At 41.1% G+C, this 144,179-nt stretch overlaps 3 protein-coding genes and 1 long non-coding RNA gene across 5 annotated transcripts; 2 read left to right on the top strand and 2 right to left on the bottom strand.

The window, feature by feature from the left end:
- Positions 1-43,103: 43,103 nt before the first annotated feature.
- On the bottom strand, positions 43,104-80,372 carry rnf144aa (ring finger protein 144aa). Of its 2 annotated transcripts, none has more exons than XM_086274395.1 (8): positions 79,781-80,372; positions 59,268-59,418; positions 55,814-55,918; positions 54,996-55,056; positions 52,748-52,964; positions 51,263-51,410; positions 50,832-50,921; positions 43,104-48,923 (listed from the first exon to the last, which is right to left on the bottom strand). In XM_086274395.1, exons 2-8 carry the CDS (start codon positions 59,400-59,402, stop codon positions 48,792-48,794), a joined length of 888 nt encoding a protein of 295 aa, XP_086130521.1. In that variant the 5' UTR covers positions 59,403-59,418; positions 79,781-80,372; the 3' UTR covers positions 43,104-48,791. The 2 variants fall into 2 exon arrangements, with proteins under 2 accessions (XP_086130521.1, XP_086130522.1); XM_086274396.1 differs by having other exon boundaries at positions 80,255-80,369.
- LOC147307230 (uncharacterized) lies at positions 73,194-76,753 on the top strand. The gene is made up of 4 exons (XR_015126424.1): positions 73,194-73,314; positions 73,858-74,423; positions 74,876-74,968; positions 75,266-76,753. It is a non-coding gene; the product is annotated as an uncharacterized LOC147307230 (long non-coding RNA).
- A 572-nt stretch (positions 80,373-80,944) lies between the features above and the next one.
- rsad2 (radical S-adenosyl methionine domain containing 2) lies at positions 80,945-85,415 on the bottom strand. The gene is made up of 6 exons (XM_086274884.1): positions 84,959-85,415; positions 84,716-84,877; positions 84,372-84,601; positions 84,141-84,290; positions 83,535-83,567; positions 80,945-83,310 (listed from the first exon to the last, which is right to left on the bottom strand). The coding sequence occupies exons 1-6, from the start codon at positions 85,275-85,277 to the stop codon at positions 83,146-83,148; spliced, it is 1,059 nt and encodes a 352-aa protein (XP_086131010.1). The 5' UTR covers positions 85,278-85,415; the 3' UTR covers positions 80,945-83,145.
- On the top strand, positions 85,198-89,462 carry cmpk2 (cytidine monophosphate (UMP-CMP) kinase 2, mitochondrial). Its single transcript, XM_086274883.1, has 5 exons — positions 85,198-86,516; positions 86,770-86,884; positions 87,275-87,476; positions 87,672-87,905; positions 88,782-89,462. The coding sequence occupies exons 1-5, from the start codon at positions 85,923-85,925 to the stop codon at positions 88,900-88,902; spliced, it is 1,266 nt and encodes a 421-aa protein (XP_086131009.1). The 5' UTR covers positions 85,198-85,922; the 3' UTR covers positions 88,903-89,462.
- Positions 89,463-144,179: the final 54,717 nt, after the last annotated feature.

The following is a 144,179-nucleotide window of genomic DNA, read 5'->3' as shown; positions in this document are numbered from 1 at the left end:
ACATTCAAAAGCACTTTTTTAAACATATTCTACCCAAAGGACACAAATAAATGCAGCCATGTAACCTGCACAGCCTTCTGTTTCTTTCATCTGGCATCTTATCAATTGACCAGATCTCCCAGTGGTGTTAATAGCAGGCTTTAGCGGCATAAAGCTCCCTAACAAGGAAACTGATTGTTCTGTTAATGTGTTACTTCCTGTTGGAGTCACTTCTCTGGAATGGAGCTGAGTGACTGGTGCCGGAAGAAAATCCCCACATCAGAGCGATCACAGGCCAGGGTTTCACTTAGCTGGTCAGCCAGCCAGCCAGCTAGCCAGCCAGTCAGCCAATCAGCGCCTTCCAGTGCCGGTGATGGAGGAGATACATTTCACTAAAGCAGTATGTGTCACCTAAAACCCAGTCTATAGGCCTTGGTGGTCCGGTTAAAGCTGGGATATATCACACAGAGGATTTAATACGATTGCACAGACTTTACACGAGTCTGCATCTTTCCCAGTTTGAAAATATGAGCCAAGAAGTGTTTGATTCAGACATTCTTAGCATATGCTAATTGGCACTTTTCAAATCGTAATGTACACTCCATATATGGCACAGGCTCACGGATATGGACTGAAAGTTATTGCAATTTGGCATGTGAGTGTTAGTGGAGGTGATTTGCCACTATGGATTTCTCCAGCTTATTCCCCCCACTCTCGGATTTAAAACTTTGATCATAAGGTATTAAAGTCAATAGTAACCCAGCAGGGTATGTAGTAAAGCTGGGGCTTATAGGCTTTTTACCCTAGTCTATATGCGGGGAACTGTGTGAGACCAAAGTTAGGTGAGGAGACAATGTGGCAGAGAGATGTCAGGAGTAAAAAAGAAAAGAGTGAGAGAGAGAGAAAACATAGATAGAGACAATTTGGCGGGTCATGTTACCAGCAGGTCAAATTCTTGGCAGAAGAAGTGCTGTGTTGCTATGGCAAAATGCCTTTTTAACCACCCAAGAGTCACGGGCCAGGGCAGTATCATTGGTGTGACTGTTGTTCAAGAAGCAGTGGAGATCAGGGCCTTAATCAGTCAGCACTGCTACCAGGGTGAAGAGTGGGAATTGAGCCTGAGGCTATTTGGAACAGGAACATCAGTACGGATGCACACACACACACACACACACACACATGCACCCACACATTCTTATCTGATGCACAAATGAAATCATCTAACAACAATTTGCATTTTATATCTTGCATGAAAAAGGCCATTCTTACCTAATACTGAGATAATTAAAAGAGTAGATAGCAGCAGTGAAGAGGATCAGTAACTTCATATGGTTCAATATGTGCAACTCCGCTTGGCATCTTGCATAGCTGCAAAGAAAGTAAACAGGGAAGAAACTTGTGCCGCGTGCCCAATTTGTGTCTTTTTCCCTTCGATGCTCTAAAAGTCTGAAGAGGAAATCTATCCTGAAGTTATGTTATGAAACTTAATAACTGACCAACCATCTGATTCACACCCTATCTGTCCAAGACATGCCACATATTTATTTCCAGCAAGTGATTGCATCAAATTTGTCCTGTTTTTAACTTTGTTAGAAAAAACATGCTTGGCGGATGCACGGCACACACTGGTGGCTGCAGGGAGCCAAAAGCACTTTATTTATGTTTGGATGGCAGTGGGCGCTCAGTTCTGCTTGGCACAGACAGTGTGCTGTGGTCTTTGGCACCTCTTTGCATCCATCCTGTCCCCCTGACATACACTCTCCCTATCTCCATTGGGCCTCTGTAGCATCTTGTGTGTACGTATGCATTTGCATGTGTTTGGAACTATGCATGAAATGCTGTGTACTCGTGTTTACATGTTCTTTGAACTACAGTTAAGATTTTTTTTCTACCCCAAATATCATGTAAAAGAAACAGCAGGAATGCTTTATATGAATTTTTCATTGACTCTTTTATCTGTACTTTTTCCCCCAGAAATGACTACCAGCTCCTCTAATTAAGCATGAGAAGTTTTTCAGAAAGTGGTTTTGAAATGGAAACTAATCTCCAGTGCACCTAAGGTCATGGGACTGCAATACTCAACGTTCCAAGAAGAAAAATACTACATGAATTAAGATGAATACATATGACATTGGCTAATCTTCTACTTTGAGTTTGCTACTTGAAACTTACTTAAGACGTCACATGCAGGGCATGAGTGACTCATGTGGTTATACCAGCCAAGTGCAAACTCTAATCTTCCCTCAGCTATGCTTATGCAGGAGAGAGCACTCTGCCAGGGCGTCCACTGAGCACAGCCATTGCAGAAATTCAAAGTTACAAGGTCGACGTACATCTGCTGCCAGCAGAAACTAAAGTAAGCAAAGATCTGCAGGTCTATAGCCTAGCAATCTCATTTATTATTTTTCTTCCACCTTCCCAGTGCTTTTCATGTTACCTCAGGGAACCGACGGACCTGTGCTTGGTATATAAATATATAATTTATATCTCACATATTTATAAACCAAAGCAAGGCCAGCCCACCTTAAAAGGAAGCAAGGCCCTTTTCTTTGTGCCGGAGCACTGTGGAGTCTGTTGAGGCTCAAACCCAGGATTTGTAGCCTGGATTTCCTCAGTCTGGATCAGCAAGTGTAGCAGAAGGCTGGAAAAAGAGTGATTCTGGTCAGGCAGGCTGGCCATCCACGGCCAGATAACGGCTGATACTGGGACTAATTTGGTCATGTGTAGGGCTGCCGGATGATGAGGGCTGATAAAGAAAACATGGCAGATAGACAGCTGGGCTGCTGGGGGAGGATGTGAACTCTCCAGATGCTGGCTGTTGGGTTTTAAAGTGGTTCAGAGCCTGTCTGTCTTTCTGTCCATTCATCTGTCCAACTGCACAAGAGCGGCACACACCCCAAAAATCATCAAATCAAGCTCATGTGTAGATAATAGTTCCTAGTGAGGCAGCTGAAACGCACTGTTATCACGAGGAATCTTGTGACTGATGTAGTATAATTAAAGAGCAGCAGCACAGTTTGAGCAGCCCTGCCGGGGTCATATGGTTCTGACAGTCCTGGTCTGCTTAGGCTAACACAGAGCCTGTTGCCCGGCCTAGAGAGGGGAAAGACATAGAGATAGTGTTTGATGGTGTGTGCATGTGTGTGTGTGTGTGTGTGCTGATTGGCTCCCGGAAGATCAGCGGTGGCTCAGGACTGCGAGGAGGCTGCTGGGAAATGTCTGTGTCACCGGTGTCACCCAGGCAAGGCAGATACACAGAGCAGCAGTCACGGACACATTCTTGGCCCAGGCCGATCTCCAAACACACTACCACAATCCTCTCCTTGCACTTTCGAGCTCTCACTCAGTTTCCTCTCTCACTCACAGATGCTCGCTCTCTATTCTCTCCTTCTCTGACATCTAGATCTTGCTTTTTCGATCTCTGTTAACAGAAACATGCACGCATATACTTTAATGTGCCGTGTCACCGGACAGAACAGTCAAGAGCAAAACATTAAGACGGACTAAGCAACAACATCGAAAAAAAGGCAGATTTCAAGAAATATTTATTATGCTGATTGAAGATTAAATTAAGATTATTTTACTTCAAGTGATTGTTTTTAGATTTTTACTCCTGAATAGTTTGCTTTCTCTATTGTGGCACATTATCCTCTTTAATTTAGTCTAACAAGGGCTCTAACTCTTTCAGAGCACAACAGGCAGAGGAGCCAAATGAAGCTAACTAGCACCCCCTTTTGAAAGTTAACACTTGACCAGAAAAAAAAAAATCTCTTTCTCTTTTCATCATGTTTGATGCTCGAGAAGCAGATGAGCTTTCTGTCACCCGCGCGGATCCAGATCGGCCCGTCTCACGGAAGTGAACGGATGGAGTGATGAGCTGAATTAGCGATTAATTGGGATTAAAATGTTTACCACGGGAGGTTTTTATGAATGACCTTTTTATGTAATGTCTGCGTGTCTCTGTGCGCCTGTGTGCGCGCGTGCATCGCGTGTGCTAGAGAAAACAACGGCTCAGCTTTGATTAATATGGATTAGGAGTCTTACAACTCATAATTCACACACGGAACAAAAACATGTTTGGTAAAACCCTAATTCCTCTCAAATATGAAAAAAAATTGCTAAAGAAAAATGGGTGAATGAAAGGGAAATTACAAAGTGCTTTTTTCATTTAGGTAAGAAAATCACTATGATCACTTTAGATGAGCAAAATATTGTTTTTAAAAATAAATAGTCTCAGTAAGGAAGAAGATACCCAGAGAGTGTAATCTGGGTGCCTTTTATGATGCAATTTCCTGATTTCCTTTTTAAATGTAATTGATTATCCAAAGTTTTCTATACTACGGCATTAGTTTGCTAATAAGTTATTAGTTGGCTTTACTTTTTATTTTTTTATTAATTGTTGGTAAACTTTATAGACACTAGGGCAATGGTGGAAATATGCCCTCCATATACTATTTTACTCTTGATAAAGTCTGTTGTGTTTCTATTTTTTACAAAAATGTATTGAACATTGGTGAATGTACTGATATTAATCTAAATCCTCCATCAATATACACACACATATACATTCAGTTCACATTTTCGGGCATCTAATCAAAACCCAGTGAATTCAAGCCCTCACCAGAGAGCAGTGTGCGTGAGATCCGATAAGCAGCTCAGACTTGATCAGTCGTTGCAGTAGAGAAGCATGAGAGCTTCTCATTGCTCTCCTGTCTAAATATCCACCATCCCTGCATCCATTCAACTTCGTTTATTTTTTATGGATCACTCTGTATTCTGTTTCCTGTGTTATTATTTACATTCTTACATACTAAGCATGTCTCAGTCACTTATTTCTCTTCTTATAAGCATCTTTCTTCCCCATCACTTGCATATCATCCCCTTCTCTTAACTATCCTCCTGTCTGCTTTAAACCACCCTTGTATTTGAGCCCCACCTCCCTCCTTTCTCTATGCTTTGAGAGCACAGCTAGTTTCTACTCAGAGTTTGGAGGCATTGGAGGTCAAAGAGGAGATGGAGGGCTGGGGAGTGGAGGGAAAGGAAAGGGAGGGCTGAATGAGTATTGAGCTGGTCGGTTGGTCAGGTGCAGTGCCACCAGTGATCATTAGGGTTACAGCTGCCCGGGCCAGATTGTGTGCTGCCTGCACCAGGCGAGATGTTTTGCCCAGGGAGAAGAGCGAGCATCTGTCTGTCCCTCCCCGTAGACAGCAACCTCCTACCAGCCTGTCCAACTCAACCCAACTGGTAACAAGGTCACCCAACTCTTACTTTCTCTCACTCAAACACACCCGCTCTAAACTACTCCGTACTTCTTTTCCCGATTTGCTCAGTGCCTCCTTTGCAGACAGTTCCTCACTCCCTCTCTCTTCAGGACGTGTTGTGAAAGCAGCGGGCCCTAAGTGCAGCGCAGATTGCAAAATGGAGTGCATGTGATATTTGGAATGAAGTGGAATTTATGTGAATGTAATGCAAATGTGCATAGCGCTGCAGAACAGCTTTTCCTTTTTAAACTCTAGATGCTTTATTCATTATCTGCACCCAGTGTTAATTGCTTAGTATGACCCCGCTTGATAAAGGGATACTTTCATCATAAGAAAATAATTGGCCCTTGCAATTAGAGAAAAGATTATTTTGAAACTATTTCTTTTACCAACATTGTTTCTCCTTATCTTATGAAACTTGTACAAAATCGTAATTATGCACAAACCCCGAAGGGGAACTTGTAGCTGTATTTACTGTATATACTGAAATTATTTAACTTCTCTTTACATACTTAGACCTGATGAAAGTGTCAGTAGAAACTAAGTCAAACCAAAATATATTCTGATAATATGACTTTTTTTTAACATTAGAAGCCATTTTTAAGGCATCATAAAAAAAAAAGTCCAAAAGAGTAGTTAGCGCAGCTTAGCATATTGGTGACTGAAAGTAGTCTGTCTAGTCCATCTGTGCATTTCAAATATAACAAACTGCAGACAATGATATATATTTTAATATCACACTAAAAATATTCCCCTTAATAACATCTGTAGGTAAGGGTGACATTCTTGCATGGCTTATGCTGTTGGACTTGCAGCTGTCTGCTAGGCCGCAGCTCCCCAGATTTTAGTAAGTATGTTACTAAAAACTTTATCTCTACAATGCTAAATTGATGCTTTTTTGGAGTATCTATCAAATAATCTGTCCTGCTATGTGCCAATCCAAGATGTTTGTGTTTGAACCCTTTTTACAGAAAGGTCAGCAATTTGTGCCACTGTCTGGTAGATTCTTTGGGTACTGCCGTGTCCACAGTGTTCTTTAGCTTACAACGGCATTCAGTGTTAGCCATAGAAATAACGCTAAAGTTATGTAAGTTTGGGTTTGAAGTTCAAACCTGTTCCATTAGTAGGATAAGTGTTCCAAAATCATGCTCTGTTTGTGAATTTAAGCTAGTCATTTAGCTACTGCCTTATTATTATGATATGACATTAACAATTACTCAACACTGATTTATCAGTCACATGCAAGCTAAGGCCAGTGTTCTTGATTGAAATTCTAGTATTTTCAGCAAATATGTGTGTCAGTTCGTGAATTGGCAATGCTAACCAGGCTTGCTAACCATGTTTGCTAACATTAGCTAATAGCCTAGCACTTCACTACAGTCACTGATTTTGTGACCACTGGGCCTTCGTAGCAAATCCACATTACTGTTTCCCACCTGGTTTTCAGTCTACAAAATTCAACTCATCAATTTAAAACCTAGTGCTCACCCACAGGGCAACAGGAGTAACCATTTAGTCCCCCCGACCATAATTGTTCATCTCAGGTTTTTCTCATTTGTGGCTTCATAAATATATTTCCAGCCTTCCTACACAAACTTTATCTCTGCAATCCTAAATTTTAGATGTTATCTAGCATGAGCACAAAGCATGTGGAATATGAATCCAATGTAATCTGTGCTTACTATAGCATAGTAAGTATATGCAAAATAAGTGGCAAAACCGCAAGCTCTGTTGTTTGCTCTCAAATCCTACGAGATTATGTGGGGAATTCCTCAGAGGGCTGATTTTGTCTTTGGTTGGATGCCAAACGTCAGTGTTGTTTGATATGGTTTGAGGTGATTTGTTGTATAAATGAATTGGGTGATGGATGCTAATCTCTATGATCTAGCTTTGTTTGTTCACTACCAACAGGACAAAGGAGCGAAAATCTTACCAGGCGACGAATAACATACGGCCTTTGTTGTTAATCTATCAAATGTGACGGTCCCCTGACAACAATAAACAGTTTATGAAAATATAGAATATTTAACAGTGTTGATCAGCTTTGTTGGCCTTTTGTTTTGCAGAAGTATAAACTGAGAATATAAAACAAATGGGAATGTGGTATCCACAGAAACAGTCGTCCACAGAAAAAGACAGCCCGTGATTTTTTCACACCTGTCACAGCAATGCCCAGTATGTACACATAACACTTATTTTGAACAAGCAACAAATTTGCTGTGAGTCAGTGAAGTGGAGGGGTTAGAAAGCAGTGAAACCTTTAATTCATTTTGACAGCATCATCTGTACTCAATTGTCAGCCAGACAGAATGAGCCGGGCCAGGCGCTCACAGAAAGGAGCTGAAACAGGTGTGACACCAACTTTCTGCCTCACAGGAGACGATAAAGCCCTTGGTCAAGGGCACAGCACCTGGGCCATTGTTTTATCACACAAAATGGCTTTTAAGTGCAAATTTCCACTTGGTCCTAAAGGAGACCTGGCCTCTGCACTTGCTTTACTCATCAGAACCAATATGTGATCCGCCCTCATTTACATAATGGGCAGAATGGAAATGAGGGGCCAGCTTTGTCAGCTCAAGACAAAAAGAAGAAAGAAAAAAGGGAGGCAGACTGATGCCATTCTGTTGAACTGCATCTGTACAACACAAAGGTGTGATATCTTGAGTCTCATTTGACCACTTTTAAATATGATCAGAGGTTATATCGAGTACTGCCACTCTTGCAGTTTGACAAAGGCTTTATAAGTGGCTGCTAAATTTGAGATAACTAAACATCATGCATACAGATGATGCAGGAATACCTGCCTATACATATTTGCCTTTTATTAGCTGCTAATAGGATTTTAATTTCAAAAGCTTCCTTTCTACTTTTCAGGCTCCGTGTGGAGGTGGGAGTAAATTGTTGCGGTGCTGACAGCTTTCAGTCTTGTAGAGGGAAGGACTTCTCTGCTTATATTCTGACTGCATTGACTGCATTTCACTCATGTTGCATCATATGTTTCCAAGTTTCTTCTCTCAGTCTGTCTAACAAGATATCAGTGAGTAAGGACTTGGCAGGTTTGGAAGTTGGGCTCGAATTAATCCCCATGATGAGAGCGGATCTTCTGCACCGTTTAAACAATCAAAAGTTTTACAAATTCACTGCAAAGCAGATATTTACCAAACTCCCGCTGAGTCGTTGATATGTATGCGCGTCTTCGGTTTTTCGTATATAAAGTGACAGATTTGCTTTTGGGAGAATGTTATTCTTATTTCAACGACTGCCTTTTAAAGAGAGGCCCACCATGTGTGCCATTGTCTGGTAGATAAGTGGGGTAATGTAGTGTCCCCGAAGTTCTTTATCTTATAAAGGTAGACAGTAGGTGCTATAGAAACAATAAAATTATGTAAAAAGGTAAATATGATGAAATAAGGAATCACACATTTCTATGGCTGGGTAAATTTATCATTCTGAAATTGCCAGATGTAAGATATAATTAAGTATAGTCCATTTTTCTGGCCCTCAGGCTGCCATTGAAACTGACTTTAAAAGCAACTGCAGAGTGGGGTTTCAAGTTTGTTATTTGCATTGCTCTGCAACAGTACAGCCTCCTCTCCTTCTCCAAAGTGGGCTTTGCGGCTGGGGCTTCAAACTGTAAGCAACGGTGCACTGCAATTAGCAAAATGTCACTTCTGCATCAACTAAAATGCACCTTCACTATGACTCATTTCTCTTTTTTTTCTGTTAACCACTGGTAGTTTTTATTGTGTTGTACACTCCTGTGACCTACAAATGTGCTGTGGTGAGATAGTGCACCCTAGACTGTGTACTAGGGAAATGATCAGATCTCAATGTATAAAAAGGCATATGGGCCATAAAATGCCCTTGTTTATGACATCCAATCATAGCCATCACCTATAATCAGTGATTGTAAATTTTAAGCACCCCCAGTAGAAATATACAAAGCTAGTTCAAAAAAAAAGGTGGAATTATGGGTAAAATGTACATGTAATGTGTATCTAAATTCAGTGATTTGCATATCGTTTAAACCCTAATCAAATTTGACTTTTTTTGAGAAAATATACCCAAAATTTTGAATTTGAAGCCAGCAATATGTAAAGTTGGAATGGAGCGACGGCCAACTGACATTCAAATGGGTTTTTCCCTCCCCTCACCCACAACTGGTCACAGCAGCCTGTTTCTGCCAGAGGCTTTTTCCTGTTAAAAGGGAGTTTTTCCTTCCCACTCTCTCCAACTGCTAAATCACACCAGGTTAACTGATTGGTAGGATTTCTTACTAATATTGTACAGTCTTTATCTTCCAATGTAAAGTGCCTTGAGGCGACTGTTGTTGCACGTTAACACTATGCAAATAAACTGAATGGAAATAGTTTACAAATCAACACCACAACTTTTATGGACATGAGCTGAGTTTCATTAACCTACACACATCATAATATAAGTTGTATGATTGCTGTTTGGAAATAAACAGACCGGTGCTGATTTAACATTTAATGTTTTTTTTTTCTGCTAGGAAACTTAATTGTACGATATCTATATCAAAGTGGTATTTTCAGGAAACCACTACTTACTTTTCCATCACTATGCTAGCACTTAGGCACAAAGGTATTTACTTTAGTTTAATCTTCTTGAGCTTTCTACAACCAGGCAACACGTTCACATAAATTCTTACATGGACAAATACACAAAGCGGCAAAACCCTGTCGCCTTGTTCTCTGCGAAGGTAGATTATCTGTGAATGCACAGAGAAATTTCTCGGGGGATGCTTTGGCGCGGAGTAATAAAACTCGGAGAGTGTTGCCTTTGCCAAGCTGAGACATCTGGTCACCTTATCACAGATAAGTGGGGGTTAGTCCTGGCATCTGCTAGAATTAATCCATTTTGCAAACACAGTTATCCTAATCTCCTAAATATGTCATTCCACAACTGTACAAAGCAGTATGTACAATTTCACCTTTCTTTCTCCAGCACGCACAAGATTGATCAAGACACACTTCTCGGCACCGTGCTATAAAACGTGAACGGTGACACACTATAGAAGTGGAAGACAAAAAAGGTTGGAAATCGGTGTCACAACCTGCACCTGGCCAACTATTTGCCAGTGCCCAGCCTGGTCTACAGCTAGCCACCTAACATCCCTGCATGAATATTCATGTGGGTGGATTTCTCTTTTGTTGCCTGCCTAGTCAGCAGTCACAGAACACATGGTGAGTGTTGGCAGCGCCCGGCCTAGGTAGAGGGGCCGCGGACGGAGGCAGTGGCAGGAACCAGGACCTGTGAGGCTGACTGACATTTCCATCTGTGGCGAGGCCTGGTAATTATCGGGGAGAGGAGCGCCCGCAGCAGCGCGCCATCTGCTAGGGGAGATGGCTCAATGAGGTATGAGCACGAGCGGCACTCCGTCGGGCCACTGCCTGCCTCTGACATGAGGGCTCGCATCTGCTACCGAGGAGCCGGGCCGCCCAACACAGCCTGCCTGCCTGGCCGAGAGAGGGGGCTGACAGGAGGGAGGAGAGCAGCCAAGAGCCCCTCTGACCCCCTCCACCCCCACCACCACCCACAGCCATCACTACCACCACTGCCCTGCCAAAGGCACACTTGACAAACAGCAGAGCCCACTCGCAAGTTTTCATACAGATCTCATCAAGTTGTTGGATTTTTGTAAGGGATGCTTCTTGGTTCCAGTTCCTGCAGAGGAATCCATCATTGTTATGTCAGTGTCAGCGAATGTTGGAACAGAAATACAGCTTGAGGTGAAACTCAGCGAGCAAATGTATTATATATTATATTGCTGTGGAAGAGGATGGCTGGGTTAAAGGCAGTTGCTCTATTGCTGTGCTTGTTACCAGGATTTGTTTCTGACTCATTTGTGAAGCACAGCTCTCTGAGACTGGTTGGTTGTGGGAGCCTGGCTCCGTATCACACAGCCTCCTCACACACCTGGCAGGTGTGTGTGTGCACCACTTTTGCATGTGTGCATGTTCTCATCTTCTCTATGTAGCTTTTTGAGCTCAGCATGGTTAGTCCAACTGTGGTTCTTTTATTACGCTCTGCCCACAGACTCAGGCACATGCTTTCAGCCCTGCACACCAACATCCCATTAACGGTGAGCACAGAGCACGGGCCTATTGCTCACTGAGCGGTCTAGATGTCTAACTACAGAAAAAAGAAAAGACAGCTGCGATGCACACACCTCAAAAACAAACTGTGTGAGGTAGCCGGGTGTGAAAAGAAGGCGGTTTCTATTGTGCGTGCTGCCGACCTACTTAAATGTGAGCTTTAAATAATTTTTCAGAAACAGAATGATACTAAGTGTTGAATCTCAGACTGTCGTCCTTTCTATCTTTGGTTTCTTATCTTTGAATAAGACTCACAAACTTAAATTTTGTTTAAATCTTTTGTTTTTCAGTTTTTCAGCATCTGTCAAGTCTCTGACATGTTGTTGTGGAAGCTGTTTTTACCTTTGTGGATCAGTGTTTTCATAGTGCCCTGGTGACTCTTGCATCACTTATTACCGCTTGGGAATTACTCTGAAGGAAAGGAAGAGCAAGAAAGAGCAGTCAAGGTAGACAGACAGAGAGAGAGGAGAAGAGGAGGGGTAGAGCAAGTGAACTAGAAAGAGAGAAGCACATCTCTTCATCGCAGGATTTTATCTGACTGTTTGGACAGATTGGTAGAATTCAAAATGCAGCAGGGGCCTGTGATGTGGCAATAAAGCGTTTGCCTTTGATCCCGCCTCACTATTTTCCCCCCCCTGCACATGTGCATGTCAAAATCAATTAGATCAACTCTGAAGAGGCAAGGCAGCTGCGCATCCGCACAACAAACCTTTTGCATCACCTTAGTTTACCAACAATCTGCTTATTATTCTCATTGTCAGCTCATTGATATAAACTCCACCGCCGCCATCACCTGCACGCACAACAAACTTCAAGGTGTACGAAAGATGAAATGATACACAAATAGAATATCCATCTTAAAAGACAGAAACACATGCTTACATCCTAGCCACAGCTGTCAATTACCTACAAAAAAACCCCTCTTTGATAAGGAAAATTTGAATTTCCCCCTCCCTGCTCTTGGAGTGGCTTTTTCAGATGTCATAGCACTTATGAGAAATTTGTGACAGCATCAACAGCGCCTATTCCCCATTCAGCGGCATTAACTCTGTGCCATGTGTCTAACAAACGGAGGCCATTCTGGAGCCCTTAATGACAAGGCTGCTTCGCTCCTCTCCTCTCCCCCTCGCTCTTTTCAAATTGCTCTCTAAATGAAGTACAGCTGTGTGGACCAGGTGCTGCCATCCCCCTTTCAGAAAGAACAGGAAATTATGAAATCCCCAAATCCTTCACAAATGGCGGGCAGGAGGGAAGGTTGGAGAACGTCAGCTCGGTTTGCCTGGTCTGTAGCTACATGTCTCTTGTCGTTGGATAATCTTTCATTCGAGTTCCTCGTTCCGCTCTCTCCATCCACCTCTCCGATCCACAACCTATCACTTAGGAGTGCCAGGACGCACAACAGATGCACTGATAGTTTCATTCAGTTGCAACCTCGTTTTGACGGCTTGATTGGTATCATTTTTTGAAACATGCATTGATTCTAGTTGTTGCAGCTTCCATGCAGACAATTAGGAGTTTGACTAAGTGGAAATATATTTTTAATTGATGTATTTTTATATATGTAAGTTCAACATTTTAATAATCTAAAAGTTCACAACTAAGCTTAATAATCCAAAGATAAATCATCCTCCTTCTCCCCTTTAAATGAAGGTTTGACTTAAAACCTGCGCTAGCAAGCTTAGAATCCATTTAATATTTAAAGCTCTGCACTTGTTCTCTGTTCTAGACAACAGCAAGAGCACAACTGCTGAAGTAGGCCTCCTGCTCAGGAGACTGTCAATGTGCAGCTGTCAATGTCTCCATAAAGCCCCATATCCATAATAGACAAAGCACTCATCAAGCCTCAGCTTCATCTGGCCTCCCAGATGCCCCATTACCAGGGGCAAATCCCATCCAGGACTGAGCGCCGCACCATGCAGCCAGATGTGAGCTGGCAACATGGCCGTGGGGTCAACACATGGCAAAGGTAGACTCAATAAATGAATTATACTCTGATTATCATAAATGTGGCATCTGAACATGGCGCTTGTATTACTGTTATTTGGAAGGGAAATGGTGGCACGTAGTGTATCAGGTGCACTGCTGTCACCAAAATCCACACAAGCAGAAACATATGAGAATAATATGAAGCTTAAATATACAATTCATAAAAAAAAAATCATTTTAATATAAGAATGCAACATTATGACTCAAGCATGTGTCTGCACACGTTTGGTAATCATTTACTTATGACTCAAACTTTGTGCAAGAACATTACAGGGGGTAACACGATAGAGCCAAAACATATTTCGGATTCTCAGAATGATTCCATGCCATATGCCCTGTATTTGTACATTATTCCACAATGTTCTAGGTCGCTCCCTCAAACATATTCTGTTTCGTCACATGCCAAAAAGACCTTTCCCCCCCATCCCTCCTTTCCTCAGTTTGACACGTTTTCATGCGGTATCTGGCTGCCCTGGCTCCCTGTCTTCCCCTTTAAAATGCCATGCCAACTTCAGAGGACCCAGGTGTATGGGTCCGTTATCAATTCCACTAACAAGCGTGCTTACTGGGATCACAGGACGCGTTGTGGCTTGCTTTTAAGTCCCCGTCTGTAGCCAAGGCTGACCTGAATTGGAGACATGCAGCCCCCTGCTGATAGCAGCCAACCTCTGATGGGCAGTCCCTCTCCCAGACTTGGCCAGCACTCCGCCTGGGAAGGAGGAGGGGAGAGAAGAAGAAGTCTTTGAAATGTTGGAGTTCCATGAAGAATTGAGAAGCAGGACAGAATCAAAGGCTTCTGATATAGGAAAGGAGAAAAAATATTGAATCAAGACTTCAAGATGAGGAAGAAGGCAAAAAAAAAAAAGCCCTCATCACACACGTGTACACGGTAGATCTTACTTACACTGTGAACAAAGAACATATCAGAGGTTGCAATTAAAGCTTCTCTATTTCTTTGCCATAGAGACAGTTGCTTGAAATGTAGTTTAAATTAAAAAAATCTGCAGCTCTGTAAAGTAAAGTTCATCTACACTCATTAGAATTACCTTTACTTTAAAGTTAAATCCTAGGGGTTAGGATAAAAATCATCAACCGTTTCCAAAGCCAAAATAGGTTTTTGAAATTTTATGCTCTTTTTAAATTGTCGTTTTAATATTAATTGTTTTAAGTTGTTTTAACTTAACTTTGTCCTGGTGGAATATGCAAGGTCTTCCCAGAATAAAACAGCAGTTGCTATCTGCCAATACAAACAATCAATTTAATACCAGTAGTAAATTGTATAATAATAACTGTGGACTCCTAGTATTTTACTCATTGTATGAATCCCTTTGAGGAAGATACTGAGGATCATTTTTTTAGGTAATATCAAATAATTCTTTTCCGGGTTTGTAAAATAATAACAAAAATCTTGCATATATTAAAATATACAGTTGTATATTCATAATTGGCATTTGTTTATAAATGACAGCATAAAAAACCTCAAATTATTTCCATTACTCAACAATTTATTTCCACTAGTGTCATTTCGACTCAATCAGAATCAGAACAATTAATAATCCCTGATGAACTTATGTTTGGCAAAGTCATGAAGGTGCTTATTTTCTAGTTTCTCCTTTCCCTGCTCTCTGTGAGAGTGCACTTGCTCACACACAGACACAGACACACAATGCACACGTGTTGCGTGTGGATCGAAGCTGATAAGAAGATGGTAAAGTGAAGCGATATTAATATAGTTGACGAAAACACATTATGTTACCATACTTTCAATAAAATTTTGAACTACAAGTGTTACGCAGAACATAATTAGACTGAGACTGAGCATAAAACAGAAAAGAAACATTAAAGGAAAGACTGCTGGCGTGTTAAGTACCTCCAAACTGCCAACCCATTGCTATTAGCTTCCGGCACGCTTTGTTATCTCTTAGCTGTACTGTTCCTCACGTGTGGCAGAACTGAACTGAACAGTCTGGGTGAAGTGGTTAACACTCACAGCAAGAAATTTCCTGATCTGAAACCACAAGGCCACTTGTTCTCTGGGTGCCTCTAACAATCAGAGATAAGCTTGTTGGATAATTCATTCTAAATAGTTAGTGACATGTTTGTGTGTCTCTATGTTGCCCCTGTGATTGGGTGGTGACATGTATATCGTGCCTTTTGCCCCGTGTCAGCTGCGATAGACTTCAACATAAAATGAAACATTAAAAAATTAGACAGAGGAGGCCCCTAATTGTTCAGCGGCTGAAATCCTAAAGAAAGCAAAATGTGGTATCAGTAGGGATACAGTACGGGTATGTACATATGTGAGAGGGTCTGTGCTTGTCACTTTGTCTGTTTTCTCCTTGCACACAGCTAAATGAACAGTAGCAGAGGTCCATGTGTCATAAAAAGAAAATGGGTGCATGTGTTAGAAATGGGTCTCTCTCAGCTCTTGCTGCTGCTTATACTGGTGGTGATGGTGGCAGCTGAAGGCCATTATGTCCAGGTGGCCTAGAGGATGCAGGGGCTTTACTGAGAGCTATACACAACACGCACACACTCTTTCACACACAGAGATAGAGAGCTTCACAGCTGCTAGGGCCCACTGCATGTCAATTAGGATGGCAGAGGATGTATAGGGACACATGGACATTCACACAGCACATGTATAATGCATGACAGGTTGGATGGACCGCTCTGAGGTCTCGCAGTAGCAGTGTGTAAAAATATATATAAACTTCAGAAGGCATCACACGCACACATCAGGTTCGCGCTGGCAGGTGGATTCCATGCGAGTTGACTTGTGTGGACTCACATGTGTTTGTATGCTTGTAAGTTCTACTTTTGTGCACACATCACAAGGCAAAAGAGGGAAACGGTGCATTGTATTTGAAGACTACCTGAGAAAAAGATGGGAAATTGTGATTTTCATTCACACCTGAACCAAAACAACATGGCTGAGGTTTCAGTCTGCAAAAGACTGGGTGATAAAAGCATTCAGGGGGCGTTACAGTATACTCTTAATATTTATAATCTTGCATGAAAACTTGCAATAAGGTATACAAAATACTTGAAGTTTGAATATACTATCATATAAATTGAGTCAAGTCTCCATTATGCCTTTTGCACCACAGAGATGTCTATAAATGTATCGTAACAACTGATAAATTCCAAGTTTCTGATATGAAATAAGCTCATAAATTGACTTTAAACTGACATCGCTGTTATTAGCAACCACATTTAGAATCACGTTATTAGAAAGTAGTTTTACAGTCTTCATGTAGTTTTGAGAGGAAGATAATTTATAAGCTGCACAACTCAGGACTTGTAATCTTTCAGCCAGTGCCATCCCGTTGTCATGGAGATACACTTGTGCTTTATAAACCTTGTTGTCTTGTGTGATTAAGAACATATATTTGAGAATGATCTAAATCCTCATAAGTGTATTCTAATGTCTAAAGTTTAGAATGCATTACAGACATGACCTTCAAAGAAAGTCTTACCAAATTTATGAAGCACACAAACATTCCTTTTAGGGTCAAAACAAGTCAGAAGTTATGTGCAGAAGCTAGCACATTATGCTGATTACTCTTATGAAAATTGCATGTCGCGGGGTGAAGGGTCACCAGAGCTTAATTCTGTTTTCATGTTTTGTTTCACACTAGCCAAGCTGTGGGTGTCTGTGCGTGAGGCACTGTTTGCTATTGGCTTTGACAGCCTGCAGTGTAATTGGCTCACTAAGGTGATTCAGTAATCGCCTGAGTGACACCTTCCCTGGCAAATTTTGACATTGGAGGTGGATGAGGATGCGGTGGGTTTCAAGTGCCAAGGGAGCTAACCTTGGTAGCAAACCACATTTATAGCAGGAAAATGTTGTGGAGACCTACTTCATTCATTCATTGTATTTGCTTCGTGTAATGAAATGAAACAGGGATTTTTTTCACATCCTCTGACTGATGTGACTTCCACCGCTTAAGTGCCCTTGCCCCTGGCTATTTTAGAAACAGTCGCCTAATTTCATCATCTTTCCTTTTTCGACCTCTTCATCATCACCTACTTCCCCCTCTCTTCTTACTTCTCCTTGCCCACTTGATCTTTACCTAACTCTTGCAACAACCCCTCTTACACTTTCAACTCACCCACCTACTTCATTAACTCCTCGCTTCCCCGTTTTCCAACTCCTTCGCTTCCTTCTCCTCCCTTTTGCTCCTGGCGTCGCCCATGGAGAGGAGGAGCAGCCAGCACTGTTCGTTCCTCAGGACTGTCCTCCTCATGCAGAACACAGATGGTTATTATGGAGCTGCACATAAATTGATTATGTTGGAAATTAACTGTTGCTGTCAAAGGCAGCCGCCAACCTGTCCCAGTGTGTCCCTGTGCCCGCTGATGCATAGGATCCAGCTGATGGACCAGATGTTTGCACAGTGCGCTGCTCCTTTTAAGGTCAGCACAAAAGTGGTATGGGGGCTCTCTGATCTCTGTGTCTTTGTACTTTCAGTCTATGCGCTCTTGCCTCCTAACACTTGTAGGAAGTAAATTAGGATTTTTTTGACCCTGGATTAGACGATTGTGGTGCTGAACTGGATGATGTGTTTTTTAAATTTTGTTTTAAAATTGCTTTCACTTAACTGTTACTTGTTAGAAGTTTCTTGATTTATTACACTTTAAAATTCAAATACTTTTTGAATATCTTCCTCACCTGCTATATTTTGAGATTTTTAGTGTGTTCCTTCACATATGGAGGTTACCACTAAGTAACATTTAATCTATGGGAGTTTGAAGTTGACCCTAGTTTTGTGCCAGAAGACCATGTAGTCTCTTCAACAGAACTATCGTGCCAACAGTCTCCAAACACTACTCCTACATCGGAACGTCTTCCAGCAGCTCATTACAGGTTGGTCTGGATAAGCATGATGGGTGACTCCTGGCTGTGGCCTCGGGGGACAGTGAGCACAATGCCAAACTCAGCAGAAATTCAGGTTTTAGGAGTGTTGCTACATCATTTTCCAGGCCTGACCTTGATTCCAGGCCCACTCCTGCATGTTTCCGTATGCATGGCAGAATACAGAGGGCTGCCAAAATCGGAGCCAAACAGGGAAGAGAAGCCCCCTGTGATTCACGCACACACACACCCCGACCAACAGAGACATGAGTAAACACACTCACAGACCTGGGCCAAATCCCATCATGAAGGTTAACATGCATAGGAATGAAAAGCTGGATACATTATTTAATATACTGTAAAAATGATTTCAAAACATAAACTTTGTGGGGAATTTATAGATATATATATTTTGAATTACAGGCATATACAAACTATATGCATATATGCAAAAAAGATCAGCATAGTTTTTCATGTTTAAACTTCATTACAAAAACATAAGGTTCACCCACTTTCAGTTATTGGACATGTTATTGTGTTGTATATTTAATTTGTAAATATTATGAGATGCAATTTATCCATCAACACTCAATAATTAATAATTGCAAACATGCTTTTTTTCTGCATCTTGCAATTAATAAAAAATCTGAAATGAAAATGAAAATTTTCAGACTCTTCTTTTAGCACTTTGCAGAAGCTCCTTTGGCAGCAACCATAGCATTGAGTAATTGCTGAATTTTTGCCAAGAGTTTTCTCACGGGGAATCACTGGACCATTGGGGCTCTCACTCTTATATTGTAGGTTCTTTACCTTATAGTATAAAGCACCATTACATGACTGCTGTTATAAAATAGTACTTTATATTTTAAAAAGCTTCTACAGCCTAGTCACACACATTTTTCGCAGGAGGTTCATCAGGATGGAAAACATATGAAACCTTCTTCAGGTCTTTTCATAGATGTTTTGTAAGGTTTAAGTCTTGGCAATTGTTGCTTCCATGATACTACTACCATGATCCTGGGGTGGTTGTAGCTCAAGCGGTAGACCAGGTCACCTCCTAATCATAAGGTTGGTGGTAACCAAGATACTGATCTCTGATATGTTCATCAGAGTGTGAATGTTATATAGACAACGTGAATGGGTGAATAAGGTAAGGTAAGTGCTTTAGTAGAGTATAAAAACACTTTATAAGGCCCAGTTTATTTATCACCATTCTTTATATTAGTAGTGTTCACGCCACAGCCCCCCAGTTACACCACTGCTGTATATGGGAGGGTCTTTCAATCAGTCTTTTTCATTTTTCTCTGAGTCCTTTAAATGTTATTTGCCACCTGATTGATGAAGTGCTGCTAAGCTGAAGCTCTACTCAAACAGACACTTCACCAAATTTGGTGATTTGGCCAGATGGTCAACAACAAGAAGAGTGCTTGTGGTTTCAGACTTCTCCTGCTCTACGCCTCACCATAGTTTTATTGTAGTTCTTTGGAGATGATAGTGGGACCTTATATGGTCACATAAAAACAAAATATTTCACAGACCACTAAGCACTCCAATATAAGGACACACTTACTGCTTCCATATGAATTAACATGGTACATAAGTGGCAGCCAGGTGTTGCTAATCAAATGCACTTGATCATCAGTTAGTGTGACCACCCCGACAAAAGTAGTTTTGGCAGTTAGTGATTCTGGAGCAGTCAGGTGTGTGTTAACACAATGCCAGAATCTTCACCCCAATGTTCGACCTTTCAGTGCTCAAAGAAATTGAAAAAAGAAAAACCAAGAGCTACATGTCAGACTCTACATACCTCAGTTGGGATGTTAAATTTTGAAGGTCTTGACAGTACAATTAGAAAAAGACTGAATAAGTATGGCTTATTCCAGGAGAAAGCCTCTTCTTGCTATAAAATAGCGCATGGCGCCTTTGCAAAGCTAAACTGAACAAACCGCAAGATTTCTGGAACAATGTCCTTTGGACAGTCAAGTTCAGTGTGGAGATTTTTGGCCACAATCGTGAGAACCAAACACAGCCTCATACCAACTGTCCCGCACAGTGGTGGAGGTGTGATCATTTCAGTTTGTTTCAATTGAGTTGATAATGAACTCTTCTTTATACCAAAGAACTCTAGAGTCAAATGTGTCCCAAACTGAATCAAATGCCTGCAACCCTCAATGAACTCAACAAACTTTTAAAAGTTCCTGCTGAAGGTGGTTCTTTGATTTAGGGTCCTGTGAAAACCTCACTGTCAATGCTGTAAGTGGGCTATCGGTACGCTTTAAGTATGTCTCAAAGATACTATAATTAAAGCAAACAGAACACATCTAACCAAAAACATTGCCAGCAGGCAGTTTAATGAGTTTGTAAAAAATGAAAAAAAGAAACATTTTTGCTTTTTTGTTAATGGTTTTTGAGTGTAAATTACATAGCAAATATGTAATTATTTTTATCTATGTAAAACATGGAATATGTTCAAACCTCCTCAGTGTGAAAGTGTCTTGACACTTATTAGCATCACTCTGAAGATAAAGATCCCTTTGAAAATCTTTTTGATAAAAGTTTATAGTAGCTCGGAGACAGATTAGAGCCTCGCTGGTCAGTGAACTAACCAAATCCTATCACAGGCCAGAGAGGCATCGTGACATGAATATGAATGTCAGCAGGTGATAAACAGAGTGGATTTCTAGGATGTGTGACTGTTTGCGACACATACCCCTCACACCCCAGATGTAGGCGAGCTGAGGAGGCTGCCACTCAATTTGACGACATCTGAGCAGCTAGCAGCAGTAATTGGCTACAACAGCCTGACTGTATGGCAATGAGTCTCATAGAAAATATAAAAGATACAGAAATGAGAAATACAGTGGAGACCAAAAGTTACTTTATAACAGTTTTATGCAAACGTAGTTCAAGTATTGTTCAACTGAATGCAAAGTTACAGCAGAGACAAAGCAAGTTGTAGTAGTGTTGTTCAAATTGAATCTTTCTCACTCTCTCTCAGTTTAATTTCATGACAGATCATCTAAAGGTTTTTGCACTAACCTTGACTCTTGGAAAAGTCATCGGTGGGAGATGACTTCTTAAATTTAAATGCATTTCCATTAGTTTTTTCTTTAATTTGTCATGTACTGTATCTTTGCAGTCTATAATAGGAGAAAGTACAATCCTGAATGAACCTACTGAAACTGCAAGGTGACTCGTGCTCCAGAAGCCTTGGGGAATACAGTTCAGTGATAAAGTATTCCTGATTTCTTCCTTTTTGGTTGTTTTTTTACACCATGTTTGGCTGTTTGTATTATGTTCTTTTGCAGTAGTTAAATTACACCTGATGCAACAGGACTCGCACCTTTCAAAAAATTAAATTTTTATCTTCTCAGTCTACAGAATATTTAAGTCTTGGGGGGTCATCAAGATGTTTTTGGTAAATGTGAGATAAGCCTTTGTGTTGTGTCTCTTTTTAAATTTTGAATCATGTACAATGACCTTAAAGCAGACTGATGAGGCCTGACGTTCATTAGATGTTGTGCTGGGTTCTTCTGTGACACCCTGAATGAGTCATCCCTACATGTTTGGAGTAATTTTGGCTGTTAGGAAGAGTACAAATGCTTTTTCATTGAACTGTCCTGCAATATTGAAGCAGAAAAATTATCCAAAGTTTCTAAAGAAGAAAATATATGACCTATCACAGTATGTCACATGACTTTAATAACATAAAATACATTCTGGGTATTTTGAAAAGTAAACTTAAGCAACACAATGCCTCTAGCAAAAAGCTAAATTCCCCAAATTTGTGGAACACTAGCAGTATCCTCTATGCCAAGGAGGACTTTAAATAAACATGAACATAAATAAATGCATGTGCATGTTCTTCTACACATCTGTGAAAGTGTATTGGTGTGGCTTCATTTACTGTATGTGTGTGTGGATGAGAGTATGGTACCTGAAGCCCTGGAAAATATTTTCCAATCACTGCTCTGCTGGTTTCTCATTGTTCTGTGAAGCTGTTTGCTACTCTGCACGATTAACAGTATTATCTATACCCAGTGCAGTCAGCCAGCCAGCCAGTCCTTGTGCCATTGTGTTTCTGTCAAGGGTGAGTGCTCTGTGCACTGCATGTCATGCCTGCCCCCCTGACAGTGGGGTCAGGCTTGGCTAGGCCCAGGTGGGACGTGCTGGCATTTGGGCAGTGTCCGCTGCAGGAGGCAAGGGGTAGACAGGAGGGGTATTTGGGAGAGGAAGTGGCCTCAAAAATAGAAGAGAGGCAGAGAACTGGTCCCCTTGCCCAGTCAGAGCCCCAGTTTCGGGGTGAGAAGGGGTGAGGGGATGGATTCGGAGTCCCCCAGGGGGCCGCCTTTATGTGCCCTGAGCATCAGGCTCCATCTGGTCGCTCTGCTGAGAGGGCAGTATCTGTGACAAGACTACCTTCGCAAGACAGATACGCCTTGCAGCTTCTGGTTCACTCTGTCCACCTCTCCATCACATTTGTTTTGATGTTTTGCAAAATGTTAAGGACACCTCATAACTGCTGTGGAGTGTAACTGCACTTAGGTGCAGTTTTGAGATGCTTGTATTCTCATTTAACACTTTGACATGTCAGCAGGAAAGGATCACTTTGAGAGTTAATGTCATCAGTTTGCAGATAAGAATTTGAAACTATGCAGTACATGCAACATGCAAAATATGACACATTAAGGTACAGAAGACACTAACTAATGCTCACTAACTACTACAGTACTAAATGAACCAATAATAAAATTAATAATGAGGGGGATCACATCTACATAGTAGACTCATTTGTTCTTGATACATAAAATACATTTTTGAATACAGTAAGTTAATTCTTTAATTGAATGAACATGGTCTCCAAACCCAACAGAACAGGAAAAATGGCTTACTTATATTCATGCACATAGTACATCACCAAACATAAAGTGCAAAATATGTAAAGAAATACTCACATTGCTAAATTACATTCCCCAATAAATATCTTCCAAGTTAACTAATTAATATACACAGAGCTGTGCTTAATTTTGCTATATTCCAAATTTCAAATATATGTACACAAAATGTTGTTGACCTTCATTTTTCAGCAGAGCGAATGCTAATAAATCAAGATGCAAACACTCATATGGAGCCTTTTATCTAAATTGTGTCTTATTTGATTTGATGATGTAGTCTCCTCTGATGTGAATGTCATATTAGCATACCATTGACAACCTACCGAACTGATGCTCTATCTTTTCTGTTTCTCCCACTCTCTTGCTCACTTCCTCCCTGCCTCGCGGCCTCTCTCACCGCTGACCCCTCCGACCTCTCCTTTGATGAACTCATGAATTCATTGCCCTGCTTCTCGGGCCTTACCCCTCTTCCCTGTGCTGTATAATTGACTCAGCTGCAGCCTTTGTGATATAATAGCTAGTTTACCTGGCAGAATGACATTTCACAGGCTCTGAGCCACCATAAAGCTAATTGTTCTAGCACGAGAGGGAGAGAGCAGTGTGTGCGTGTGCAGCTGATGATAAGAGGAGAGCGGTCGCTCCATTTGTGCTGTATAGGCCAACGGAGGGTTAGAAGTGACATTTATCTCACTGAGGCTCAGACCCAGCCGTGGCCCAATGAAGCCTCGCTCCCTGCTTCACTTTCTAACATTTTATTTCCATTACTTACATGGATTTTTTTATAGTTTTATTCCTTTTAATAAGTGTTGTGCATGTGTGTTTGCAACCAGTCATCCTGCATGCGAATGATAGGGTCTTTAATTAAGCCCATTGGCTGCATTTGCCCTCTTAGTATTCAGTATAATGTGGAAGGAAAGGCATATAATATACATAAATGTATAATATATATATTTATGTATAATTTATTATACATAAATGGAAAGGAATGTCAGGTGGCCTCTCAGCAATGTCATTCTGACGTGTTGCATCTGATTGCTCGGTGCCCATCTGTCTTCTTTAGAATGAATATATAATATGAATCCATGTGTTCTAACAACTGTCAGTGACCAATAAGGACCAGATAAATGCATGATGAACTTTTCAATGTATGGATTCATTGTTGTTTTTTATATTTAGTTTAAATGGGTAAAAGCTACTAAATACGAATAGAAAATGACTTGGGAGAATCTGAATTATTGTAATAACTTTTTGCAAAAGTGGCTCAAAATATCTTTAATATCTGTAAATCTGAGGGTGGCACAGTGGTGGCTCACAGCAAGACGGTCCTGGGTTTGAATCCCATGCGGCACCTTTCTGTGTGGAGTTTGCATGTTTTCTCTGGGGACTCTGGCTTCCTCCCACAGTCCTGTGACATGCATGTGGTTAATTGGCAAATGATAATAGGTGTGAGCGTGAATGGTCGTCTGTCTCTATGTGTTAGCCCTGCAACAGACTGGCAGTCTGTCCAGGGTCTACCCTGCCTGTCATCCTATGATGGGGATAGGATCTAGCCCCCCATTGACCCTAAACTGGAAAAATGATGATGTAAAAACATCTCAGAGACAGCCAAATCTTCACACTACATATTATGTGCTTCACATATAGGGTAGCTGAGGGACAAGAAGTACTGTATTTTAGGAATTACCAGTGACTTCTACCAGTCGGTATAATGATGTTTACTCCAGCACAGTCCTGGTCTACACTATAAATTATATCCAGCTGAACTAGACAGCAGCTGAAAATAATACTTTTTGCAGTTGCTCCATGATCTCCAGCTTTTCAAATGTAGATATGTTTTGTAATGGTGAGGTGATACTGGAAGTTGAAAAATGACTGTACCCCAAAACAGCCCTCAATGATGTCTTTTGTCAGAGGGACCTGTGAAATACTGCTGTTCAAGTCTTTTAAGATATTCTTGAACATTTTTAATGGGTGGGAGGGAGATTTATTACTTTATGAATTATTTTATTTTTAAATTTGTCTTTTGGGTGGGCATTTCTAAAGGTTAAAATCTAGGTTTTTGGTGTCATTATTGTAAATTTATGATTTTAAAGATGTTACCTTCTGTAAAAGTAAATGTCCTGGAACATAAATAATGAATTAGATTCTCATTCTGGTTCAGTACATCTTAAAATATCTTGTAACAAATTGTATTAAAAATCTGCACATTATTACAGTGAACCGCATTCTTTTTGATAGTGTAACAATACACTCAGAAAACAGAGAACTGTCACTGACATGTTTTGCATCGATCCTCCCTGCCTGGTATTCAGATAGTCCTGTTTCAGTAGTGAAACTGAGATGGATGAACAATATATATAGAGAGGAGAAAGCTCCCAGAGGGAGATCTGCTCAGCACTGCAAGGAGATACATTTCATAATCACAATATACTGCTATCGATTCCAAGTTTGAACAAAGCATTGATTTGATTGAACTGTCATTACATTGTGACCCTTCACAACCCTAATGTGATCAGACTAAAAGCATGTCTAATGCTATTTAGCTAGGGATTTTTGTCAGTGTGCACGGTAAACGATACTGTACTTTAAAGCAATAGTTCAGCATTTAGGCACATTTCATTTCAAAACCATGCACATTGGGTATAGCATTAGAAAACTGAAACGTTGTGCTTAGTTGAGCATAGATGGTAGGGGGGGGGAAGCATGTAGCCTGGTTGTGTAGTTCAAAAATACATCGCTATTACTGAATGTCCTGCAGCCCAGAGCAGTGACTTGATGTCACCATGAGATTGCAAGCAATCAGCTGAGACTTAAGCCTGGCTTATATTTCTGTGCTGAATCGACACTATAGGTACACTGCAGGCATGTATCCAAAGGCTGAGCTAATGAGCTAGCTTGACGTGCAGCTCCCCAGAAATGTAAACACATGTTGCCTGCAGCAAATCTGCTCTGTCTGCTGGCCGTGATTTGTAGAAAGGTAATGCTTCAGCAAAAGAAAATGTTATAGGAGTATCTGGCATGCAAACAACAGTAGAAATAGTGCAAACACTGGAGCTAGTATTCTGCTAGTGCAGCAATAAAACGCTTATTCTCTTTCTCAAAAAATGTGTTGTTCTGATTTGTTATTTGATAGAAAAAAGAAAAAAGAGTCTCAACCTTTCCCCCGACGCACCTGTGGCTCGTTCAGGTGTCCAGAGATTTTGAACTAGTTGTTTAACAACGCGCATTTATAAAAACCTGCATTTTCAGGTTAAGTCACGATCCAAGGAACAGCCTTAAAATATTAAATATTTGGTAACACATCCATCCGTGCTGGTAGATTTTGAGGAGGCAAGCACGCCTGCCTCTGTGTTGAACAGACTGTGGGATGTCACTGTAGCGTCACTAGGGTTTCTTCTGCTCTGTTCCTGTCAAAAAAACCCACAGGCCCACCCATCCAAGATGGCCTCTCTGCTTCCCACTTAGAGAAATAGATGGAGTGTTTAAGTGTTTTTGTCGAGTCAAATGGCACCAGGCAGATGACTGCATGCTATTACCATAATTTACCCTGATGCAGGCTGTCAGGGTGTATCATCAGCAGGTCTGTTTCCTGCCCTACGGAGCTTCCAGGAGCTTACAGACAGGTCTAGCTATTCACAGTCATGCTGTGAATCTCGATGCAGGTTCAGATTATCGTCTGCATTTAGTTTTTTGTCTGCCACAGCTTGTCGCCAGTAAAGTAATCTTCACTTTCTCTTTTGCATGACAGCTGAGGGGTGCTGAGTGGCACTCGTCCTTCAGTCTGTCTGTCTGTCCGTCCCCACCTGTCTCTCTCTGCCAAAGCTTTTAGGGGCTGCCCGCACAAATCTGTCAGGCAGATGGGGGGCCGGCTTTTTACGTGTCACTTGAGGGACGCCCATGCAACACAATCTGCGGCCCACAATGCCGTGTGTTTGAACCTCGCGAAGCCCAAATGGAGAATCGATGCAGCGCCATGCACAACCCAGATTCTCTGAAGAACCCCTCCATATCTGCCTGTCTGTGTCTACCTTCTGCTGGGCTCCTTTAGAAGAACTCTGCATCTTTTATTTATCCCTTGAAATAAGGCTGGACCCTGACGAGAGCATAGGCTGCACACACAGACACTCTTTTCACACAAACGTGTACACACACACACGCAAATGGGCCTCCTTCTGTTACTGAAAAGTCGGCAATTATGGAGAGAGAGGGGAGGGACAGTTGGGATTTGCATATGTCGTTGAGAGAAGAAACTACATCTCCCACAAGGCCCGGCGGTGGAAATGAACCAGCTGTCCATGGTTTGTAGATCAGATCCCATCCTCTTGATTACGAAATCACAGAATAATAAGGACCAAAAAGTTGTGGGCCACGCTGTTTGTTCCTCCTTTGTTGTTCCCTAGAACAGAAGTTATTTTGCTTCCGCTGCCTCCGAGCTGTTTGCCATGTGCCAATGTTTGGTGCACTGTGCTCCACTTGTTCTCCTTCTCACACAGAAAATCAGAAGGCTCCAGTCCTGCCCCTCCAAAGCTGTCATGTGAACTCCCGCCTTTTGTTTAATTTACATTTTGAGGCACAGCCCATCAATCCCCCCCTCTTCCTGCTGCCCCCTGCCAACACCACCACCCCACCACACCAACTGGCTTCATCAGAAATGCAGAGTTCAAACTAATTAGTGACATTTGGCCATTTGTGAAACTTTTTTTTCTCTCCAAGCTCAGCTTCTGTCAAAGATGGCCTTATAGCTCATAGAAAACTGTAATACTTTTCATCAGTATGAAAACTGTGAATACTGTATACCAGAGACAAAAGACTCTTTCTGCCTCTTCGCTGATGCAAGTTTGTGTAGAGCTCAGATGCACATTACAATATATGAAGCACTTGTATTTATTGCTACTAACTGTATAATTTATAGAAAAAATAAACTATGATCACTTGTTGTTGTCATGGGAAACATCTGTCTCACTGATTAAATGCAACTCTCCTATGAGGGAAAACATCTGCAGGGCCAAAACGACACAGATAATTTGACAAAATGATACTGGAAAGCCAAATAATGTAGACAGGCATTGATATTTAGTAAATGTAGAATCAAGGGACTGAAGATGCTACACACAGAGGAGTATATTTTATATATGTACAGTGTGCACTGTGATTTGGCCAGTGCAGCGACATATTTAGTGTTTCTGAACTTTCAGCTGTTTTTCAGACATACCAACAGCTGTTGTTTATGCTGATATATTTATATATATATATTTTATTTTGAATAATAATGTTTTGTACATTATAGGTCTACGTAGATAGCAATGAATCACTTTATTACACACTTCACTGGGCAGGCATACTGAATTTTACTCTGTAACATCTTGTATTTATAGGTGCTTTTGGTCACGTGGTAGTTTTAAATCAGAATCAGAATCGTGTTTATTGGCCAAGTATATGTGCAGACACATACAGGGAATTAGGTTCCGGTAGATGGTGGCTCTCAAGCACAGCAATGTAAATCACACACACACACACACACACACACACACACACACACACACACACACACGTGTCTATATATACACATTACACATACATACACAAAGCTGTGTAAACCAACTATAAATAACGAATCTAAACTTATATACATAAAATACAGAAATGAATGAGGTGGAATGAATACTACAAAATGTACATAAGGTGCAGCTGCAGTGTGGCAGTGGGAGCAGTGTGACAGGTCAACTGTTAAGAAGGGAGATGGCGAGGGGAAAGAAACTGTTCCTGTGTCGGGTGGTCCTGGTCTGCAGGCTTCTGTACTGTCTGCCAGAGGGCAGCAGATCAAAAAGTCTGTGTCCAGGGTGTGAGGGGTCTGTGATGATTTTCCCTGCCCGTTTCCTGGTTCTTGAGAGGTACAGATCCTGGATGGAGGGCAGGGGGGTGCCGATGACCCTTTCTGCTGCCCGTGCAGTCCGCTGCAGTCTGTTCCTGTCCTGTTTAGTGGCTGCTCCATACCAGACTGTGATGGAGGACCACAGGACAGACTCAATGACCGCAGTGTAGAACTGGATCAGCAGCTCCTGTGGGAAACTGTACTTCCCCAGTTGTCTCAGGAAGTACATCCTCTGCTGGGTCTTTTTGAGGATGGAGTTGATGTTGGTCTCCCACTTCAGGTCCTGGGAGATGGTGGTACCCAGGAACTTGAAGGTCTTCACAGTTGACACAGGGCTGTCTGATATGGTGAGGGGGAGCAGAGTTGAGGGATGTCTCCTGAAGTCCACTGTCATCTCTACAGTCTTAAGAGTGTTCAGCTCCAGATTGTGCTGACTGCACCAGATTCCAAATGCCACAGTTAGACGAAAGTCTGTCAGTCAATGTTACAGATCAAAAACCATAACAGGCTTGGTGGGTAAAGCACTTATCATATATAACACAGCAGCTGTGTCCATGCACTGTGCCATGATAGAAACGAGAAACTGGTAAGGTGGGACATGAAGCATGGACAGTAACCATTTGAATAAAATGGCAAAATAAAGGCTTTCTCAGAATGAACATTTGGGTAATTCAGAAAGCATTTTTTACTGCGCTGTAACATCTGTACTAGGGCTGCCACGATTTGTCGACTAGTCACGATTACGTCGACTATCAAAATCGTCGACGACTGATTTAATAGTCGACGCGTCGTTTGAAGCTTTGTAAGATCGCAAAAGACGCAGGAATAATAGCAGGATTTAAGAGTGTAATAACGGACTGAAACAGAAGATGGCAGCACAGCATGTACAAGGATGCCAGCTGCCGTTAAACCCCGAAGAAGAAGAAGCAGCTGTGTCCCAGAATTCATAGCGCGGCCCAGCTTAGTTTCCAACAATGGCGGTAGTTAGTTAGTTTTAATATTACTCTTATTATTCTTTCTGGGTCACAAAATAAACGTTTAACATATTTTCAGGCGAGAATGTAGCTGTGTAAACCTCAAATATCTGCTCAGTTTATCAGGACACCACATATTTTCAAAAGCGCTCCGACGTTTTCGGAGACGTCTGTTACCCACTAGCTCGATAGCTAGCCGGGGGCTAGGTCACTAGCGCCGTGAGAACACCGGACTCCCGGCAAATTGTTTTCAAACCCACCGCCGTCTTTCGCGACTCAGGTTAAATATATATGAGTCACTTAGATAAATTAAAAATGTTATTGTTTGGCTTTTTTTTAGTATTTTATTTGTTCCTGAGTAAATCGGTTTGGCTGAGATTAAAGTTATAGTTTTTACACAGCTGAATAAACGTCAAGCAGACAGCTGATTATCAGAAGTGTGAGATGCTGGAGAATATACTCCGGTGTCCTGTTATATTTTAGATAGCAAGGAGTTTATTAAACTTTACCGAAACAATCTGCAAATTTCATTAAAATTGAATAAACTATCATCTTGTCTTTATTTTTAGTTAGCACCTTAAAAGCTTAAAGCTGTAAGCTAATGATAGTTATATAAGAGCAGATGCTGCTGGTGCAATAAGCTGTAGTTTTACGTCCAATGGATGATGATCTGATTAGTCGACTAATCGCAAAAATAATCGGTGACTAGTCGACTATCAAAATAATCGTTTGTGGCAGCCCTAATCTGTACTAAATCCTTTTGTCAGGATTTGGATCATCCCTGCTGTCATATGACTCAGACGCATACAATTAAAATCATGGGAAAGTCAGGACTTGCTCATATATTGTGTCCTTGCAGCTTTGCCACACAGTGACACCACGTCCCCGTTTACTGAGTGACATCTGTCACTCATTTAAAAAAAAATCTTCACTCTTTCAGAAAGAATGACGTTTTTAAATATATGCATTGCTTTGATTTGAGAACGCCTTGTCACACGAAAGGGTTCAGAAAATATTACAACTCTGCAAAGCCGAAAGTTTTTTGCCAAACTTTCTTGCACCTCTGTGGATCGTGTAGCGTCTGGGTGTGAGGGGAGCCCTTAGTAATGAGCAGACAACAGAACATGGTGAGGTATGGAGCAGTGCAGGTGAGGAGAGGGGAGGTAAAAAGCTGACAACGTTAATATGGAACGAAAAGGAGAGTGCAACCTGGCAGTCACTCAAATCCTGCACCTGCACCTTTATAAAACAAGCTCTCCGGTGTGTCTCTCTGGCTCCCTCTCTCTGTTTTTGTTTCCCTCATTTCTCTCTTTCTCCCTCCCTCTCTCTCTCCCTTTCCTTTCCATGTGCTGTGGCTTGGGGCGTTGTCATTTTCGGCATGTTTTCTCTACACTGTGCACTCTGTGTGTGTGTGTTAATTGCAGCCATCCTTGGGGAAAGGGGGAACGATGAGTAGGACCTGTTTGAGAACTGCCGTGCCAGGTTCTGTGGTACGACTCAGCGTGGAGCTGTAGACACCTGGTCTGCCTGAAGGGCACAAGGAAGGCACGCTTGCTCTCTCTCTTCTCCCTCCTTCTGCCCTCCCTTCACTTTCTATTCGACCTCTCTCTCTTTCTTTCCTCTCTCTCACTTTCGCACATACTCTCTCTGTCTTCGCTCTCCTCGAACTCAGAGAAAACAGCTGCTCTACAGCCTGCACACAGGCATCCCCCCTTACCAGCCCAATCTATCCCATCAATCATGGCACACTGCTTACCCCTGCTTGTATGAATGCAAGTGTGCTAGAAAGGGAGAAACTTGGAACTTTGTGGGTCAATAACTCTGAAAGAACTTATCCAGGAGGCCTAAGGCCGCTGTTCCAGCTCTAAATGTTTCAGAAATCACGACAATACTTCCCTGACCATCCTCAGCATCTCTTGGTTGAAGCGAACTACTCAAATAAGGCACAGTGATTATTAATAATTATACATATATTAATATGAACAAGATCATGAAGGTTTATAACAAGATGTGGTTTACTTTGACAATTTAGGCCATTGTTTCTTTTAGTAATGAACAAAATGTAGTTACTAAAGTAACTGCAGAGATCTGAAAACATGCCTGCTCCCATTCCTGAACCAAAGTTACTGACAACAGTGGTGAGCTGATCAAGCAGCATTTCAACTGCATTTCTTAAAATGTTGGGATTTCAGGTCCCAACAAGTTCTGTCATGGGACTTTGTGCAGACCTCAAGTTAAAGTACACCTCATGATTCAATAGGTTGTTGAAGCATCTTTAATAGCAGTAACTTGACGTAATAAGTTTTTTGCCAGATTTTATTAGTCTCTCACATCATTGTGTAGATATTTAGGAACGCTCTTCATTACCACATTGCTTTAGTTCATTGAGGTTTGCAGGCATTTGTTCATATTTATGGTCTCATTACAGCATTTCAACCAGTTAAGGTCTGAAAACCTTGATTCTTTTCTTTTTCAGACTTTCAGCCGTAGAGATGTTGCAGTGCTTGGGATCATTGTCCTGTTGCATGGCACAGTTTCAGTCAAGTTTTAGCTGTCACACAGCTGGCCTCACATCTGACTCTAGAATACTTTGGTATATAGATCCTGGTCCTCTGGCTGCAAAACAAGCCCAAATCATCATCCCTCTACCACCTTGCTCGACAGTTGGTATGAGGTGTTGTGTTTGGGTTTCTTTTAGACGTGGCACTGTGCAGTATGTCTGTCACATTCTTCATAGAGAAAAGAAGCATTTTCCTGGCATCCCTTGCAAACAAGCCACACTTGTTCAGCCTTCTTCTAAGTGCACTGTCAGGAATTTTAACATTTAATATGATAACTGAATCTGAGAGGGGTTAGACATTGGAGTGAAATAGCTGGGACATCAACTCCTGGAAATATTGCGGCATTGTGTGTGGCACCTGAACGTTCCAGAGCAACAAACTGCCAAAGAAATCTATTTTTATAGAGGTGCTCACACTTCCTAATGAGCAGTTGATCAATGCTTTTGATTAGCAGCACCTGGCTGCAACGTACCCTTTCAATTCCTATGGAAACAGTAAGATTGTACTTCTGTGAAAACTATTTTTCACATATGGCTGCAGTGTTACAGTTTGAGCTAAAACACATCATTTAGGTCAACTCGCCTCAGGTGAGTTAACCTGAAAAATGAGTTTTTAAATGGGGAAAATGCATTGTTGCTTCCATAGAACTCAGTAATTTAAGGATTAGTTCTTTGCTTTGTTACAGAGAGTTACAAGTTCATATACATACACACTTCTCATATGAAGCAGCTTGTACTTGTTTACAGTGCAATACCCACTGGCAGATTTTTTGCCGTCATTACATCTGTGAATTGATCTCCTTTAACATTAGACTGATTATTGGAGTGGCCAAACCTAGACTGTGATCTGTGTCTATCACCAGAGTACAGCATGTATTTATAGTCTGTGGTGCTTTGTCACTGGTCCTTGGCCTTTCCGCTCAACTTTGACATTCACCATTAGCGTTGTGGCCTTATGTGCACATGGTGGGTGAGTGATGAAAAAGTTGCCCATTTTCATATTCAAGTCTGACATATTGAGCAATGGAAAGATGCTCGTGGAGTGCTTGTGGGCAAAGACAGTGACATACGGACTCTCTCTCACTCTCTCTGATACACATGCGCACACAACTCTTGGTCAGCAGCACAGATGAGTTCTGGGAAAACAAGCAGCTGCAGGAGGAGGAAAGGACCATAAGGCTGGACTGCTTGCCAAATTTCATCATCTATTATGGATTGCCTGAGATGCACACTCTACTGCAACCAGGGGCATGTCTCAGATTCACGTGCACTAACAAATTTCTGTGCACACTCATGCACACTCACATGTGCAACTTGAGATCCGCTTTGGTGGTGCATGTCAAACCTCTAAAGTCTATCTAAACAGAACCTAAAAGGTTAAACTGCACCTTCAGTACTACCTATGATACAGGACGCCACATCATTGATAAAAATCTACTTCTGTTACCAAAACAATTGGCATTCGTGTTTTCTTTATTGCGTACATGTACAGTATGTGGCTTGAATATTAATCCTTAACTTATCATGAGTAAGATGTGCCAACGTCAGAAAGTTTCAACTTCCAGACAGAACTTTAAGGTGAAATGAATTGTTGCATTTTTCAACACAGAAATGTGTCCACGCAAACAATGATTCTTTAAGTGCAACTAAACAGCTGAAAGAACCACTTCACATATAAAAACCAGAAAAAAAACCACCCACATTAGCATTCGTGCCAGATGTTAGGCAATCAAGACAATTTAACTGTAAGTGGGCGACTGCTGGATTAACTTGGTGTATTAGTATTGTGACAGCGAGCCATGAGGACATAAATAAAAATGTATATAGGTGTGACTTCTTGATTCACAAAGGATTAGAGTCTAGAAAATATATTGTCCTTGTTGATAGGCTGCTGAAATCTCATTAGAAGTTATCTCTAAGGGTGCAAAGTTTTGCTGATTTGCACCTCAATTCAGGTAAATATGTGAAGGCTTTATGTCATAATTAGTTAAATGTATCAAGCTGCTATCTTCTTATTTAAGCTCCTGCAGCTCAGATTCATGTTTTTAGTTAATCCATCCCAATTCCCTAGATCTTAGATTCCCTGCCATGGTTACTGCTGCTTTTTTGCCAAACGGCAGAACAATTGCTACAGTCAGCCGTTACTTAGAAAATGATAGATGCTATATTCCCTTCATACTTTATGTTAATAATGCACGATACAAGCTTACGCCATGTAAAAAATAAAAATAAAAAAAGCCCTGACAAAAGCCAAAAATTGTCTTAAGGTATTGGGTCACTATGTTCTGCCAGAAAACTTTCAATATCACGCTTTCTGCAAGTCTTTTGAGTGGTTTTAAAGGGATGGACCACCATTCTTCTAAAATATGTTTCCGCATTTGAACATCTGAAATATTCAAGTTCTGGGTTGTGATCTTGAAAACGTTGAAGGCCACAGTATCGTCTTTTTTTATAATCGTCAAACCAAGGCCTTCTCAGACCGTTTTATCATTTATTCACTCGGAATAACTCTCAGAGAACAAATGGGCCCAAACCATGCCTGCACAATGCATAAAAGAGAACTCAGTATCATGGGTTCAGATTTTTCCTTTGTCCTGTTCAAGAACATCCCATATCTTTGCCTTGAGAAACTCTTGGGTTGCTGTTGCAGTATACTTTGGGTTATTTTCCATCTGCACTGTGAAATGCTGTCTGATCAGTTTCACAGCATTAGCCCAGTACACTTCATAATTCATCCTTCTACTTTTATCAGCAGTCACATCATCAATAAACACCAGTGGTCCTCTAACAGACTGACGGCCATGCATGCCCATGCCATAACAATGCTGCCACCATGCTTGAAAGATGAGCTTGAGATCATAAGCTGTTTCATTCCTTCTCCATTCTTTTCAATTCTCATCATTATGACACAAGTTGATCTTGCTTTCATCATCCAAATAATTTATTATTCTAGAAATGGGCAAGCCTTTTTGTTTTTAGATACTTTGTGTCAAAGTGTAATGGGGTTTCATATTCTTGAGTGTAACTAGTGGCTTGCACCTTGTTGTAAACCAAGAGTATCCAACTCCAGGTCTCAAGGGCCGGTGTCCTGGAGGTTTTAGATATCACCCTGGGTTAACACACCTGAATCAAATGATTAGTTCATTACCAGGCCAACTTCAAGACATGTTGAGGAGGTAATTTAGCCATTTAAATCAACTGTGTTGGATCAAACACATCTAAAACCTGCAGGACACCCTCCCTTGAGGCCTGGAGTTGGACACCCTTGTTGTAAACCCTGTATTTCCATTCAAGGCGTCTCTTGATTATGGAATTTGACAATGATGTGCCGACATCCTTGAAAGTGTCCTTGACTTTGGTTAGATGTTGTGAAGTTGTTTTTCATCACCACAGGAAGAATTTTGAAATCTTTATGGTCTTTTAGTGTTAATGAGCTGGTCGGTGCATTGAGTCTTTTTAATACTTAATCACATTCTTTGCCTGCTCCTGAAGTGTTTTTGTTCTCTGATAGATTTATTTACATTTTTAATATCTTTGGACCTCATATTAAGAGTCCAAGTGAAAAGCTCCCAAAGATGAGTTCAGACCTTGAAATCAACACAAAATATTTTTTCTGCTTAGTCATGGAAGAAAAAGGGGACGGGGCTCATTTGTCCATGAATATCCTTTTAAGTCAGTTATTACTTTTAGCCTAGAAAATGGGAGACTACGTATAACAATGACTGTAATACCTAAAAAGTTGATTTCTTTCTTTCATTAAACCCTTTAAATTAAAGCTGAAACCCTGAAGATTGTTTGATTTAAAATCCACAGTGGCTGTGGATTAGGGCAAAATTTTAAAATGTGTCACTGTCCAAAACAATTATGGACATAAATACACTATATGCAGTTTATAGAAAAAAAAAAGGATCAAATTAAACTTATTTTTACTTTGCTTCATGCAATCTTTTGCTACTTGCAAGTAGGTCTTCCTAAGCATCAAACTTACCCAACCCACCAACCTGCAGGCTTCATCTGTACATCTCTGACATTTGTGTATACTAGGAATTCCCTCCACCCAGAATTACTTACACTCACTTTTTGCTGTTATTTTCCAGGTGAGTAGAGCTTAAAAGCAAGGTTTAGGTTCTAGGTTTTGTGTTTATAACTAAATGCCAAATAAATGCCTTCATTAAGACACTCTCTGAAAATGGTGCAGTTGTCCGCTCTCTGCGATGGGACACTGCTCACCCCAACTGTGATTGCAGCCGTGTGAAGCTGCTATAAAACAGGTTGGCCCTCTAATGTGGTCTAAGTTCATTACCCTCCTCCTCAAATCCTGATCTTTGTGTTTGCTGGTGCTGATTGGCAAGTCTTGACACCGAAGACACAATGTTACTTCTTTTTTTGTTTAGTGCAGCTTTTTAGCAAATTTATCACTTACCTTTTTGTCTTACTGACACTTAGGACACTCATCCAGATTTTTCCCCCTAAAATAAACAAATCCATAACCCTAAAATGAAGTTTAGTAATTTAGTATTGGACTCCTCGGCGAGGGGAGCGTTGAAATGTGTTGCGCAGTACATGCCTTGTGGCCCTCGACAACACGCACGTTCGTCCTGTGGTTACATTTTACAGAGTGGTCTTGGCATTCTTGGTCCCATCTTCAGGCAAGGAAATGGGATAACTTGTTGTTGTGCATGTTTGTGTATCTTTTCAGAGGGAACACTTTGGCAGGCACCATTACAGCCCAGCAGTAAATTGCCTTGTAAATTACAGTGCCGGGGTAATAAAGCCAGATTTGTATATCACCGGGAGTGGAGACTGTGTCTGTCTTGTAAATTTAATTAAACAGCAGGTGCAAAATCAGGTCATATGGCTTTGATGTGCCCCATGTGAGAATGACAACCAGACAAAGATTCTAATACGAGCGGCATTTACATATTTTTGCATGTGGCGTGCGGCTTGTACGGAGGTAGGGGGAGCCTCGCCTATCACCTTGTAGTGTATTAAATTTCCCCCAAATTAAAGAGGATTTTAAATTAGCTGTCACCTTCAATTTTAATAGATCTACAACTAAATAAATGCTTAATCTCTTTAAAGAAAAACATCCCCTTGTTTGTTTAGTGTGCATATAAATGCTGCTATTACCTATAGCTAGTGAAGACTGAAACACTTTTGGACTAATTGGCTCTTATTGCCTGTCTCCTGTACATTGCACCTCATCACTAACCTATTAGAGTGCAATTAAAGAACTTCTAAAACTTCTCAACTTAAGTTAAAAAAAATAAATAAATCAATGCATGCTGGATGATATTGAGAAAAACTGCAGTTTTTCTGGCCAACTGGAGTTGTGTTTTAATATAGATCTCCTTCAGGCTGATGTGCACTGAAGCCAAAAATCATCCTCTTATGGCTATGCTTGACCTCTGACACTGTCAACGCGCTGTCTGGGCTCCAGAAGGCCCTTTCCTGTACATGTCTTTGAGCTCTCTGCCAGAGAGCCTACAAATGTGTCAGCGGCATCAGTTGACCTGTCTGCAACACCTTCGCTTGTTTCTTCTACATTTTTTTTCCTCCTCTTCTTTTTTTTTTTTCTTGTTGGGAGGAAGTGGTTGATAATTACCACCTAGGATGTAGCCATCTGTGCCGCCCTTTCACGGCCTGTTAAGCTCGCTTTTCAGAAAGTTTACTGTTGACAGAGGGCACGTGAGAGGAGTGAACACCGGGGCATGCTAAAAAGATTGCACACTCAAGCAGTATTAGAAGCAGCGCTAAGGAGCTGATTTACAGGCTGAGGAGGAGGAGGAGGCAAAGGAGTAGGTGCTAAAGAAGGATGGGGTTGGGTATGCTCATTAATGTGCTTGCATCCAGAATAGTAATACTGGAAATTTACATCTAGTCAACATCAAACCATTTAATCTGATCATTACTACTAAGCGAGTTTAAAAGTGACCACAGAAGTTCACCATCTCCAGCTTGTTTTCATCCCAGCGCGCACGCTCTGCTCGTGTTCCGGCTCTGTAACTTTTCATCAAACCTGCCCATCACTCAGAGCTGCCTATTGTCGTCAGACGTGAGGGACACCTGTGTTTCTGCAATAAAGCACCAGTTATCGTCAAGCTGTCGGATATCTGTCACTATGGCAGGCTCGATGTGGAAGCCTTCACTGTCAAAACCTGTCACTTCACTGAGTCTTTAATGAGAAAAAGCCAAGTTGGAACCACAGGCACAGACGTGTGCGTCTGAGTGAGTGAGAGATGGAGCAGGCTGAGGGAACAGGTGCATGGCTGGAAGCTGTGGTGGTGGTCGGAGCAGTAGGGGCTCGGTAGAGTACGTCATTCCTGATAGCTGATGATTCCAGTCCCACTAATCAAACGCACATCAACTGCCAGTGACTAAAAGACACATGACTGACATTTCATAAAGAGCAGCGGGATGGAAATCGATCCAGCTCCGTTTTACAAACTTCCTCTTAAACTCGCAAAGGAAAATATTTTTTCCCCCACTCTAGCCTCGGGTATTATAAAAAAAATCAATTTGTGAGCTTCAGATAATTTTCTTCCTAAACCAAATATAAACTGAACTGGAGCATCCTTCCATGATTGATTTCCCTGCAGTTCATTTTCCACCTGGCAATATCCTCATTAACTTGAGTGCGTTTGTATTTGCCTTTGCGTTCATGGCAAACCCGACTCCGTAAGATCCTCACCAGTGCGTCATCTTGACAGAAAACAGAATTTGTTAAGATTTCTTCCGGCAACCGGCAACTGTTATCCTCACCAGGTAGGCCTGCTGTCCCGGCAGGCTTTTCAGAGGCCAGGTGAGGAGGCTCAGGTGAATGCCCCAAGGCAAACTTCTCGCAGATAAAAATCGAGAGAAAGGAGGGATGTTGGGGAATGAGACAGGAGGCAAGTGGAGTTGGAAAAAACAGGAATAGTTTAGAGAAAGAAATGGGTTTAGGCGATGAGGCAATGAGGTGCAATCGCAGGAGGCTAAGTCAAACAAAACTCGGTGCAAAGGGAGAGGATGCCGATGACACATGAAATCAACAAAAATGCAGAATACACATTTTTTTTCATCATGGATTAGTCCAGGAAAATACATATTCTTATTTTAACTTCACATAAAAGTGATTTTTCTTCACCAAACTCTGCTGTATTTGAATGAATTCCAGTAATTTTATTCACTTTCTTGTCCAATTTGAATGGGAATACTCATCTGAGTGTTTAACTAATCTAAAAAACAGCTATGCAGTTGGAATAAATGTGAAACTACAGTCAGCAGCTTAGCTTAGCATAAAGAATGGAAGCTAGGGAAAACAGCTGTCCTGGATCTGTCCAGAGGAGAGAAGCAAGTGAACCCTGTGAGAGGAATAAGTTTTTAAAAAGAAACTACAGACTATTTTTTGCACATAACTGTGATGTCCTGAAGTTTCTTCTATGCCAAAACCTTGTAGTTTTCTGCAGGCTAAGAAAAACATGTTGGTCGGTAAGATGTTCAGCAGTATCAGTCTTCTTATCCAACTTTCAGCATTGATATTTTGCGACATCCACTTAAAAAAATTATTTTAAGACTATCCATTCTTTTTTTGAGCCCATCTTGCTGAACCACAGGAATCTAATGAGAGCTAATAGGTGTCACAGCCTTGAGGGACAATGAGCAGTACAGCTCCACGCTGGGATAAAATAGATCAGAGGCGGAACCCTGTCACCGTATGTCAATCACCAGCTGATGTACAATGGCCCCTGGTCACAATTAGAGCCCTCTGTGCAAGTATGAGCAAATACACATGCCTAATATTAAACCTTAACCTCCATTGGGAGCTAGCAGGGAGCTCTTAGCTCATAATGTCAATGTGTGTTTACGGCATTCTTTCCTTAGTGGAAGTCTCCATCAGAGTGACACGTGAGAGTGAAAGAAAGGAAAGTCAGAATGGGTGTGAAAGCTCAGTGGGACAGAAAATACTGAACGGTTGTATTGTTGTATTCTGCACCTACCAGTGTTTCCTAAGTGACACATGTGCAAACAAATAGGTGAACAGAATGAATGTGTGGTTTATTTATCCCCAGCTAATTTGAAAAAATGTGTTGCAGGATCGAAAAATAGGTGGAAAAAGAAAAACATCTTAACCATTCTGCACTGAACACATCACTTAATATTTGATATATTTAAAGCCACTGTGTGCCACTACTCACAAACACAATGGGATGTTTTTCATAGCACTCTAGTTCCCTCTTCTGGCAAATGGATTTATGGTTAATTTCGAGTGAATGGTGAATATTGCTTTCAGCACTATCGATTACGTCCCACTGGCGCACCTTATGGACTGGATGGCTCATATGGATGTTTCTACTGATTTCTGGTCACTCAAAGAAAATCTAAAGAAAACATTTATAGCTGCAAACATTTAACTGAAACCTTTTGAGACTGAGAGAAGTGAATATCTACATAAACACATTGACCAAAATCAGACAGGCATTTTTAAGTACTCTCTAATTCAGTGTGTATGTTTTACTGCGGTCTTTAAATCTGTCTTTTCTGCTCTCACATGAGTGGTTCCCAATTTGTCAATAGCTCTACATGAGGTCATGACATAAATCATGCAAAAATAAAGCTGTTTGATAAGGTAAAATCTGCTGAAGTGTTAGTAGTTTAAAGACTTGAACTGTTGCTTCAGTGACTGGGAATCGAAGTCCAGAAGATTTTGAGTCCCTGCTCTGAATATTCAACTACTAACAGGTCGAGCAGACAGATCATGCAAAGCACCGTTAAGATAGTTCAATTTGTATTTCATGCATTAGACACACTAGGTTCACATGCATTGTATATTCAGTTTAAATTAAAAAGTAAATAAAAGGCTTCTGACTATTTTAAGACTTTCAATTCTCACTTCTCAATTTTGAAAGCTTAAAGCTTAAGAGCATTGTTGATATTGTAAGTACAGAGCAGCAGATGAGGGGGGTGTTGATGGGGAGCAGGATGACGACTTGGCAGCAGAGTGTTGGAAGGTAAAGCCAGAACAGACCAGCCTGATGGGCTGGCAGCCAACACACGTGTGATAGCAGAATCTTGTGTTCTGTAACAGAGCAGGTGCAAAGGCCTCGTCTCTTCTCTTCCCATCCAGCCCCTCTTTCAGTGCCGGGGCTTGGCTCTCGGTTTCCAGTTTCTCTGAGGTTCAGCTCTTTGTCTCGCAGGTGATACACTCATCTCTGTCTCTCCGTCCATCCCCGCACCTCCTGGCACTCTCTCCCTGCATCATACTTCATTTGCTCCAGATAACACATCAGCTTCAGCGCCCATCCACAAACCTTGTCACCATGGTGCCCACAGATGGCAACTTCCTGTGGTCCTGCCTAGTGATTGGTAGAGCGACTTCCAAACAGAGAACAGCTGGTGAGGGATGATATATCACCGAGCGTTTGCACTTTCATTTTCAGGGTTGTCTTGTTAATGCTCCCGATCCAGCATCTGGCAGGAAATAGAAACAAAGGAAGAGAGAAGGAGAGAACAACCTGTTCTTTGGCAGACCTTAACAAAAGACCGATACATCTTTGATGAACACAAAGAGATGCAGTGGAACAGAAAGAGCCGCAGTGAATAAGAAGGAAAGATGCTTGGTGCAAGTTAAATAAGGACTAATCGAAATATTATTGTCTATATGATTCAAAGTCATTTTTTTATACAAGTTATTAAATGAACCAGACAGGAGGGTTAGAATAAATTAAAGAAAATAAAATAAACCTGTGAAAGGTGACAAAATTAGCTTTTTGTCAGATCTGTTACTCTCTTCTCTCTTTAAGTCACTTTGGACTTCAGGTATCTCTTAATAGAAAATTACACATTTGGAACACTAGAGGGAGCTATTTGACAATTGCATGAGCCAAAAGGCGTCTTTGAGACATGTTAAGAGATTTATGGAAGCCTGTTTCTGCCACTAAAAAAACCAAAAACAAAAAACAAGTATCCATAACTCGAAATTTCTAAACATAACGTGAAATTACAAGAAACTTTTCTCAAAATTTTAAATTAATAACTTGAAATTTCGAGTTAGCTCTGCCAATCAGTAATGAGGTCACTTTCTTGTTACCCGGAAGCATATGGCGCAGAGTAACGCGCACTCAAAACCGGATCGCAACAAATTGGCGATTTCGCGAGTACGTTTGCTGATAGTAACGCCATGTGATTCAGCTAATAACACAAGGATTTCATCATTTTTGAAGTCACGCTGAAAATACTCTGCAATCTGTGCATTCATGACTGGATGTAATGCCGGTAGCTTAGCTGTAGCATTTGTACCTGAGGGCTTCAGCTTCCGGGTAACAAGGAAATGACGCCATTCACGTAGATTACTGATCGGCACTGCTAACTCGAAATTTCAACTTATTAACTCAAAATTTCGAGAAAATAACTCAAAATTTCAAGTTATGGATCCTTTTTTTTTTTTTTTAAGTGGCGGAAATGGGCTTCCATAGAGATTCATTTCCCCTGCATGCCACACTTAAATACAAACTGAAATTAATCACAACTGTAAAAGATGTCTCTAGGTTACATTTTTCACCTATTTGTAAGCAGCTCCAGTTTGAGAACCACTGGCATCAGTGAAAGAAGAGGACACAATCACGAAAACAACAACCTTTAATACCTGGTGTCACAGTGTTAGTGGAACTGTAGATATATTAAGATGCCAATTCTAAAGTTGTACAGAATGGATTTAATGCAATTTTACAATGGTCATAGCTTTGTTATCATTTAACCTTTAATTACTCAGTGAACTAGAGACATTGTTTTCTCATAGTCCTGTGTATGCAAAGCAGTTTCTTTGAAAATAACCCACCTACGGGAGTGACCGATAATTGTAACTCATTATAATTAATATACGACCAATAAAGGGGCGAAAAATCCCTCTATATAAACGGATAATACAAATACACAAACTGATGTAACAAGTGTACAAAACATAAAAAAAGAAAAAAGTAACAGACACATGAAGGCCATCTACTAAATATAGGAAGGCTGACCAACATATTTTATGGCTGAACATCAAAGTGCATTTTCTAAACGAAAGAAGAAGAAGAAAAAAAAAAAAAAAAACCCAAAACAGGATGACGACTTTATCAGTGCCACCATATGAAAGCTCTTTAGAGGCTACAATATTATATTTACCATGTAGAAGTCAAAGAAAACTCATGCAGCTTCATCTCTTGACACAACAAGTTATAAAATATAGACTGCTGCTCGTAACCAAACTTGATCTGATAGTTACAAAGTTGATTTTGAGCCTTTGTAAAATACTCTTTCCATTCAGGGCCCCAAGTAATGACAAGCAAGCCCTTACTCAGGTCATCCTATTCTCCAGCACCTGTGCTGATGAATCATCTGCGTGAAGTGGTTGTACTCTGTAGGCCTTTATGTCGAGCCCTGAAAAAACAAGTAATTATGCTGCCCTTATGTTTGTTGCATAATACAGTATCTACCTGTTTATTAATGCCAGCAGACATTGGTAAAGAAGAATGTTGAGTTTGAAAAAGAAAAGAAACAAAGTGTCCATGATTTGTTACTTTGTGCCTTTCAAGAATTTGATGGACTTTTAGTTTTTGAACTTAAATGTTTACTAGTGGTATCAGCCCCCTCCTGCTGTTCCTCAAACTGTTAAAACCCCTAAAAAACAAATTTAACAAACCAAACAAACATTTGTGATCATCTGCATCGACTTTTCCATAGAGTTCATTTTAGCTGCTAAACTCTTCCAGTAAAACACAGCAGGCACCATATCACGCACGTCACAGATCATAGCAAGAAGTAAAACGATAAAATCCATATTATACAGTGCAGCGCTTACATAAAGAAGCAATCATTTCAACCCTGTAAAAACTGTTAATACATTACAAAGACGTGATCAAAATGCACACACAGCTCAGCTTCCTTTTGCCTTCTGGGAAATCTGCTTGGCACGATTGTCATTAAAACAATGAGAGTTTCAGCAACTTAAATGATTTGCAGCGAAGAAATGTTGCTTTGAAAGGTAGTAAATTTAACCGAATTCAGTGTCAAATGATCATGCTCCTACAGAAGGCAAGGCCAATGAAAGCAACCCAAGCTACAGGTAACGCATTCAAACCTGAAGGCTACTAATAATAACAATGTTTTTTCTAAAATTTTATATAAGAGTTAAAAACAGGTGAAAACTGGTGGGAGGTGCAGGTGATCAGCTACTGTTTAGCTTATACAGTATTAGCTACTCTTGTTAACCCCTTTATTGGCAACTGTAGCCACACTTTTAATGAAATGCTACATGAACACTGATGAATTGCACCAGAAGGGAAGCGAGAAACCGAATGGCTTATTAAAACACTGGAATGGCTATGACAGGTTGGCACAGTGGTTAGCACTGTCGCCTCAAAGCTCGAACCTGATGTTCAACTCTGGTCTTTTCTGTGTGGAGTTCACATGTTTTTCCTTCTGCGCCTGTGTGGTTTTTCTTCAGGTGCTCTGGTTTCCTGCCACACTCCGAAGACATGCAGGTGCTATGAGAGTATAAATTAAATGTCTCCATTTTAAACTGAAAGGTTTCTACTTTTTTCCTAAACTGACTTACAGTTTTGGTAAAGAAACAAACAAACAAACAAACAAAAAAAAGCACAATCTCTTTCAATTGCAGGCTTTACGTGTTGGGACATAATAAAAGAAAATCAGTTGGTCTTTAGAAGGTCTTAAATTGGGTAAATACCACCTCAGATGATTAACAAAACATGATGTGTCACACTGCTTCAATATTTATTTAACAAAAACTGAGATAAAATGCAGAAACCGTGGGTGAAAAACTTCAGTGCAGACTTACTGCTTCCATAGGAAATAAGAGGGGACAATAGCAGCCAGATGCTGCTAATCAAATGCACTTGTTTAACTGATCATGTGCTAGTGTGACCAGCTCTATAAAAGCAGGCGTCAGTTTGCTGGTCTGGAGCACTCAGGTGGCTTTTAATGAGGGAAGACCTCGGCAATGATCTTAAAGAGCGACCGCTGCTGCCCATCAATCGTGGAAGGCCTTCTCCAAACTATTTTACAGTGAAAGATTTTTCACATCCAACCAATCATTCTCTTCTACTCTCTTCTATCCTTACTGGGGTTGTGGGGGGCTGGAGAATATCCCAGCTATCATAGGGTGAGAGGCGGGGTACACACTGGATAGGTCGTCAGTCTGTCGTAGGGCTAACGCAGAGAGACAGACAACCACTACTCACATTAACACCTATGGGCAATTTAGACTCACCAGTTAACCTAACTCCTCTAACTGCAGGTCTTTGGACTGTGGGAGGAAGCTGGAGTACTCTGAGAGAACCCACGCAGACACAGGAAGAACATGCAAACTCCCTGGAGAAAGGGAGATGGTTAAGGCTAGATGGTGGAGTCGAACTCAGCACCTTCTTGCTGTTAGGCAACCGCTGTGAGGGAACAGTGCTAACTGCAAAAACCCATTAACTACATCTCAAGACTCTCCAGGCCTCAGTTAGGATATTAAATGTTAAAGATGACAGTACAATTAGAAAAAAGAGAAAAACAAACAAGTATGGCTTGTTTGGAAGTGTTACCAGGACAACGTCTCTTCTCTCTATAAAAGGACTCCTTAGGTTTGCAAAGCTGAATCTGAACAACTTGCAAGGCTTCTGGAACAACATAGATGAGACCAAAGTGGAGACGTTAGGCTATAAAGCCTAATGCCACTTATGCTGTGTTTGGTTTTCACCAAGTCAACACAGACCCCTCAGACCAACTATCAAGCACAGTGATAGAGGGGTGATGATTGGGGCTTGATTTCGAGCCACAGGACAACTTGCAATCTTTGAGTTGACCATGCACTCATCTGTAAGCCAAAGTATTCTAGAGTTAAATGTGAGAACACCTGTCCATAGCTGACCAGGACAATTATCCAAAACACACCAGCAAATCTACAACTGAATGGCTGAAAAGAGGGGGAAAAAAGGGTGGGGTGGGACGGCAAATCAAGGTGTTGCAATGACACAGTCAAAATCCAGACATCAACCCAACTGAAATACCGTGATGAGACACTAAGAGAGCTGTGCATAGATAATTGCACAAAAACCTAAATAAATTAAAGCAACACTGAAAAATAAGCATGCCAATATTCCTCCACTGGACCCAGAGGACCAAATATTTTCTTTTATTATGTCCTGGTCTGAAAAACCTCCGAACTGACAGTTGGCTTACCGTGATTATAACCAGGTAAGATTGTTTTTGTAAAAAGGTCATTTCATTTTTCTGAAGACTGCAAAGAAGTTGCAGTCTTCAGAAAGACTGCAACTTCTTTCTGAAGACTGCAACTTCAGGTTTCCAGAGAAGACAAATTTCTTCTCTGGAAACCTTAAAACTAGCCTAAGGACAAAAAAACCCAATGCACTGTATATAATGATCATAAAATGGATATTTTCCAGATGATTCCCTGATTAAATTAAAGCGACGATATGCTGACATTCTGCAGCTCTCATTACACAATACTTCCATACAATTAATCATGGCCAATCAATAACCTTATCATTACGGTAATGCACAAACTTGCATAGATAAAGTGATATAGTATAGAGCAGCTTGATATTCATGTGCCCAAAGAGTTAACATGCTTTTTAAATTTATTCTATAGGCTTTTCTGACATTCCTGCAAGGAATAGCTGCTTTTTGTTGGAGGTCTAACTACCAACAAAACAAAACAGACACTCGGACCACTAACATATGCAAGTTTGCAGTTTGAGCCAGCGGGTATTTGTTAAGACTCAAAAAGTGGGAGATCTGAGTTGATCTTGAGATCATTCACAACCATAGCTGGATTGATCGCTCTCCTGCTTAAAGAGGCTCAGAAAATACAGGGCCTAGATCACAAAGAACACCATTTGAGAACAATTGTTTATATTATATGTAGAGAGAGATATCCTCGGTTTTTTTGTTTTTCTTTTTTTAACAGTATGGCTATTAACAGAGTGGCATATGAATGACATCATAGAATCGTCTGGATATAAAGGGCTTCACTGACTAGTCCTTAAAACATGCTTTCCCTGGGATCATTTGGATCTGACTTGTTCTTTTAGTGCATGGGGGGCTTGCCTGATTTTCACTACTTTTAATTTAAGGCCATTCATTTCTATTTGGCTAGACTGCCGCCTAGGGACTGAGAAATACAGGAGTGACATCTCTTTTAGTGAATTAAATTAAAACAACTCCACAGCACGTGGATACGAGGTCCTTTGATAGAGTTTAATTTAATGCTAAAGGGGAGTGCCGCTCAATTTGTGACATTTGTGAATTTAATGTAGAATGCAAAGACAGTAAAAGAAAGTAAGGTGATAGTTAACCAAAACAAGACGCGATTATCATTTTATCACAGGAAAAACTGTTTTTTTTTTTCCTTTTAATGTATTTGAGAGGCAGTCCCCTTTAATATGTTTGCCTAACAGTTGGAAAAACACTGTAAAGTACAACACATAGACACTACTTTGAGCACAGTTCTATTAAAAGCGCAGGATTATAAAACATTGACATCATCAAGAGGACGTGCTATACACTGAGCTGAGAGTGACGCTAGCCTCCCATCTCTACCTCAGTCGCAGACATGACAAAGAAATCATGTTCTGTGCGCAAATCGAGTGAACACCAAACATCTGTGGTGTAACTCTATTATGCTACTGACTGAATCTGTAGAGCTACATCGAGTGTGGTGGTGAGGGAAAAGCTTTTGTTGCGCATAACAAACCGACAAAACAGAGCGATGAAGTAAGAGTTCTTTCTAAGGTGGCTCCTGCATGACATGGTCCATACAAGAATAATAATAAAGAAAAAAAAATCGTTTCTTAATGTTGATTTTTTTCCCCCTCCTTCACTTGCAATTACCCACCAAAGTGCAACAACAAATTAACCCACACCTCAGGAGAGGAGAGGGGGGAGGGGGGGGGGGGGGGGCAGCTGAAGTGGTGCAGTCATCCTCCATGTCCCCAGTCTGGCAACTTCTCATACATTTGGACACAGTAGTCCCTCAACGAGTCTCATGTCCACTAACCTTTGACCCCTGCACCTCTCTCCCTTGAGATAAACATGTAGGGTCGCTTTTCTGCCATGCCTCCCTCATGCAGAGCAATGGATCCCCAAGCGGCTTGGGCTGGTGCAGGTTGAGCCCAAAAAAGAAGAAAGCTTTCAAAGCTGGTGGGATGGGGAAAAAAAAATGTAAAAGGGGTGAAAAAGGACAAAAATAGATAGGCCCATCCTTGAAGCGGCTCCCTGTGCCAACTCAGATGGTGTTTTTTAGGTTGGCAATGGGTCATCATCGCCTTTGCTGCACTTGCACTTGCAGCAGAGTACGATGGGAGTGGCCAGTAGGAGGAAGGGAGAGGCAACCAGCAGGAGAAGGCCAAAGCCAGCAAAGATTCCCACAACCTGCAGGGACACAGCAGCGAGACATTAAATAAAACAACAACAACAACAAAAAAAACATTATTTAAATAAATGCAGCACTCTTTTAAACATACAAGCAGCCATGCATTTAATCTATTAATCCTGCAATTCAAGTAGCGTTAACAGCTTTCAAGGTCATTTCTGAAAGTTTTATTGCTGATTTTCTCTTCAGTATGTGTCATATAAGTTACCGATATTTTTTTGAGCAACTGTGCATATACTGTTTCCCAAGTGTCCCAAACTATGAGCACGATTTCTGCAGTAACACATGTTCACCAGTGGATGTCACCAAGTGCTTTAAAATTATCTTTTTTTTTTCTCAACATGTTAAGAATGATCGGTTTTATTCCAGTTTTACAATCTATATTTTCATAATTGGGCAAGCCCTTCACTTCACTTCTTTTTTTTTTTTTTTTTTTTACTCAGAGGGAAAAAAAGGATATCAAACAGTGGAGATGCCATTTTATATCATTAAAATAAGTTCTATACTGCAGTACATAAAGACAGAAAGCCTTTAGTAAAATGTTCTTACTCCCACAAAAAAATAAAAATCTAAGGACATCATGATTTTGTCACATAGTGAGACTGTACATAGCAAAGTCACACATTCAGTTACATAATTATGTACTTCTCCAATCAAGTGGCACAAAGGATGCTTATTTTCCAGCAGAACCATTTTGTGTGGAAGTTATGCAAGTGTTCTACTAAGGAGATGGTTTTTAGGAGTTACCAACACAGTTCTAGATTTAAGAACTGTGGAGTTACATGTTGGTAAAATCCAGCTTTGTTTTGTTGGTAGCCAGGCAACTTAAGTAATCCACCACATGGGGGAGCCAAACTCCAGGAAATTCACACAGCATGATAGAATACATAATCGGCTGTCACATGCAACAGTGACTTATAATAGCACAATGGGTTTTTTCTTCCACCAGTTTATTTGGGAAAATATATTTTGCAAGATTGCTTGCATGCAGGGTTCTTTTAAAATAAATAACAACAACAAAAAAAACCCCCCTGCATTAACTGAGCGTTGGCTAATGCATTAACTGTTATTTTTTCAGCGAAAAGGCCTTGTGTAGTGAAAAACAAACAAAAAGTATCAAGTACAGGGTCTTCTTATTAACAGATCGTTGTGGCACTTTGAAGCATAGCATGTGACATTGCTTCAGAACGATGGTACGTGGCTACAACAGAAGATGCTTTGCTCTGATACACCTTGGCTTTATAAAGCAAGCGAAAGGGAGGCTTGCATATATGTGAAAGCCCAAACGGGTGTGAAATGAGGAGAGCGAGACAGAGAAAAGAGACACATACAACACTGAAGCTATAGCTGGCCTCCACCAGCTGAACTGTAATCATATGACTCAGCCTGCCCTACTAGGCAACAGATGCCAATGTGTATGCTAATACTGGGAAAATAGCAAATATGCTGGACAAAGGGATGTGCTAAGCTATGAATAGATTTTTTGGCTAATAAGTGATACTGAGAGGGCATTTGGGAGCTCAGTCTATGAATTAAGCACTTCAATATGTTGTATCATGAGGAAATCTAATCCTTTATATGCAATGTGTAGCTTTATTGGATTATCGCCAGGTAAAGAGAGACCTTGGTTATGTAAACTTTTTTTTTTTTAAAGCCTTAAACAGCAGGACACTGACCACTAGACACTTGTCGCTGCATGTGGATTGAGTTGTTCTTTTGCTTTTGTGCTGTTACCATAATACGAGCCCATCACTGTATGTGAATGTGTGCACCGAAGGAGAGACAGAAGCAGAGCCAGGGAGCACGTGTGAGGCCACATGCTGCAGCGTGGCAAAGAGAGGGGGAGGCAGAGGGGGAGGGGTGGGTTGCCGAGTGTGACTTGCGGATGGGGAGGTGGGTGTTCTCACCTGTGTTCTGTGCCAGATAACGGACGCCCTGGAGTGCCCCAGTTTGTTTCGACAGGGCCCTTTGTCATAGTGGATCAGGAGAAAGTCATCCTAGCACATGACACACATACAGATAAAGACTTGACCATCAGCTATCTGAATGATACGGGTGGGCGTTCAGAGAAAATTGCTTTTTAAGTGACCTGCGGAGCACGGTCGCCTGTATGCTCACACAATTAGGATTATATAAGGGCACCACAGCTCATTAATCACCAAAGTTATATGAGTTCAGCTGAGGCTGTCGCTTTGAACAGTCAAAATAATGAAAATTGCAAATACTCTTAATGTAAAGCTACAATTTTCTGATAATTAGAGATATTGTTGTTCCATGGAGTCAAATAATTAGCAGTGTGAAAATACGTTACAGGATGAGGAATAAAGATGCCACTCACATCCAGGGACTCCAGACAGTACCAGCAGAAGGCATGCTTGCAGTTCTTGCACATCATCTGTGCACAGCCCTCGTCCCTCTCAATGTAAACTTTACATTTAGGACAGCGCTTGATTGGTGCATCATCCTCTTCGTTTTTATAAAAAGAGCTGAGGAGAAGAGACGCAAGTTAAGTGTTCAATTCAATATTCATACTATGTGGCATAACAGGATTTTATGTAGTTCTAAATCAGATTCATCTAAATAAATACATATGTAGGTGTCACCAGTCACTAAAATGACCTTGAACTCAACCCCAGACTAACATTCTCCTGTCCTCTCGGTGTCAGGTTATCTGTATCCATTTCTCCCATTATTTCTAAACAGCTGACTCCGACAACCTGTGCATGAACAGCGCTCTGTCATTTTGCGAATTATCCGAAGACAGCAAACAGGCCCATTGATTTTTCAGGCCGGTCTCCATGAATCTGTCATACTGTTCGTTTGAGTGAAACACAATACAGTCTCAACACCTCCACCACTTTAGCTAGAAACTAGAAAACACTGAACTGTATTTAGAACATGACTTGTTTTTGCCTCTCCCAAGTTTAGCAAATTCTACTGTGTTAAAAAAAAATTCTTCTGCATCATGAAAGAAAAACACTTGTACGACTTGTAGAAACCATAATCTTGTGACAGGCAGAGAGATTAATGTTTAACATAAGCGTAGCCAAAATGAACAAAAAAAAAAAAACAAAACAAACAAACACAGGGAAAATGATGCTTTTAGAGATATCTTTATGGTGAACAAGTGTAATTCAAACACCAAGGCTCTTTACAACTATGAACCCTCTTCTCCAGTGTGGCCTCTGAGCTCTTGCGCAGACAGCAGAAGGTTCTGCAGAGCTAATGGCATTTCCAGGGTAAGAGGATAAGACAAAGAAATGGGTCAGCTGCATGCATCTCTGAGCAAGTCTGTTCTACCTTAGGAGACAGATGCTGCACCCTTAAAATTAATGATTAATCTATTTCAGCCAGCCTTACTGCAGGTTAGTTGAAGCAGATTGTTTTATCTCTACCTACAAAATATGTGCTTGAGTGTTGGCTGATGCTCAAGCAAAAAGTGGCAGCAAAAAGACACACTGACTGAATCCTGCCAGGTTTTTCTCACCTTCACTCAGATGGGCTAAGACGGCAACATAGCATTGACAAAACTAGTATTTCTAGCAGGCCTTATACCTGCTGCACTATCACATGCCAAAATGTTATTACTTTACTGAAGTGCTCATGTTTAAATGATTGCCTGTTAAAATTTGAGCAAAAATTAAAAATTAATTATAATTAATGACTTAATAATTATGGATTTCATTAAGGACGCTGCTTAAGGACAAGGACAGGTTTCAGAATTCATTTCATGTCTCATAGCCTGTAAGTATTTTTTGGATTATTGTCCATGAAATGTTAAAAGTGTGAAAGCTAGTGAGTGGATACAAGTAGAAAGCAGCACCTGTTTTCTCCTGGTAGGAAGGACGTAATGGGCAGGTTGTTCTCCTGGCAGGCCTGCCCGGGGTGCCAGTTGGCCTTGCAGGCTGAGCAGAACTCGAGGGCACATACAGCACATTGGACCAGCTGGGGCAGGGCTGGAGAATCCGCTTCCTTTAGCTGGCACACCGCCTGGCAGGTCGACGAAGGGCACCATGTTCGGCACGGGTCCAGCAATACCTCTGACGACACAAAAAAGGTCCAGGTCATGAACACCGGCTCTCTTATTAGCTCATTTGAGCCAAAATATTTAATGAGTTTCAGATGCAGATTTCTGAAGATGTAGCGCAGTAGACTAGAACCTTCTCTGGCTGCTTGGTGATTTTTTAATGCCCCGGGATTTCCTGTTACGTGTGAAATAATGATAAATGTATTCAAGAATAATGTTTCTCTCTGCAAACTTCTTATAATTTGATATCATGCTCTCTGCACTTTATCTTTATGCAACAAAAAAAACCAACCAAACAAACAAAAAAACATCAGTACTGGAAGAGAAACAAAACCATTTTCACTCATTTTCATTTTCAATTCTTATACAAATAGCAGATGAGTCATGTTAGACATATGAATTTCCCTCTGGGATCAATAAAGTTCTTATTCTTATATACTGAAATGTTTCTTTTGTTTTTAAAAAAAAAAGTTATTTCTTGTGTTACTGCATCTATTATTTGGTAACTTGTTTCCATGGCTTCCAAAAATTCTTTCGAATATTTTTAAAAGTGGTAAAAACAGATTCTGCCAATTCTAAGTACATAGCATGATGCACTTGCCCTTGTATCCCGTCCTTACATCTCCTTGCCTCTCTGCCAAGAACTATGAGCACACATTCCACTTGCACTTTTGGCTCAGCCTGAGAAATATGGAACGGTTACAGAAACTGTTCTGCCTGACTAGCCTGGGACATTGATGAGACGGCTCACTGCTTTTATCCAGAATCAACAGCTCTTTCTGAGGATTTTTATTAATTTACAGGGTCCCTTCTGTGTTAATGAATGTGTGTTTGTCTTTATGGATATGCATTTATTCCTGCAAGCGTGATCTGCATGTTCTGTGTATAGTTTGTGCCTCTGTGTAGGCGGAGAACCTGCAGAGTGAGTACCATCAAAGAGTGATAGCACAGCATGGTCACTGCTGTCTCTTGTAGGGATGGAACTAAAATATTGCTGATTAGCATGTCTACACTGACAGTGTGAAGCAAAGCGACACAGACCTGCCATCATGTTTTCAGCTCTGAGATCCAAGCTATTTATTAGAAAATGAACTGCTGACACTAAAAGTACACGGGGGAAAGAGACAATGGGAATTTAACAAAAATACAAGGGATCAAATGGTGATGATCCCCTAAGGCTAAAGAGGCCAATTAACTGTAGTTCCTGCAGTGGCCAGTTGAAGCTGGCTGCAAAAGTGGGTCAATCCCTTAATGCACATTACCTGTTAGTTTCATCCAGCCATGCAGTTTGTATCGATGCCCCCTGCTAACCAAGCTAGCTAGCCTTAGCTAATAGCTTAGTACACTGCCCTCTCTTGTACACTACTGTACACTACTAAGTCACCCTTCAATTCTTTAGACTTCGCTTCTAAGCAGCCAGATTTTCATGTAATCTTTAAAGAGGTCTTTAACAATAGCTCCCCAGGTTTTCTGAAGGTCTGAGCAGTGAATGTCTACAGCTGTGAAACACAATCGAGGTTCTTCATTTGATTTGGGGCTGCATTTAAGCCAGTGGTGTTCGGGAGCTTGTAAAAATTGCTTTTTGCTTACTGTATTTCCATGTATTTTTGCACATTTCAATAAACTAATGACTATTTGTAGTGAAATTCAATTTAATTGAATCAAGAATGAAATCCAATTGTTCTTCATTTTGTACATAACAAAATGTATGCAAAGAAAACTTGAAAACACCTGTCAGTGTTGAAGAGTGAAATTTATGGGGCTAAGAAGGATTTTCCAAATCTATTCTAGCAGTTTTCCACAGACACCCCCTGGTGTAACTCAATAGCGAAAATGTCCACAGGGGTAAAATGATTAAGTCTAGATAGAGCAAGCAACAGTTTAGCTCCACATGCAAAATGAGACTGTCATCCTTTTGTGTGTAGTATCTCTGCAGGACAGACGGGTCCATGTGACTCCGTTTGATAGTCATCGCCCATACTGCGCCTACTGGTGAACTCTGAAGTGATCACTGACGTACTGAAGCTGCCTTGTACTGACTCACCCCTTTCAAACTGAAGTTTCTTGTATCTCTGCATCATCTCTGTGGCCACCATGCACTCAATCTGCAGGAAGTGAGGAGAAGAGAAGTGGGAGTGAAATGAGCAGGTCAGTGTGGACATTTGTAGACAGAAACTGCAAGAAGCAATTATAAATTCTCCACGCGAGTTTCATTTCCAGAACAATGTCATAATCAAAATTCCACAAAACCTGAACTTGCCATTTGTTTGGGCCTTAAATCTCATCCCCACAGTAAAATAGAAATTGATTGCCAAGTGCAGCCAAGGTGCGTACGCAGGCCCACACATGGTTACTCATTTAATGGGCATTGAAAAACATTCAGGCTTTGAGAATTACAAGAATGGAAAGGGATGATGCATGCTGTGCCTGACTGGCTAAAGTGGCTTTGGTTCTATTAAGGGCCAGGGACGCTAATTAGAAACTGAATGCTGCTGTGTGCTAAACTATGCTGCGTCCTATGGTAAACTGCCTGAAGAAGGAGCAGTTTGACCTCAATGTGACACCTGCTACGGAAAAAGACATGCAGGATTGCTCATTGTAATTGAATACACACATGAAAGTGAAGTGAAATGCACGTCTTAGTTAAGGATGGTGCTTTAAATTGACAATGTTGTTTTAGAAATATAGGTTTAACCGATATACTCAATAGTTGCACAAAGTGCATTAACTCTGCTACATCTGCACATACAGTGCTGCGCCTGTGTAGAAATTTAAAAAATGACTACTGCTAAATGGAAAACGAGTGACTGAGTGGTCCCATGTCCAATGCAGAACTAAGACGTTCTAATAATGGAAACGCACCTCATTTTCTTGCAAGTGTCCTCTTTTAGGACAGGCAGAGTCCGGACAGCTAATTGCAGTTTCAAGGCCATCTTTAATCAGGAGTTCCACATACTGCTTCAGGCACTGAGGAAAAAAAAAAAAAAAAAAAACAGACAAGTATAACATAAATCCAGTAAAATCTCAAGTTAATCAGCAAGATGAAACAAAAATGAAAGCATAACCAGCGGCAACAGATAAGGCAAACAAACAGTGGCCAGTCTTGGGATCACTATGCATGTTAGATGTACACCAAATGGTGGCACTTTTTTCTGAAAGGCTGACAGCTGCACTAATCAATTGTTTTACACTACCAAGTGATCTGTCTGTGAAAAGCATGTCTGTGATGCTTTTCAGCTTCTTTTGACTCACCATTCTGGTTTTTTAATGATTAATCAAATGGATAGTGCTGTAAAAAAAACAAACAAACAAAAAAAACCCAACCCAAAAACAAATTCTATTCACCTAAAACCTGTAACATGCCCATCCTTCACTCCCTGGTCAAGATATATGCAGACTATGCAAAAGCCAAAACAAAGCTAAAGACAAGTAATTATCAGACTGAATGATAGCCACAACTATTTTTCTAATGGTACAACAGTAATAGAGATGCCCTGCTTTAGCATGTTATAACATTTCTTGGCGCAAACACATGAATTATGCTTTTCATGTGAAACTTCTATGAGTCATTTAAGGGAAGCCAGTAAGTTTCACAAAGCTGAGTGTTACCAAAGACACACACCGACATAAACCTTCTATGTGCCACGGCTGGCTATTTTCTAGTTGTTGTTTTTTTTAAACTGTTCATTTTATGTCAGCCAAAAAAAAAAGGGGAAAAAAAAAAAGGGAAAAAAAAAAAAAAAAAAAGGAAATGGTGAGTTATTAGTTACAGACTGCAGTACGCTTGCACTCTGGAATAAAGTGTGCTAAAGAAAGTTTGGCAATTACGGCTGCACCCCAGACTGAGTTCTAGGAAATGGCAGCTATTTTTAAGTTGTCATTCATGAGCATTGTTTCCTCATCCCTGGAAAAGATTGGTTTACATCTGCTAACCAATTGAGGGGGGGGTTATCGTTTCTTAGCCTCAGCTGTTACACTGGAGGGATGTGAGACTGATACTGCAGCCATTTCGGTGTATGACTTTTACTGGGTCTAAATTTAACACAGAAGTTACATTTACTGTACTTCAACGCAGAGGCAGATCTTACTTAATCTTACTATTATTAGATAATTGTAGCCTGTTTAATAATAGTAAGATTTATGTTGTTTGAATTGGAGTTTTAGGAAAAAAAAGAAATTAAAATGTATTTTAATCAACAATATTCAACATTTGGACACCACGGCTCCAGCTGCAGGCCCAAGGCTGGAGCCCACCAAAACAACTCCCTGATAACGACTGTGTGATGACTATTCTTCCCGCCCCATGAAGGACACCTGGATTGGCTGGAGGACTGTTTACTTAGCCTGATAGGCCGAAGGACACTGTCTCAGCTAAACTATGGACACGCACACACACACACTTACACTGATAAGCACTTACTCATCCCCCTCCCTTTCCAACGCCTTCGATGCTTGTGCCCTACCGGGGATGATAGCAGTCAACTGGACCAGCACAGATGCTGCAAGACCGGATGCGCTGTCTACGCCGGCTCTCTCTTACCCTTTACCCGCCCTGTTGCTTGTCTCGTGTTTCTATGGTGTATTGATAGTCATGTGCTTTTGTGCTGAGGTGTTTTTTCTTTTATCAAACTGTTCTCCCACTAGGAGCTCAGTCTGAGTGGAGTTTTTTTTTCTCCTCCTCTTACCTCATGTAGTGTATTTTCGTTGTTTTTTTCCTATCAGCCTACCTTCTGACATGTTTGCCCAATGTGATGTTTGTGTAAAGTTGGTCAGGAGGTTCCTTCGTGAGTGCGCATGCGCCATTAGCGTGCTGCCTGCTGTAACCCCTAATTTCCCTCGGGATGAATAAAGTATTCTGATTCTGATTCATATAGTGCTAGTTCACAACAGTAGAACCCCATTGATTGCAACATCCCTTATGAACAAAAGCTTTGCGGGGGCAGGAAGGAAGAACGCTCCTTTTAAAGTTAGAAACTTTTGGCAGAATGTGATTTAGAGAGGGACAGCTGGTACCCAGAGCATAGAGAAGCAACAAACAGGACGAAAACACAAACTACGAGAGAGTGTAGTCAAAAGTTAATGACATATATTAGTGGTATATAAATACACAACTGAAGTTCAGCTGAGTGGAGGAGAAGTGCTAAGTGCAATATGGAAAGAGCCCTAGCAGGACAACTAAAGCTGGGCAAACACTGTGCGATTTTTCCAGTTGCGTTATTCAGCTTCAGCTCAAACTGTACGACTGACTCGCAGGGGTTAGAGGTTTGTAGGTCATGATGCAGGGTCTCACACAATACGGCCCGATGCTCTGATGCGACCTGAGTGCTCATAACATGAAGATGATAACACAAAATCTGTCTCTCCCTCTTACACACACACACACACACACACACACACACACACACACACACACACACAAAATCAACTTTGCTAAATTGCTAATGAAAAACATTGATCAGGCAGCTGTGATTGAGCAGCAATGTCCATGGTTGTTGTAGTCGTGATAATTTTGTGAGGTGACATCGAAAAGGCTCAGATGAGCATGCCAAAGTTCTACAAGTTGTGCCTCCATCGCTTGTGTCCAGATGACATGCTGCACTGCCGTGCTGCTCCGTCTTTTCACTTTCATTTCTTTGTTTGCGTGTGCGCAGTGTGAGAGGCTGCGGTGACACCCTCATGACGGCCAACAGGTTTTCAAACAGGTTTGATCTTCTTACGACCAAACGATTGATGATCGCGAGCTGGTCGTGAGGTGTTAATCGCTTCTCGTTACCCCATATATACTACACTATGCACGACACACGATTAAGGCGAAACTCGGGCCGATCCCCAAAACGGTCGCACGACTGAAAAATCGGCTCAAAATTGGGCCAAAATTGCACAGTGTATGCCCAGCATAAGTGATAGCTCTGAGTCAACAGATCCAGTCATAAGTGTAAGGTTTATCAAAAAAGAACATTTTAAACCTAGCCTTAAAAACAGAGAGGATGCTTGCAAATAGCTGATGTTCTGCTTCTCATTGTACTTTTGGGAACTCAAGAAACTGCAAGTAAGCCTGCAGTAAATGCTCTATTGGGATCATAAGGTACTACAAGTTGTTAAAGATTATAGAATCTTATCGCTCAGGACTTTATATAGAAGAAAGAAGGGTTTAAATTCAATTTTGGATTAAGCTGGGTGTCAGTGAATAATATCTTCTGTGGTATTAACTTCATCTCCTTTTCTGGTTCAAAAAGGACTCCAGGGTTCCTTAAAGTAGTACCTGAGGCCACAGCAATGCCACAAGAAAAGGGAAAAAAAAATCCCCAAAACTTACCAGTGTACAAAAGACACATTGGCACTGTGTGATGGTGGTCATCTGCTCCAGAGGGAACTCTCCAAGGCACAGCTTACATGAGACCAGAGGGTCCACGGCCAGCTCCCACGTGGGACGGTACCGCGCCGTGGTCATCTTCACCGCCACGGAGCTGAAACATCAAAAGACACAGCAGGGAAGAGGAGAGAAAGCAATTAGTTAAGCTCAATGTTTCCTGGAAGATAGTGAAACAAATACTGCTGGTGACAGAATAAATAAGAAAAAAAGAAAAGAAAAGAAAAAAAAAAAAAAAAAAAAAAGAGTCTGTGTAGCTTCGAATTGTTTTTTTTGTCTGTTCACTTAATAAATCCCCTGTCCAAGATTTGCTCTGACTCAATGCTTTACGAATTGTGTCCAGCGAGATTGTGCACACACAAATGGGCTCGCTGTATGCACAATGACACTAGCTCGCCGCCTAAATGGCCGTTGTCAGTTCTGTTCATTTTTATTTCAGGCCTCATGCTTTCTGGCATTAAAGAAAACACGGTTCAAAAAGCTTCTGAAGCTCCTGTAGTTATCTTCAACAGCTTTCACAGCTCCCTGTGAAATTTTCACTTGGTATGAAGTTACACTTTTTTTCCTTCACTGCACGTCATTCCATGTCTCTTATGAGAGTCAGAAAGGGTTATTTTAGGCCATCTCTTCTCACTCTCTCTTTCTCTCTACAGCTGAGAGCAAAGAGCACCCACTCGGCTGTTTACAGGAAGTGCTCCCGCACATACACAGCATCAACACTGTCAAGCTCTCCCCGTGCTGCTTAGCAACTGGCTAAAGGAGGATTTTGAAGGTGGAGGGTGAGCTGATAGGAGGGGGAGAAACGTGGCAGAGGGAAAGAGACATGGAGAGTTCGCAGTTTGCCTTCACTGGTCGCAGTCTGCTTCAATGTGCAGCTGCCTGTTTGCAGAAGAGGGAAGCAAGTGGGACGAGATGGGTTGAAGAGTTCATATCCATGGACTCTTGTGCTGTCTAAATGTGCTAGTCAGCGATGAGAGAGACACACATCCCATCCTCCTCCTTAACAACACATTACACATTCTAAGTAGATTGGGAAATGCAGGTCATTGCATCCACCACTGACTGACTTCATTAAGCTGTAAATTAAGCGCTAAAGTCAATCCACAGATGATGTGTGCTAGGATATTAAAATAATAAGAGTTACAATCTGCTAATGTGGCAAATATCTCTTTGTAGGATTGTGTCTGGTTTCTTCTTTTAGTTCACTGGCCACTTTGAGGTGCTGGAAACATTCAGCGATTTTGATCCATATTGACATGATGGCATCACACAGCTGTGTTCTCCTACTGGAAGCAGCCATCAAAGAATAGGGAAGCAGTGAGGTCAGAAAGAGGTGGACATGGTCAGCAACAATACTCATCAGCAGATCGGCATTTTCTAAAATACTCAGACAAACCCATCTTGCACGACAACCATGCCATAGTTCAACAAGTCATTTAAATCACCTTTCTTCACCAACCACATGGCAGCAACCTAATGCATTTAGGCTTGTAGACATGGTAAAGACAATTTGCTAACATTCAAACCAAGCAACAGAATGGGGGTCAAATATAGAGGAACTGAACAAGTGTTCCAATTAAAGGGTGTAAGTATATTTGGATTGTTGGTACAAATGGTTCTCTTTAGAGAGAATGGGTTGATAAATGATAAAGGGAATAATTTCAGTGTTTTCACTATAAATATTTCCAAACATTGTGAGACAGCCTCCTCATCCTCAAGTTAGTAGAAGTAGGAGGAAGAAGAGTCATGATTAAATGTACATTAAGATGGAAAACTGCTCATCTGAAAGTACAGGTTTAAGCAATAATACATAAAATGTGTCACTACTCTCGTTTGTGTAAACAAAAACTCAAACTCTCAAGCTGGGAAACTGTTATTAGTAATTGATGCTAATTCATTTGCTGCTTGACTGGGGGCAAATGTCTCATTTGTTACAATTGGACTGCTTTAGTTGTTCCTGTTTTGCATCTCTTTGTCGTGTTTTAAGTAGGAGGGCCAAGAAGGAAATTGCAAAGTGAGAAAAACTGAGAAGATAAATTAGAAAAATGAGATGCAGCTCATGTCTGACTCACTCAAAATGCCTGGCATCCATCCATCCATCTATCCACCATCCATCACGCTCACCAGAAAGCACTGAGTGGTGAAGAAGCTCCTTTATGTAGCTGCTGAACTCATAGAAAAGCTTAAATGGCAATTTGTTATCAGGGTGTTGCCAACTCATAAAAATGACCCTCGGGGGAGTGCGTGGAGGTGTGTGCTTTGGAGGCCAAAAGGAGAAAAAAGAAAAAAGAAAAGTCAAAAGAGAAACCAATTACTATATTAATGATGTCACAACTGCAAATGCAGCCAGACAATTTAGTGTAATGGTGTGTAATAGCCCTTTTTGTTAGCTTAGGAAAAAAAAAAATATATATAAACATGTTAAGACAGCCTGGATGATCACCATGCAAAAATGAATAATAAAGTAAATGTGTGGGAACTTCTATAAAAACAGAAGCAGCTTAGCCACTGTTTCATTCAATCAACAAACTGCATCACTAAAAATGATTTGAATACGAGTTGAACCCCACCAGCAGGAGTGGACTGACACTTCACAGGATAGATGCTTAACACTACAAAGCTAAAAGCTTTGCTGATGACTAGAATGATAAGATATTCCAGGGTGACTGAAATTAAGGGGGGAGGGGGTGGGGGTTGACTCTTTGTCTAAATTACTAATTAATATACATTTTGGATAATGTTGGATAACACCTCCCACCCACTCCATGACATGTTGGTCAGTCACAGGAGCTCGTTCAGTGAGAGACTGAGATTACCGAAAAGCACCACTGAACGACACAGGAAATCATTCCTGCCTGTGGCCATCTCCCTGTACAACGCATCCACTTAACACACTGTTTGCTGCTACAACTACACATGTTTCTTTTCCAAATATTTATTTATAAGTGACTTATGTATGTATGTATGTGTATATATATATATATATATATATATATATATATATATATATATATATATATATATATATATATATATATATATATATATATATATATATATATATATATATTCTTAGTTAGCGTATTGTCTGTCTTGTCTTAATGTTGGTTTAAAATGGAGCACTGTAACAAAAAATAATTTCCCCCAGGGATCAATAAAGTATTCTGATTCTGATTCTGATTTACATTCCACGAGCAGGATCTCCTAATACAGTGGGTACTTTAATACTTGAACCTTTTCCTCTAATCCCAGGTTTTATATCGGCTGTGCAAACACTGACAGACTGGGTCGATATGGACAAATGAAATGGTTTTGTAAAGCCCTGACATGGCCTGAGGAAAGGGGGAGTGAGCGAGATAGAATGGCAAATGGAAAATGAGTTTTCACGAGAAAAGGTGGTGCAGTGCGATCCCTCTGCTGCATTATTAACTAGATGGTCCATTATCACTGAGAAAAACACGCGCGCGCGCACACACACACAGGTACACAGGATATTCAAAGCAATGGACTACTTGGTGCTATCTTTTCAAATATAGCCTTCCTGAGTACGATAAGTCTGAAAAGGTCAGGTCAGAGAGTTAAAGATTAATAAAGTGAGACTCAGAAATCAAACATCTTTCCTGTGCAGTGTCCACCATGTGTCAGTCAACAGTCTAAAATAGCCCTCACTCACAGCTTAACCGGCTACAGCACCATACATGCCATAATGACTCCATATCCAGGAGACAAACAGACACACACGCATTAACAATCCATTGCATAACAGGGTTGGAACAAGTCACAGAGGAGTGACTGACTTCTCCAGGGAACAACAAGTAAATGGGATTTCTTGCCGCAGTAGAAGGCATATGATGCCACCCATTAAAGTTTTTTTTCCACCTACATCATGTTATGTAAAGCAAAGGTCAGCCACAGTACACAAACCCAAGCACAGTCAAACAAACACACACAAGCCATGCAAGTAACAGCAGAACCTTAACCAAAAAGCATACTGCCCGAAGCCTCACATCACAAGCTGACCTCGCTTCAACGATTTCAAGGTTTTCATGGTACATATGAGGACTATGATACAAGACCAGACACAGACTCACTCATCACCAGCATATAAACATTATGCCTCTTTATTATTGGGGAATTCATGTATATCGTCTTACAGATAAACCTGTTGAACTGCTTGTTAACACAAATATCACCAGAACTCAATCCAATGGAGCAGCTTGGAAACAGAAAATCTGCAGCAGCTGGGCGATGCCATCATCACCATGACAGGTGGGTACAAATATGGAGAGCATAAAGAGCAACGGTGAATAACTACATGTCAACATGTGTTTTTAATGAGTAGCAGTACTCTAAATTCCTTTCTTGGAAATGTTTGTACAAATCCGCAACAGTTACAGTGTTTTTCCAGTCAAAGTCCTCCTGAATTGTGAACATTGCTTTCTTTCTACTTACTTATTAAAACCAAACAACCTACTTTAATGCATCAGAAAGTGTGTCATTTATGAGTAAACAATTACAAATGAGTCTACTTAAAAAAAAAAAAAAAAAAGCTAGACCGATATTAATACACTGCTCCCAGTGTTATCTTCTGACCAGAGTGTGCATTCATATAAATGCTGCTTCCTAGCTTGTAAAGAAAATCCTAAAATGCTAATTCTCACCTGAACCCCCTCAGAGAGACTTTAGAAGTGAGAGCACATTTTCACATGCTTCAAAAAGCAGCCTCATGCTGAATAACAATGCAAGCCTTTACATTCACTAGGAATCAGCCTCAAATAACAGGTTATAATGCACCAGTGTGTACGATCTGTACTGTGTCATTTGCTTTGATGCAGATGGGCAAGCACGGAAAGAATCAGTATTTCAGCTCTTTGTTTTCAACTGAGCACAGTTTCACGTTGCATCCTATCTGAAATTAAAAGAAAGACAGCAACCATCAGCTGCTTTGCAAGTTTGAGCAACCCAATTTTTTCTTTTTCTTCTCACAAATGTGGACACGCACAAAAATGTCTTTCGCCTGATTCAGAAAGAAACTGCTCTCACCCAATGAGACGAGCCAGAGACAGTGTGATGAAGGACACGCAGTAAATACCGAATTGTGTTCAGCTGCAGTAAACAGCTCATATTGTCCTACGTAAATTATGAGAACGGCCCAGTGCAGTAGATGCTCGCCCGTGTGATTATTTGCCACAGCCAAATGAATATTGTTAGAGGAATGATATAACACCAGCTGTCACGAACAGTTTTCGTTCTGACTTGCTTTATCGGTGAAAACAGACCTTTCTCAACTTTTCTGAGCAACATTTCTGTCTGGCACACAGCTACAATCATTTCCTTGTCGTCTCATTGGACTCGGTCCTTTAATTGCATTTCGCTGGAATGCATCACTCTTCACAGAAGCATGATTCATTGCAACTCAAGAATCCATGCTCAGACAAATAGTTATTGAATCTTCTGAAATTTCGATACAGTTAACAGAAACTGGAATTTGTTTGTTTTTAAAGAATTATTAACAAAAAGTAAAAGAAAAAAAAATACTCCAGGCTGAGCTGTGTGCACACTGATCGTCAGTTTGAAATAACCACATCGTGATCCTGCTCTCTGCTGCCCCTGACCCCCGCCCCCCATTTACTTCCTTCCTTCCCTCCCTCAAAAGCCCAGCCCAGCTCATTGTGGCCAATTAGTGCAGCCTTTAAGTTTATGCCATATTAACTCTGCGAGGAAGAAGACGCAGTGGAGAGAGAGAGAGCAACAGGCAATCTGCCAACTTTGCCTTTTTTTCCCAGCCTCCCTTGGCTTACCTTTACTGCCTGATATTTCTACTTGTCACCTCATGGTGCAAGCTTGTGGCTTTTACTCGCTGTCCTAGGCAACCACACAAACAGGCATACCACGGGCTTTATTTATAACCACAGCCTACGCACAAATCTGAGCAGATAAGATAAGTACAACAATACAAACTTCTTGAGGATGAGCATCCTGTAAAGCAGCTGTGCTCCATGAGGGGGGGGGGGGTGTCAACACAGATGCTTCAAAGTAAGTTTTATAATAAATCATCTCAAGTTTAACTTGTGAATTTGCAGAAAAACAGTATTACACTGGACTTGAGCTTCACGTGAATAATTTCTTAAAAGATGCAAGCAAACAAACCATTTACATATCTTACTCTTAATTCAAAATACTGAGCATCTGGCTCATTACCATGTTCCCAAACCCTCTGTGCTGTGAGGTTTCTGTCAGTTGACTCTTATTTAAGCACAACTCCATAAGTATCTGTAGAAGGTATGCTTTTAAAATCCTACGAGCTTGTTCATCAGTGCTTTTGTTGCTTTCTGAAAAGTCAAACTGCTTTGTTGGGGTCAGCACACACTCTGCTTGAGAATTGCATTGTGTTGGCATCATAGACTGTGTATAAATGTAAGCTTCTGCAGGTACTTGATATTGATATTGATATTGTGTTTGCTCCTGTTCTTAGCAGTTTCACTGTCGCACACTGGTTCCCTTTTGCAATAGGTCATTTAAACCCTCAAAAAGAAAGCTGTTCACAGTTACAATTTAAGAGAAGTGATGTAACAACAGCAATACACTATTGTGCAACTGCACATCCAAAGACAACATCATGCAGATAGTACAGAAACCTATGTAGCAAAAGTAATGGCATAATTGATGAGCTGTAATGTGATTGCTGAAGCTATAACCGTAATGCACTACCGTGTATATAATGACAGCGTAGGTTATTCTTTAGAGCAGCTAACCTACATTTTATACGTCAAAGTGCACACAGAGTATTTTTGGGTGGCTCTATTGCTAAAAGTGAAAGGTGACTTGCTCTTTTTGACAGGCAGCGGTTGGGGACAGACGCCGTCTGTCCTTGACACAGAGGTGGGGTGGGGGGAGGGGAGCCAAGAGTTGTGATAGGCCTAGTTTTTATATGCCCCAGTGAGTTACACAGTCACCCAAGCATGTCGATACGGTTAATACGGCCTGCTGAATTTCAGTCTGAGTATCGAAATGGTAATTTAAGCAGCTTTGAACATGTCTTGGTTGTTTGTGCCTGATCTGAGTATTTCAGTAACTGCAGATCCACTGGGAAAAATCCCAGTGGATCTTTCCCAGTTTTACAGAGAATGTTCTGAAAAAGAGAAACTATGTTCTCTGGGTGAAAATGTCTTGTTTATCTCAGAAGTCAGGAGAATGGTCAGACTGCTTCACGCTGACAGAAAGACAACAGTAAAATGATGTCACAACCGGGGTATGCAGAAAAGCAGCTCTGAATGCTGAATAAATCTCACAGCAGCAGAAGACCACACTGGGTGCCACTCCTGCCAGCTAAGAACATGAAACTTCGCCAACAATTTGCACGAACAGAAGCCGTAAAAGTAAAAATGTTGCTGGCCTGACGAGTTTCGTTTTCTGCTGTGACATTCAGATGGTAGGGTCAGAATTTGGCGTCTGCCTTGTATCAATAGTTCAGGCTACTGCTGCAAGTTTAAAAGTTTCAGATATTTTCTTGGCAAACTGTAGGTCCCCTTAATACCAGCTGAACACCATTTAAATGCCACAGCCTGTCCGTTTATGCTGTTTTCTGTGGTTTATTTTCCAGTTCAATTATTGATATAGGTAGGGCTGCTCAATTAATCGAATTTTAATCACGATTACGATCTGGGCTTTCAACGATCATTAAAAATGACTGAGCCGATTATTAGCCCCTCCCTCATTTATCCGCGACACCTTAAAGGCCGGTCCGTGAAAATATTGTCGGGCATAAACCGGTCCGTGGCGCAAAAAAGGTTGGAGACCGCTGATTAAGAGGACCCGAGGGAAGCTCGGAAAGCTAAGCAGAAGTTATTTGGAGAGGAGAGTGACTGCTGTTGGTTGAAAAGAGAGGTAAAAAAACTTCAGTGGTGTTGCACACTATTTTATATTATTTTTTAAAGTCATTGTTAACCCTTTAAATCCGGTCAGAGCAGCACGCTCCGTGTTGTGTAACTATTTTTAAATCCCTGTAGAACCTGAACCGTGTAAGCTAGCGCAATAATTTGTTTTGCATATGAAACCGGAGGAGTTGTACTTACATCTGATGCCATCAGCTTGTCCTCGGTCACGGTTTCCTTCCACATAAAGCTTTGCAAAAACTGCATAAAAAGCGCTTGCAGGAACAAAAACATAATATTCCAGAAACACGCTTTGCCGATCCATCAGCTGTTCGTAACACTTCCTACAGTGAAATGATGCACCTGCTGTTTTCTTTGCAAATTTGCATCATAGGATTGTTTTTTGTTTTTCCTGCAGTATATAAAAACTGTATCTCCAAAATAAAACTATGAAGACACTCAAAATAAATTTCCTGTTGTTGTAAACTATTTTTTGCAACTTTATTGTATTTAAAGTTTTGAGGGATAAACCTCTTAAATTTCTCCAAGTAGAAATATATGTAAACAAAACAAAAGCGATTTTCAATATTTTTTGTAGTTTATTGCACTTTTTTGCAATTTATGTAATTACTATGGACTTAATGCATACATATTATTAAAATATGGGCTATAACAGTTGTATTGATGTATAGCAACTTGAAATGCTCCCACAAATGGCACTACAGCATGTAAAAAAATAATAATAATAATATAAGCTCTGGTGGACTTGGTTCTATAGTACCCGTTGCCTACTGGTGGTGGTCAGAGGGCCCGGTGGTGCCAGTGTCAGGCAGCCTCGCCTCTGTCAGTGCGCCCCAGGGTGGCTGTGGCTACAATGTAGCTTGCCATCACCAGTGTGTGAATGTGTGTGTGAATGGGTGGATGACTGGATATGTAAAGCGCTTTGGGGTCCTTAGGGACTAGTAAAGCGCTATATAAATACAGGCCATTTACCATTTAGGTCTTAAAGGGTTAAATAAATATCGTCAAATAATCGTGATCTCAATTTCAGTGAAAATAATCGTGATTATCATTTTTGCCATAATCGAGCAGCCCTAGATATAGGTAATAACTATGACCAGATGGAAGAACAGGAGGGTAGGGTCTTGTTTTCCCCAATAATTTTCAATTTAACAAGAATGACAAACAGGAAAGATTGCAGCCCATTCAGGGGTGACAGTGGCTTAACTGCCATTATCTTTGTCACCTACCATTAATGTGTCAACAGCTAGAGGAAATTTGGGGGAACACAGCAAAGCTATATTACATTCAGTGTTAATGCCACCTGCTGGAGCTGCCTTCAGAGAAAAGAGAGAAATAAACTAGAATGACGCAGACTAGCAAGACGGGAAACAAAAAAGAAAAAGGGAAGGAAAGAAGATGTAGATGAAAGCATGAGTGAGCATGAAAAAGAGGGAAATGGGTAAAAACAGACTGAAAGAGTGACATTAAAAAAAAAAAAAAAAAAAAAAAAGACTGGAGGAAATACAAGAAAATAGCTGGAATAAAAGGGCTCTTTTCTTTTATGCCTCCTAACTAGACCATTAGGCAAACAAGCTGAAGCTTTGGCAGTACTTAATGACTGAGTGTAAATATTCATGAGATTTTTGTAGCATTTTGTTTTTTCCTTCAAGTTGTAAAGAGCCTACATTGAAGAAAGTCGACTCGATGTTGGGCCACACTCATCGATAAAGTTCACAAAGCTCTTTTTTTGTTAATATTTGATCTCCCCCACCCCATTTTCCTTTATACAAAAAAAAGAAAGAAAGTACGACTGAATACTGAATGACATGATGGTGAACAGCAGACACAGAGCAAAACAGTCAGATGGGGGCTAAAGCAAGGGGGCCAGTTCTTGCCTACAGAGTCTTATTGTCAGTGGTAACAACACTTACAGTTCTCTACAGCACAAAGAATAAACAAGATACGGACGTTATTGTGGAGACAGTAACAGGAGATACTTGTTTCTTACCAAATCAGTATGCAATAAAAAAGAAAAAATTTAAAAATGAGGCTGTAACCAGAGACGGCGAGCTAGTTCTCACCTCCAAAAAAACCCATGCTGCCACACATTATTGTCTCGCAAGCTGAGTGAAGATGACAGGCATGCCACACTGAGCCCATTTCTATTGACAGATGGAGAGAGCCTGGGCGAAGGGTCGACTTTGCTGGGTATCTCTTGTCACTCACCGCGTTGCATCTTCAGTCTTTATGTTTACATGTAGGGTTTGACTAAATTACAGCAGACAATAACAGGTAAAGTCCAAGGTCATTATTGTGGACGATTTTGACTTATTTATATATCTGTAATCATGCAGAAAAACTTCTCCCGGCTTTAGCTGACAAAGAACACTTATCTAATACCGTAACACTGCTCAGCTGGGTATGAAATTGTGTGAACTGCTTTGTCTAATGAAGGAAAGTTAGTTTTAGTTTGTTATGCAAATGCGTCCAGAATTCACTTTGTACTTCTGTCCAAAACAGAATCCAACAAATATCAGCTGGCAGGAATTTTTCTCTTTCCAGACTCTGTTTAGTTGATCAGCGCTTTTGGCTTTCATCTTGTAAAAGTTCTTTATGGGTTTTTTTTTCTCCCTACCAGGTTGTTCTTTATTTATTTATTTATTATAATTTAACTCTGAAATCAGACTCATTAGAATCTCTTGTGAATTTTAATACAAATCAAAATGCTAGAAAATACTAATAGCTGCTGAAGAGATGGACTAAATGGACAAAATCTTGACTGTTACGCACACAGCCGACAAACGCCAGGACACATCCACTGAGAGCAGCAGCTGACAACAAATAAGGCCCGTATTCGCACGCTGATAGAACGTTCCTGAACTACACATATTAGGCTGCGTTTCTGAATAAAGAAAAAGGCAAGAAGATGTCTGTAATGTTTGCATTTTCTAATATTGAACAGTTCCTGATTTATTTGGACTTATAATGGAGGTGATGCCACTCTGTCTTCACCCCATCAGTTTGACGATTTAAGGCAAATAAACCGTAACAGGTCTTGTGTTCATATCATGAAGTGACAATGGAGCTATGTGACAAGGAAAATAGGATTTATTATTTCTTAAATTTTGCTTTTGAAAAAATGAGAAAATTTACTATGTCAAACACACGTCTCATATTCTTTAAACTGGTGAAAGAGTGTTAACACAGAAATTAGCACATAGCATTGATTCCCTTTACATGTCAGGCTGAACACTCAGTGTGTGTGATATGCCAATCACACACACACACACACACACACACACACACACACACACACGAGGCATAGTCTACATGTCCCTCATTAGAAAAAAATGCCCTGGGGACAAATTCCTTATGCCACTGCACTGTGCTAAATGAACTGAGAAGGTTATGTCAAGATCTGGCAAAAAAGCTAATTGATGACATGAAGTAAGAAATAATAAAAAGAACTGCGTGTCCTTTTTCACCACAGCTTTAAGCCACTAAATAGTACTGATCGAGACACTTAAGTGGAGTCGGGTCGTGTCAGCCATTTTAGTCTTTCACTGAAGTTATTTTAATGAGGAAAATACACAACAAGGGCTAAAATAACAAGCGTGACTCTTGCATGCTGAGTACTGCCGTCACTCCACTGGACAATAGTGTTTTCATGGACAAAACAGGAGTGAGAAGCACTCCAACAGAGAGGCACTCAGAGTCTAATCTGTGGGATACAGTGGCACTCTCACCAAGCAGTGGGCTAAACAATTCACAAGCAATTTTGCTAATCGCTGAGTCTGCAAAGCAGACAAAACAGAAGAGTGGATAGAGTCAGATCCCCCAAGAGCTCATGCCCCAGTCTGACCCTCCATACTCCCTGTAGTCCTGCCATGACATCACAGCTTATCATCTTGTACAGAGTGCTTTCTTGTATCACGTAAAAATCACCACCACAGCATATTATTTTCTCTTTGCCTCCCAGCTCTTTCCTTCCTTGCTGTTGTGGGATGCTACCCTGTACAGAAAACCCAGTCTACAGGTCTCCCGTAGAAATGGGAAGGAGGAAGCCCCAAACCCATGCTAGGAAATGTTCTGGCATCCTGTTGTTGGGTTTGTTGTAGAAACACAGAGGATACTATCTCACTAAAGGTAAGCAAGGCCCTCAAAGTATCTACATGGGGGAAAATATTACAACACCCTGGTGACAAAAGAAAGCCCCATTGGACTTTTTTGATACTTTGATATATTCTCTATCAATCCTTATCGGGTTGGGCTTCACCTATTTGTAGTTTGGACATGTGTCAGGCATTAGATGTATATAACATATTGGTCATAACCGATCCAGATACTTTTGTTACACTGGAGATTAGAAAGAAAGGGAAGAAATTGATCAGAGTTACTGACAAACTCTGACTTTCACATTATTTTTGCAGAGAATGAAAAAAAATGGAAAGCTGGAAACAGAAAACCCCTCTGCAATGTTCTTGATTAAAACTTACTCATAAAAACACTTGCATTGACCACAGCTTCCCAAACATGTTCACGCCACTTAAAGTTAGGATCTTTAGGATTTAATTAAATAAGCCTGCCTTTCCAATATCATTCTGGATTACTGAAAAAGTAGCCCGATTAAACAGTCCTAAATTTTAAAGGCCTTGTATCCAAACAAGTCTGAACACTAAATTGGAAAGTTGGAATCATTAAAGCTGCAGTAACCACTTGGTGTTGTTATTGCTTAGTGCTTAATGCTACTAAGGACACGGCTGCAAAGTCTTATTCACTCCAAAACAAGAATGGTGCAGGAAAAAACCTTCGATATCTGCCCAACAGGCCAAGTTGTAATGTGATCACATCTCCTCTAACAAGGGGATTTTCACATTGTCAATGTAATTTTTCCCTCTTTCAATCCCCAGTGGCACTAATCTATGCTTTACAAAATGCCAGGCTGCACCACATTTCGCTTCAGTGGTGTCGAGATCCCAGCCTACCACTTGGCTCATCTACTTCACTTAGCGGTTTTCATCATTTCTGCGAATGATTCTCAGCTGAGCGCGAGCCCGAACGTGTTCCATTTGCCGCTTTTATCTGTAGGTGGAGAGCGTCAGTGATGGAGACAGACATAGTAGGACCAAAGGGCTGGCTTAATCCCAGTAGCTGAAGTGTGAGCTGTACCCCTTTAATGAACAGAAAACATAATTTGTTGTTGAACTATAGTCTACTGAGAGTACTGTAGGAGGAAAAACTTCCATCTCCTCCTACAAAATGTTTCTTCCTGACTCTTTTCCAAATTATTAACCAACACGTGGTGTGTGAATGCGAGACACCAAATTCTCCTCTTTATAAAAGCTTTACAAAGATGTGCTGGAAATACTAAAATATAATGATAATAAATTATCAGTATTCAAACTTTTCTGCACAAGTCAGTAAAATGCATGACAAAATTAAAAAAAATGGACCTAGAACTGCAGTGAAAGTCAAATATTTTATCCCTGGATGGTGCAAATACATCTGCTGGAACACGGGAAACTTTAATATGCAAGAAACAGATGTTTAGCTGGCGTTCACTTCTCCCTCACCTAAAATTCTTTGTTCTTAATCTTTGTTTGTGCACTCAAAAAAATGAATGAGGTGGATTGTTCAGTGTATATTAATTATTTATTTTCATTTTACTTAAAATATATGTTTTTGTTAAGTTAACATATGTTTTTCTAATCAAGTCTACGTAATTGTGTCTATTATTCAACGTACATAATACTAATGTGTTACTTGATCGCATAACATTTAAGTTAAGTCAATTAGGATCGATATACCTTGTATATCCACAAGGTGGCAGTAATGCAAAAACAGTTGTAATGAAACCGCGCAGAACAAGAAGGTTTCACGGCTTGTGCCTGCTCATGCACAAGACTTCAAATTTAACTGAAAAAGGCTGTTTTGGCGCCAAGCTGCTGTTTCTTTGAGAGGCAAGACCACTTTTTTCTTTGACTATGTCGTGTAGTATCTATATGTCCAGCATGGTTATATTTTGCGTTTGTCTTACAAGACATGTTATATCGTTTGCGTGTGCTTGTTTTACATTAGTTTTACTGGGTCCTGGACATGCTTATTTTGTGGACTGTGTAAGAAACATTTTTATTGTTTTTTGTTTTATTAAGGGATTAGCTACAGGGGTTCATGGGGTTATTCTTTCAAGGGGTTATTTTTCCATTTGCTTTCTTGGGATTCCTTTTCTGTAATCCGAGAGTCGGAAATATCGAATAGGATAGCAAGGATAGCATAAAGTGACATTTAAAATCCAAAAAGTCAAGGGCGAAAGCCACTGTGACACCATTGTTCTGCTCTATCAGTAATCTGTATTATGTAAAAATGGTCTGTAAATACAGCATGTTTCCTAGCGGAGTTATACATATCAATGTAGTTATAAATTACAGTTTGTGAAAGTACACACTTACTTTTTTTAATAAAATTATTCAAGACATATGAGTGGACAGACAATGGAGGTCGACAGACCTGGTGATAATTGCTTCTATAGAAAGTTAGCACATGGCAGTGTCAATCTCTTGCTTTTCTTCTGAGTAGTATTTTATTTAGTTGTAATTCAAACAATAATTTGCTTCTTGAAATTAAGGAATTAATTTTTTTTTCTTCTTTATAAATCTCAGATCCTGCCTTTACCTGCTCCCTCCTATACTGATGTGGTGTATGTGGTATTGCTGAGCTTGTATGCGGTATGTGAACTGTTATACTTTTAAAAACAAAACTGTTTTATAAGTTAAGTTTTCTTTTGTGACCCATCCCATGCCCCTGTTATTTCTTCTCCACATCTGAACCATGGTTGCAGTTCAAGGGCCTGAGGCATGAAATTCTTTTCAGATCAGCTGTGATCAATATTTTTTGGAACTTGATAAATAACAATAAAAGCTGTAATGGCTCCATTAGCATTTTGTGTAAATGTTTGTGTTAAAATTATAGCTTTAATGAGGTCTTACTACATTAGTTTTAGTTTGTATATGTGTACATATAGTATGTATATTTACAGTACAGTATGTTGTGTTTGTTGACATATTTTCAGGTGGAAGCAGAATATGTGAGGATTACTACTGCTGCACATGTTCCAAGGCTTTTTACACAACTTGACCAATACACTGACCAGCTCATAAAAGTCTTCAAGAAAAAAGGAGGCGTTGCAGGGAAGAAAATTAGACAAACTTTGGCCCCAGCCACACAGGTGCGTTATTCTGTTGGTAGCAAAATATTATGGCTAATAAGATCATTTTCAAATTTAAACAGCTAGTGTATGGTAGCTGCACAGTGCACTTACAGTTATATTAAGCAAGACAAAGTTTGGTACTCAAAACGTTGGAAAATTTAAATTACCTAAACATATGTAAAATCTGATCCCTTGATTTAGGTTAAACCAGAAGTGAATGTTTTTATGTTATGTTTTGAATGCAAAAAAGATGATGTATTAGTTTGTCTTTACCTCCATTATGGACATATATAATGTGGTGGAAACCCTGCCCAACAGGTTAACTATTCATGTCCATGTGATGATTAGTTGGTCTTGTGTACATGTCTATCTGTGCAGTGGATATGTCATTCATTTTGCGTATAATGTGAGTTTCTGTCATCCTAAAGTATATCTGTTTTCTCTTCCTGTATCTCTGCCACTCTCTACAGAAGGAAACCATTGAAAAGGGGAGGGAGTGTGTCCTCAGGGCACTACCTTTTTACCTGAATGAAGACCCAAGCATCCTCTTCAAAGAATAATTGGTTGGTAATTTTAGTTTAGTTTTTTATCTGTATTAAACCAAATTTTGAATAACTAATGTTGTTGCATGTTGTAATGTTGTTGTTGTTGTAATTTGCATGGAACCTGTTTAAATGTTTTGGGAAATCTTCTTGTATACCCAAACTATTTATATTTATCGTTGAATCTGTAGTCTAAAATAGTGGCGCACTGGGGTGCATGTTCCTAATATTGTGTTTACGTCATTAAAGGGTAGCTTTGGCCCTTTTTCTTTCTTTTTTTAAAACTGGATGCCATTTTTCTATGTTTTTGTGTCTAAGCTACAGCTGTTCAGAGGGAGCTGGAACAAATTACCCTTGCTATCTTTACCATCGAAAGAGCTGATGCCAGCACTCCTCCAGCCGATGTGGGTATAACCATCTAGTGTGTCCTGCATGACCTGGAAGACCTGGCCTCTGCATGTGCACTCTTAATGGGTGGGATATATGCACTGAATCTCAGTTAACCTCAAGACTGAAAGCTAAGAGACAATCAAAAGTATTGAGATTTAAAGGATTTAATTGAGAGATGATACTGCACCAGAAATGTTGAAGGGTGGTGTGTATATTAGCGTTCAAGGCATATTGTTATGAGGTAGAAATATGTTCATATTCAGTTTGTGTTACATTGTGTGCATTGTAAAGGTAATTGCAATACATACTAAAAATAAGGGTAAGTTAGGAGGTTGATCTGATATCCTCGTGTTGGTGTTGTTCCCAGATCATCATACTAAATGTTGTTCCAGGATCAACATTGCAAGTGACCAATCAGAATGTTGTGACGTCATACTTTTGCGACTTCGGGAAAAACCGGCGTAAAACAAAAAACTGTACTTAAGCTGCGTGAAACCGCCTCTGTCCGCCGATCAACTGACCCTAACCGTAACCCTTTAATAAACAGTAAGCAGAATTGATATTGTCCTTGCAACATTGGAATTTCATAAATGCACGAATGGCTTGGAATAGAATAACGTCACAACAATGTGATTGGTCACTTGCAATGTTGAACCTGGAACAACATTTTCATGATGGTCTGGGAACAACACCAACACGAGGATATCAGATCATCCAAGTTGGGAATGCAGGATGAATGTATATTTTGTGGACTTTTAAAGACGAACAATTGTTTCCATGTTAAAATGTTTACATCTGAAGTTTTTTGCCCAAACACTGGTAAAATAAATGTTGACAGTGGCGAGTGTTAAATGGTTACTGCTGTGCTGTTGCAAAAAAACTGAACGCTGACAAGCTGTTTTATTGTTAGACCATAATGTTGGCATGTTTTGTTAAAGTTTTATTTGGGATGGTGATGTAATTTTCTTTGATTGCTAATATCAGTGTTGTTGTTGTTGTTGTATTTTTTTTTTTTTTTTTTTAATTGTGGCTGTTGAGGTGGACACTTCACTTTGCATTGTTAAAGGAAAGCACTTCATTGGCATTGTGTTACTGGACTGACCCTAAGCAATCATTGCAAATAGCAACTTTGCTATCCATTTTAGACACTAAAAGAAAAAAACACTCACAGACCTTACTAGCATCACATGTGCATAACTCAAGTGTCATCTTATCAATGTGTTATGTGATCTTCAATGCGTTTTTTTTTCTCTTCTATTTCTGGTAGATACAGACATTTAATTTAAAGTCTTGATGTTGCATCTGTCTACATACTGTTAATTACTAACCCTAATGAGCTGTTGTGTTTTATTTTGGACTGGGTTTACACAAATGCTCACTGAATGTGTTGGCAATAAAATAAATTTTAAAAAATAAGTTGGATGTACTTAATTCATTTGTGTGGAACCTGTTGACAAAATAGATTTATGTAAAACTAATTAATAAAGCACAAGGTGGCTGAAAATATAATATTTGAATTAATCTAACTTAAATTTAACATTTTACTGCCACAAATAAGAAATGTGTTGAAGTAACTAATCTAAACTATCTAACCTGAAAATATATCATCTATGTTCATACAACATAACTTGATTTAGTTAGTCTTAAATATGTCTTGTTAATCTTAAGTAGTTTTTTTAAATTAGATGAACTAAAGATTTTTGCTTTAAACTAACATAATTCAATTTCGTGGAACCTGTTGACAAAATAATTTTAATTAAAGTCAACGTTTCATTTTTTTGAGTGTGTGAAACTATCCTGAGCCTTTAGGACTAACTGAAATGAAAAGAGGAAGACCACAGAGAAGATTCATGGATGTAACGAAAGAGGTCACGCAGAGGGTTGGTGTGACAGAGGATGGAAGGGATAGGATGAGATGGAGCCAGATGATCCACTACGGCGATCTTAAAGGGAGCAGGCGAAAGAAGCAGAAGATGAAGAAGACTGAAATACTCCGTCGTATAAAGTGTCCCGGTCAGCAGATAATGCGTTACATAACAGCGTCTCAATTTGCAAAGCCCTACCTGTCTGAGAAAAATAGGGCGTGTGAGACCAGTTCAAAATGCCAAGTGGCTGTCTGGAAGAAGCACGGCGCACAAGCACCAAATAATACTCTCATAACAATCCCTGTCTCATCCAAACATAATCCTAACTGGCTGGATACAAGCCATAACACACAGAGCTAAAGTGCTCTCGGAGCAGAGAACATCATTTTCGGGAGCTATTTAGGGCTCAACTGACAGCAGTATTGCCTGTTTAATGTGTACACTATCCACTCCATCCCCAGCCACGCACGCGCGCACACACACACACGGAAACCACCACCACCACCCAGAATACTCACTCCAAGCAACACCCTGCTGAAATGGCATTTAAGCTGTTGCATAATCTTTGGAGGACTCGCAGCACAAAGGCAGAACACGACCCCTGAAATCAGATTACTCTAAAATGACTTTTTCTCTGGAAGTGTAAATGTTACCAGAATAAAGGAGTAATTTAACAAAGCTGGACTGCAGTAATGAAGTGTATACCTGAGACAGCTAAGGCTTTAGAAAGTCCAGTTACCTAAGCACAGTCATTTGACATTCAGTGTCAGTCCCCCTAAATTTAGCCTTACTTCTCTAACAAGGCTTTACTGCCATTGGAGGACTGACGGTAATTGAGATCTGATCGCTGGTTAGGGGTATTTAAACTGAAAGCCTCACTTCTACACCAAGTCCAACTCAAGGTAATTAATCTTCTTAACATTAGGTGCTTTTGTAGTGACCTAAAGATGGACAGAGCACTGACAAACAGCCTCTCCAGGATGTCGATTACAGCATAGCACTGTTTCACCAAAAAACAAAACAAAACAAAAAAACCCAAGGCCCTGCCTAGGTTTATTTCCCAGAGACCCTTCTGTTATTAAACCAGAAGGTCCAACCTACAGATCACACTGGAATCACTACCCTTAGTATATGATTGCCTTCAATATAGCTCAAATAATCAGCCATGAGTCATTGCAGACATGCTCTTTAAAGAATGCATAAATGCCCAACCCAGGGCTTTCCCAAGTCTCCCAGATTGCCTTATTTGCAGCACAGCAATGATGTATCCTGCTAAGATCGCTGCATATTTTTTAGTACGTAGCAAATGCCAAGGTCAAACAGACCACTGCAAAGCTTGGATAAACACGAAACCGTTTCTAAGAAAGTGTGAAGCCCTTGTAGCACAACAGGACAATCATAACACCTCCTTGTCTATATAAAAAGACATGTATGAAGTGCCCTTCATACATGTCTGTTACGTATAGGTTTCCATGTGCATTCATGGGTGTGTTGTTTGTGACAGTCTGTTGACTTCAATAGCAGGCTGGGTTCTCGACATCATGACCTCATTCCTTCTGGCTCTTAAGTCAACTCAGCACCCCACTTTCCTCTGGGAGTGGGCTGAAAGCTGCCGGTCATTCCAAGGAGCGTGTTGTACAAAGCAAGCTACAGTATAGCTCGCTTTGGACAAATTTGCTGCAGAAGAGAGGAATAGCAGCTTGATGTATTTTATTCCCTGATGGGAGCAAGCTGTATCCGAGAATAATGGAGAAAGTGAGCAAATTATTATTTTTTTCTCCAGCACATTGATAGGGCACCTAAAAGCCTGTTTATGACAGGATTGGTGTCAAAAATGGAATTTGATTTCACAAAACAATGCTGAAGTAAAACAATTTCTCCTCACATTGATGTGTCAGATAATGTTAATAAAACACAGGCAATACTAACTTCCGTTACTAAAAATGGTTGTTTAAGAAAAAAAAAGATTTTCCCCAGATTTACTGACAGCCCTCAGAGGGGAGATGACACCATGTGAGAGGTGTACAGGTAGCAAAGAAATTAGCAAAGGAGTATTTTAGCACTTCAGAGCCTTGATTACAACATAAATCCTTTGATTACCTAGCAGCCTGGTTTCACAGCAATGCATGTAATCCAGCTGCACCCTGAAAGGACTGCTTTACGTGTATATAGCAAGCGCTGAGTGACCTTTTCAGGGCTCAGTGGAGCAATCATCTCCGAGCATGTTATGCACCCTGCAGCTGTGGCATAGGAGACGAATATGACAGAAGGATGTGGGAAACAACCCAATTACACAAACTCCAAGCAAGTGCCAGCAACAGCTACTTAGGACCACTGCTCTGCCAACTAACTACAACTCTTTATGTCAAAATTCGCTAACACAGAGGGGAGCTATCTCGTCAGGCATCGGCATCAGTCAGCTGGCTGTAAGCCAGGTAGCTACAGCATATCTTGCAGTAACAAAAAAAAAAAAAAAAAAAAAAGAGAGAGGGAGAATGTCGGAAATATGCGACAGCCGTGTGCTGACAGTGACAGCTCAAGCAGCTCTCTCACACTGAGTAAAAGCGCAAAACCTTACCTGGCTTTCTGAGATAACGCCGTCTTGATAGTGTAACCTCAGGAAGGGCTGAAGAGATGATCTCTTGAATTGGATTAACGAACAGGCGGCCAACCAGTCAGGCGGAGGAGGTGGCGGTGGTAGAGGAGGAGGATGATACCTCTGAAGGGGTGATGCCCATATTCAATATGTAGCCCTGAAACGTCGGGGCGGACACATTTGACCTGCTACTGTCGCCTACAGCGCCTGAGTTCGAGCTCTGGTCAAACACTGACACCAAAAAACCTCGAGTCAAATCATAAAAAAGCCTAAGCGCAGATAAAATAAGCAAACGGCGGGAAGCACGAGCCGCAGCTGACACTCTTCTTTTTGTTTTGCTTGACAGGAGGATTGTTTGTACACCGGAACAGCGGTTTACTCTCGATTACAGAACAATGCGCAACATCCAGTCGTCACCCTGCCACACGAATCGTACAAAAAAAAACAGTACACAACCTTGCTGAGAAGAGATCCGGTGGCGCCCTGTTTATCTTTCCGCCGTTCCTCCTGCCTTGCTCGGTAGGAAATCAGCTGCTTCGCACTGGAGGGACGCCATTTGTTTGTGAGAGGTTTTCCGTCTGCTGTCCTACGGTGCCCCTTAGAGGAGAGCTCAGCACCTGCCACCTATCCAAACAACAGCTCCCCCTGCTGTCAAAACACTGCAATCGCCTTTAAGCGTTTTCTCATTTGCCTTCACAGCCTACATTGCATACACATTGCCTAACAAATGTCTTTTATGTACTCATTTATCTGGGTAAAAAATTAGAAAATACGGTTTGTCAAGAACTTTTTAAAACTAACAATTGATTTAATCAGTTGTTACGGAATTCACGTTTTTTATACAAGCATATTGGACTATTAGTGTGAATCACTATTTTTCAGCTTTTTGTGAAACAGTAAATTTGACAACATTTTAACAACAGTAATTATATTTTAGCTTTAAAAATGTCATTTTGATTAAATGCATTAAATGTGTATACTGGTTCATTAGCCATTACAGTAACATAAAAAGTGATTTTAATAATTGACAAGGCTGTTAATTTAGAAAAGCTGTGGCTTAAAATGGCATTTTTTTAAATTAAATTTTTTTTAATTTCAACTAGTATACATGCTTGTTTCCATTAATCTTTTGTCTGCCAGTCAAAATTTTATTTATTTGCCTAAATTTAAGACCTAAAAATGAAAAGAATTACAAATAGAAAAACGTGTTTTCATACACAAGCTTTTATACAATCTAAATTGTGACCTACATCTCAGTACTCAGTCAGCTGCAGTGAACTGCAATAACATTAGTTTCAGTTCAGCTATGTGTGAGTGTTGCAAAACATAAATCAGACATTGTAAAGTATGTGTTTGACAAAAAAAACAACTAAACCATATCCAGATAGAGGCAGTGACAGAAATATTGAAACCATTCAAGCTATTTGAACTTCTATACAACATTTTCAGTAAATTGAAAGTAGAAAAGTATTGCTGATCTTGTTGGAACCAGCTACAGTCTGCTAGGTTTATACAACAGATAAGATCAGTGTACTTAATTTTCCAAGGCCTGGAAGGTCCACACAATGGTGTGGCTTTGTTGTTGTTAGCCTCGTGGTCTGGCCTCTTGCTCTGAGAGGAGACCACCGTTCTTTCATATCAGCGCTATCCATGTTTATCTTACTTTGCATAAAAGTGTGTTCTTATTTCTGTTCTACCTTAAGAGGAAAACAAATTATAGTATCAAAAAAAGTTTAAAATGTACAGTGACAAATAGTTACAGTGGCATGCAAAAGTATTCGGCCCCCTTGAACTTTCCCACATTTTGTCACATTACAGCCACAACCATGAATCAATTTTTTTGGAATTCCACATGAAAGACCAACACAAAGTGGTGTACACGTGAGAAGTGGAACGAAAATCATACATAATTCCAAACATTTTTTACAAATAAATAACTGCAAAGTGGGGTGTGCGTAATTATTCAGCCCCCTGAGTCAATACTTTGTAGAACCACCTTTTGCTGCAATTACAGCTGCCAGTCTTTTAGGGTCTGTCTCTACCAGCTTTGCACATCTAGAGACTGAAACTCTTGCCCATTCTTCTTTGCAAAACAGCTCCAGCTCAGTCAGATTAGATGGACAGCGTTTGTGAACAGCAGTTTTCAGATCTTGCCACAGATTCTCGATTGGATTTAGATCTGGACTTTGACTGGGCCATTCTAACACATGGATATGTTTTGTTTTAAACCATCCCATTGTTGCCCGGGCTTTATGTTTAGGGTCGTTGTCCTGCTGGAAGGTGAACCTCCACCCCAGTCTCAAGTCTTTTGCAGACTCCAAGAGGTTTTCTTCCAAGACTGCCCTGTATTTGGCTCCATCCATCTTCCCATCAACTCTGACCAGCTTCCCTGTCCCTGCTGAAGAGAAGCACCCCAGAGCATGATGCTGCCACCACCATATTTGACAGTGGGGATGGTGTGTTCAGAGTGATGTGCAGTGTTAGTTTTCCGCCACACATTTTGCATTTTGCATTTTGGCCAAGAAGTTCCATTTTGGTCTCATCTGACCAGAGCACCTTCTTCACATGTTTGCTGTGTCCCCCACATGGCTTGTGGCAAACTGCAAACGGGACTTCTTATGGTTTTCTGTTAACAATGGCTTTCTTCTTGCCACTCCTCCATAAAGGCCAACTTTGTGCAGTGCACGACTAATAGCTGTCCTATGGACAGATTCCCCCACCTGAGCTGTAGATCTCTGCAGCTGGTCCAGAGTCACCATGGGCCTCTTGGCTGCATTTCTGATCAGCGAATTCCAATAAAATGGATTCATGTTTGTGGCTGTAATGTGACAAAATGTGGGAAAGTTCAAGGGGGGCCAAATACTTTTGCAAGCCACTGTATTGTGGAAAAAATGACTTTATTTTGCCTTGTTACTTAACCACATAAAAAATAAATTATGACAACATCATTGACAAGTTGTCCTTCAATCTAAATTTGTTGTGTAAAATTATAATTTGAATATAACACTCAATGTTACTTTGTTCAACAATCATAAACAGTACAATATATTTCCAATACAATACAATACATCTTTATTTATAGAGAATATTTAAAAACCAGCGGTATACCAAAGTGCTTAACATAAAAGACAGATATTTAGATATTTAATAAAAAATAAAGAAGAACAATACTTCTGGATCACCTTCTATTTGGTGACCGTAACCTTCAAATAACCCCCCCAGAACACACACACACACGCCTAGATATATCTGAATATTTACATTCCTAGTGCAAAATGATCATACTGTAGAGCATATCAATGCAAACACTTAGCAAAGGAGCATCAAACACAAGCTGAAGAAGCGTTTTACCACTCTAGCTTCATATCAGCTTTGCTCCACACATACTTTCCCCCTCTTTTTAGAAACATTTTTTCATCGAAGCCGCTGAAGCAAATCGCCTCCTTTACTCCAACATCAAGGATGGATTTGGAAGGATCCTTCCGTCCCTCTCGACAGTCCAGGAAACGCATCTGTAACAAAAAAAAGGAAGAAAATCAACATATGAAGTAAGTTTCCTTCAGCTAAAATGCCTAGCAAGTTACTAATTTAAACAATTATACCAAATTCAAGCCTTTTTACTTAATTTGAGCAATCCACATTCATATAACTCAAACATACAGTTCATTTTTTTACTTAAACATCTGATAAAATGGCTCAGCCGCACTACCAGTTAGTAATAATCTGAAGTACTTACATATTCATCCAGGATCAGATAGGAGTTCCTCATCTATTAAAACAAAAAAGACCACAAATTTTAATTTTTGTGTATCCTAACGTTGGATTTTCAACCATTAATTACAGCACAACAAAGAATTATTTTAGGCAGGATGACCTGAGCTCATGTTTCAACCTAATATATATGTTTAGTTCCTACTTTTCATGCCATAGTGCTGCAAAATTGAGGAGTAATGCAGAATGAGCACAACACAGATATGAAACATGGATATTCTAGAAGTTATCATAGCATTATAAACTATACCAAAAGTCTATACCAAAATATCCCCTTATATTTGGTGGCCATCTATACAACAACAAGAAAACAACATCAAAATTCCTAACTGACAGTGGTGTTCAAAAGTCAACTTTTGTATAGTTTGTTTGTTTAACTGTGCATTGTGTGTGTTTACTATAATAATATTCACATTTTATTCACTCTAGGCATACCAAGCTCTAATTGTACGCCCTTACTTAAATCAAAAAATTTAAAAAAAGGATGAAAAACATGTTTCCCACAGAATACATTATGGTTATTGCATTAAACATATTTGCCATACTTGCTGCACATGTCTGAGAATTATACCTTCTCATTAGACTCAGGAACAAGGCAAGAGACGCTGCTGTGTCTGTCCAGAAACTCCTGAAACTGCTGATCACTGATGACAAACCTCTCTGCCTCTCTCAGGGCTGTCTCGCCTGCGTTTTCCCCGTCAATCAGCAGGCACTGAAAGACCTGAAAACAAGAACGAGACGTTCAGTATATCCATGATTACCCCGTACAAACATATTTATTTACTTATTTTTTCATTTTTACCTTCCAGCGGACAGGATTAATCAAATTGATTTGCTGTGTCATGTCTTCGTCATAGTTGAAGATGTTGATGACGGAGTTGATTTTCAGTGCCACTTTATACTCCTTGCACCAGCTGCAGATCTTGAAGAGGTTGTCAAGGTGGCTCTTCCTGCCTTGAGTTCTGCCAATCAGCTGGTTGGTTGCTTCATCAAAGCTGTCACAGGAGATAGCTAGAATGTCCAGATAGATACCTAGAAGAGGAAATTAAAATGAAAGAGATCATAAATGTAAATTATTTTATGGTATATGGCACAGCTGGAATGTACCCATAAAAAAAGAAGCTGTTAATAACTTAGCTACATTACCATATTTCTGGAACCATTCTTCTTTGATCATGCTTCCATTGCTGACAATGCTGACACTTGGGAGCTGAAGGTCCTGTTTGCAGTACTGGACCAATTTCCCAACAAACTCTCCCTTATTATGCAGGAAGGGCTCTCCGCCAGAGAAGTTGATCTTTTCCATCCCTTAAAAAAAGACATAAATTTAATAGCATGCACAGCAATTTGACAAAAAAAAAGCTTATTGTTATTAATTTGTCAAATCACCTGATTCCTTTAGAAGTTTAAGCCCCGTCTTAGCTTCCTCCAGGGGTAGGACGAAGGACGTTTTTGCAGTGTGGAAACAAAATCCACATCTATAATTACATTTGCGCGTAAAGTGGTAGTTGACGCTCGTTGGGATCGTTGGATTTTGGTCTTTGTTTTGGTCCAGTTTATCACCAACAACGAATGAGTTTGTTCCCTTGCAGGCTCCTGTTGTCCAGTAAGTGAGTTTTGAAAAGGCGATCTCAAAAATGCAGTAGATGGTGCTGATGAAGCGCCGCAGAAGCAGCCTGGGAGACGAGACAGCAGGAGAAAAATCCATTTTTTAAATGACGAGTTGTGCTGTCAGACTTGCTGCTGGCGCGTCATAAGCCGAAATCCGCAGGGCTCATGTTATATAGAGGGTGAGAGGAGTCGGTCAGCTGAGCGACTCAAAAGTTTCTGTTTACAAACAACGAAAACGAAACCTAGCCTGGTTCCATCCTGCTGAGATGCAAGAAATAATTTACGCGCGTCATGACAACGCATTCTTTGCATTTCTTCACAGTGTCATTCGTCCATTAAACCTTCATTAGAGACCTTTATGTACAGTAGTGATATGTCATTAAATAGTGCAGGACTTATAGATCTTTAGCTCTAATGGTCAAACTTTCAGTGATAAATGCTTCTTTGTTAAAACAGTTTCTGTTTCGAGTCTGGGTGCATTCAGTTGTTTTCACAGCCTCGCTACTTGTCCAGTCTCTTGGTGTCTTTCATTTTCATTAAACACGTTCAAGAAACACAACTTGGATTCCTGGAAAGAATGAGCTGCCTCTGCGAGGCGTTGGCTTCAATAATAAACGCGTTTCACAGTAAACGAAAAGTTTCGTTTTCTCCGTTTGGCGCCGTTACTATCGTTTTCCCTTCAGCTCACACGATGCGTCTCGGGACATATTTTGGAAACAGATAAGGGCATTTGGTGTACAAGATGTCAAAACACGCAATGTCTCTTCTTCCACGGTGGTGCTCTCGTGTTTTTTCAGTGGAGTTAAATGGAGCGCCTTTTTATTTTGCTGTTAAGGAAAAGCACCTGGGAGAAGACGTGCCGAGGGTGTTCAGAGAAGTTCAAAACCGTGACAAGTGCTACTCTGTCCTTGTTTACTGCAGCAGAGACAGAATCAAAACGGCGAAGTTTTACGGGGAGCTGAAAGACAAACTGCTGAGGGACTTGCCTCCGGAATGTCGCTTGTCTCCCATGTCTTCATTTCTACCAAAAGTCAGGGATTCTCTCGTTAAAGGTTACTTTTTAAAAGGGAATTCTGACACTTCCTCCCCGATAGAGCGGCTTTTGAGTGATTTAATACAACATGACCCAGTGTTAGTTTGTTCGTACTCTCCAGCTGAAGACGGCCAACAGTGGACGCAGCACATGTGGTCAGAGACAGCAAGCCAGGTGATGGATGTGGCAAAGGGATACTATGTGGTACCCTCAGAAGCGCCAGAATATCACCCATCTACTCTCAACATTATCAATTCAGATGTATTCTACAGCTTTGATGAGGCCTATGACGTGATGAAAAAAGTACGTATTTTCTCATTTTAATGTTTACAAGACTGTTTTATGTTTATTTTAGTATACCGCATAAGATTTTGGCAAACGGGCGCACTCTTGTGGAGGATGTAGGGATAGCAGTTTATACCAAGAGACCCAGAGCTCTTGCTTCTAACGTTTATCTATCAGGGAGGGCCAGGTGGCCCACAGCACTGTGTGCGCTCATTGACAGCACAGTCTATGACTCACTCCTGCCTGCTTAACTGATTTGTCTGTTCTGCAGTGTGGTGACATCATCCCAGAAGCTAAGGCTGTGCTGGAGCTGCTGCCCAGCAGGGTGGAGGCCAGAAATAAACCAGACTTCCCTGTTATTGTCATAGAGGGCCTGGATGCCACAGGTTAATGCCATTACCTCATAAATAAATATGTGATCAGTCTGATGCATAGATGTCATCCTAAAGTGGTGGCTGGTTGTTCTCCGCTAAAGCCATTATCTGCCAGGGAGCTTCAGTTAATGGAATATCATGTATCATGACCTCAGAAAAGTTACATCACTTTGAAATGGTTTACTGTGCAGCTCGCTCCTCTAATACTATTTTCAAACCTTCATGAAACCTCAACTGTGTGGTTCAAGAGGGAGTTTTAGTTGAACTTTTCAAGGGCCACCGCAGTTTCTTTTAATATGAACAAAAAGGATGAATTCCTCCTTTTGTGATTCGAAAATGTTCAGACCTTTGTTTTCTTTGGTTTTGAGGTGAATCTATTTCCTGTCCTTCTCTGTATCACAGGTAAGACCACTCTGACTGAGTCTCTGAAGGATACACTGGGGGCCACTCTTCTGCCATCCCCACCAGAGTGCCTTTCCCCCTGGAGAGCCCGCTTTGATCAGGAGCCACCCCTCATCCGCAGGGCCTTCTATGCTCTGGGGAACTACATCTCAGCAGATCAAATAGGCCTAAAGGGCGCGAAGACACCTGTCATTGTTGACAGGTAAAGACAGCTGAGATGTTGCAGGTGGAGTGAGGTCTGCCTGTTTTGTGACCTTTTTTTTTTTTTTTGTAAGAACTTGTAGGTCCCGCTGAGATCCAGATCTATACAACTCAATATTCAGTGGCTACCAAGTCACCTGATGCGACTTCCACCTGTCATTCACCTTTCAATTCACCATTGATTACCTGTCCCCAGATTTTGGCACAGCACAGCGGCCTATGCCATCGCCACAGCGGTGAGTGGTCCAGTGTGCAACCTTCCAGGAGAAGGTTCAGAGGTGTACTGTTGGCCTAGCGACCTGTTTCAGCCCAGCTTGGTGGTCTTACTCACACTTGACCCCGAGGAAAGGAAGAGGAGACTGAGAAACAGAGGCCAAGGAAAGACTGATGAAGAGGAAGAGCTGGATCATAACCAGCTGTTCAGACTCAGGTAGTTGGAGTGCTTATGCATAATGTATTATTTACTCAGTTAGCATTATACTTGCATTAGAACACTCATCAAGCAAGTGAGAATGCCCATTTAGACTGAAAGCGTAAATAATTGGTTGTGAACTTGTGATAACATTAATATGGATCTTTTAAAGTAGTTCTCTGTGCATATTGCTGGCACTCTTAATCTGATTGAGGACAAGTATGATGATTCTAGGTACCCAGACTTGGTGATGTCAGGCACGTCAGACAAAAATGAAAGGCTCCGCTATGTTATACTTATATTAAAGAAAAAGAAGAAAAAGTATGAGTGTTAGAGCATGAAAGCGAAGATCAGTACAAACCCGACTGTGGATTCACAGTCAAGTCAGCTCAGTCTTCGTCTGATCCATCAAACACTTAACAATCAATTACGGTCCCATGGGAGAGGCAGCTGATGAGAAAGAGCAGGTGATTAGTTGCTGAGCTGCTGTGCTCCATTAAGCTGGTCAAAACTGGCAGGCACTGCCGGCCTAGTTAGTTGCTACACAGACAGGTCGATGGCTACTTTCATTCGTCTTCTGTCCTGACATAATGGCCTTTCCACACGGGACAGCCAGATGTTGGGCCTGCAGAATTAGAAAATGGAGGGAGTTGACAGTCAGCCTGTGAATGAGTGAGGGATTCTGCAGACTTGGCCCGCCACTATCAAAAGGACAATTCTTCACTGGTAACAGGAATAGCAGAACTCTGAGCCATCTGTGTTGTTTCTCAAAAATGTACTGTATTGTATACCTTACTGTGCAGCAAAGCTGTAAGCAATCACAATACTAAAATTTGTCTTGTGCTGCACGCCTCCTTCACTCCTTGACCAATGTTTGCGTGTGTGTGTGCGCAGAGTGGAGGAGGCTTATCGGAGGATCAGCGGCCCAGCTTGTGTTACTGTGGATGCTAGTCCTTCTGCAGACCGAGTGCTCCAACAAGTACTGCTTTTAATTAGGGGCAAATGCCACTTGTAAACAACTCTCCATCTCCCCTGCTGGCAGTCAAGCATCAAGTGTATGCAGTGCATCCCGTCACCACTAGGTGCCAGTAAGGCATCGTAAATGTGATTGCAGACAGACTAGTGGGCAGATTGGAGTGTGGAGAAGAGATTCTATTCATAACGTGTAAAGGTTGAATGCCAGGGGCCAGAATTGCATGCTACAATCAGAAATACATATTCATGTAGACACACACACACGCACACATACTCACACTAATGTATTGTCAGGAAGAAGTGTACATCTAACGACTGTTGTGACCTCTCAGAAATTAGACACTGTGTAGCCTCCAGATACCTTGTAGCAGCACTTTTTTTTTTTTTGCAGACTGACGCTCGCAAAGTGGATAGGAACATTTATATAAGGGCGACGAGTTACTGCAGATTGAATCAAAATGCACAAATAAGAAAAAACAAATCTTAAAATGTACGTTGAATGTTAGCTTGTTAAAATAAATGCAGAACCCAGTCTATCTTCGGATAACATATCTTCACTTGTTAAAAAAAGTTTTTGAATTAAAAGAAAATGACACTAAACATCTGTTTGTGTTTTCTCTTCTACAAACTGTGTATAGCTGCATGTTTGTGTTGCTTATATAACTGGCTATGAACATGAGCACAATGTCCTGCTCTGTTTGCAAGAACATGAACTCAGCTGTGTGATACTGACACAAGTGATGCACTAAGATCACATGGCACTATCTGTACTTGATGCTCTCATAAGCACTGGCATTTTCAAGTTGACACACGTAAATGTACACACGCCTACTTTTGTAAAACACACACACACAATCATGCACATCTACTAAGAGCATATACTGTAACTCATTTATATAGGGAGGAAGTGTATATTTGGCCTATGTGATGGGAAGATTAATTGGGGGTTTTAGTAATTATGAGCTTGGCAAAGCTGCAGGGTGGAGAAGACAGAGTGACCCATCTCTTTTACTGCGATGCATCAGCAGAGTGCCAAGCAATGCAGACCCTATTCATATGGCAATTAATGGAGCGCTGTATATCAATGTCATTTCATTGGTCCCCCACATAAGTGCATGGAATCACTCTTTCTACCAGTTATAGCAATTCAGTGTTTTACTGAATACAGAGGTGCTGTGGATGCAAATCTTACCATCGCATGCCGTCACACAGACTAAAATTAAGTCATTATGTTTATAGAGTATGGTTTCCTACATGAGGCAGCTGTGTACAGTTTGCTGAATTCATAAGCTCCTTAGCTCCCCCGTGCCTCAGTGGATGTTCTGTATGGCACAGAATGAATGTAGTATAGACCATGTGGAATTTTGATTACCATTAACACAGAGAGTCCAAAATGTATGAAGTTGGGAGAGCAAGCCAATTAGGCCTCCTGCCATATTTCATACCTGAATGCAAAGCTGTGTGCGCTAGCAGTGTCAGCCACATTTCCCCGTCAGATGTTGTTAAGCACTGATATTTTTGGCAACAAAAAGTTAGCGGTGATATCATGCCATTACTGCTCCTCAACACAGCCGTAATACAACATTTATGGCCCATAATCACATCGCATTACACATGCAGCGAAATAATTCTGTTCACATTTGTCGTAGCATTTTCTTTTTCCTTTTGGAAACATTTGTGGCTATTTCTTTTGTCAGATAGCCAGAATATACTCTGGAGTCTTAACAACAACAAGAACTCACATATTCACCCACTGAAAATATTTCAAAGCTGAATTGCAGTTCGAGGAAGAAGTTAATAACTAACGCAATCTGCTTCCAATCTGTGACTTCACTACTTAAAGTTTCAAGATAAAAGTCGGAGCCTCATATAATTGTAACCCTGGTTAACATAGCTAACAACAAATAAAAGCCTGTTAGTAAAAACAGTCATAAGAAATATATTACAGGTGATAAATAGTCAATAAATAGATCATAATGGTTAGAAAATTCATTAAAAACATCAGCAATGATATAATTCATGGTATAGGATTTCATTTGTGTTTAAAAACATGTTAAAAGGGTACAGAACTTGCTAATTCATGGTGTTTTATGTTAATTCAGGTAAAATGGCTAAAATATGTGTTGAGACTCTTATTGTGAAAGGGCACGCTGCAGCGTGACTCCTGTGATTAGCCACACCCAATCGGGTTGTTCCTTTTTTTTTGATGCTTGAGAGGGAGAAATGCAGACAGTCCTTGCAGAGCTGCTGCTTAAATGAGTGAAAAAATAGTAAAAATAAGCCAAAAATCTACTTAAAGCCATTTTTGTACTCTGGAGAATGTATTTTTATTTTTCCGACCTGTCCTTGCCTTGGTGACGTTGTGAACATAACCGAACGTGACTTGGCCATTAACGTTTGGATCGGGAAATGCTGAGCTAGAATCGGAGTTTGATCCGCTGAGCGAGAAACAAGATGGCGAGCCACCCACGGACCCATTGAACTGTACCGAGCAGGAAAAAGGAAAACGCCCCCTGCTGGACGTTGAGCTCTTTCGCTGAAAAAACTGGTAGGATTAATCCATACACCTCTGCAAAAGAACAGCGGACTTTTCAAAGCACTGGATAATCATTCGGAGTAATTCCAGGATTAATAGTTAAAGGACACAGAGACAACTTTATTTTGTTTATTTGTTTGTTTAAGGGATTTATTCAGCCTTTTGCTGAATTGTTTTCAGTTTTACATTTATTTATTTATTTTTGTAATTTATTTTGGTCAACCTTACATTTAATGCTGTAATGGTGTTAATGGAAATGTAAATAATTTTGTTGGGTTAAAACAAAATAAGAACTGGTTGAGAATTTAAAGGTGAACCTAGACCAAGATTAAATTAAATCTTGGGCCTAAAGAACTGAACTTGATTTAAAATAACACAGTGTTAATGCAAATAGATCAAAGGATAAACTTGAACTTAGAACTTGAAATAAATAAAACAATAACCTAGGTTGAAAATAACATCCTTCTAAAGCCAAATAAAAGGTTTTGAGATAAATAGGATGAACTGACAGAACATACTGAACTAAAAGGGGGGAAAGAAAAACCTTGTTTTCTTAAATGTGTGATGTTGAATGTTTTATGTAATGTGTCTATAACTGTCTATTCCCTGTCTTCACAAAATAATAAGCCGGCAATTTAAACGTATTTACTGGTCTGTGGTCTTTATTACATGCTACGCTCATTACTGCTCTAGTAGTCGAACCTAACTGGTCCTAGTATACTGTAATGACTCCAGAAGTGTTACAGAAGTGGCGAGCCAGCCAGGAGTAGTAATTGATCCCTCAAGCTTTTTTCCTGACCCAGACCTCAAAAATAGGCCAAGTCCGGCAAAATGGAAATAGTTGACAGAGAAAATGTTAAAATCCCAAACTCAGTTATTGTTAGTGGGATTACAGGCACAGACGCTGATGAAGCTTTAAAAGACTTTTTAAGCAGATATGGTCGAACAGCAAGAACCCTTAAGATAGATGACCCTAAGTCTTCTTACCACAAAAATGCTATTGTAGAGTATGAGAGTGGATCTGCTCTGTCGACACTTGAACCCTTACTACCCTACACACTTGAATGTCCGAATGAAGTCACTTATCAGATACGAGCCCTGTCACCTGAGTACATCGCAGCTGTTACCAACGTCGCCACCAACAGTTTTTTCAATGAACTGCAAAACATTGCTAGACTTAGTGGCAAATCTTTTGAAGCTGTTCTGCATGAACACCTTTCCCAATGTGCTCAGTCAGTCACACACAGCACAGAAGCTCCTACCCCAGATGCACATAGTGAACTAACAACCCAAGTACAAGCAAATGACCAACCTATCCAAAGTGAAACTGCAGAACTGATCAAAGCTAACATATGCATCAGCGATTCTGAGTCAGACAACCAGACACAGCCAGATCTACAAACTACCATTCCACAGAGCTTTATAACACACCCTGATGTGCAAAAGGTTGTAGTAGAGCACATAGTGCGAAGTGAAGCTCTTGTCTCACCAGTGAGCGCCTCCTTCCGCCTCAGAAATTTTTCAGGCAAACTGCCCTGTCCTAGTCATGAGGTGGACTTTGATACATGGCGCCACAGTGTAGAGCTCATACTTCAAGATCCCAATCTGTCTGACTTGCAACGCTCGCGGAAAATCGTAGACAGTCTTGTACCGCCTGCTGCCAACGTGGTGAAACCTCTGGGCCCTGAAGCCTTGCCCTCAGCTTATCTTGAACTACTCCATTCAGCTTTTGGCACTGTGGAGGATGGCGACGAGCTTTTCGCCAAATTCCTCAACACATTACAAGATGCAGGTGAAAAGCCTTCACACTACCTCCATCGCTTGCAAACAGCTCTCTCAAAAGCTCTGAAAAGAGGCGGTGTCGTAGCTAGTGAAGCAGACCGACACCTTCTGCGTCAATTCTGTCGGGGGTGTTGGGATAATGCCTTGTTAACAGATCTTCAGCTCGAAAAGAAAAAAGATAAACCCCCCTCATTCACCGAGCTGCTGCTACAGTTGAGAGTGGAAGAGGACAAGCATACTGCAAAAGAAAGCCGAATGAAAAAACATTTTGCTGCCACCAGACCAAAAGTAGCCTCTCACTCTATTGCTGCAAATGCTGACTTTCCTGCGCTCACCATGCAAGACGATCTCACTGAAATGCGAACACAAATAACTGCGCTGCAGAGTGAACTGACGAGATTGAAACCCCAGAAAGTAGACCCACCAGTAGATGCTCAAAAGGATCTGGTCACAGAATTAAAGGCACAAATCAGTCAGCTTCAAAGCCATCTCGCAACATTAACCCCGAACCCTCCTAGGAAAAAGTCTAACCCTCCAAAAGCTACTGCTAAGACCAACTCTCAAGTACCCGAACGAACCCTTTTGACATCCCAAGCTGCGAAGAGTAGGCCCAGGCCTGGTTACTGCTTCCAGTGCGGCGAAGACGGCCATATTGCCTCTGTGTGCCCAAATGACCCAAACCCGTCTTTAGTCACTGACAAAAGGAAACAGTTGAAAGAAAAACAGTTGCTGTGGGATAGACAAAACAAGCAAACACAGCCTTTAAACTAAAGGGAGCCCTCATTGCGGGACAAATGGGTGCTACGGACAAAACTAGTCCCACCGAGCCTTCACATAAACCCAAAAAACGATTCTCAAACAATAAATCAGCCACTGTGAAACTACCCAGGGGTCTAATTGGAGCTAAGTACACTGCTCAAGTGAAAATCAATGATCAAGCTTGCAACTGCCTTCTTGATACCGGATCGCAAGTGACCACAGTGTCCCGATCGTTCTATGAAAACAATCTTGCAGACCTTGAAATCCATCCAATACAGGACCTGCTAGAAGTCGAAGCTGCAAATGGTCAGAATGTTCCATATTCAGGCTATATTTGTGTCGACATTACCTTTCCAAAGAACTGTTTTGGTACTGAACTTACTGTGTCTTCTCTTGCATTAATTGTTCCAGACACACGCTCTAGTGTTCAGTCTTCTCTCTTAATTGGCACTAACACTCTTGACCTTGTCTTTGAAAGCCTCTCCTTGGCTAATACAGACCTCAGTATCCTGCCTTATGGTTATAGAGTAGTGCTGAGCGTGTTACAACAAAGACACAAGCAAAAAGAGGACGACAGCCTTGGTCTTGTCACTCTGTCAGGGAAAGAGCCTGAAGTCATTCCTGCAGGCCAAACTCGAGTGTTAGAAGGTTTAGTCCACGCAAAAACTGAACACTCAGGCGGGTGGGTAGTAGTCGAGACCCCCTCTACATCCTCCTTGCCAGGTGGTGTCTTGGTCACCAACTGTCTACTTACCCTTGCTGAGAAACCCTCACAAAAGCTTCCAGTGGTCCTGCGAAATGAAAGTAAGCATGACATAGTTATCCCTGCGAAAAGTGTCATAGCTGAAATGCATGCTATTCAAGAGATCATACCAAACAGTCAGATCACAGAGCAGTCCAAACAGACTCCCAGCTCAAACCCTGCTGAGCTTAATCTTAACTTTGCTGATTCTCCAGTCCCTGCTGAATGGAAAGAACGAATCACACAAAAGTTAAGTGCTATGTCGGAGGTTTTTGCACTACACGATACAGACTTTGGTTGCACTAACAAAGTAAAACACCAAATCAAACTGAGCGATGAAACCCCCTTTAAGCACAGACCCCGTCCTGTACGACCACAAGATCTTGACGCCGTACGGAGGCATTTGCAGGAGCTAAGCGATGCAGGTGTCATTCGCGAATCCGAGTCGCCATTTTCCTCACCGATAGTGGTGGTAAGGAAGAAGAATGGAGACGTAAGACTCTTGTGTAGATTACCGTAAGTTGAATCTGAACACCATCAAAGACGCCTACGCGCTTCCTAACTTGGAAGAAGCGTTCTCCGCCTTGACAGGATCGAAGTGGTTCTCGGTCCTTGACCTCAAAAGTGGGTACTACCAGATTGAGGTTGATGAGGCAGATAAGCACAAAACAGCCTTCGTATGTCCGATGGGGTTCTTTGAGTTCAACCGGATGCCTCAAGGCATAACAAACGCTCCCAGCACATTTCAAAGGCTGATGGAGAAATGTATGGGTGACATCAACCTTAAGGAAGTCCTGGTCTATCAAGACGACCTTATAGTTTACTCCGAAACCCTCGAACAACACGAGACCCGCCTTCTCCATGTGCTTAATCGTCTCAAAGAATACGGTCTGAAGCTATCGCCTGAAAAATGTATGTTTTTTCAGACGTCAGTTCGGTACTTGGGGCACATTGTCTCCCAAAACGGTGTAGAAACAGACCCCGAGAAAGTAGCAGCGTTAAAAACATGGCCAAGTCCCAAGAACTTGAAAGAACTCCGCTCCTTCTTAGGGTTTGCGGGGTATTATAGGCGGTTTATTAAGGACTTTTCTAAGATCGTAAAACCCCTTACCAACCTAACTGCTGGATACCCCCCACTGCGAAAAAACAATAGCTCTAAGTCCAACTACGTCCAATACTTTCAGCCAAAAGCTCCTTTCGGGGAGAGATGGACAGAGAGTTGTCAGAAAGCGTTTGAGACTATTATAGACAAACTGACTTCTGCCCCAATTCTAGGCTTTGCCGATCCCAAGTTGCCTTATGTATTACATACAGATGCAAGCACAATCGGGTTAGGGGCAGCTCTTTATCAAGAGCAGGAGGGAGAGTTGCGAGTAATTGCATACGCAAGCAGAGGACTATCAAAAAGCGAAAGCCGTTATCCTGCTCATAAGCTTGAGTTTCTTGCCCTCAAATGGGCTGTAACGGAAAAGTTTTGTGATTACTTATATGGCAGTCCTTTCACAGTAATAACTGACAGTAACCCTCTAACTTACATTTTGACCACCGCTAAGTTAGACGCGACGAGCTATCGCTGGTTGTCCGCCCTGTCCTCTTTCGAGTTCCAGCTTAGGTACAGAGCAGGCAAACAAAACATGGACGCAGATGGCCTATCTCGTCGTCCGCATCTCGAGCCATTAAATGACCTTGTCTCCCTGAAGGAACAGGAGCGGATCCGTCAGTTTGTGCAACACCACTTGCCTGGCACCGATCCTTTCACTCACGTTCCCACTCAAGCTGTCAGTGCAATATGTGAGAAACATCTAGTCCAGTCTCTTGACACAGACCATTCTCTCGCCTGCCCACTCGTAACTTCACTGTCTACGTCTGTTGATGCTGTTCCCGACAGTTTCGACCAGTGTGATGCTTTTCCTGTCATTCCAAGCTTGTCAGAAGAAGAGATAAGACAAAGTCAAACAAACGATCCTGCTATCAGTGAAATCATACACCAGCTTGAAACAGGTGAAACATCTCCTCCTACTGTACGCAACGAGATCCCACAACTTAGCATCCTTCTGCGTGAGTTAAACAAACTTGAGTTGCAGAACAGGATTTTGTACAGAAAAAGACAAGTAGGTGAAGAGACACAGTACCAGCTGGTTCTTCCTGAAAGTCTAAGATCTATGGTTTTCAAAAGCCTTCACGATGACATGGGTCATTTTGGTCTTGACCGGACCCTTGATTTAACCAGAACCAGATTTTTCTGGCCAAAAATGGCCTCAGACATAGAGCAAAAGATCAAAAGCTGTAGCAGGTGTGTTTGCAGAAAGACCCTGCCAGAGAGGGCGGCGCCCCTAGTAAACATTCAAGTCACCAGACCTCTAGAGTTGGTGTGTATTGATTTCTTGACAATTGAACCAGATCGCAGCAACACTAAAGATGTCTTAGTTATTACAGATTTCTTTACGAAGTATGCTGTAGCAATGACAACTCCCAACCAAAAGGCTAAAACTGTAGCCAAGGCCCTGTGGGAAAACTTTATAATCCACTACGGTTTTCCCGAGAAGTTGCATAGCGATCAGGGAGCAGACTTTGAGTCAAAAACTATCAAAGAGTTATGCGACCTAGCTGGGATTCAGAAGGTCAGAACTTCACCCTACCATCCCAGGGGAAACCCTGTGGAGAGGTTTAATAGAACCCTGCTAAACATGTTGGGTACACTCAAAGACGAAGACAAGAAACATTGGCGTGACTTTGTTAAGCCACTCGTTCACGCGTATAACTGCACCAAACATGAAAGTACAGGGTTTACGCCGTACGAGTTAATGTTTGGCAGACAGCCTAGGTTACCCATTGATCTTGCCTTCAATGTCCCCCTGAACCATCGCCAGCAGCAATCTCACTCACAGTATGTTAAAGCCCTCAAATCTCACCTTCAGGAGAGCTACCAACTGGCTACCAAAAATGTAAGCAAAGTTGCTGAACGTAACAAAACTAGATATGACAAACATGTAACCGAATCTGTCTTAGGTGTCAGAGATCGCGTGCTTGTAAGGAATGTTCGGATTAGGGGAAAAAACAAATTGGCTGATAAGTGGGAGTCCGTCGTCCACGTGGTTGTAAGCCAAAAAGACAACCTCCCAGTATACACAGTCAAACCCGAGCATCACCAAGGTTCCACTAGAACTCTCCACAGAGACCTTTTGTTACCTTGTGGGTTTTTGCCAACTGCCCCTGAAAATCCTCCAGCAGTCCAAGTAAAGCCTCATCGGCCAAGCACACGTCAACACCCAACAACTGATCCTGATGAACCTGAACTTGAATACCACTCTGAGGAGGATAACTACCCTCTGTATTACCCTCCACTTCCTCCCAAGGAGATCTCAAGGTCGATTGAGGAATACGAGGTAGTTTTTCCTCCCAAGGCTAAGTCAAATCATGCTAATGAGCAACCCAAATCAGACAATTCTCAAATCTCAGAAAACGTGACAGTGCCTGATATTGCTCAAGAGCACATGGATATGACGGAAACTGTAAATTTACCTGATTGTGGAAACCTACCGGATATGGAAAACTTACCTGAAAATGACAAAATACCTGAAATGGAGAAACCACCTGAAATGGAAAACTTGCCTGAACCTGCAAAGGAAGGAGCTCAGATAACTCAACAAAATGAAAAGGACAATGCATCGGATTCAACGAAAACTAATGATGAGGAAGCAACTCAAACTCACGTGAATGAAACTGAACCTGTAAACAATGAAACTGAAAGAAATGACCCCGAAGCAGAGCAATCAGTCAGAAGATCATCCCGAGAGAGAACAAAGCCCAAGCACTTAACATACCCTCAATTAGGCAACCCTCTTGTTGGCATAGTACAGTCTTTGTTCCAAAGCTTAAGTGAAGCTGTCACAGGCTCTATTGAAATCCATGATATCCAGGTAGTCTGAGTATGCATTATGCAAAGGGGCTTGCATACATTTAAGAGGGGAGGGTGTAACCCTGGTTAACATAGCTAACAACAAATAAAAGCCTGTTAGTAAAAACAGTCATAAGAAATATATTACAGGTGATAAATAGTCAATAAATAGATCATAATGGTTAGAAAATTCATTAAAAACATCAGCAATGATATAATTCATGGTATAGGATTTCATTTGTGTTTAAAAAAATGTTAAAAGGGTACAGAACTTGCTAATTCATGGTGTTTTATGTTAATTCAGGTAAAATGGCTAAAATATGTGTTGAGACTCTTATTGTGAAAGGGCACGCTGCAGCGTGACTCCTGTGATTAGCCACACCCAATCGGGTTGTTCCTTTTTTTTTGATGCTTGAGAGGGAGAAATGCAGACAGTCCTTGCGGAGCTGCTGCTTAAATGAGTGAAAAAATAGTAAAAATAAGCCAAAAATCTACTTAAAGCCATTTTTGTACTCTGGAGAATGTATTTTTGTTTTTCCGACCTGTCCTTGCCTTGGTGACGTTGTGAACATAACCGAACGGGACTTGGCCATTAAGGTTTGGATCGGGAAATGCTGAGCTAGAATCGGAGTTTGATCCGCTGAGCGAGAAACAAGATGGCGAGCCACCCACGGACCCATTGAACTGTACCGAGCAGGAAAAAGGAAAACGCCCCCTGCTGGACGTTGAGCTCTTTCGCTGAAAAAACTGGTAGGATTAATCCATACACCTCTGCAAAAGAACAGCGGACTTTTCAAAGCACTGGATAATCATTCGGAGTAATTCCAGGATTAATAGTTAAAGGACACAGAGACAACTTTCTTTTGTTTATTTGTTTGTTTAAGGGATTTATTCAGCCTTTTGCTGAATTGTTTTCAGTTTTACATTTATTTATTTATTTTTGTAATTTATTTTGGTCAACCTTACATTTTAATGCTGTAATGGTGTTAATGGAAATGTAAACAATTTTGTTGGGTTAAAACAAAATAAGAACTGGTTGAGAATTTAAAGGTGAACCTAGACCAAGATTAAATTAAATCTTGGGCCTAAAGAACTGAACTTGATTTAAAATAACACAGTGTTAATGCAAATAGATCAAAGGATAAACTTGAACTTAGAACTTGAAATAAATAAAACAATAACCTAGGTTGAAAATAACATCCTTCTAAAGCCAAATAAAAGGTTTTGAGATAAATAGGATGAACTGACAGAACATACTGAACTAAAAGGGGGGAAAGAAAAACCTTGTTTTCTTAAATGTGTGATGTTGAATGTTTTATGTAATGTGTCTATAACTGTCTATTCCCTGTCTTCACAAAATAATAAGCCGGCAATTTAAACGTATTTACTGGTCTGTGGTCTTTATTACATGCTACGCTCATTACTGCTCTAGTAGTCGAACCTAACTGGTCCTAGTATACTGTAACGACTCCAGAAGTGTTACATAATGAAAAACTAAGATCCATCTGAGAGCGGCAGAAACTCGGCCTTACAGATATATGTCTGTGCACACAAATGCACTGTACACTTACAAAAGCAGAGGAGACACGCACACAGACGCACACCTTACTCTGTATGGGGCCACTTTGCACTACACTCCTCAACTTCAATATTTCATCTGCACAACAGAGAAGGAGCAGCGGAGAGGAGGAAAGCCCTCCATGAAATAATTAAAGATCCAGCAGGGATGCAGCAGCACAGCAGCCGCCGTCCCGTCCTAAGTAATAGATCAAATAAAAGCTGTCCCTTAGATCATTAATAATGAGTGTGGTATGGAGACTGAAGGCATAGGCAGGAGGGGAGTGGGAGGGCATAGGGCTGGTACAGGTTGGGAGAGGGAAAGAGGGCACTGAGGAAGCACAGGTTTTCATATTGTGTGTGGGTGTGTGTGCATGTTAGGAGTGTGGCTTGTTGGGGTGTGTGTGTGTGTGTGTGGGGGGGGGGGGGGTGTTGAATAATAGTCTAGGTCCCTTGACAAAAACCAGAGTGAACCTCATTTGGCAGCCACATGAAGCGGCATGGCAAGAGGAGTCATGCATATGATTTGGCACCAAGTGTCTGCCAAACTCTAAAGACCCTCTATAGCAATATCTGTATGCATCCACTGTCAAATAAGCAACATTTTCCACAGTGGATGGGCAGGATAGCGGGAGGTAATAATGCTCCTTTCAATCAGTGAGACCTCAGAGCAGCAACCGGATGGAGTGGTGGTGGATTTTGGGAGAGCTAAGTCTGGCAGGGATGGGCTGTCTACAGTGGGGGGAGGGGAGGGATAAAAGAAGGAAGAGAAGCCTAGGGGAAGACTGGAAAGAGGAGAGGATGCAGGAAAAGGGGGTGGAAGTGTTGAGAGTGATGGGAGATGTCGCGTACGCTGCCATCTGTGGGCTCAGGTCCCTCCAGATTCCCCTTGCTACTGCTCGCACCTCCAAATACAGCACACGAGCGGCTTCAATTACCAACTAAAGTCTCCTATTTTACATTTGTGATAAAAAAAATCCAAATTATATTTATAAGGAAATTTAAATCAGAGTACAGCCTCATAAACTCATATTTTAGAGCTATTTAAACACCTTTAAGGACAAGTATTTTGATTTCATCACCCAGTTTATGTCATCAGACCAAGTTAGATGATTAACAAAACAAACAGATTGATTTTTAGTCTTTTTTGACCCTAAATCTTAATACAATTATTTGTCCATCCAGACCAATCTCCTCAACAGTCACTCACCCTAACATAACATGCCCTTCAGACACTTCCACTATTGTACACACAAACACCACGTATGCAAGCACACCATCGAAACGTCTCTCTGAACACAGCAGGTGGTGGCAGACACCCCAGCACCATTCTCTGTGACTGACGGGCGGTGGGATGTAAAAACATGAAGAGTGTAGGAGTTGAACTGATCGCTGGTGAAATGTTTCTCAGAAACATACAGAAAAAGCTCAAAATGGGGATTACTTTGTTGGGTGGGGGGGAGGAAAGAAAAGTTTTGAAAATATCCCATCAAAAAACAGATGTATAATTCAACAGCTTTTCATCATCACGCTCACCCTTTGTCATGTTGCTTATTTGCAGAGGCAAAGACGGCATGTCTGTCGATAGGTGCAGGTATTAGGCACAGCAGGCTGTGTATTCATAATGCCATTATGTATTCAGGTTGTGCTTATTTTCTGATGTTTTCGGGGGATAGGTTCAGTATAGTTTGTGATGATTGCATGAAACCTCACCAGTTTTGCCTGGCGGCTGTTGGGGAGGCTTCACCAGGAACGGTTAAATATTTAAACACTGCTGTGAGAGCTCATTAAAAACGACACATCAGCCCCCATAAGGCCCCTACAGCACTCCCTCACACACTCCCAAAAACCCAGTTAGAACTCGGTGGAGTGTGACAAAACAGTTATTGTCTATTTACTGCGGAGAACTTGTGATAAATCATCATATCCTGTCAAATAAGGCAGCTGGCAGATGTGTTGACAAGTGGTAAGTCGGGGAAGAAAATGATTGAGATTCAGTTCTGTTTGACAGCTCCAGACAAGCAGAAATATACCAAAACAAAATAACATGACAACTAGACCAGACTAATATTTCCATAACACACATTTGAAAACAAGACGGAGAACAAACTTTGGCTCTCTTGAGTCTTCTTGCCTTCTCACAAAAATCTGGGCAATTAATTCCAACACTATTGTTTTGGGGCTTCCCTATTTTTAGCCCGGCTGCCCTCTCAAATAAATTGATTTCCTGTGGCAAACTTGGAATGTTCCTTGTGTGCCATGTTTTCTTTCATACAAACACCGTCCTTCTTCCCCAGAGGAATAAATGAAAGGCAGCACTGCCAAGTTCTACGCAGCTTTGTATGCGCATCTCTCTTTATACATGAAAATGGTTTATTTTTGTTTTAGTTCCATTAATGTTTAGGCATGTCTTCTGCTTCGTCGGGCATCAGCAAACAGCAGAGAAGCTGCTTGCTTGACAGGCAAGTGGATGACTAACTCTCAAAATACCTAAACTGACTGGCTGTCTCTCTCCCTTCCTCCACATCTCTGGTCTTACTTTTTGATTCAGTCTCTCATGAGGCATGCAGGTCTGTTTTTCTTTTTTTTTCTTTTTGTGGTCCCCGCCACAGAAGTAATGGCTGGGTCAAAACAGACCGAGCTCTCACATCGCAGGAAGATATTTAAACTCCCGGCACTACACATAAATAAAAGTAGAGCAACTTGATCCTGGTTTCTTGTAACAGTATCTGGAGAGTCACCGGTCTTTGATGAACACTACCACAGACAGATCCAGGGTGGTTGGGGGAAGCTGCACTCGCGGAGAAGTGAGGAATTACAAACGCACAGACTGACAAAGAAAATCAGAATAATTCTGAAGGATATGAATCATTAAGCAGAGCAAATGTTTGCTAAACTCTGCAAAAGTACACCAAACTGTGCAATTTACATAACAATTTGCCTTTAATTTATAATGGTTTTAAGTCAGTGTATTTTTTAAAATGAAATAACTGAGATTTTGGTGAGGCTTATGTTTTAACCTGTGCTGTTGTCACAGACTGCAGCGTGAGAAGCAAAGGATTGCAAATAAGGCCTTTGGGGTGAGAAAGCACAGTGATAAAAAGAGAGAGAAAAGCAGGGAGAGAGGCAGAGACACAAATAAGAGAAACATACCACTAGATCCCAGTTCCTATCCCGACTAAGCCATCTGAATCCCTCTACACCCATTTAGCTTGCTCACTCTCTGGCTCGCCCGTGTGAGAGGGAGAGTGTGTTTGCTTGCTTTACAGTCTTCTCACTTCAGCACGGAAAATATTGAGTTTATGGCTCTCATCTCCATAATCAACACCATATACCTCGCAGCCAGCTGAAGGGACAGTGAGCTAACAGGAAAAAAGGGATTTACTCTGGATTCACCTCCCAACTCTTCCCACAACTCAATCCTTCTGACTTCTAAACAGAGTCTAATGAGTTGTCCTCGGGGGTATGGTTTAACAGTAGACATGATTTTATAAATCTAAGACCTACTCACTTTTAAAGCTGTCCATCTCTGAAAAGAAAACTTTAGCGAGTAAGTTCTGAAGTCAAGCATACGTATAATAAGATATGGAGAAAGGACGTTGTGATGAAATAGCCAAGGCCTCATCCTGCTTTGTGTTTTCTACGACTTTATAAGTAGACATTCACAGGTACAACAGAAAGTGGATTCCTCGTGCCTGAGATGAAATATGTGCCATAACAGAAAAGCCAAGAAACACTGAAACAAGAAACAAGGTAAAGCACACTATAAAGAAGTAAACTTAAAAAAAAAAAAAAAAAAAACAGTAGATAGAAAAAGAAAAAAAAGAGAAACTTTTGCTTTCCTAACTACCTCTACAGAGCCAAGTGATGATGTAGCTGGCTAAAACCCGACTCGAGCAGTTATCCATCTCGCCCTGTGCTGCCAGCTGTCAGAGTACACAGCTCCAGCTAGCCGCTGGTGGCAGGTGTAATCAATATAGACTCCACAGAGAGTTGCACTACCAGAGGCCAGTCTCTACTCTCTAACCCATCTCTGTCTCTCCAGGGGAAACAGTAGGCAGGCGGGCAGGGGGAGTACGTTTGATGTCTCCTGCGGGCCAAGATGGAGCAGCTCAGCTCTGTTGCAGGGAGATGATTAATCCTGCCTATTCGATGCAGCATCATGTTTGACTTAAAGTGGCCAGTTTTTATCTGACTGAGGTGGGTATGATGCTCCTGCGAGAAGTTTCCTTGCCAGAGATTTAATGTAGTGCCTAAAAAGACAACTGCAGGACTTTATGAACTTCTTAGAAAATTCATTTCGGTATTAAAAATCCGAATCGCTCAGAATATAAAGCAAAATCAGCAAAATTTAGCTGAAATTTTTTTTTCTTTGTCAGTATTTTTTAGGTATTAAAAAATACTTAAATAAACCAGCATGAAAAGCCTGAAAACATCATTGTTAAACAACAGTTTTGACCTGACATTTATATCAGCAGTTATATGGAGTGGATTACATCCTTTTTGTTAAACGCCATGGATTTTCTATTAAACATTTTACAGGTTTCGCATTTCTGTATAATCTTTCTATTAAATGTATCCCTAAGAGTCATTAGTAAAAATGCCAATGTATAGCTACAACTCAACACTATACACGTATTAAAATTCCCTATACTGTTAAGTTGTGGAGTAGTTTTGACTGATGTATCATTAACGCTCATTTGAGCAAAAGACTGGCAGTCTTGCAACACACACGCACGCGATAGTGCACCCAAAGGTATCCGCTTCTCCGGCTAATTTAAAGCGTTCTCACAGCACAGCAATACAGAAGAATAAACAGTGAATATTAAATGATCTTTCATTTTAATGACTTGTTGTTGTCTTTAAAAAATAATCTTCTGGAATGTTTCCAGGGGATCTGTGGAGGAGTCGAGCTAATTTAAAATTGTATAGGTCTAGCCTGAAGAAAAAAAGTCTTATGTCTTTGCGTGTACTGTGTTTCTTTTGTTCCATATGCACATATAGAAGTATTTACAGTAATGACAGATTTAGGCAAGGGGGGCCACATTCTGATGTCTCTAAGGTATTTCTTCTGTAATTACTAAACTCTTGGTTTTGCTGTTTAGCTGTTAACTTAGTTTTGTTTGGTCTCAAATTGGATTTGCATTTAACATGTAGGGCATGGCATCAGTTGCAATAGTTTTAGTTTTCAAATCGTTTTTAAATATCTTAACCACTTGACAAAGACTGACCTCTGGGTTACCCTGGAGGAAGTCTAGCAACAAAAGACAAAGATACTATTACAAAGGTTAGATCTATCTTGCAGATGCATGCAACAAAGGCTTGCATTCATAACATGGGAGGAAATCTCTGTGACAGCCAATCCACTGTGAAGCAGACTGTTGGAAATGGAAAACAGTATAAAATAAAGCAGGATAATCTACTGTGATACATCGGTGTAATTCCAGATGATCACTCTTACTCTGAAGTAACTAATGGAGATTTAACAATAAGAAAGAAACTTTGGGGTAATATTTCTCCATCTTGGCATAATTAATATGCATAGTGCAGCGCTTTAATTTGAAAATTTACTGGTCCATTGGATTTCTCTGGTAAAGCCATGTCAGCCTAGAGACACCCACCTCGCTTTGCAGGACTATCTAATCTAATCTCTAGTTGCTTGTAAACCCTTTCTGTCAATCTTCCAAATCTGGCATCATCTTTCCTTTTTGTTCTACAAGACTTCATGGAAGTATCTAAAGCAACATTCATTGCTTACTTTGACACTGAAATAGAGAATAAAAAAACAAAGTATCAAACCATGCAAATAAGATGAAAAATGCTTAAGTTGTCACTGTGTTTCAGCTTTTTAAGCAAGCTTTCAAGCTGGAGTGAGTGAATGCCATTATGCCATTATCACTTAAAGTACGGTCTGAAATTGAGAATATTTTATTAACTGCATCTACAGAAATGTGAGAAGAAGGCGTGTCTCTCTTCTACGTAGAAGACCACCCTAGCAGTGAGTATGTGTCAGTGGAAATAGGTGTCTTTCTATCACTTTAAATCCTATAATCTCACATCCTCCTTCTTTTTTCAGTCTGACCTGGATTTTCTGCTCTCGTAAACAACTGATCTTTTCCTCTGACCTCAAACTAGTAAGACTGCTCCGTGAATGATGGATTGGTGCAACACGGTGGCCCATTTAAAGTTAACTCCTCTACTTTACGGTACGTCTGATGCAACCACGTGATAGGCCTTGCAGTATGCCAGTGTGTCAGCCGCATGCTTGCAAAAAAACTCAAAGCTTTTTGGTTTATTTAATATTCAGACTGTATTCATACCCTGTTATACCGCTTTAAGAAGACTATCATTTGGATATACTTCAAGCAGAATGTGTTCTTGCAGCCTGTAGCACAATCCTATGCTTGATGTCTCTTATTACTTCTCACAGTTGTGTGAAAGCAGAGAGGCAGGGATCACACCTGTTCGCATGCCGTAAAAACAGCTTACTGGAGGGTTGTTCCTGACTCTAATGTTTATACCATCCTCTACATTGTCCCCACAGGCCACTGAAAACACTGTGGATTATTTAATAGTGCTGTATACTGATGGTAGGCTACAGTTTCACTGCCGCTCTATTATCCAAAGCTGGGAAAGCTATCTTTCAATTGAAGATATGGAGACTGCATAAGCAAGAGGCATCATTCACTGCTGTGGTTTAAACGCCCTCGCAGAACACCTTATTCAATTGTGAAGTGCACACAAGTCAAGGGGCAAGGCAACCTCCCTGTACACATTAAATCTAGGTTTGCAGATAAATTGGCCAGAGCATGGCCAGAGCATGGTTTGATTTATGGGGTAATTACACAGGTTTGTTGCAGCATTGACATGCTGGGCTGTCTGTGCTTCAGTTTTTGTGCATGGTTAATAACAATGAGGCTGTCAGGTCTCTGAGGCAAGCAGACAAGTCTGATGTTACCGGTAGTATGATGTGTGCGGTGGCATATCTCATGTAGCAACCACAACTCATATAGAGGCATGTTATATTACACTGCAGTCTCCAGCATGTCTGCGCATCTTGGCTCAGAGAGTAATCAGATAAGATAATGTAGTCAAGAGAGAGGGAGAGAGAGCAATAACTATAACACCCCCTGTCAGGATGGGAGTGCATCCCTGGGAGGGAGGATCTATCACTCTCGGCGCTCACGTACACAGTCACGCCTGATGCACACACTTACACCCACACCCACGCACAAAGCTGAGCAGAGAAGACGGGGCTGTGAGCACTGGCCGTAGACAAGGGAGGATGTTTATAAAGCTGCCAGGCTCAGTGCATCTTTCAGGTTGCATTATGTGTGCTATCCTAATTGGTGGTGGTGGAGGCCGAGGTGGGCCTCACTGGAGGTTCAACCAGAGGCTACAAGTTTCATACCATCGCAACAGCTCATATTTCACTGTACTCAGTGTGCTAAGAGGGTCTCTCTCACTGACACACATTCGAAACTTACACATTCACAAAGTGTGTTGTGAGCGAACGCACATGGACACATCAAAATTCATAAAGAAAAATGTTCTCTTTATGTAACGGTTATGTGACTACAAATCTACTCAGCACCACAGTCACACCAAAATTAAAAAAGGCATGCTTTTACAGATCCCGAACCCTAACCCTACATCTCAGATTCATTCAACTGCAGGCACTCCAGTGATCTAATGCAACTATAGTGCTTTTCTTCATCAGAAAGAAGAGTGAAGCAATTCCTTTTTAACTGTGTTCTTTAATTACTGTTCTTTAACATGAGAGAGTATAAAGTACAAAAGATGCTGCAGTGCACTTGAAAAATATCTTACAGTATTTTGCATTTAATTTGCTGTAAGTAATTGTTAAAATTACCCATTCTAGGCTGTGAAAGTCTCTACTGAATTCTCTCGTACAGTAGCTACAGACGGGATAATAGATGCTTTTAGAAGATGAAAAAAAAATCTCAAAAGGCACAGCTAAAGCCCAACGGTTTTAGTGATGTACTTATGTGTGATAGTTTTTCAGTTATAATATGCAGTTATTTATGGATAGAAATATAATGATTTATTATCCTAGATGAGAGACAAAATACAATTATACATCCATTTATCCATTTCAAGTCTTGGGGGACTGGAGGCTATGTTAGCTGTGACAGGGGGGAAGGCAGGGTACACCCTGGACAGAGAACCATTCGCACTCTCTCACACACCTACAGCCAATTTAGAGTCACCAGTTAACCTAAAATGCATTTCTTTGGAATATGAGAGAAAGTCAGAAAGGCCCTTCAAAGACTGGTTTGAATCCAGGACCTTCTTTCTGTGTAGTGACAATGCTAACCGGTGCACCACCTGTGCCACCCAGTTGAGTTAGTTTTTGAAATATAAAATTGTTTTGCCAACTGCGTATAGTTGTATAGTCGTAGGTGGGTGAAGATATTGAGAAGTTGTGTTCTATTCTCCATAGTAACCTCTCACACTATTGCAGATGCTTTCTGAAACAGTTCTCATTTACTAAACATATTTTTTTGACCACTAGTGAAAAAGAAATTGTCACTTTATGTACCAGTCAACATCGTTTTATCCATCCCTCCATTTTCCTATCCAGTTCTCGAATTCAGGAGCCCCCAGCTGTCACAGGGTAAAGGGCAAAGTACACCCTGAACAGATCGCCAGTCCATTACAGAGTTAATATAAAAAGACAGACAACAAGTTCACACTTGCAGGCCATTTACAATCACCAATTATCCTAGCATGTATATCTCTGGTATACGGAAAAAAGCTTGAGCATGCAGGGAGCACCCACACACGTGCAGGGTAAACATACAAACTCCACATAGAAGGAGCATAACCAGCTGGTGGATTCAATCCTGGCACTATCTTGCTTCAGGTGACAGCACTAACCACTGTATTACCTATAGAATATGTAAATTTTCCAAGCCCGTGAGATTACGACACCTTTTTCAAATGGATCTTTACTGAGCAAATGAGAGAAACAGATTTCCTCTGAGTCAGAAGCCCACTTATAGCACACAGACCTCACATGCAGCACTAGGCTTTTACTCTGACTGCATCTTTCACTGTCTCAGCTACAATTCCCCTGGATAAAGTTTGCATCAAATGTAGTGCCTCTGCTCTGCCCCCTCCAACACCTTCTCCACCCAGTCAACCAGCAAGGACTTTGCTCTAGTGCAAAGTGGTGAGCTCTGTCTGATCACTGGGCTGAGCAGATCCCACTGCAACAGACTTGAGGGGCTCGACTGTGTGATTAAGCAAGCCTCGGTTCCACCAGAGGGCCACCGGAGCAGATGTTCTCATTAAAAATGCAGGCTCTGTGAGCGAAGAAGATTGCCTTGTTCCAGGCAAAACCTGGCCGGAGGTTGAAAGCTCTCATTTCTCTCACTTGTAAAGCCAGCCAAGTTTCAATGCCTCTACACCCTTTAAACAACGTGGCAACCACAAAAAATGAATTATTCCAACAGAATCATGCAATCTTGGGTTATTCTACTTACTCCACTGGTAAAAGGAAAATGGATTGCTTCAGCTGTGTGTTATAATTAAGCATGTGGTTTTCCACTTTTTCTGGCTTCCTCACTTGTATCATAGTGTTTATAAAATGTAGTAGGCTGGCTTAGATCTCTCATTCCTGGGTAATTTTCAAACATATTATTTGGCAACCGGAGCAAAGAGAGACAAACATTTTTACCTTTAAAAGGAAAGATGACTGTCTATGAACACTCTGTGTTTTAGGGCTTAAGAACAAGGTGCCGATGACAGCTTTGGATATTCCTCGGTTTCCCAGCTGGCACCTAGACGAAGACTGCTACAATTAACATAAAACTACAGTGCACTAAAAAGTGATGCAGCACTCCAGAGGGTACAACTAAACCCACAGTACACAGCTGCTTAATAGAATTGGGGATATCTATCAAAAGCTTGTGTAAACCCTCAGTGAGACAGCAGCAGTCTAAAAATCTTTGTTGAACCCTGAAGATAATCCCTGGGCATTAAATATTGTCAACACAGACAGAGTTTGGTCTATGAAGCTAAAGTTGTTGGAAAGTTAAAGGGGGGGGGATTTGTGTGATCTTGTGGGGCATTCTGGTTTTCATCAAACAACCAACAGTGGGGTGGATGGAGTTTGACGGTAGGGGTTACACGAGCTAGTCACAGTTAGTGAGTTTATGTGTACTTACATGTGCAGATGTGCAGAGCATGTGGGAGGAAAGGTTACTGATGGATTATAGCCCTCACCTTTGGGACTGAACCCATTACTGCCCTTTCTCTCACCCTCTCTCCAACATGCTCACCACCTCTTATTCCTCCGTTCCATCTCCTTCTTTCTCCTTTTTCTTCTCTTCTGTTCTACTCTGCAACACATGTGCACACACACACACGCACACACACATGCTAAAAAACAGCAGTTCCCTCACCACATGAGCAGACACACGCAAACTATTAGGTTGAAATGTTGGGGGGAGGCAAAGCACACACTTAACATGAATGCCAAACAGAGGATCCTTCCCTGCTGCTGGTGGCTGCCGACCAAAGAGGCCTTAAGCTTCCTGCTGTATATGCCCCGACATTATTTCCCAAGGTGTAAAAGAATGCCGCTTACAACAACGCACACCTCGCCATGTTCTCGTTACATATTTTCGTCCAGCTGAGAATGGTGTTAAAGCCACAGCTGCGTGACGCTGATGTTTCACTTAAATGCTACGAAGCGTTTGGATGACGCCTGCTGATACTGCAGTCTGCACATAAAGATACTGAGTGTGAGCTAAAGTTGCTGTCAAGTACTTTGTGTTTGTTTAAAAAAATGTTTTTGGCTCTATTTTCGTGTTGTTTGTTTAAGTCCAAGTATTTCTAGAGCGCATCCCGGGATGCGCTTTATGTGGCAAAGAAAATCTATCGCAAGATACTTCAATCAAAGCGTAAAAGAGGATGCTGTTGGTTGCTTTTGGTCACAGAAAACAGCTAATGACTTGTTAAAAAGGTTATTAGAGTAGAGTAATGTGTAGTTTGGCTCAAACTGGGAGCAAGTGCCCCAAAAGGAAACGCATCAGCATCATTAAGGAGGGTTTCGGAGACTACGCTGTAATCTAATGATGCAAATGCAGCCATATACACGTGCACTGGTGTGCGCACATGTATACGCACAATTCTATTCACAGATTTATGGAAGATTCTTGTTTCTTGCAGCAGTTTCAATGATGCTCTTTAATGATTTATCATAGCAATATGAGGTGGTAAATACTACCAGACATTTTACATGATTCACTTTTTTCCTCTTAAATAATGTGCTGATGTCACTTTGTAGATTATCGGGGAGGGAGAGAGTTCATTGTGCTCAGCAATAGCTCTTGGTGTCTGTCTGCTGTTTGTAAGTGTAACTCTCCATGTATATAGTCCATAAAACAAATGGCAGTTGTGTAGAACAGATTGTGTTGTTAAAGGAAACATTGTTTGTCACATTCAAAGGCAAGCAGAATTTCAACATAAAAAGTGCAATAACCTCTACATTACAGAGATTTATGTGGCTCTGGATGGCACGCTTCTTCCATACTGAGGATTGCCAGGTAGTAAATTAGGAAATGCCTTTTGGCAAAAACTGTACCCTCTACATCCAGGCACTCACACAAACACACACAGGCACACTGTAAGGCATGCTTACTATTTTCCATCACTGACTTGTGCACCAATATACACTCACTGGACACTTTATTAGATCTGACCCCCTTTTGTCTTCAGTACTGCCTGAATTATTATACACAGATTCAAGTTCTGGAAACATTGCTCAGAGATTTTGGTCATAGTAACATGATAGCATCACACAGTTGCTGTAGATTTGTCGTCTGTGCATTCATGATGCAAAACTCCTGCTCCACCACATCCCAAAGGTGCTCTATTGGAAGGGGATCTGACTATATGGGTCATGTGAGTACAACAAACTCATTGTCTTGTTGAAGAAACCAGTTTGAGATGATTTGAGCTCTGTGACATGACACGTTATCCTGCTGGTAGGAGCCATCAGGAGTTTAATTTCTCCATCTAAAAGCTAATTAACTAATCCTGTTGTTTACACCAAATCCTGTCTCACCACCCTAATGTTGCAGCAGAAATTGAGATTCATCAGAGCAGGCGACAATTTTCTCTTCTATTGTCTGCAAATTGTAGTCTCAGTTTCCTGTTCTTTGCTGGCAGGAGTGGCACCAAGTGTAGACTTCTAATGCTTCAGACCATTCTGTGAAAAAGACCATGTCAACTAAAACTAAATAAAAACTAAGTCAAAAAACTATGACTGAAACTAAATCAAAATTTGCTGGTGGGAAATTTCTGAACTACTGAGCTCATTCTATCTAGCACTAACAACCATGCCACGTTCAAAGTCACTTTAATCACCTTTCTTCTGCATTTTGATCCTCAAACTGAACTGAACAGGTAATCTTGACATGTTTGCATAGCTAAATGTATTGAGTTGCTACCATATGACTGGCTGACTCGATATTTGCATAAACAGGCAGCTGAACAGGTGTACCTAAAACATGGCTGGTGCATGTCTAGTGATATTTTTAAACGGACACACAAACACACACAGAGTCTAAATAATGTAAAGGACAGAAAACTGATTAAACACAATATTCACAATACTCATCTCTCATGCTTTCCCTCTTTTTCTTGTGACATTTGATCAAGCCAAAAGATTTAATGTGAGCTGAAAGCTGTTGTCTGTCACATTCACATATCCACAGACGCACTACAAGTACACACACTAATTTCCAGTGTGACTATGCTTTATTAATGGAGAGACAGGGCTGCATATCTAATGGCGACAGCAAGTGAGAGCGAAGAGGCTGCTGGGTATGATCCATTTACATGCATGCTAATAACGGAGCACATTGGGCCCGGGATGAGCAAAAGATCTCTCTATAATCGACCATCCATCATTAAGATGTGACTTTCCCATCAGACACAGTGCGTCATTACTCTGCACACACAACAGGCAAACAAAGATGCACAAACACACTCACTCAAAATCACTTTATCTGCAATAGTTCCTTGCTTTCATCACCTTTGCACACACTGTGTATTTGTATCAGTCGGGACGCATGAGAAGCACAGTCACCGAGTGGAACAAGTAAAAGTTAACAAGCTTTCACAATGGCACAGCTCTACTCAAAAGGGTCTTTGTAAAGCTAGACTTCTCTTTCAGTAATGAAGCATGTGTCAGAAGCTGGCTCACCTCTGTAAAAGACAGTGACCTGAAACTGCACACACTCACATACTCATGCACACACAACTTTATCCCTGCACGTATATAGCTTATGAGATTACTGATGGAGTTCTGAATTCCACTGCACAATAAATGTCATCCACGTGTTCCAACTACAGGGCGGCCTCATGAGTCCTGCAGTGGTTTAGGAGGTCATTGTTGAGGGAAAGGTAGCTGGTCTCCTGTGGCCCAGTGTCAAACCTCAGCTCTCACGGCTGCTTGCTCCTCTCGGAGGAGGAAATGAGTAACGGTGTCTGCTTTCCACTCAAGGGAGTGAGAGCACTTTGGGGTCCTTGTGCTCTTCAAATGGCACACATTTAGGCAGTCTGTAAATGCACCTACCAAAACAGAGAACAACTTAATGATGTTGGATTAACCAAGCACAGTTTAAGTGTGAATTCCACCCTTTCCTTTATTTAATTAATTTATTTATTTTTACTATGGCTGGTACTTCTTTTTAGGATTCTTGTTATCCTTTATACTACAAAAAGGCCATTTAATCAAAGCAATTTTACCTTTACTGTATGAGCTAAGTGTGAATTTAAAATGAAATTGAAGTTGAATTTTTATACTTGTGTTAATTGTGTGATTTGTGAAGGGTTGTTAGCTTTAGTTTATTTGGTAATAGTTTAGTAGCTGGTCAATGTTACCACATTTATGTTTTATTTGGGTTATTAACCCTCTCGAGGCAGGCGTTGCCGATTTGCAACAGTTGAAAACTAACAACCTGATTACCCCACATACATAGTTTTTTTTTACTCAGAAGTACCACTGCAGGACTTGGTTGTGCATTAGCAACAAAAAGTTTAATTTGAGCCTGAGAGGGTTAAAACTTTTTTGCCGTTATCTGATATCTTAGATGTTCTGGTTCTTGAGCAATTCCTCTCAGATTTCTTCTTCTATTCGTCACTGATTGAAGAAAATAAAAACAACCCCAGGTTTCTGTTCAGCACTGTAGCCAGGCTGACAAAAGGTCAGAGCTCTTTTGAGCCAACCATCCCTTTAATGTTAACTAGTAATGACTTCATGAACTTCTTCACAAATAACATTTTTATCATTAGAGAAAAAATTACCAATAATCATCCCACAGATGTAATATTATCTACAGCTACTCTTAGTACCATTGATGTTAAGTTAGACTCTTTTTCTCCAATTGATCTTTCTGAGTTAACTTCAATAATTACTTCCTCCAAACCATCCACGTGTCTTTTAGACCCCATTCCTACAAAACTGCTCAAAGAAATTTTATTAAATTAATTAATTATTCGATCTTAAATATGATCAACCTATCTCTAATAATCAGCTATGTACCACAGGCCTTCAAGCTGGCTGTAGTTAAACTTTTACTCAAAAAGCATCTCTAGACCCAGCAGTCTTAGCTAATTATAGGCCAATCTCCAACCTTCCATTCTTATCGAAAATCCTTGAAAGAGTAGTTGTCAAACAGCTAACAGATCATCTGCAGAGGAATGGCTTATTTGAAGAGTTTCAGTCAGGTTTCAGAGTTCATCACAGCACAGAAACAGCTTTAGTGAAGGTTACAAATGATCTTCTTATGGCATCTGACAGTGGACTCATCTCTGCGCTTGTCCTGCTAGACCTTAGTGCAGTGTTCGATACTGTTGACCATAATATCCTATTAGAGCGATTAGAACATGCTGCAGGTATTACACGTACTGCGCTGCAGTGGTTTGTATCATATCTATCTAATAGACTCCAATTTGTACATGTAAATGGAGAGTCCTTTTTCACACACTGAGGTTAATTATGGAGTTCCACAGGGTTCAGTGCTAGGACCAATTCTGTTTACATTATACATGCTTCCCTTAGGCAGCATCATTAGAAGACATAGCATAAATTTTCACTGCTATGCAGATGACACCCAGCTCTATCTATCTATGAAGCCAGATAACACACAAATTGCAGGAATGTCTTAAAGACATAAAGACCTGGATGGCTGCTAACTTTCTGCTTCTTAATTCAGATAAAACTGAGGTTATTGTACTTGGCCCTGAAAATCTTAGAAATATGGTATATAACAAGATTCTTACTCTGGATGGCATTACTTTGGCCTCCAGTAACGCTGTGAGGAACCTTGGAGTCATTTTTGACCAGGACATGTCCTTAAACACAAACATTTTGCATTTTACTAAAATTACTCCACACAGTACTTATGCCTGCATAATTAAAAGCCTGGAAACTCACATGTATAGACTCACAAACTTGCTCACACTCACAGTAAGACCTACATATGGCAGACTGTGAACAGGCAAGTTGGGCAGCTGGCCGGTATTAAATTGGATCCCTGGGTTCCCCACTGTTCAGTGAGACTTAAAGCCATATTAAAGGCATCTCATACAGTTCTGCAGCAGTGGGAGAGCATGGACAGTGGCCAAGGAAAGCAGCCCTGTGCCAGCCACACCCTTGGAGGACTACATCTGCTCTCAGTCCACTTCTTTATGTGTAGCGTGACATATCGTCCCATGTGCCTATATGCCAGTCATTCCTAATCCGTACTTTAACACAGAGCCATGCAGGCGTGAATGAATGCATCTCCGATTATTTGCACCAGTGTTTTATGTGACTTTGCGAATGTTTGTGTGCTGGGGATGGACTTCTTAATGATCAGCTCACTCTGTGGAGGTTTGATGTTAGTAGGCAAAAAAGGGAGTGAGTTTGAGGGAGTGAGTCTGTTGGCTGGTCAAGACTGACTACTTCGTTTGGTGCACATTGGGATACTGCTTCATGTAGCGTGGTCATTTTTTATTACTGGGTTGTGCCATACACAGTGGACATAAAGCTAGTGGAGCAGTTAAGCCTGAAGAAAGTGAGAAGATGTGCTTGTGAAATCACTCTCTGTTCTCTCTCACTTAATTGAACTGGTCTCATTTCCTGCAAAACCCAGGACCGAGGGGACGTTTCAGAGGTGATTAAATATGCTCTTGAAAAATGCAAGAATCATCCAGAGAGTTTTTTCCAAATAGGACGGTGATCTGCTTGCTTTTGTTCCTTTCTGCTTTACCTACATCTGGCCAAAAAACTGACCAAAATTGTAAATTTAAAAATGCCGTTGAGGAAGAGCTCCTTCTCAAACTGCCACATTGGCAGGAAGGAGAGCAGGAAGGATAATGGGGGTAGTCTAATAAGTTTGTTTGGCTTGTTAGTGTGATTGTTTTCCCACAAAGCTAATTAACTGTCTTGGCCCTAGGGACCCTTCATTCTATATCCCGCTATCACCACCCATCCACACACACCCACACACATATATGCACATTAATCTATCCATCCCCACCTTGCTCACCCCCTCTGAGCTGCCTATTCTCTCACCCTCACCAAAGACAGTTCGGCGTCTCTGCCTTTGGATGCTGTCATGTGTAAATTGATGGAGGGTCTAGTGATTGTCTGTATGGTCCCAAGGTGCCTTTCCCTACCACACAGGCATCCTCTAGATTCTTCCTGGCTCACAGTTGATTACGATAAATCAATCTGAGGGTCAAACACTTGGACTGGGGCACTGTCATCTCCAGTGGCTACGGGGGTAAGCCGGCCCAGGATAAGAGGGCGTTTCCTCGAACCCCTGTGACCCTCTCGACCAGTCTTGTTTCTGTGGTGAGACCTTCATTAAGGGACAAATCTGTTCCTGGAGTTAAAAGACAGGGAGTGGGTGGGGGTTGAGGGTGGTTGGGTGCTTTTGTTTTTCATCACATCTCTCTCCTCTACCTCTGGTGGCCTTATTTCTCTGTCTGGTAGGGCTGGATAACTGACAGGTAACGGCAAAGCAGAGCAATAATGCCATCCCTCTGGCCTGCATAGCAAATAATTCCGGAGATTTAATCAATGGCCGAGAGGAAAAGCAGGGCCAAATCAATAGAAGCCTGGCTGTTTGCTCCTCAGCTTTGAAGGTGAATTCGGGCCTTGCTACATAAATTGGACTAATTGAAGAGCATGCTAGGAAACAAGCCCCTTACAAAGCAGGTCTGTGTCAGCATGATACTTGTATGTGAATTTCATCAAGCTAGAAGTGCAGAGGCGGAGTTAATAAGCTGACATAAGCCTGGGCAGAAGAGTAGGGATAAACACAATATTAGTTTCATTTAAACTGATGACAGCCATCCCTACTTGTTTAGATGATGAGCATACAGCATTTATTGCTTAGTTGGGCATATAAAAAAAATTGGATCTCACATTTGAATCCCTTTTTACGTGGTAATAAAAAAATTTTAAACCTTGATGTTCTGAATCTGGTATGTTTTTCCTTATTTATCTATCACGGAGCAACGTCAGGTCCACGTTTTGATACTGTACAGCAGGGGTCCCCAATCCCAGTCCACGAGGGCCTGTGTCCCTGCAGGTTTTAGATCTCACCCTGGGTCAACACACCTGAATCACACGATTAGTTCACTACCAGGCCTCTGGAGAACCTCAAGACATGTTGAGGAGGTCATTTATCCATTTAAATCAGCTGTGATGGATCAAGGACACATCTAAACCCTGCAGAGACACCGGCCCTCGTGGACTGGGATTGGGGACCCCTGCTGTACAGTGCATGAGAGTTTTAAAAGAGACCCCTTGCATGCTGAGCTGAGGACATAAATCCAGCGACAACGATACATCTCATCAGCAGAGACAAATTAAAAACACCCACCCACGAGACATGGCTGTTCAATAGATTGGCCTTATTTTCAGTGGGAAAATGGGGGCATTCTCCACAAAAAACAATCAATCAAAGTAAATGACCCTGCTGTTCACAAATCTGTCACAGCGTAGCGATGCCGTATTAGCCATAAGATCTCTCTAGTGGTCAGGCTGAGATCTTCCCTGAGACCTCATTTCAACTTAGATCTCTCATGGGGGGTGGGACGGGGCCCCCGAGGTCTTAGTGTTCAGGTCAGTTTTAATTAATAAGTTCTGAAGGAATGACAAAAACAACACAAGGTGCTAACCCTGTTAGCTGAGTGGCATGTTATAGCATTAAGGTCTTCTGATATAGGTGGGTGGATGGGTGAATTAAAAGATTTTTGCTGCGGGTTGGTTCACAATGCACCAGGAAGGAGATCTGAGCTCAAATGAAATGATTGTATCAGATAGAAATCGATAGCAATCCATGGCTTCCTTAATCCTGCACTAGCTCCCAGATCACTCCCTGGTGCAGGCAATCTTTCAGCCATCATTACGACACGCAGATCGATAGCAGGCAGTGAGGCCTCTGGTTAAGTTTCTGGCTACTCTGCAAAGTATGAGAGAAGACTCTAAAGGATAAGAGAGAAGGGACAGGATGATGAGAGAAGCCAGTGTGGTTTTAGGTGTCTGCCAATGTGAAATTGTGATGTTGTTAGAGGTAATTAACAAGAAAAGACAGCAGAAAACAAGTAATCTACCTAGCCTAAAAAAACCTTTAAATCCTGCTAAAGCTCAAAAGCGCAAAATCTTTTGTTATGTTATTATCTTGCAATAGGGGGTTTGAGTTAAGCACCAAGCATATTCTGCTTCAAGAGATGGATGATGAAGCTTGGAACAGTGTTTTATGGTTGTAATCAGAACAGGTGCACATCATCTATCAAGGCATAATGAAATTGTACAAAGTGCCTTCTTGTCTTCAATACTCCTGACATCCTGTTTCAGTTTATGCCACAACCAATGAAAGAGACCATCTCATAAGTCTTGCTGGCAACATCTCTGGGGATCCGAGTGAAGAAAAACAGGCTTGAGTTAGTACGTGCGATTTTGGTTGTGCAGTGATTGCATTCGTATGATGTGAAATATGAGGGAAAACAATGCAACGGCAACAGACGCGAGCCCTTGACGACTCGAAGCGGCACCTGCAGAAAAGCCATCGTGGAATAAATAAAAGAACTTTGTGAACAAAACTCACGGGGTATTTGTCGCAAAATTTCTTCTTGAAAAATTAATTGGCTAATCGTTAACACCAGTGGCCTTAACAGCAGGAGGATCCATCATTAACACGACTGGCCCGAGCTGCTGAAAATACAGAGAAAGCGCCTGTGGCTTCAACCTCTTGCTTTGTGCTTTGTAGTCAAGTCACAGTGTATGTTTAAAACCCCTCAATTAAAAATGGCGAGTGGGGCGCTGCTTTAATGATAGCTGTGATTTTAATCAGGAGAGCGGTATTCCTACTAGGTCCTGGAGGTCTGGGGGTCTCGCTGCGCACATCAACTTATCTGCTTCCTAAAGCTTCCCTTTTTTAATTTCCCACCTCAGTCAAAGTCTGCTCTCCTGGTGCTCCTTTCACTCTGCTTCTCTCCCCCAGCAGACCTTGCTGTTAGGATGCAAATATTGAAAGAAAAAGCACCACAAGTAATTAATTTCATTAGCATCAATATTCTACTCATGAGCCGCAAACACAGGCAGAAAGATAGTTGGTACAGGAAATCTCGGCGATGGAAATTATAGTAAGGGGATATGAGCAGGAAGACGGATAGAAAGAAGGGGAGAATGATTGTTTACTCTCCCTCTATTCTCTGTCTCTGTCTTATCACCTTATTTTCTACAACCCCGCACCGCTTTGAAAAAGACTACTGGGGCAAAGGAACTTCTCCCAGCAATTAAGGGGGGGGGGGAGAGGCACAAACACTCAGCGTAATTACTGCCGCACATTGCTGCTGTCACAAAACTCAGCTTGCCCTCTGGTCATAAAAAAAAAATACACTGAAGAATATTTAGAAATGAATTATTCAAAGTGATTGTTCGCACTCAATTATTCATGGGGCCCCGGCGAAGGGAGATTTGCATCTCAACGCTGTAAATATTATTAATCTTGCCAATTACAAAATTCTCTGCTGCTCCAAATTCTTCAAATGATGTTCCAAATGTGCACGGCATTTTATAGCCTTTAATGTTTAAGTGGCTTGAAATGAATGTGCTACAGCTTTTACAAGTCATCTGGAAAACAAATCAAGTTCTTCTGAATGAGAGTTTTCAGCATGTGAGACATAACTACCGCAAAACTGCCAAATGCTTACAGCTCGGACGGAATTGTGAATTTTTAACTCGTAATTCACGGAGTATCCTTGAAAGAATAAAACATGCATCAACTGTGTCCCAGGACAGAGCGCTATCCATGCCAATTAACTGATTTTAAATGCTGTTTTAAGGTATTGATGAGATCTTTTTGAGAAAGAAAAACTTTCTGGATTTTCTCTGCTGTCAAAGGAAATCAAAAACACAACAAATGCACAGATTTAATAAGTTGAATCCTGAGATCTGTGAGCTCTCTGTGATTGTTCAAGTGCTAAAACACACTTGCTGCTCCAAACAGGCTGTGTCAAAGTGTTAAGCTGCTGCTGCTGCTGCTGCTGCATGTGGATGTTACCCAAGCAACACAGCCTAAAGACGCAAATATGAATTAAATATACCTGATCTGGGTTCTAGCTTGCGGGAGATAGTTGCAGAGGCTTTTCCTATTTGGTTTTGTATCTTCGCCTCAGACAAACAGCTTTTCATGCCTATTTTAATCCTGAAAGCAGAACACATGTTCTGCTGCAAATCTGGACCCTGGAATTAAAGGGAAAACCTAATCCAAAGTCCTGGGAACTTTTCCCCATGTAAGTGATCACAAGTCAGTAAGACTTTCTGAACAGGCGCTCGTGATCAAGAGCTTGCTTGACCGGGAGGAAATCAGTTCGCAGCTGTGAATTATTGTGGTCACAGATGCTCTCCAAGTCTTTGAGAGAGGATTCATATAGCGAGTGTTTGATGTTAAGAAAGAGACAGACCACTGTGAAGTCTGTTCTGGACAGTGTTGCGAGTCATTTTCTTTAATGTTGTGGTACATCGTCATAAGTGTTAAAATGTGTTCAAATTAATTTGCCAAGTGGTGGAAAGTATTGGGTTCTGTTAAGAAAGAGACCTCTATCCTGGCAAACAATGCAGATGGTATGAACAAACAGGGGTCAGCTGTACATGTTTGTACAAGAAAACAAAGTAAGACATTGAAAGTTCAGTACGAGTTTCCAGTTGTTGTGGGGACACTGCATTCAAAAAGCTAAGTCATCCTGTGCTTCTTTACTCCCTCAGGTGCCAGGAGTGGATAAAAAGTCATATCTGAGACATTCAGGAAGTAGCAGAAATGGCTCTCGCCATCCAGTGGTTGGTAAAAATTTTATCCTGTGATTTAGTTCATGTACTATCACAAGTGCCATGATTTTGCAATGTGCAGTAAACATAGCATATAATCAGCTCAACTTAAATTGGTGTTAAATGCGGGCAAATCCAAGTTCATGTTATTCACATATGGCAAAGCCTCCTAAGATCAAAACCATCCAATGGGCTTAAATTCAAATGGCTGCATCTTTTAAGTATTTAGGTGTCATATTAGATCAGAATTTGTCATTTGAAACGTTTGTGTCCGAGCTGAAAATTTTTTCTTGAACTCCGGAACGTTTTACCTTTTTTGGGCTTTGCTTATCTGCTCTTAATGAATGCACCAGACATGGACCTAAAGAGGAAGGATACTGTCTATCTTTGTGCTTCACATTTTATTATTTGCTGTGGAAATTGTGTACATTTCTGATCTTGGAATACTGCTGATAAGCGGCCATCTCTGTATAAACAGACTTGGTTGCTTTATCTTTAAATCTGTACTTGGGCTGGGTCCTTCTTATCTTTGGGTCTGGATGTGTAAAAATTACAACGAGTACAGCCTACAAGCTCACATTGATATAAAAAAATTAGGATGCTGCCCCTGTCTCCTGGCATAATGTACAGAAGGGGCTGAAATTGTCAGAATTGGTCATGATTGGAGAGTTTCAGTTTGTTTTAAAGGAACAATAGCAAAGCTCTTATGTTCAATGTCACTGCTTTTAATGTTGCTGGCTTGAAAAATAGATTTTAATCTTTAACTTGGATAACTACAGGATACAACATTCACCTGAAGTATTAATTTAAAATTAATGGGTTTTTTTTCAAAGAAAGAAACAGACAAAATTACTTTCCAAGTGTGTTGAGTGGACTAATACAATATTTTGTCTATTTGTTACCATGTGATCCTTCTGTACAACACAAACTGAAATTCAGTCTTATTGTTTGAAATGCTTGGAAACTTAAAGTGATGAGGAACACGTCCCAGGCAGAAAAATGATAGCACAAAACAGACGGTCAACACATCATCCCTCTGTCCCAGCCTCATTTAACAGGCCCACGAAGAGCTTCTCTTCATTTGCTTGCACACCTGATTCTTAAACCAGTGACAGCAGGTTATATCATCAGCACATGTAGCAAAAAAGAACAAAATAAAATAAAACCACCATGTTTTAAATATGGGTTGCCATTACCTTTCTTCTATTCCCTACAAATGCATGCTAGAACATATAATTTATGAAATGCAAATTGGGGTCCATGTACAGACAGTTAATTAAATTTATGTCAACTTTGATATTACGGTTAGCTAGTGTCACAGATTGTGATAAATGGAACACATGCTGGTCTGCAGTAATAATCTGTCCTGGCTGGTTTCATTGTGTAAGACTGGAGGGCTAGTGGCAGAGATTTGAAGCTGTGCATCTGTCTGTATGAATGTGTGATTTGGCTGTGCTGAAATAAGCCCAAAGAATGGAATTTAAAAGGTCTGTATGATAAAACTCTGCATTAATTTATGTATTTGCAATGTTTTTTTCAGATTTATTTGTACAAATGTTATTCAAATTCGAGTCTCCATTAATATCTTTAAGTTAAAGCGGTTTGGAGAAAACAACTTAAAGTTTATTGCACAGCAAAACAAGACAGATGAGGATAGGTGGGGGTGGAGTTTGGCCCTGGGAGAGGAAGGCAGTTAATGAGTGTTTGGGTTTGATTGGCTGAGAGGGAGAGAAGCAGGTGATAAGGGAGGCAGAAAGTAGTGTGAAGCCTCATGTCTAGCAGAGATCGGGTAGGCAGGCTGAAGGTGAGAGAGAGCTGGTAGGCATCCTGGAGAGCGGACCTGAAGTGCAATGAGATCACAGTTAGTCAAATAACTAAACACGAGAAACTGCTCATGTTTTATTGCCAAAGAATGCCCCATACCACGTAGGTGAAGGAATGATCTGGCAAAGACTGGATGAGGGGCGCGGCAGATTACTGCAGGGGTTAATTAGGTGATGATAAGCAGGTGTGCCAATTGCCATCAGCACACATAAATATACAAACAGAAAGATACTGTGCAATCATTTCCACCGCATGCCTTTACAATACAAATACCTGTATCATATTTTAAAACTGATCTTATACACAAATAGAATATCCAATCATGTACAGCAGAAGCACATCTATGTGCTACTTCTGCTGAGCTATATTGCTTTGTCTTGTGACGTCATGTGCGAGAGTTGTGCACGTTATTTGATGTAATACAACCATCAGTCTCAAGTGAAAAATTGTCACAATCTGGTAGTAGGAACTCAAGCGCAGAGCGGTTAGACGTCTCCAAAAACAGTTTATTTACAGCACCAGTGCACGATATATACAGTGAAGGGAAATCCAAACTCCAGGGAATCACGGGGAAGCTCTCTCACACTCGCTCACGTCTTCTTGCCCAAACACACACGGCAGGGAGGTCATGGGTCCGGGGAGGAAAGTCTGTAGCAGAAGAAAGGGAAGTCAATCACAAAACACAGGTTCACAGGCGCTGGGAGAATAATTAACCATCCAGCGAGGAGAGGATCTGTGTTCCCGCCTCAAATAGTGCTCCTAGGTGATGACAGCTGATTGTTGTCAGGTGTGTGGCTCCGCCCAAGCAGAGAGGGAGAGAGAGAAAACCAAACAACACATGTAGCCTTGTAGGGCCAGCCAGGCAGGCACGGAGACCATGACAAAAATGTGTATTGATGTTGGCTGTTGGTAGGTGAAATCAGCTGCAAAGAGGGTGCTTACACCAGTTAGGGGAATACATGTTTTCGGCTAATGACTGGAAGTTACCAGATGATTGCAGATGAGCCTCTAAGTAGTCATGTGTCTACAACACCTCAATAAAATAAAGTCTTTATTTATATTTAATAATAATCTACTATGATACGCAACTCATTAAAATATTGCCTTGGAGAAACATTAATGTAAAGTTAAGGGAGAGCACCACAGTGATGGTAAGCCACATAGTTTAGTAACCGTCCAGTTATGAATCCAGTCATAAAGCCTTCACCCAGTGTGTTGCATGCATCAGCGATCTTAATATTTACTTGTAACCCAGTGTCTCTCACTTCCCTGTCTTTGCTTCTCTCGGGTCTGTCAATAAAAGAATGACACTTTGCAATGCTTTAGGCTGAGTAGCTTTTCAGTCTGGCCTTAATTAGTATGGGACACCCCTGTGTTAAAAGATAAATCCAAACCCCCTTGATAGAAAAGCTGATGACAAAGGTGCAAAAACAAAATGTAAATGGAGGATACACAAAGTACGTGCATGCACATACAGATTCAGCAAAGAGTTTTACACAAGCTGATGTAATTTTCAGTTTTTAATACTGTTTTAACTTTGAAGTGCTGCTTACAATATAAGACAAGTCATACAGACTTTCGGCTAAGTCTTTTTCTCTCCTTCCACCCCTCACTCCTGCACGATCCCTCATTGCCTTGCAGGCCACAGAGTGATGTGTCATTTTATAATCCTTTCGAGGCTAAATTACATTAAGAATATCCTCTCATTAATTAAACCTGCTATTGGCAGCACCTGAGATAAAACAGATTATAAGAGCTGAGAGTGAAAACACAAAGCACAAAATGCTGGCATCAGCACTTTGTGTGTGTGTGTGTGTGTGTAAGTGCGCATTCCTGAGAGTACGCTAAAAGGGATAAAAAGCTTGAAAGAGAGACTGCAGAAAGAAATAACATAGTTTGTAGCTCTCGATGAGGCTGGAATGAATACTGTGTTTTGCTACAGTGCTACATTCACTTTTCTATTAATGCTTCTTCTTTTGGAAATTTACAAAAATGGTTACTTTTAGGGTTTAGGTGCTACACTAATTCTTTTTTCGTCTTTGTTAGTGTCTATTAAAACAACGCATCAACTGAGTATTGGAAAGGTAATTAATCAGTGCAGTCATCTGCTTTACTTGTTAACATTATAAAAAAAGATTTGTGTGAAAGTGGGAAAAAAACATTATGTGTTACTTAGATTACAGATTAGATACAAAATCGAGTAGATCTGAGTTGATTTTAATGGTCTGGTTTCAGAAGAAAAATATCCAATTTCTCATCTGAGCTGTGGTGAGGTAGAATAACCGATGATGGAGTCTATAAAAGCAGAAAAGTCAAAGCAAATACCGCATAAAAAATGTATCAGAAATACCTCCTTCAAACAAAATTAATCATGATAAAACTTCACATTAACCACACTCCTCTTGGTAGCTGTCAAAACTGATTAATGGCAAAGCGAAGAGGAGTGAGAGGGTGAGAAGTAGGAAAGAGGAAAAAAAAAGTTGTATAAATATTAAGTGAGTCCAAATGTTGCATGTTGTCTTTGTATGCACATGATGTAAAGCCATTACGGAGTTCATGCGGGTCCCTCACAAATGAATAAATCACTGCCTTCGGACGAATTAATCAAAGTGCCCAGCTGTTGCTGTGTGGCTAACTGGCTGTGGAGGAAGAAGAGGCTGAGACTCCTTCCCCCGATGTATTGCTACTCTCACGTCCTCTCTAAGACCAGCAGACCTGAAGTGGTAGATTAGGTTTGTCGTCTTCTGATTGATGGTTCTACTTCTCACATGATACTCAATCATCAGATCAGATGTTTGTAGGATTGATAAACCTCCCCTTTTCTTTCAAAACAAATCAGAAAATGGATGACTTCTGTGACCATTTACAGAATAAAAACTGATTTCTTTTTCTACAGACAGACAAAATAAAGTGTTTAAATATCTTCATTTATTAAAAAAAAGGTAACAATACTGAATATCTGTTGAAAATCCTTTTTTTTCAGAGAAATGCATAGAGGTAATGGGCTGATATTTTATAAAAAGTGGATTACATTACATCTACACTTTCTCTCAGTGGAAATTTCGATACACATTGAGGTTCATAGATGAAGAAATAAACAGACATTCAGTCTATGAGGCTTTGTGTTTATCTGGTAAGTGGTTTTGTTTTGCACATTTTCTCTAAAAGTTGGTTTTGTGGTCAGTGTGATGGACTTTCTTATCCATTGCAAAGCATCCTTATCGAGTATCAGTGCAGACCAAAGATTTCCGACTAGTACCACAGTCATTCTGTAGCACGATAACAGGCATATAAAGCCTGAATATGGATCCTTCACAATATGAACAACGCAATATGAAGTTTTGCAACAGATGGCTCCCACTGAGCCACAGCCTCTACTTTATCAAGTCTGCCTGGGATTTCATGAAGAGACAGAATCAACCCAGGCATCTTTAATCTGTACAAGAACTATGATTTGTTTCACAGGATACTTGGAACAACTTTTTTCCTGTTGCATAATATCATATTGTGAAAGCGCTATACTTTTAGAGCCAAATACTTTGTCATTTTGTGTTTATTGCATAACTGTAGTCACTTGTGCCATTTGCCATAATTCATACCTTTAACCTTGAAATACACTGTAAGAACAATCCTACGTTGCACTGTAAAGCAAATTAGCAGGTGCCAACATAACGGCAGTCGTGCATGTGCCACGGCCGTCACCTGCTATGCTTCAGGTGTCACTATGCACTTAAGGTAATGGGAACATAAGACATGTCCCTTTCTTGCTCTATCTCCTAATTTTTCCAGAGAACATTTAATGTTGTCATTTTTTTTCTAATTCCTGAATTGATTGTTAACCCTGCACCCTGCCCAGTACTGTCTCTGTTGCCGAATGCTGATGTCCCCTGCAAGAGAAACCACTCTAAGAAGAAGTTTACTTTGTGCTAATCTCATAAATGCCCCGTGTCACCCCCCCTCCTCTTCGTGATGCAGGCACGCAATAAACCACTTACATAAACCCCTCCTCTGAGACGGCCCAGAAAAACAGCTGACATGCTCAAAGTTCCACTCTGCCTTTCTCGCTCTCTCTGGATGCTTATGATTTCCACCAGGAATGCTTTATTTGGATCCTTTATTACACGTGCTGTCCCAAAGTCTTGAAGGGCAGTTTTAATATGTGAATTCTCTGCTCTGTAGAGTGTGAAACAAGTATGAGGCACACTAAAAAATGTTGACATTTATGAGCACAGATGCATTTCTCTGGGCTACTTGTTGTTAGGCGATCAATAGAGGATGGCATCAGTAAAGATGTGGTAAGGTGCAGTTTTATAGTGGCAAGGAAGGCATATATAACAACTGTATGCATGTAAAGCCTGTGATGCCATTTTCTTGTGAACTATGAAATAGTTACTTGCATATTTTCTTTGTGAGGGTTTTTTTTATGAGTGTGTAATTTTAAATGACAAACACATTGACAATACAAAAGGGAATATGTTTATGAGTAACCAGAGAACCGTTACTGGCCTTGGATCAGGAACCAACCTTTGTCTTTCTGAGCTTGCTCGGAAATCATGGAATTTTGATGATGTCTTCTGTGGACTTGGAGAAGGCCTGCAGAACTGCATTTCTGTGCATGTGCATATTCCTCAGCATAAAGGCGTTCATACGTCACCAAGGATGGTGCTTGTCTTAAATCCTGTTGCTATGCTCTCAGGGTGCAGTCATAGCAGGGAGGACTTCCTGGTTTAGGGACCTCAGATATGAGTCTTTGCTGTTCTCAGATAATGTGGTTTTTGTCTTAATCAGATTAAGTTGAGGGAAAAGCTGAAGTTATAATCCAGCAGTGGTGGTAAGTAAGTAAAATGTATTTATATAGCGCTTTTCACAGATAAAAATCAAAAGTTGTTAGTGCACTGGAAGTCCATTGATGGCTTGTCTACCTTCAAAGAGCATCTGTTGTTACAGCTTGTCTGTGGGCCGTTTTTCACCCAGCCATGGAGAAGAGTGAAGTTATAATATACAAAGAGCTGAAGTGAAGCCAAGTGTTAAAAACAATGAAAAGTGTCCACTGTCTGTACTTTTCATACTGTATATTTTGATTTTTTATCTTTTTTTTCACACTTCTCCCATTCTTGTTCAACCCCACCTTCTATCGCTTCCCTTTTACGGTCCACTTCTCACCGGTTTACATCCGTCCAGCAATGTGTAGTTTTTATTTTGGAGGAACTGCACAGGAGCACATTTGCATTGGGTGAAAACCCTTCTCTGTTCATGCACAGAGTTTGGGGGATAAGATAGACAGCTTTTGTACTTGACTGCTGGAATGAAGAGGGAGCTGAAGTAGAACACAAATCTTTCGATTTACAGGACAATTTATGTTCCAGCCATCACATATGGTCATGAGCTCTGGATGGTCACCGTGACACTGAGATTGCAGATACAAGTGTTTGAAATTGGTTTCCTTCATAGGATGACTGGGCTCAGCCTTAGAGAGGAGGTTGGACATGTGGAGGAAGCCTGGAGTAGAGCCGGTGCTGCTTCACATTGAAAAGAGCCAACTGAGGTGGTTCAGGGCATGTGATTAGGATGCCTCCCAGGCACATTCACTTGGAGATTTTGTGGGCATGTCCAGCTGGAAGGAAGCTCTGGGTAGACCCTCAGCTCAGTGGAGGGATTGAATATCCCTCTTCACCCCCTCCAACCACAGATAAGTGGAGGAAAATGTGATTATCTATTGTTATTTTATAATATTAAAGTTCATCATAGGGATAAAACAGACTTACTGCTTGGCTTCTGGCTAATAGTCTGCACATTAATTTACAACAGCAAAAACTGTGTTGTGAAGAAGAGTTGTTCTTCAGAAATGCATGTGCAGTCTGAAAGTGTGTTGGCTTTCAGACTGCTAATATTCAAATGACCAGTCTGGATAGATAGGAACCATCATCAGACCTTACCCCTCCTTTCTTTTACTCTTTTCACGTGTTTCTATGGCTGCATACCATTTTCCATTTCCTCTTGTCAATTCTCTTTCCCCTCCATCTCCACTGAAACTCCCACTCCACTCTGCACCATGTGATGTGCCATCATTCACATCAAGAGAGCTATTCTCTTTCTGAATGGGATCATAATCGGTCCAGCTTTACTTTTAATAGCCCATGTGACAATACCTTGCATGTGCATATGGGTAAATGTGTGTGTGTGTGTGTGTGTGTGTGTGTCTTTCTATGTCTGACACCTCTGCGGCTGCATGGATGAACATGGGCAGATGTGCCCACTGGAGCGGAACTGCCTAAGCGTGCAGAGACTTAGACATTAATAAGATGGTGACAAAACTCACACTCTCCAATTAAAGAGAGTGAAGAGAGGCCATTTAAAACAGAGGGACTGGGAAGGATGAGAAATGACAAGGGTATCCTGAAGGGAAGGTGGTGGTAGCGAAGAACTGGCTAGTGTGCCCCACATATTTATTTTTCAAATGTTCAATATAGTTATTCCTGTCAAAGAATACAGATTTTGACCTAACTCTGTTTTAAAACTTTCTTGCTACTGACTGTGCAAATACACACATATTTCAAACTCAACTAGACCTAATTTGGGATATTTACATGTAGGGCTTCTGTAAGGCTTTACCTCCAGTCTTTCTGAAATCTGCCTCATTAAAGGTGTATGGGGCTTGAAGTGTCACTGGGACCGATGTAATATAACACCATTCTCACTGCAAGTGTCTCTGCTCTCCGGAATAATACCTATAAATCTGAAAATATGTGCTCTCCATCGAATTACTGTTGATAAGCAGACTTTCTAATCCTTCTCAGTCTGCTCTTATTCTCCATTTTGTCAGGTTTAGTTTTTATAGTCTCCAAACATGAGTCTGGAAAAAACAACTGTTCACCACACATACACTGTGGGCTCCAAAGTGTACAATGCCGGCTACAAAAAGGAAATGTTGTCATGGTACAGGAAAATAGGGATAGAGAAACTGGCAAAGACCTGTTGCCTAGCCGTGATTGAAATTTAGCAGAACTTCTGATTACATTTTTATCTGTTTTATGCTAAAATTAATTCTATTCTTTATATTATATTGTTGATTTGTTAAGGTAGGCTCTCTTCCGTCTGGTTTTCTACTCTTACTACAGCTCACAATTTCATTTACAAACATCATAGTCCATGGAGAGTCGTGCCCAACTTCATCTGTCATCCCGTGCATCACCAGTGCAAAACAAAAAGGGGCCCAGATGTGATCCCTGATGTAAACCCACCCCCACTTTGAACCCTGTCACCCCTACAGCACACCTCACCATGTCTCACCGTCCTCATACATGTCCTGCCCCAGCTTCACATGCTTTTTTGCCATCCTGACTCCCACATACACCTCCGCAGTTCCTCTCTTGACACACTATCGTATGCTTTCTTTGGATCCACAAAGACGCATTGCAACTCCTTATTTTCTCTATACTTATCCATCAACACTCGTCTATAGTGCTCTTTCTTGGCGTGAAGCCATAGAGCTGCTCACTGACTGTCACCTCTCTTCTTAACCTAGTTTCAAAAACTCTTTTCTGTATCTTTATGGTATGACTCAACTTTATCCCGCTGTATAGTTGCTACACCTCTGTACATTACTATGGTTCTTGTAAATTTATCTAGTAGGCACAGATCAGTACACTTTTCCTTCATTCCACAGGGATCCTTTCACTCAATCACATTGTGTTAAACAATGTAGTTGAAAAGTCCATTGCCCTCTCCTCTAGACATCTCCATACCGCCACAGGTGCGGGATATAACCGCCTTTCCACTTTTCATTCTCTTCATGGCGAGCCTCACCTCCTCCTTGCTTATTCTCTGCACTTCCTGATTCACCAACGCTCTTCCAGTCATCCTCCTCGCTCTCATTTTCTTTATTCATGAGCTCCTCAAAGTACTCCTTCCATCTTCTCAACAGACTCTGTTTCACTCATTAGTACATTCCCATCACCCTGCTGCACATCCTTTCCAGCTCAAGCTCTCTGCCTAGCCAATCGATACAAGTGCTTTTCTCCTTCCTTAGCATATAACATCTCGTACAACTTATTGGAAGCCTTTAAAAAAAAAAAAAAGAAAATGCAGTAATACAGACATTTATGTAAGTATCCATCTAATAAGGAACATGAATATCTGTGCATTTATTTTTTTAGTTGTAGTTCAATCTGAATCAAAGTTGTCAATCCGAAGCAAACATCCCTCTAAAACGGCAGCTTTTTTGTGTAGCAAACTGTAATCAGGTTTGCTGAGCACCGCCAATGAGGAGACGTGCTATAAAGAGAGGGTTAAACATCTCACAGAGTGGTATCTAGAAAATAACCTGGTCCTGAGTACCACTAAGAGGATATGAGTATGGACTCCAGAAGATCTGAAAATACTAGAAAATCCCTGCTTTGCATAAATGGTGAAGAGATGGAGATTATGCAGAACATCCACTATCTGGGTGTTCACATTACCAATGATCTCACATGGTCACTAAATATTTCATACCTGGTGAATTTCGGAAGGAGCAAAATAAAGAGCGTCCTCTGTCAGTGTGTTATACCAGCTGCTCAGTAGACAACAACAACAAGAAAAAAACTTATCACCAATTATTATTTTTGTGTCTTTTTAATTTTAATTGTCACCAAACAAGATTTTTCTATATCTTCCTACAATGAAACCAAAGTGTCTTAATCTTAAGACCCACCCTTATGTTATTGATTCATTAATTTATGTATTAATTTTACTTAAGATTATATATTGAAATAAACCAACATTTCTTTATGTGTTTTGATGTCTTATAAAAATTCATCATCAGTGTGGCAGAACAGATCAAGATTTGTGCAGGCAGTGTACACAGTATGACTAATCTATGACCTATTCTTCTTATCCATCCATCCATAAATACATTTTCCTCTGCTTATGTTTTCATTCATTTATTTATATTTATTTATATTTTCTAAACTTTAATTAGCTAGGCAGCGCCTGTATCACCTACGACAACTGAGGAAGTTCAGGGCCTCTCCAAAGATCCTCAGGATTTTCTATACAGGCGCTGTGGAGAGCATCCTCACACAGAACATGACATCGTGGTTTGGGAACAGCTGTGTGAAGGACCAAAAAGCTCTCCAGAGAGTGATCCGTACAGCAGAACGCTGCTGCAGGATTGCTCTCCCCCCGCTTCAGGACACCTACACCAGGAGATGCCGGACTAGAGCAGCGCAGATACTGAAGGACCCGTCCCATCCTGGCAACAAACTGTTCCAACTTCTGCAATCTGGTAGGTTCTGCATCTTCCGGGCAAGGACAGAGAGACTCAAGAGGAGCTTCTATCCCCAAGCCATCCGGGCCCTAAACACACACACACCCGCCCTCTCACATCATCTATAATTGACTGAGACAGGACTCTCTTCCAGACACTCTAAACCAAGGCACAATGTACATTTCAATTCCTTTAATTTTAAATATGTTTATATTGCCTATCCTGTAAAATAGTCAGATGTCCATTCATATTAATGTACAGAATTCACCTGCTTGCTGGTACTACTGCACATTCACCCAATGTATATACTATATATATATATATATATATATATATATATATATATAATGTTCTCCCCCCCCCCCCCCCCCCCCAATTTTTTGCACATGTCGAGGAGCGTGTCAGGCTACATTTCACTGTGTGTTATACTTGTATAACTATGCATGTGACAAATAAAGAACCTTGAACCTTGAATTAAGGGAGAAGTCTTTTGAGTTTAAATCTGTTTTTCAAAGGAGACCTGGTCAAGAAGACGCACCATTATGAAACTACATAAATTATATCTATTGTTCTTCAACTATATTTTACTGTATAAACTACATACATGCAGTTTTGACAAACCAGCAAAAAGCTAAGTGTTGTTATGAGCAAGCTGTGAGTTGGGCATTAATAAATGCCTTTCTGTCAGTCTGTGCCACTGGAGCGACACAGGTGGGATCTGACAGAAAGACTCATTTTGGCTCTAGAGCCTTAATGAAATTGATTTTACCAATAATGGACACCGAAATAAAAGAAAAATGTCTTCTTTTAATACAAAGTTCACATGAGGAGATTTCAGGCTTGGCGCTGAAGTAAGTCACACATCTGTTAGCCAGGAGACTCTGGTTTGTGTCCCTATCTGTATTTTGCTTTACTTGGTTTTCAACGCAAAGATGAAAACCAGGTCAAAAAGATGTCAAAGCAATTTCCACTTCAACTGTACACTAGAAACATGATAGAAATAGAGGCTACAATGCTACAAACCTGACTCCTCATCCCTAACTTTGTTACCTGCTGAAGGTCAGTCTCTGGCTGCTGTGCTCGAGTCACATTCTTTGTTAGCTTCGTGTCAGCATGCTGTTTGAATGCATGTTTGCCAATGTTGTATTTGTAGTATAAGGTGGTTACTTGTTTCCTGGACATAGTTTGCACGTTACCATTGCACTCTTGCCTTTTTCTGAAGTAAAAATCAAAGTAACATTTCCACTCCTTAAAAGTTGTAGAGCGCCACAATTTTATTACTTTGTAACATGTTGCACCTGTAACGGGTGTATTAAAAAATAATTTATATTTCACCAAAGATCCATCCTGCAGTGTTATCTCGCTTTGTCAGTATTGGTTATGTATATGTGTTTATTTATATATGTTTATTTTCTGTATTTATATTTTGGGAGCTTTTATTTTGTTTGTGTGACCTTTGACTTCCCATGAAGTCACTTCCTGTAGCTGCGCGCTATTTTCCTCAGTCGCCTAGAGGCCCCGCTGAGGAGAGGTGAGCGTACGCTAGTGTTCTCAGTTACAGAGCAAATAAACACAGTTAAAGTAACTAAAAGTAATTCAAACACTGCTCGTTCCCTTTGTGCATTTTGTCTCATAGTTCTGTTAGATATTTTAGTGTGAATTATTGTTTCTCTGTCGAGTACAGCACTTTATTGTAACATGCTAGTTAGCATGTCTCAGATGAGAGCATAGGAGCATGCACGTGGCTTCTCATGTGGTCCGCTATCCTTCTCTCTCCCTTGAAGGTGTTCATGCAGAAGTCCAGTAAAGTGAAGTTGCTGTACTGTTTTGTTTTTATTTTAAACAGGTATGTGAGCTCCCTCTTTTATTTTTGTGTCATGTGAACTGGTTATATCTTCTGTTTGTTTGTGATTCATGTTCACTGTTTCAACTTACTGTAAATATGTAAAATTGCCACTGGTAAATGAAGTCTCCCTAAAGTATAATTTTGTTGATGAGGTAATTGTCACTATATGTTCACGATGCAGTGCATTTTTGTTTGTTATATATGAATATAAATACATTTTAGCAGTATTATTTGGTAATTGGATTTGTTGTAATGTTGCACCTCAGTCGCCTAGAGGCCCCGCTGAGGAGAGGTGTTCATGCAGAAGTCCAGTAAAGTGAAGTTGCTGTACTGTTTTGTTTTTATTTTAAACAGTTCTGGGAGAATAAATCCACCCAGCTAGCAAAGTGAGAGCTGACTCCTCTGGTCATTCGCACAACACAACGCAGAGAACTAACGGCAATAAGAGTTTAAGGCCAGACCGGCTACAGTGGTGCCGTGACCCGGATCCACACCACTTCAGACTTGCTCATCGTGGTTCGTGGAGACGCGATCAACATCAGTTTGGTCACCAGAGGTTGCTGTAATGGACAATTTAATGTAAGCTCTGAACACAAATCCCAAGCGTTCGAGGAAACACTTGCACCTTTTTTTTGGACTGTTGTTTACAAGGTAAATTTAATTCTGCTGTTTGCATTGTACATATGTTATAACAATGGATGATGAAAAAGTTTCAAGTGACGGGTTCAGCTTTGCCATGGGAAGAGGGAGGGTAATTGAGGGGTTGCCTAGTACACCTGTTTGTAGTGCAGGCTCCCCAGCTTTCTGTTCCACTCGCATACTTGGTTGCACATCTTCCAGTAGTGGTAAAGGTAACTCATTCTCAGACCCTTCAGCTACAGCAGACCCAGCATTAAATGACCTGATAACACATATAGCTCAACAGGTGGGGCAGACCATTAGGGATCAGTTGAAAAAGGAATGTGGGGAAAGGGATGACGGGGCCGCACAAGCTCAGAGCAGTGTAAGCCAGCCACCCAGCGAGCCCACTTACCTTAACCTGACTGGGGCAAAGCTAGTCCTGCAGTCAGATGTGAGAGAGCCTCCAGTCTTCAGAGGAGATGGGTCGGATAAACATACAATCTGTGAGTGGGAGGAGCTGATGAGAATGTATGTCAAGAAGCGAGCAATACCCCTTCAGGAACAGTACCAAGAAATAATGTTCAAGTTGATGGGCAAAGCTAAGGACATTGTAAGAATAACTCTGAGAAGCACCCCATCGTTAAAACCTTGTGAGAATCCAAATGTTATATATGACATACTGAGGCAACATTTCAGTGACATGACATATTCGTGTATGCCCATGGCCGATTTCTACAGCACAGTTCCAGTGCCAGGAGAAACTCCTGTAGAATATTGGGTCAGACTGAATAAGGCAGTTGATGCAGCAGAGGAAAGCCTGAAGAGACTCGGACGGCACATGGAGGATCCCTGCCAGGAGGCAGCCATGATGTTTGTGAAGTACTGCCCTGATCCCACCCTTGCTGCTGTTTTCAAGTTCAAGGCACCAGATAAGTGGACAGCCAGTGAGATTCAGGAGCAGGTGAATCGGTACCAGCTTGAGATGAAAGAGCGTATGCTCCCCAGGTCTAAGTGTCTCACACCAGTTAAAGCTAACATCCAGACCCCTGCAGCTGATGGTCTAGCGACATCAATGCACCCGGGAGAAACACAGGTGCAGGCGGGATCAAATGAGACAGTAAAGTCCCCTTGTAATGACAGTTGCCTGAAATTACTAATCAGCCTTTTTGACCATGCTTTATCGCAGAATAACCAGGTTGCAGACAAGCAGCTTCCTCCAGGTCAGGCCCGACCCAGATGTTGTAGAGTATGCCAGTCCCCTGAACATTCTACCCTTGTGCATTGTAGGCAGAAACACCTATGCCTTGCATGCTTTGAGCCAAACCATATTAAGAGAAACTGCCCTCGTCGCTCACCGATTCAAAGGCGCCCTGCCTCCCAACCTAATGACACCCAGCCTTTAAACTAGCTGGCCCGCATTTGGTGAGGGGATGTGTGGGCACAGATGTTGAAACCCTCGGCAGTGATGATGTTGAAAAGCATTACATTAAAGCATGTGCAGCCGCACCAGATGGTGTTAAGGTGGTAGTACAAAACACACAGAGAGTTGGCCCGTTTGACAAACTGTTTTACACTCCCGTCAGCATTAATAACAGACACCACATGCAGGGTATGCTTGACTCTGGTTCCATGGCGTGCACACTCAGTGAGCAAGCAGAACAGAGTATGCTGAGTGAGAATACACTGCCAGAACCCACTCCCCTGCCTCAAGAAATAGTGCTAGTAGGCTGTGGTGGCACACTTACCAAGCCCAAGTGCATGTATGAAGTTGAAATGAAACTGTATGGAGAGACCTGTATTGTTCCCATCCTTGTAGTGCCAGGTCAACGTGATGATATAATCATTGGCACAAATGTCATCCGGTTTCTCATGCACCAGTTGAAAATAACCAATGACTATTGGCGCCTCGTGTCAGGTGGCGGTTGTCCCCCAGAGTGTGAGCAGTTTCTTGACCTCATGGCTAATTCATCCCGATGGAGAGGTGAAGAACTCCCAGACAAGATCGGCACAGTCAAGCTTCAGCAGTCAGTCACCTTGTTAGCAAGACAAGAGCATCTAGTCTGGGGCAAGCTGCCGAGTAATGTTTCTATGTCACCAGGGAGCACAGTGATTGTTGAAGCCACTTCATCAAAGTCCATGCCACGTAACATCATGGTTGGCCGCATCATAACGCCATTGTGGGGTGATAGGTGGGTTCCCATGAAGGTCACTAACCTGTTGGATAAACCAGTCACCCTGAAAAGAAACAGTAAGTTGGCTGACGTGTCCCCTTGTGTTGCTGTTGAGGATTTTGAAGTTTTCCAGGGCACCTGTCGACCCCAGAAATCTGTGCAGGAGGAAGAGAAGGATGATGCCCACCTCACTGATCTTAAACAGAGACTAAAACAGGTTGGGCTCAGCGAAATTGATATTGACCTGTGCCATGTTGGTCAAGGGGGGAAGGAGAAACTGGTTAAAATGCTTGAGAAGTACAATGACATTTTCTCCAAGCATGCACATGACTGTGGCAAGGCCGAAGGCTTTGTACACCGCATCAGGCTCACTGATGAGAGGCCATTCCGCCTTCCTTACCGCCGAGTCCCTCCAGCACATTATCAAAAGCTGTGACAAGTTTTGTCTGAAATGGAAGAACAGGAAATCATCAGAAGGTCCGTGAGCGAGTATGCCTCTCCACTGGTGTTAGTGTGGAAGAAGGATGGTAGTTTGAGAATCTGCACTGATTTCAGATGGCTGAATGCAAGGACCCTCAAAGATGCACACCCACTGCCACACCAGTCTGACTGCCTTGCTGCATTGGGTGGAAATACCTACTTCAGCACCATGGATCTGACCTCGGGATTTTATAACATCCCTATGGCAGAGGAAGACAAGAAATACACAGCATTTACAACCCCAATGGGATTGTTCGAGTACAACAGAATGCCCCAAGGACTCTGTAACAGCCCCGCCTCATTCATGCGAATGATGCTCAGTATTTTTGGGGATCTGAACTTCAGTAGTCTGCTGTGCTATCTCGACGATCTGCTTGTATTTGCTCGGACAGAAGAGGAGGCCTTGGAGCGGCTATAGACTGTGTTTCAGCGCTTGCGCATCCATAACCTCAAACTAAGTCCTGAGAAATGCCACTTAATGAGGTCATCAGTCAAGTTTTTAGGCCACATTATAGATGGCAATGGAGTGGCTGTGGACCCAGCAAAGGTTGAGGTCATAGCAAAGATGACAAAGGCTGAATTGATGGAGGATGATGGCTGCACCCCGTCAGTTAAGAGGATTAAGTCATTCCTGGGGATGATATTCTACTATCAGCATTTCATCCCTAGCTGCTCCACTATGGCCAAGCCTTTGTTTGCCCTCACTGCTGGACAGAAGAGGAGAGGGAGAGTTAAAACAGGCACCAATGCTGGTGTATACAGAAAACTGAAGCCCTCTGACTGGACAGATGAATGTGACGCAGCTCTGTCTAATCTGAAAGAGAAGCTGTTGAATTGTGTAGTCCTTACACATCCAGACTTTTCTTTGCCTTTGATATTGTCCATTGATGCTTCATTAGATGGGCTCGGTGCTGTATTGTCACAAATACCAGCTGGACAGCAGAAAGCTCGTCCAATTGCTTTTGCAAGTAAGACCCTGAGCAATTCACAGAAAAAGTACCCAGCCCACAGGCTAGAGTTTTTGGCATTGAAATGGAGTGTGTGTGAGAAGTTCAGTCACTGGCTAAGAGGTCATCCGTTTACAGTGTGGACAGATAACAACCCTCTCACCTACATCATGACAAAACCAAGGCTTGATGCTTGTGAGCAGCGTTGGGTGTCCAAGCTTGCTCCTTACACATTTGATCTGAAGCACATACCTGGTACCAAGAATGTCGTAGCTGATGCTCTCAGCAGAGACCCCTTTGCAACAACAGTCAGCCATAGGCTGATCACAGAGCAGTACAGTCACCTCCTTGCTGAATCTGAGAGTGTCAGTTCTGAGGGAATACAAAATGCATTCCGGCTGAAGGTCCAAGGTCAACACGTGGACACACCACCTTTCCACACCACAGGACTGCAGACGCCCTCGTCTCAGCCTGGGTGTGATGCTATGGATGTTAAGGCAATCCTGGATTTTCACAGTGAGTGGGATCTGGCTGCTGAAACAAGGGCTGTGGAACTGTTCCAGTCTGTTCAGGACCTAGTGTGGCCAGGACAGGAGTCATTTCCTGTGTCCACACTAGAGGAACTCCAGCATAGCCAGGAACTTGATCCCAGTATTTCAAAGATCTTACCATTTGTCACAAGGAGAAGGCGACCTTCCAGGCGTGAAAGGGCAGGATTTGATGTGAAAGCCATGGTGTTATTTAAACAGTGGGAAAGGCTTAGGGTCCAAAATGGAGTCCTCTATCGGATCACAAAGGACCCCCTGAGTAAACAAAGGAGACATCAGTTTGTTTTGCCTGACAGTCTCAGAGCAAAGGCACTGAATGGTGTCCATGATATTGCAGGACATCAGGGGCAAGCGAAGACTTTATATCTGGCAAGACAACGGTTCTTTTGGCCGAAGATGGAGTCTGATATAAAAGAGTATGTCAAATGCTGTCAAAGATGCATCCTGGCCAAAACACCAGAACCCTCTGCTCGAGCCCCACTTGAGAGCATCAGAACCTCCGCCCCTATGGAGCTGGTGTGTTTGGATTTTTGGAGTGCGGAGGATAGTAAGCAACGCTCAGTAGATGTTCTTGTCCTTACAGATCATTTCACTAAGCTAGCCCATGCCTTCCCTTGCACAAACCAGACTGCAAAGCAGGTGGCTAAGAAACTATGGGACCATGTTTTCTGTGTGTATGGGTTTCCTGAGCGGATTCACTCCGATCAGGGGGCAAATTTTGAAAGTGAGCTCTTGGCAGAACTGCTCAAGTTTTCAGGGGTCTCCAAATCCCATACTACGGCATACCATCCCATGGGCAATGGAGGGACTGAGAGGTTCAATAGGACACTTGGCAACATGCTTAGGTCCTTGCCCCTCAGAGAAAAGAACAAGTGGCCTCAACAAATACAGAGTCTGACATTTGCATATAATGCAACTGTACATGAGACCACAGGTTTTGCCCCATTTCAGCTCATGTTTGGCCGCATCCCGAGGCTCCCCGTTGATGTGATGTTTAAACAGGTGCTCTGTGATCCTGTAGTTGTGGATCAAAAAAATTATGTGAAAACACTCATGTCACATCTTCATGAGGCAGCTAAGATTGCCCAGACTCATGCCATTAAGGAACAAGACAAACAGGCAAAAGGATATAACAGAAAAGTAAAGGGCACGTATCTGAACATAGGAGACAGAGTACTCATTGCCAATAAGGGTGAAAGAGGAAAGAAGAAACTTGCTGACAAGTGGGATGCAACAGTGTACACAGTCAGAGACAGACACCTACCTATCTGGTAGGTGGCTTATACAGCTGATACTAGAGCTTATAGCTCGGAGGTTTAAACCCGTGCCCAGGAGCCATAAATTCTGTAGATTTGTCCCTGTGTTCCAATTAGATTGTTCACCTGACTGTTCTGGATTTTGGTGAAATCTAGGAGGGGAGGATGTAACGGGTGTATTAAAAAATAATTTATATTTCACCAAAGATCCATCCTGCAGTGTTATCTCGCTTTGTCAGTATTGGTTATGTATATGTGTTTATTTATATATGTTTATTTTCTGTATTTATATTTTGGGAGCTTTTATTTTGTTTGTGTGACCTTTGACTTCCCATGAAGTCACTTCCTGTAGCTGCGCGCTATTTTCCTCAGTCGCCTAGAGGCCCCGCTGAGGAGAGGTGAGCGTACGCTAGTGTTCTCAGTTACAGAGCAAATAAACACAGTTAAAGTAACTAAAAGTAATTCAAACACTGCTCGTTCCCTTTGTGCATTTTGTCTCATAGTTCTGTTAGATATTTTAGTGTGAATTATTGTTTCTCTGTCGAGTACAGCACTTTATTGTAACATGCTAGTTAGCATGTCTCAGATGAGAGCATAGGAGCATGCACGTGGCTTCTCATGTGGTCCGCTATCCTTCTCTCTCCCTTGAAGGTGTTCATGCAGAAGTCCAGTAAAGTGAAGTTGCTGTACTGTTTTGTTTTTATTTTAAACAGGTATGTGAGCTCCCTCTTTTATTTTTGTGTCATGTGAACTGGTTATATCTTCTGTTTGTTTGTGATTCATGTTCACTGTTTCAACTTACTGTAAATATGTAAAATTGCCACTGGTAAATGAAGTCTCCCTAAAGTATAATTTTGTTGATGAGGTAATTGTCACTATATGTTCACGATGCAGTGCATTTTTGTTTGTTATATATGAATATAAATACATTTTAGCAGTATTATTTGGTAATTGGATTTGTTGTAATGTTGCACCTCAGTCACCTAGAGGCCCCGCTGAGGAGAGGTGTTCATGCAGAAGTCCAGTAAAGTGAAGTTGCTGTACTGTTTTGTTTTTATTTTAAACAGTTCTGGGAGAATAAATCCACCCAGCTGGCAAAGTGAGAGCTGACTCCTCTGGTCATTCGCACAACACAACGCAGAGAACTAACGGCAATAAGAGTTTAAGGCCAGACCGGCTACACACCCACTGGTTTTCAATTCACATTTTACTTTTGATTCATTCATTGATTAAGTGAATAATAACGCAGCAGGCTAGGTTTAGGTACTTAGACCTACATTAAATTATTATGCAGAATGCAGATAATATGGCCCTTCATAAAATTAACCCTGCATGTTGAAAAATTGGTTTTACCTGGTGCATTTAGTCCTATGCAGGTACACTGGTGGTACGTCCTGCTCCAACCATATAGAGAGTATGTTTGGTATGTTGGACCACTCTGCAGTCAACATCGATCGAAACTCCTGGACACTTGATGCAGCATGACCCCTCCAGCAACTAACCAGCAATTGATCCTGCAGTACTGTTCTGGATTCCCACGGCACGTGGACTCTACATATGTGAGCGTGAGTTTGCCTCTTACATTTTTCTTTGACGAGGCTTCTAGAAGCATGCCCCATGTTGCTAACCTCGCCAATGCATTTGCATCATATCCAAAGGCCAAAGTGATGTGCACTGTACTAACTCCATACTTACATGCATCCATTTTCACCCTACTCTGCCTTCCACCATGCCCTCCTCCTATTTATTTATTTTTTTCTATACAGTCCACAGCACTTATCCGAAACCCGATGAAATCTCTTTGCTTTCAGTCAGGCTACTACGCTAGTTTGCCTACTGATCAAACAGCCTTGTAATTTTATGTTGACGAAAGTAAATCACAGCTCCTCAAACTTCTTTCAATCCTCGGCCACGTTTGATTGTGTAGCCATTTTGAGCGACTCACTCACCATAAAAGAGCCCATTTCACTTCCATCCAGTCTGAGACAGAAACAGAAAAGAGGGGTGTGCCAAGTAAAAGCCTCAGTCTTGCTTTTGGTGGAAGATTAGCAGCTGCCAGGAAGCTTTCAGACCACGAAAAAAGAATAGAAAGAAAGGGGGAAAAACACATATGCACATATATGATACATATATACACTAATAGCCAAATCCACACACTGTCATATTTTCACACAAATGCAAACACACACATATATGTGGATGCTCAGTTACACAATCAGATAGTCTCTCTCTCTCTCTTTCTCTCTCTCTCACACACACACGTGCACACACACACACACACACGCACACACAGAAACTTCAATCAGAGCCTTGTCAAAGCACTTGGAGTTTCTTTTAGCCTCTGTAGTATCTGCAATTCAAAGTGCTGTGGGTTTTGCTTCTGCCAAATTACAAGCTCCATTTGCCAGCCTAATTAACGGTTCATAGCATTCAGTGAAATTTATTGCCACAGCCCGAGCGCATGCCAAACCAAACAGGACAGACCTCACAGATAACCATAAGCTTGGCCGCGGAACCTGACACCTTGAAAAAACAAACTTGTTACAGGGAGTCTGTTTATATACTCCTATTTCCCCCTGTTCACTCTCTCTGCCTCTTCTCGCTCCAGTGTCTCGGCTGACAGTTACTTGACTGTTTCACTTCATGGTCTCTGTGGTGATGGTTGTTAAGAGGAAAAATTCAGGCACACAACCTATTTCTTTTGACCGCAATTCATTTTATGTTTGTCAGCGGGTGCCCTTTTGGTCAATACTGTTTGGATACACGGCTGAAATGTGAGTCTAGAGCACAGGACACTACAGGACAAGACAAGGCCTGAATTTCAATCTTCCTCCCAGACATAACCCAAACAATCTTCTCGATTCCTTGTGAAGAAAAAAAATGCAGTAAAACCTAAACAGCTTTAATTTAAACTGAAAGAACTTTGGTGAAAACTAAGACTTAACTACTGTGACAAAAGTAAAACACTTTAAAACATGGACAAGGAAAAGAGTGGAGTTTCCAATCCAAGCTGCAATGGTTTCCTAATGCTTTTACCCTTGTGATGGAAACAGTAGTGGAATGAAAGAATCATTCAGGCTGGGAAGTCAACTGCATCTAAGGAAACCCTGCACAAAATGTTTGTAGGCTAACCCAACTATATTTATCTTGGTGGAAATCTATCCAGATTACAAAATACAAAAAATAGGCTTCACTGCATAGCTACTTCATAACAGCAGGCTGACTATCAGTCATTATTTATAATGGCCAATAAATGAAAAATGAAAAAGAAAAGGTGAGAGAAACACCCTTCAACCATTTTTTTAAAGTTACATTTTACGGTTTGACCACCAGAGGGCACTCTTCAACTTTGCTGTTGGCATGCTTGGAACAGCAAAAACACAACAACCAGTTGCTTCAAGCAGGGTTGGGTGATACTTAAATGAGCAATCCACAACTTGTTGTGACAATAAAGCAATTTTATCTTAAAACTTTAATGTCACATTATTTTAGTCTCACATTCTGAAACCTTCCTCCTTCATTTCCCATTTGCTTGTTAATTACCTACCATAATTAACAGTCATGTTTTTCAAGGTAAATGCATTTTCATGTCTGTTTCAGTTTTCAGTTTTATTTGTCATATGCAAGTTAGCCTGTTAGTTGGTGTCCTCTGTAGCTAAGCCAACCATAACTTTAACATCAATCATGCATTCCAAGACTTCTCTTGCTGATCTGGTTTAGTTCAACTGACTTACTCTGT

This window comes from Aulonocara sp. 'chitande type north' Nkhata Bay, linkage group LG19 (assembly GCF_057382095.1).
Source record: "Aulonocara sp. 'chitande type north' Nkhata Bay isolate Kocher_YH1m ecotype deep benthic linkage group LG19, A_spYH_male_GT1.1, whole genome shotgun sequence".
In the NCBI taxonomy this organism is placed as follows: domain Eukaryota; kingdom Metazoa; phylum Chordata; class Actinopteri; order Cichliformes; family Cichlidae; genus Aulonocara; species Aulonocara sp. 'chitande type north' Nkhata Bay.
The sequence above is the reverse complement of the archived record's forward strand: the minus strand, read 5'-3'. Positions and strand labels throughout refer to the sequence as shown.

Excerpts from the sequence above, each read along its gene's own strand:
- rnf144aa (XM_086274395.1), bottom strand. The coding sequence starts at position 59,402 with ATGACCACGGCGCGGTACCGTCCCACGTGGGAGCTGGCCGTGGACCCT. Across the intron at positions 55,057-55,813 it reads GACACTTGCAAGAAAATGAG|ATTGAGTGCATGGTGGCCAC; the intron begins GTGCGTTTCCAT and ends CACTTCCTGCAG. Across the intron at positions 50,922-51,262 it reads ACTGTCTGGAGTCCCTGGAT|GATGACTTTCTCCTGATCCA; the intron begins GTGAGTGGCATC and ends GTCATGTGCTAG.
- rsad2 (XM_086274884.1), bottom strand. The coding sequence starts at position 85,277 with ATGGATTTTTCTCCTGCTGTCTCGTCTCCCAGGCTGCTTCTGCGGCGC. Across the intron at positions 84,878-84,958 it reads TAAACTTCTAAAGGAATCAG|GGATGGAAAAGATCAACTTC; the intron begins GTGATTTGACAA and ends TCTTTTTTTAAG. Across the intron at positions 84,602-84,715 it reads AGAATGGTTCCAGAAATATG|GTATCTATCTGGACATTCTA; the intron begins GTAATGTAGCTA and ends TTCCTCTTCTAG.
- cmpk2 (XM_086274883.1), top strand. The coding sequence starts at position 85,923 with ATGTCAAAACACGCAATGTCTCTTCTTCCACGGTGGTGCTCTCGTGTT. Across the intron at positions 86,517-86,769 it reads CCTATGACGTGATGAAAAAA|TGTGGTGACATCATCCCAGA; the intron begins GTACGTATTTTC and ends TCTGTTCTGCAG. Across the intron at positions 87,906-88,781 it reads AACCAGCTGTTCAGACTCAG|AGTGGAGGAGGCTTATCGGA; the intron begins GTAGTTGGAGTG and ends GTGTGTGCGCAG.